Here is a 144,179-nt window from a genome sequence, read left to right on the forward strand (position 1 = left end):
TTTTTTTAACTTACACATAGATAATACTTGATAATAATCTGATAATCTTGATAATAAGCCAATAGTGACTATTTCTAAAAGCATTTTCCTATATTGTCAAATTTTCTGTTTCTAGACTACTTTTCTCTTAAATTATATTCAAATTTTCTATAATCTTTGCTTTTAAGCATCTTTTTATGGGCTTTCTCCAGTTTTTGTTAAAATGAAGAAAGACTGGATGCAGTGTTCTATTTTCAGTTTATCAGTGTCAAATACGAAATGTATTCATGTATGCCTTAAATCACACTCTTGTTTGTACATCTCAGAGTGAAATCTCTCTTCCTTGCAACATCGTATATCCATGACTCCTGCTAGTATCCTACAATCTTGTCTTCAGGACTGCTGTTATTCTCTGATGTTTATTTGCACATTTGATTATGATTTTACTTTTCCAAGAATCACAGTCACTTGCCACTTATCCTTATTGGGGTTTATCTTGCTGGTAAGTCTTTCTGTTCTGAAAAGATAATTTTGTGTTCATCACTTAAACAAATGCTTATTGCCATTCTGCTCGCAGAAGTCACAGTTTTTCATCCACTGTGTTGAATGTTCCAACAGAAATATGATCTTGACCCTAAAAGTTATACTCCGGTAAGTCCTTATTTTATAAAGCCATTCATTCATATTTCTAGGTATTCTCCATATATATATTTGTGTCACATTTTTACAGTAATTTAATTAACACAATGCTTCCTTTTTATCCCATGAGAATGCAATGCATGTAGGCAAGAAACATTTAAAAAGCAATGTATTCTACTTCTCTGACTTACGTGGCATGCTGATTGTAGAAGAAAATAGGATTTGTCCAAAATTTTGTTCCTCAAAGATCTATGTTTCTTAATTTTGGGGGCTTCTTTTGAACTAAGAAGCAGAAGTAAGACTTATTATTCTCTCTTTTTCCCAAATCGCTGCTGAAATAATAACAAGAACAATAACAACAAAAATAGCACCTTTATGCCTGTTCTGCAGGGCATATATTTATTACTTTATGATGAAATACACAGAAGAACTTTCAGGAGAGTAAATATCCATGACATAATCAGGATAATTTGCTGTGATTTTGTAACATATTTTGTTCCACAAAGTTGTACAACAGTGGAGTATGTTACTATTGGTTTGAACAACCTTTTAGATATTTACAGCTACATGATCATTTATGACTTGGATTTGCTGATGACTCATCTCCAGCAGAACCAAAGTGGTACATAGTACTGCTGATGCAAAAACTGAGTTGTACCAGCAGAAGAAACAAAATCTCCAGCATTTAAAGACAAGAAAACTAGGCCAGCACGAGTGAAAGACCATTGTGTCACCCACAAGTGAGTAATTCTGACACAAAAAAGGATAAAAAGTAGTTATTTAGATACTTTTAAGCTTTATAGTTCAAAGAACTTGACGATGTAAGTAACATAAGGAAAGTCCTTTTTGAAAGTGAGATTTGGGTTTCATATCTAGTAATTGCAAGAAATATTTGGAAAATTTAAATTCTACATCTTTTGAACATGAGGCTGCTACGTAATTTAAAAATTTGTTACATATAAATGTAAAGGAAAAGTATGAAGAACAGTGTAAAGTTACATGGCAAGCGTGGAGTATACATAAAAAAGTGGTAACTACCTTTTACATACTGCTATGAAAAAAGCATTTTTGATATCTTTTCTCAAGAGTGTGCTGAGTTGTTCACTTGTCGTGTTTGAGCAGTCATAGCAGGTAGCAGGTCTGTGTTATAAAAATGCTAACTTTGTTTGGAGAAGGAGGGAGGTAAACTACTTTCATATACTTTCTGAAATCCTGCCCTTACATGTTAGTGCAGAATACAATGTGTACCTTCACTGAATCATTATTGGCAGTCGGAGTCATATTATCTTAATTGAATAAAACAGAAAATTGAAGTTGATACTGAAAATTATGTGAAATATATTTAAGTATTTACAAGGTCAAAAAAATTCCATCTATTATCTCTGTGGTCTGATTATCTAAAAATTACCTAATTACGTATTATACAAACACTTTGAAATTTACAAGGACTTTTTCAATAAATTAATGGTAGCAACAGCTACTATATTGCTTCACTGTGCTGTGAGCAGGAAATACGCTGGCATACTAGAAAAGCTATCTTTCAGTAATATGTGCTTTCCACGTCAACAAATGAAAACAGACACAGGCTCTTGAAAAAAGTAAAATCCATCTTTTAAGTCAATATTTGTGTAACTTTAATACCATGAGAGGATATGCTCATTACAATTCCTTTATAATCATACTTTTTTTCTTGGAGAAATTTATTGTTACGGTGGAAATCTAATCTAACTGAATTGACAGTATTTGGAATGATTCACTGGAGAAGTTAAAAAGGACTTGTTATTTTGGGATAAAAAGCAGCATTAAAAATATTGATTGCATTCTTGCTTTTCATTGTCTCTTTTACACAAGGTTATTTCTCCTCACATTCACACAGTGTTTTGCTGGCAAGGGTATCAATCACTTCAGGCTCTGTTTACGTATTCCCCACAAATTAGAAGGCACAAGGGCAAATTGTTGCAGTTGACTTTTCTGGCTTGTGAATTTTATCATAATGACCTGCCTTCTTGTGAACTCTGAAATGCACCTCAGAGACTAAGTGTTTTTCTGATTCAGGGACAGCCACTTGGCAGTAATTTGCGTGTGCCAAAACTGCACAGTGGTCCTAAGTTGCTGAACATGTTTGACCTTATCCACAAGTGCCTTATGCTCTCTCACATCACACTCTGGTTTTGCTCTCTGCCACATCATTAAAAAGCCCCCAGATGTCAGGGACAAGCAAAAAGGAGTATCTAACAAAGTGCATGTGCCAAAGATGTTTCCATTCTCCCCTGATTCTGCCTTTTCTCTTGGCTCTGAGAAAGCTTACTGTCTTAATATATGAAGTAAATGACTGATCTTCTGGGTTCTTGTTACTTCTTTCTTGCTAGCTCCTGCTAGTAGATAAGTTTAAGTGACAGGCTAAGGCCAAGTATATGTCGTTAGATTATCACAGGATAGAAGTAGTCTCACCTCTCTGCCCTCCATTTAACAACCCTGAGTGGTAAATCTTCAGGTTTCTTTTCAGGTTCAGGTTTGTCTTTCGTTAGGAAATAGTTTAATATTGTCATAATTTATTATTAATAGATGATGGAAAGGTAGCCTTAGTCGCCAAAATAACGTAACTTAATGGCTTACAAGCCTCTACAGTTACTCTGGCTCTTCCAGAACCAATCACAAGGAAATAAGTGCACATAGCACACCCTTCTTTGGAAAATAATGCTCTGTGACCTTAGGTTATATGTTCCAATTATATTCCTTTTAACTGCATTTTCTACAAAACTTTCCTCAAAAAGCACAGATCAAAGTTAAGCTGAACTCAGTCTAAAGCATTTCTGCTGGAAGAAGGTGGAGCTGTAATATTTTAATCTGATGCCATTAATCAAACTAAAAACACAGTTTGAAACAGAATTTTCTTTTTCTCCTATAGAATATATTAGTGTGTGTTCCATGGCTCATATTTTTTCAAGTGAATGATTCCAGAGTCATTACAGATTCTTTTCACAGCAGCAATTAATTTTTGTTTAGCTGTGCTCACAAACACATGCTTGTATTGTCTGCTACAGAATTGAGCTTGTGTGCTTTCACATGAGCTTGACTGTTGTGTATTAAAAATGATAGTGCAGTTCCTTCTCCCGCAGAGGAAATGGGGAATTGAAAATAAGCTACTGCAGTTTCAAAGTGAAAGCGTTTTGTCCTTTGTAAAGAACTTGACAGCCAAATGGATGGTTTGTTCTGGGACTCAAAGATACGTCACAACAGTGAAACAGATAAGGAACCCTCGCCCAGTCCAGGTACTGCTGGGGCAGTGATGTGGGATGGGGATTTTTTAAGGTGTTTTTAATACAGCAAGCATCAAGTAAGAGAAACCTATTTCTCTTTGCCCAAAAGATCCTAATGACAGTTTACTTCACTGGATTATCAGCAGTATGCTGGCTGCTGTGCCACCTGAATTTCAATTTCTTCATTTACAGCACAGATAAAATAGAATACAGCTCGATGTGTGCTGCTCTGTACACTGGGCTGGTCTTACCAAGCATGAAGTTTGGCACATTGCAAAGCTATTCAAGTCGTTATCTGTTGAGGACCTCTTGAGCCATCTCTGTCTCTGCATTGTGGTGATAAGAAAGCTGTTTCTGTAGCTATAGTGTCTCCCTGGGCCTCAGTCTTCTTTCCGTGCAAACTACAGCTTTGTCACTGTGCCCTGATGCTGTCACTTTCTCTGTTGTGCAGTAATTTGATCCAAACACAAAGGAGGTGAATGGCAGCAACTGACTGGCAGGTGACACAGTTTATTTTACAATTAGATGTGCATTTCACACCACTGGAAATACAAACCCTCAGTGAAAGAAACTACTTCAGCTGAGGTGCAGCAGCAATCTGCCTTTTCCTGGTCGCAGTAGGAGACAAGTAAATACATAATAGTTTAGATAAATAGACAACCTCTTTCAGGTATTACTTGTTTTCCAGACGAAGGTCCAGTTGTCTGTAGAAAATCTGAGGAGTTGCGGTTACATTTTGTGGAGATACCTTTTTAGTCTCAACTGAAAAAAAAAAAGTGAAACACCCCCCTTTCCTTTCCCTACCTAAATGCTAACCTCTTTTTGACAACAGTTTTTATTTACATTCAGACGTTGCTGTGTAATAGAATAGAAAATTATATAGTAGTCTCAGTTGCAGTGTTCATAGTACTGTAGTTTTGTACAATGTCTGTATCTTTTGACTGGAGAGAGGCTCAGAGAAGACGTAGGTGAAACAATCCCGCATCCATGCTGAAGGCCATGCAGGTATGTTTTGTCCCAGGAAATGTGTGTCTCAGGACTTGGTCTGAAACCCTCATGCCTGTCACCGTTTGTTTGTGGAAGTAATGGGAAAAAACCCTAAGTTACCCCTGAGAAAAGAACCCGTAGAGTCCCGGGGGTGCAGTAACACACAGAACACACCCACCCTCCCTATGACGGCATCCGAGCAGCAGGAGTCAAGAACCATTTGTCCGAAATGCTCGAGAAGGAGTGCCAACGCACGCATTATCACGTACGGTACCGAGGTGTTTTCTTGAGGGCAGGGTGGGGACGTTCCCCTTCCCCGGCAGCCGGGCCGGCCGCTGTCCGTGGTGCTGAGGCGATGTCGCCGCGCCCTTCGCTCCCGTGCCGCCCCTCCCGTGGGCACCTTCTTCACTTTATTATTCTTTTTTTCTCCTTCACTTTCATTCTCTCTCTCTCTCTCTCTCTCTCTCGATATATATATATATATATATATATATATATATATATATATATATATATATATATATCCCTTCTGTGCTAGCTGGAAAATATTTTTCTTCCAGAAAAATTTGCTGCTCTTACTGCTATTCCTTGACCACTCAGTCCCGGCCAGAGGATTCAACAGGGTTCGGCATGCTTGAACAACCAGCACACTTCCCTCCTGCTACAGCCTTCCGCGTCAAATGCCTATTTAATAACACATACACGTTTTGGCTAAAGGCTATGTCCAGACAGCCCGCTACTGCTAAACATAAAGACTTCAGACGTATTACCTAAGCAAAGGGGAACTTCACAGGAAAGTGTGTTTTTTCCCGGGAGAACAGAAAATTCAGCTTTCTCTCTTCTGCCATTGAGGCAATCAAGGGCCTCTGAATACACATCAGAGACGAGAAAGGCCGATGACAAGGCAATTTGCTATAACAGCTATTTTCTGCCTAATTTCACTTTAGCACTGTATATTGACAAACATGACAGATGTGAGTATCTTATTGGTAGAGATATTAAGCCTCGAAAGAAAATGCATAAAGTTTATATTTTGTCTCTAAAAGCTGGTCACTAATTATAGCTGGAAGATTGTTCCTTTTGGGCAGGGACTGTTAGGGGAGAAGATGGAATCAGGAGTCCTGAATATGAGACCTGACAGGGAAGCTGCTGAGAGCAGAGTTTTTTTAATTTCCTGAAGGTTCAGGAAGACACTCTTCTGGTTTCTAGCAGTGTACGTTTTGAATTTTGGCATCCACTTTAAACAGAGTTTCTTTAGTTCTAAAACCAGGTGTATATTAACACAGTTTTAAAATTGCAGGTGGGGGGGATGGGGGAGGGAAGGGCCTTACATGTTTGGGGGTATTGAATGAATGCATCAGACTGCTTAAGAAATAATCTAATGTTTTAAAAAAAAATCTCTCTTTTTATACCTTGATGATGGTCTCCTAAGGAACACATTATTTTGCTTAAACACATGAAGCAAGAAAGTAATAAAATCTTATTCTGAGTACAGAAATCTTACACAGTTTTTATAGATGTTTTCTACTCCGTAGAACAATACTTCTAGTACTTTTATTTCAGATATATATATATATGTGAGACTTGTTGACAAATGCTCCTATGGAATAAAGAACTTGAGCAGATTAATTTCGGTATCATTAGGAGACTTTCAGAAGCAATTTTTCTGTACCAAAGGATAAAATTTGCCATAATTAAACAAGTCTGAGCCTCAGCCATAAGCTGAAAAAAATGTATACCTTTTGGAATACTTACACTGATAAGAGCGCAATTTATAGATGAATCTACAAATAGACACAGTGTGGATAGACACACTTCATGTAGGACTTCTGTATAAACGGCTTTGAGAAAATAGCCACCCCCACCCGATTCTGCATTCAGTTCTTGGAGCCGGTAGTTTGGTACTTGTTCCACCAGGGAGTTACCCACCTTTTTGGAATGCTGCTGATTTAAAACGTGATACATTGTTAATGATCAGATCGTGTGTTGTAGAAAACCGTCGGATGCATTAAGCATAGAACTAATGATGTAAAATGTAAAATCAGTCCCTGTGTAACTCTCAGTTGATGTCACAGTGATTAGGATAGGGAGATCATAACAAAGAAATGATACACAATTCATTGTATTAATCATTTATGAACACATAGGGACACTCTTATTGAAATGCTCTATCTCTATTTGAAATCACATGCCTCTATTTCTGTGCCTTGCTACACGCAAATGCCAGACCAGAATATTCTAAGTAAGAATTTGCTTTCTGCGGAGTATAAGTGCTTTGCTATTGGGAATACATGACACACACTTGGGTTACAGAAGACAGAAGAAAAGTCACATGTAGGAAGCACTTCTGATTCTGGAAAGAAATTATCAAGTGCAGTGAAGGTCAAACAGTATACAGAGTAAAAGTCATGCTTCAGAATACTATGCAGGATTGTTTCTTCCATACAATACCTCTTTGGAAACATTTGTTTGCTGTCCAAGACAGGAATTGACTACATCGTGAATAAAAGCTCCTTCCTTCCTTTCCTTCCTTCTTTTCCTTCCTCCCTCCATCTTTGTTAGAAGTATTATTAATATATCATTATTTAACACTCATTAATATATCCCCAGAAGGGCAAATGGTAAGAGCAGTCCCTGGCTGGTAGTAACAAACTTGGCACATATGCGGACAAAACTGGCAGAGTGGAGGCATAAAAAAAAACAAAAACCAAAAACAAAAAAACAAAACAAACAAAACCCCCAAAAAACCAAAAAAAAAAAGCAAACAAAAAAACCAAAATCAAAAAGTCAAACGAACAGAAAAGAGGCTGTTTTCTCGGCAGCACTTCTTGCGAAGAAATGGTAGCACCGGTAGCCGGCGGCCCCGGGCGAGCCGTGATGCACCGCCCCGCTCCCCCGTGGCCGTCCGAGCCGGCAGCGGCGGCCGCGCCCCGGGGCCGCGGTGGGAGCGGAGCGGAGCGGCCGCAGCTCCGCACCGGGGCCGTCGCCCCGGGCCCGCCCGCGCGCGGAGGCGGCCCCGCACGGCGCAACGCACGGCAAAGCGCAGCGCCATGGGCCTTGCCGGAGTGGCGGCACGCGCGGCCAATGGGCGGCCGCCGCCTCGCCGGGGGCGGGGCGAGTGGGCGGCGGCCGGGCCAATGTAGGCGCGCGGCGCCGGCAGCAGCCTGCGTTGCGCCGGGGTGCGGGGACGCGGCCGCGCGTGGCGCCGAGGTAGGCGTGGGGTGGCTGCCGCGCGGGGGGGGCGGGCGCGGAGGGACGGACGCGGGACGGTACGGGACGCGGCCGCCTCTGGACGGACACACGTCTCCCGCCGCGCCCCCGCGGCCGCGCCGCTGGGCGCGGCACGCAGACGCACGCAGCCCGGCGCGGCGGCGGGCAGGAGCCGGGCGGTGGAGCCGCTATAAATCTGCGGAGTGGTCCGCCTCCCTGCGAGGCACGGCGCGGCACAGCACGGCGTCCCGTCCCACCCCCACCCCCCCCACCCCCCCCCGGCGACACCCCGCGCACTCCGCGATGCTGCAGTTGGCTCGGGTGGCGAGCCGCTAGGAAGTGACCAGCAGGGAGGAAGGGAGGGGGAGAGAGAGAGAGAGAGAGCGTCTTTAAAATCGCCCTTCCATCCTTCATTTCTTTGTTCCTTCATGTCTCCCTCCCCTCTTTTTGTTCCATTGGGTTGCGAAAGAAGGGTCGTCCTGTCATCCTCTGCCTTCTGAGTTCTCCCGTTTTCATTTTTTATATATTTTTTCCCCGTAGTGTAGGACTGTTGGGGGTGGGGAAAGGATTTTTTGGTTTTGTTTTGGTTTGGTTTTTATTTGCTTCCTTTTATAACTGTCAGCAATTTAGCTCTTGTTTGTTGTCTTGAGAGAACTATCCATCTGCCTCTTACTCCTTATCGGGAGAACTGCACCGTTACTTTTTTTATTTTATTTTTTTTTCCTTTTCTTTTTTTTGGTAAGCCGAGGAGAGGAAGGTAAGTTATGGCTTGATTCTTTCCGTTATTGTACGTGTGCGATGGGGTCCACGCGACCCATTCCAGTGGTGCATGCTTTGTAGAATTGTGCTGATCACCTGTGTGCTCCGAATTGCCACGGTTCGTGCCGACGGCGCTAAGTGAGTCGGTTCGTGTCTCTGGCAGCGTTCCCGCGGAGCTGAGTTGCTGGAAGTGTTTGAAGCGTGGGGAGGGCAGCCGCTGAAACTGGGAGATCGCACCGCGCCCACGCAGGACGGCGTGCGCATCTTTACCTGGGCTGGTCCTCACGCAAAGTTCCCCGCGTGACCGCGCCCGTCCAGTTCCGGATACGTCTCCTTGCGGAGAGTATCCGAGTGGACGCACCCGCCCCGCGCGGGTGAAGGGAGCCGGTATCACTTTGAGGAGATAAACTCTCATTTCCAGATTAGCCAGGATAAGGCTCTCCGCGCCTAATTGCATTAGTCGCACGGCGTTCTGTGGCTTCCTGCCGGGCTGGGAGGCGACTGCGTGCCTCGGCGCACAAAGACGCGGTCGGCCGGTATTGTCAGCGGGTGCGGAGGGCGGGCGGCGGGGTGAGGAGAGCCGCTGAGCTTTCCCGGGGAGAAGTCTGTTCCGCTCGGGCGGGGTAGACTCGTGTCCTTTCGTGGGGATGAATAACGCGCCTCGGGAGGGGGCGCGTCCCTTTGTTCGGGGCGTTGGGGCACTGCGCGGCGGTGCGCGGGCAGCGTGGGCGGGGCGGCCTCGATCTCTGTCCGTGGTCCTGCCGGGGCGGCGGGGGACGCGGACAGCGGTCACCGCTGTGCGTAGGGAAAGTTTGCGTCCGGCAGCCGCCGCAGGAATCGCGGCGGGGCTCCGGGCAAAGGCACAGACAGGGGGTCCCGTCCCCGGGCGCGTCTCCCGTCCTCTCGCCCTCCGTCCCCGGAGCGGTGGGAGGGTCTGGGCAGGAGGAGGAGGCGGCGATGGTAACGCTGGCGCTGCAGCTTCTGCTGCCGGCGAAGACCGGCCCCGAGCACTGCCATTGTTGTTTTATTTATGCTGTTGCAGCACGTTACACCCTCCCCATCTATTTCACATACGTAAATAACTCATGTGATATCTATATGAGCGAGGCAAATGGATAGTTAAACCTCAAGTCGTTTCCAAGGACCGGCGGTGAGGCGGGTGTATTTTTACTAGTCGTTGGAGCGCTGGGAGGGCGGGTGACACAACAAACCATGCACTCCCGCAGGGACGGGACCCTCCCTCCCACAGTGACATCCTTTTGGGCACTTGCTGGAGCGTTACCTTCGCGGGAACACGCCGCCCGCAGGAGCGCAGCCGTGGCGCTCGTCAGCCGCACATTGCGGGGGGCGAAGAGGGGTCCCCCCGCTCTCGGACGGCTCCAGGAAACTGGACGGCGCTGTCGGAGCGGCTAATGCGTGTCGCAAGTCACGGAGCGCTCGCTGCCGCTGCTCCCCTTCGGGTGGGCGGCTTGGGGGCTCGTCCGCCCTGCCGAGCCGTTTCCGGAGAGGAGGCAGCATGGAGCCTCCGGGGATCGACACTTTACAGCGAAAGACGGCCAGTCGGGGAGCGTTAGGGAAATGAGCATGCACTGTGGGTGTCCTGCCTCTGACCGCACCAGGGACCAGGGGGACAGGGAAGGCAAGCTCCCACCCCATACTGATCAGCAGATTCCGCTGCCATGCTCTCTCTCTCTGCCGCCCGAAGGTGCTCGGCAGCAGCCGCCGAATAGGGCCCGCCGGGCCTTGCCTCCGCCAAGTGCCTACACTGCCCGGGGGCGCGGCCCCGCGGGCGCGGGGCTTCTTGAGTGGCCGTCGGCAGCGTCACTCAGGCGGTGGCCACGGGGGCGGGCTGTGGGGGCTTTTATCTGCCCGTTACCGACCTCATCATCCATCTGGGCGGCAGAGCCAGTGCGGGACGGTGGGCTGGCGGGAGAGCCAAGGTTATCAGGTAAGGCGGCTGTGGGGCGCTGTGTCACACCCTAGGGTAGCAGACGCCTTTCCCGCATTCCGCTCCCAGCCTCGGACGGCAGCAGCGGTAATCACGCTCCGCGAAACAATAACTCCTCTAGGACAGTGAGCAGACGGACTGCCGGTCCCGGGCTGCTAAAAGAAGGGCGGGTCGAGGGGTTGGGAATGGAGACGGGGCTTACGGGGAGCCATGGCAGAGGCACGCCGGATTCGTCCCGGAGCAGGAGTGGAGGAGAGCTGGAGCCGGAGTGGGACTGTAGCCTACTCGGGGAGCTCGGCGGGAAGGCGAGGCGGCCTGGGAGAGGGGCAGGCTGGGCTAGGGGCCGCCGGCGCATGGCCAGGATACCCCCCAGCAAAAGGTAAAGGTAAATCAAGGCGTGTGCAGACATCTTCACCGTCCTCTACTACTGTAAGTGACCAGTGGCTTTCCGCCGGTACCGGCTTGTTGCGGTCTGGGTTCCAAACTTCAAGATACTTACTTGGTGGTGTTAATTCAAGAGGGGCTTTTCGACAGTTGCTGACTGTGTTGGTTTTGGTTTTTTTCTGCGAACGGTTACTTCATCCCCTTCCCCTCGTCTCGTACTAGATGAGCTTAATCGCTTTTTGCTTTAACCTTTGGGCTTTTCTCACTCTCCTTTGCCCAGCTCCTCCCTTTTAATGTGGTAGTAATTGGGCGGTTAAACACTTGTCCTCCGGACAAAACACTGTTCAATAAAACCTTTGTTTAATCTGCAGCATCTCTTTCACCCCACCTATTTCCTTAGCGTGGCTCTACCACTCGAGCGTCGCTCCCATTCTCCTCGCAAGCTGCACCTTCCTTTCCGTCTTGTTCCCGTGTGACTTTGCTCTGACCGGAGCGCTGATGTCTACCGTAGTGCGTCCGGCGCCTTCTGAGCGCGCCCTCGGGCCTGGGGGAGCCGCAGAGCCTGCGGAGGGGCCGCAGGGCTGCCGCGCCCGTGGGTGGGGCGGGGGCGCTGCGTGGCCGGCGGCAGCGTTCCCTCCGCTGGCCAACACCCGGTGCTGCCCGGGCCCGGCCTTCGGGCCCCCACGCCCCAGCGGAGGCGATGCGGAGCGTCCCGCCCTGCGAGTGGGTGCTGCTGGGCTGGGGAGTTCCCGCCGAGGGCAGCCGGCGGGGGATGGGGCTGGCAGGGTGCGCCGGTCAAATGCTCTCTTACGTCGCGCTCAGGAGCCGAGTGTCGCACCGGCCTGGCGCGTCCGAGCTTGGTCCGGCCGAGGGATCGCCACCCCTCGTCCCTGCTTTATGCACGGAGCATTACTGAGGTTCGGTGCACTGCCCACTTTTTCAGATTGCCCTGCCCTGGAAAAAAAAAAAAAAATTCCCGTTCTTCCCTTGAGTGCCTAGAGAGTAAGTTGATTTTGATTCAACTGCATAACGCTGATGATAAGAGCTCTTGGAGCGGCCAGGCAGCTCCGTTCCCCTTTCACCTCGTTACCCCCTCGTTAGCGTCTCTTTAAATTCAGGTGTTACTTGTTAGAACTGGAAAACTGATAGTTAGCTGGAAAAAAACTCAACCTAGAAACCTCGCAAAACACTCAAGAAAACTTGTGTTTATAAAATAGTTTTTGATTGTAGTTTATTTAATTAAAGTCTCTGAGACTAAAACTTGCCATATTTTTTTAAGTTTTTAAGACAGCCTTGGTTGATAAAGTGTAGTAACTACGTAGAATTTCAGTGTCTTGTGTACTTAAAAGTGATACTGGATAAAGTTGTAACAGGTAATGAGTATTTCAGGATGTGTGTATTTTCTTGAGAAGTAATAGGTGCCCGATTTTTTGTGCTGAAAAACTCCATGCCGTGTGACTTTTCTTTAGTGGCAAATTTTAAATTAAGTTGAGGGAGCCTGGAAGGTGTTCCGCTGTGTGGGGGCATTAGATTGAGGAAGTACAGTGGTGTTAGTTATGGCTTCAGTTTTCCTTTTTCAGTTCCATGAATTTTGAATCCTGAAGCTACACTCAAGTTTTTTCATCTCTTTTCTCTGAGCTTTCAGAAATGTTACATTAGGGCTGATAGGTCTAGCAGTGGACTTTGAACCTCATTATATAGCGATTATGCATAAATAATTTTGCTTGCAAATATAAAATTGGCAATTCTGTATGCACTGTGTAAAACAGAATATTACTTAATTGGAGAAAAACAGAGATACCTGAAGTTTTTGCCATGATATATTATTGAACATTTCTAACTCAGGAACATACTAATGACCTTGAAACTTCTAAGGAATTTTATCAGGTATATTCAAACCTTATTAAGGTCATCTTTCATGCTCCTTTCAAATATCTTCTGGATGTGCCCACACTGATATTTCTGCTTCAGCAATAATTGTCTTTATTTTACATGTTCTTAGTCCAGTGGTTGATTGTTTCCAGATGCAGTGGAGATTTTTACTTGGCTTAGTCTTTGAGGTGGATATCTTAAATATCTTTGTATCTACATAAATATCTTCCTGTTATTAGGGTAATCATGCCTGTGTAATATTTCTGCAAGCAAATTTATTGTGACTTTACCATATTAATATGACATTGATTTTTATTCTTTTTCCTGCATTCCTATTAAATGCGGGTTTTTTTAAGTGGAAGGGAAAGGTTTACTTACTGCATTTTCCAAAATTGTGAGCTAGCATACTTAAGACTGATCTTAAGGAAAATAAAAAGACGAGACAAAAAAGCTTGCAGAGTGTTTTCTGGGTTTCTAGATGACAATATTCAAACTACAGTGAAGGCCCAAGCTGAATTCTATTAAAGTCTTGTAATACGAAGATAGAATTTTTGAGAGACAAAGCTAAGCTTACTTTAGTTGGGGACTAGGTAGGAAATAGATGTCATATGATCTAGTGTTCTAAAAGCCCAAGTAATAGTTCAGCTTTCTTGTGCTGCTTAAAATAAGTCAGTGCCCCTGCAGATGTAGACTTTGCAGTTAAAAATAGTACAAGGATGCAGGCACAGGCTCCTGTCTAGTAACAGGAATGCAGAAATGCTGCTTTTATAGGCAAAACTATTTTGTCTTACAGCATAATGGCTTTTGATTGTATTTGTGGCCAGTGATGTTCTTCATTGCAATAAAGCTGACTGTGACCTAATGGATAGACTCAGTTGTGATGAACATACATTTCAATGTTGCTTTAATGCCATCTTCACTTTTGCTGAAATGCTTTTCTAATAGATGTCTGCTAGTGTCTGCAGAGGACAGTGAGGGTTACCAGCTGTTGATAACATTTGGAAGTGTGAGAGAGCATTGCTTTAGTACGCAGAGATTTCTTTTTCTGACAGCCCCCAAATCAATTGAAAAATCATGCCATTGTCCAGCAGGATTAGCTGATGGTGTTTTGGGTTTTGACATCTGTAGTTTCATTTCTGAAAGAAGCTGCTGCATGTTTTTTTGATCTTGCCTGTGTGAAATCTACCTAATTTGATGCACTCAGAAGGATTAGTTCTGGAGAAGCTGGCATAAGACAATTTGTAAGTTTTAGCTGCTACAGCTGGTGGGCCAGATCAAGATGTTTTGTTGCCTAATCTGTATTGAAATTCTAGAAATCATACTATATCTCTGGTGGCTAAATAACATGGGTAGGCTTCTTGACAGATTACCACTGAAGCTCAGACAAGCTGCCAATACTGAGGAAGCTGCTTTTGCTCAGTAAGAATTGTTTTTTATTTGTAGGGTCTCCTTGCATCTAATGCTTACAAAACAACTAAATCCATGCTAAATCTGACAGAATCTGTGATAAGAGACCTAATTTCTAGTTGTTAGTCTTCACTGTATTTAGAAGAGCATGTATTTCATAGACTTTGACATACAGCTCTATAGTAAGTATATACTGGAAAGACAACCCCTGTGAAACACTTGACTTTAGTAGTCAGTGTTTTTACATTAACTGCAGGTTTTTAGCTTTAAAACTGAGTGAAAGAGAAACAGCTCACAGCAGAAATCTTCAGTATGCTTTCTCAGAAACTTATTTAAAAATTCTAATGTCATGTTAAATTTTTGAAGTAGTTCACAGTCTAAATTCGACTTGGCGGGCAAAATATATGGAGCTTTAAAGAGCGGTAATTACATAACGTGGAAGATAAGTAATGGAAAGGTCTTACCTTCATATGTTTGAAATCTGAATTGGGAACAAACTGAAGTTTTCCAGATGGAGATTAGTAAACTAGCGTTGCACTTTTCTGTTCTCTCTCAGCCTAGTGGTACTCCTGTACTTAAGCAAGAGGGGTTTTAATTTGTTTTGGTAGTCATAGTAAGCCCCAGTGTAAAAAGGGTTTGAAAAAAGCTATGGTTTCTTGATTAAAGTTGGGATGAGAGTTTGGTGTTTAAATGTGCTGGCAGTGAGTGTGCCAGCCGTGGATCAGAATGAGAATAATTTTAGGCAGTCTTGAACTTCACGTAAAACATTGGTGATACCAATTCTTCATTCCCTCATGCAGTCATGGTAACTGCTCATGGCTCAAACAGTCCAGCTGCTCATCAGAAGCCGCAGAGATTCTTAAACTAGATGAAACTGTAAGGTGTTGTGAGAGTGAATAGCTTGATTTTTCAGCTGCAGTTAGTGAAAAAACAGATATATGCCTGTAAACCTGCTGTAGCTGCCCAAATGATGCAGAAGCTAGAAAATACTAGGTGATGGAAATTCCCAGTTCAATTAAGATCGTGTTAAGGACGTAAGACACTTTACTAACTTCTTCAAGTGAGTGTGGAGTAGAGGTAGAAATAAAGCATATACTGTGGAAAGTATCTGAATTTAAGTAATGTACTGTAAAGTGTGCTTATGCAGTCTTGTCAATACTTACTACCTAAGCACTGGCAAAAGTGCTAACACTTCAACATTCAAATACATTATAAGACAGTCTACACAGAGGTAGGAAGGAGTACTCGAGGTGTCCTGCAGTATGCACTGTGATGTGTTGAGCAGCCTTTCTGTAGGTCTGTGCTAGCTGCATTTGCTTTCAGACTGCTCCAGAAGAGTTTGTTTAACTAAGCCCTTACTCAGATTTAGCTGAATAAGCTTTATGTATTTTAATGGCATGGAAATACTATTGAGTGATTGCTGGAGTACTGATGTTCTTCTGTGCCTTAAATCTTGATGCCAGAAATAAAGTTAGTAGGATTTGCTTTATAGAATGGATGAACGGAATTTTTCTTGGAAATTCAAGTAAGTATTTCTAGGCAAATGCCTTAGTCGCTTCCTCTTACAAGAGTTGAGAGAAAGAGGTTCAGCCATGGAAAGGGAAAGGTAATGTAAATTAAACTTTTCTATCAGTAGTGTCCCAGCTGATTGTATTTTGCCGTACTGTTACTACATATTTTTTCAGAAGTGGAATTATATACTAGAAGGGGTGCTTGGAGTAATCTTTTATATTATTGGGTGTTTTTGTTTTGTCATTTATTATTTGTGTTGGTGAAAATTTATGCAGTATTACCTGAAGTGAGGTAGAGGACAAGTCAGGTCAGAAGGTAGTTTGGATACTCTCTGCCATTTCCGCCTAGCTGGACTGGCATGATTAGGTAGAGATTTCAGTGGGTTTTGAGGTATTCAGACTGCATCTGTGTGTCATGGGGCATAAACATTTGATATAGGCTTCTTGGCCTGGCTTTGTCTGTCATTTCTAAATGAATAGTAAATAAATTCCAAACATTCACATTCATGGTACCTGAGTATTTTTTAGGGGAAAAATGTGCTTTTGAGAGTCCTGAGTTTAGGCCTGTCTCTCCATTTACTGGGATTTGGGCCAAGTCAGCCTTGGCATCCAAGAGGCTATTTCTGTGTAATGTTATGGAAACCTTGCTGTTAACATACCTTAATATAAATAAAATTGACTAAGGATGTTGTGGTAGTGTCTGGTTTTAACAATGTAATTAAATATGTTTGAGAAATGGCTCCCTAGTTTAGACTTGGTGTGGTGGCTATCAAAATTTATGAATTAAACATCTAAACACCAGAAAAAGGGCAAGAGTTTGTCTACCTACTGTTTAAACTTGGCCTTATGAACTTGGCAAGGCATTATGAGCTTGGCACTTCCAGGTTTGTGTTTGTGGCATGTGATTTTTAGTTTTAGTACCAAAGTGGAGAACTGCTCCAAATCTTACTTGTGAATAACTTATTTTCTGAATGCATTCTTGAAGTTATGGTATTATCCCTTAACATGCTGTGGAAACAGCTATGTCTGGACTTTAGCAGCATCTTTGGAGAAAGGTGCGCTGAATGGCGAGATAGTTTTTGAAAGCTCATGGAACCAGTGGGTCAATAATGTTCTTGTTTACCTATAGAAGTAGTTAAAGTTCCTTGCATCACTGCTTCAGCTGACCTTGTGAGAAGTGTGTTCCAGGTGATAAGGAGGAGGGGAAGGTGGTGGTCCCTTAGATCTCTGGTCTAGGAAAGAGTGTTTCTCTTTAATAGAGAAAGGAAAATGGATGCAGGAGAGAGTAGGTGTTATGGCCATCTGTCATGGCAGAGGAAAAGATTGTTAATGGGACATTTAGATTTCTGAAGTTGCTTTGAGCATGTGCATATCTAACCATTGCATTGAAATGGGCAATATATTGCAGGAATGGTACCATACATACTTAGTTAGTTTCCATTTTATTTTTGTAATGAAGTCTTTGTTTCAGTGCAGTCCATTTTGTTTGTTCTCTTGAAATGCTGAAAAATTAATGCTGTGATCTCTGCTTTTATTTATCCATTAGTATTAAATTTTATATGCATCAGCACAGTTTAAAGGCAGAGGAAGATCTTGGGATTTATTTAAATTTTCTGTATCTGCTGTTCATCTCCAGTCTTGATCCAGCAAGCATAGCTAGAGGTGAACATTTACTGGTCGCATATCACATTTGATTTAAGAAGGGCTTTTAAATCCTCTAAATTTAAATCTTAAAATCCAAGTACCTGCTGTAACTGTAATTAAGGGTATTATTTTTACCTCTAGTAATGTGTAGAAATCTCATCAGACAACCTGGTGTGGTTCATTTCTACCCAAATAAGCATTAGAAGCTGCTTTCCCTTTCCAAAAGAGGGACAACTAAAGTCAAAACTCTAAACTGCCATATGCTGCTTGTAACAGACTATGCATGTACTGCATGCATGCAGTAGAGAAGAAATAAGTGTATTAATGAGTTTGACTTTTTAATTTTTATGTGCTTATACCTTGAGCTGCAAGCCCAAATTGAGGTCCTGACCTAAAACTGCTATTGCTAATCTGGCCAGAGCACCCATTCTGGAGGGAACTGGAAAACTGCTGACAAAGTGAACTGCATAAAGTGAAGAAGATTGTAGAAGCTGCTTTTGCATTCAGATAGCTAAACTGTGAAACTTGGCATAGCAATTGCACTTGCCTTGGACTGCGTCCATGATTGAGATGTTGGTAGGCAAGATGAGAATTACAGCCTCATTAAGCAACTGAGTAGCTGAATTTTTTCTGTAACAGTTGAGCAAACTGAAAGAAAATTAAATGGAGTCATGCTTGTCTTTTGCTGAAGGCTATCTGTATAAGAAAAGTGGTTCTTGTAGTGAAATTCCTCTGAACCAGTGCAGCTGAATGACATAAAACATAAAACTAGCCATTGTGGTGGTGATCAGTGCTTCTTTTTTTTGGATGTACCTCTGGTGATCCAGAATCTCTTCTCTGCTGAAATAAATAATAACTGGGCTGTAGGTTTTCTTTTTTGGTGTGGAAGGTTTCATGGGCAACTCAGATGTTTGAGATGATGACTGTTTCTACATTGAGTGATACAGCACAGATGATGCATTCAGAGCTTTGAGCAACCTAATCGAGTGGAAGATACCACTGCTAGTAGCACAGGTGTCGGAACTAGATTTGAAGGTTGCTTCCAACGTAGACCATTCTGTGAATCTACAGGGATTTTCTGTGCAAGTTTGGTGGTGTTAGAAGTGTAGAACTAGCTGTTATAAGGGGAGTAGATACTGCAGACTTTGCTGTGACAAAAATACAGCCTGTTTTTCTCTTGTGGATGCAGGGTTTTTTATCTTGACAAATACAATATGTTGTGTAACCAGGTGGAGTAAGGATTACTTGTTTTGAAACATTTTTAGGTGTTCTGAAATGAGGAGTGCCAGTGTTCTTGAAAATATGCAAAGTCAAATTGCCTGTCTTTGGAGTTAATTGCATAGAATGATTCAATGCATGAGGTTTCCTGCTTGAAGCAGTGCATGAGAACAGAAAATGAGTTGATAGTTTTTGTAAGAGAAATTTCTTTTACTTACTACAAGTTAATTTATCAGATTTGGCTTTACACTTCTGCATGTCAATTTTGAGTAATCTTTGTGTGTACTGAAAGTGTCCAAGATCAGTGCCTTAATTTTTGTGGCTGCTGTTACTACTTGCTCAATTATTAAAATACTGAAAATTAATGACCATCTAATTGTAGCCGTCCTCCTCTTTTATATATTGGTTTGACTTGCCCTTTTAAATTTTGATTTTGATATCTTTTCATGACTTGCTTGACCTAAGATGGCTGTGTTTTTATATGCATAAATCTCAAAAAACCTGATTGTCAGGCTATTAGAAAGGCATAACCACATGTCTACAGCTCTATGTTCAGTCCAGATTAGGATAACTGTGTGTAAACTGCTGTCAAATGCAGGCAGGATTTCACATTGACCTACACAGAAGGATGTGAAATGGTACTCTCAGGACTAGTGTGATGCTGTCTGGGTAGCTTTGAACGTTTGAATGTGAGTGGTACATGTTTGCCATGTGTGCCGTGTATGGACTGAAGAGTTGTTAATTCTCCTTAGAAAAATATGGTAATTGTACAGCAGGATTAATAGATGGGAATAAGAGCCTCAGTTTCATGAAACATGGAAAATGTTGTGCATGTAGCAAAGAGATGAAGGTACCTTTTTCTATCTGAATGCAATATGAATAGTTTGAATAGTTCCCAAATTTTGTTTGTTATCCAGATTTATGAATTTGTAAAGCTAATCTGCATTCTGCGCTGTCTGTTTAAGGTATGCTTGATTCCATGTGACTTTTAATGCTGTTTGAAATCTCAGCAGACCTGGCAGTGATGCCAGCAGCAGCCGGGGCAGGAAGCCCTGGTGGGCATTGAGCTGAGTTGGGCCAGAGACAGGGGGTGAGGGAGAGCTTTTCTTTCCATGGTGTCCACAGAGATGGGTGGTACTCTTGCCTCCTTGGAGAGTTTCCATACAATATAAAGACCTGAGCAATCTCACCACATGGCTGATCCTGCTGCTGGTGGGGGGTGAGACTGGAGATGACCTGAAGTTCCTGCTGTCCCAAGTGACTCATCTGTCTACCACTTCTGCTGACAAAACAAAATGTGTTTACAGGACAGAGAACTGAGGCATGGCAGAGAGAAATAAACAAGTTCAGCTGTGATTGAACCAGAAACACCAGCACAGTATGAAACTACTGGCTGTTCTTGCTAGTGTATTTCAAGGTAAAATTCAGTAATTTGCACAGTTTTAACAGCTGTAACACTGTTTTGACAATTATCCAGACCTTCAGTCTTTAGGCATTTGGGATAGTAATTACACAAATAATATTGTCAGCTACTATCTGCTGTCCTTATGAGCCTACTTTACACTTAGAACATATCATTAATTAGCACTTTTTCAGCAAATGTTTTTGTGAGTGGTAGTAGGCCCAAATGTTTACTAATTCTTAGGGTTTGAATGACACCTAAGGGTTCTTTTGAGAGAAAATAATTTGCTTGTCATTTCCTCTGGGCAAGTTGTTTTATTAGAAGGATTAACAGTGATCTGTCCAAACTTGTTTTCCTGTTGGACATCAGCCTAGAGGTGCCCATATTTAGATTTCAAAGTAGTCTTAAGACCTCTCTGAGTGCTGAAAGTATGTATCTTTGCATGAACCACTTGAGAGCAGTGGCTATCAGAAGGCTTTTCTGAAAATCCTTGAGGGCAGTTCTGGGCCAAATGACAGTCCTTTGACAACAGGACTGATTAGTATGATGATGTTAGTGATGGCCTCTCTGTATAAGAGATGAGCGATAACAAGCAAGCTACTGGCCAACAGTGTCCCAGTCTGTGTAAAGCAAAAGTTACTCAAAGCTGTGGCTTGTAGAACAGTTTAGTGTGAGGTTTGCTACCTTTGTGTGGTTTGGTTTTATTGTTTGGTTGTCTGTTTTTTGAGAACATTGGTTCAGATAGCAAAGGGCATTTTAGGTACACCTCTAGGAGAATACATCTGAGTTTTGGCCTTGTTTAGACTTTTCAGAGATAGGCTGTATGATGTCCTGTGGATCAGAGTGCCTTGGTGTGGGTAATATCTGTCTTTGCTTGTTAGAACAGTGTTTGGTAGGGTAGGAGACGAAATGTGGCTTAAAAGGAGATGAAAAATGGGAAGATGTGGCTAATGAGTCAGGAGAGGGAAAATGGCTGTAAAGATTGAAGTAAGTGTGTTTGTGGAGCAGTATCAGTCTCAGTATCAGCAGTATCAGTCTGATATATTTTATGGGGTGTTAGACTTTAATATATCTTTTTATCTGCATGTAACTTATGCATTTTTAGCTTCCTGATTTCTGGAAGTGGCATTATATAGTTAAATGGTAACTTAAAGAGGGGAAGTAAAGGGCTAGGTACATGTATGTGCTTTTATGCAAGAGGGACTTTTGTATAGCAATTAAAAACCTTTGTCTAAATAATACTTTTTACAAAAGTTATACCTTTGTCTAAAACTACTTTTGACAGTAATGCTTCTGTCACATACTTCTGCACTCAGTTATGAGCTGGTAATGTGTGAAAGGCATGCATCTTTGCCAATTAACAATATGCGACCAATTGATCACAATTTATTTGTATCAACCGTCTTACTTGCTGTCCATTTTTCTGTGTTACATTATACTGGAGGATATCAGGAGGATTAGGATGCGGAGATGTGGTAAGGAACTCCTGACCGTGAAAGGAAGTGATAGCAGAGAGGGCTTGGATTGTAAATAGTTAAGGTATTACTTCTGGCTCATGTGTTTTAGTAATAGCTATCTGCCCTTTTTCTGTGTTTACTTCACTTTGCTTCAAAATTTATTTAACTTGAAATATTATATGGAAATTTCTCTTAGATTTTGGAAGTAGGAAGGAATGGAATGTGTGTTTAAGGAGCTTATGCAAGTGTCTTCTGTGGGATAAATAGTAGTGGTCATGAAAACCAGGGAAGTACCTTGCTGGAGGCTTACGGAGGGTTGGAAAACATGACTGAACATGAAGTTGTTCTTCAACTTCACTTTCATATTTACGTTTTCTTCCCTATCTGCTGTCCTTTGAGTGAAGTAATGTGAGTGGCCTCTAAAAGCACAAAAATAAGGATCATAAAATGGTTTGGGTTGGAAGGGACCTTTAAAGGTCACCTAGTCTAACTTCTCTGCAAAGAGGTGGGGCATCTTCAGTTTGCTCTGAGTTTCATCTAATCTGATCCTAAATATTTCCAGGAATGGAGCATCTGCCACCTCTGCAGGCTGCCTGTTAGAGTGTTCTGTCCATCTCTAGGTGTCTGCCACACCATACAGCTTGGTATTGACAATCTTGATTTGCCTTGCTAGTGTGTTCTACCTTGTGACCATTTTTTCCATGTAGCAGTTTGGGCTGTGTGTGCAAATCAAGTCCATAATGCTTGCTGTCTTTCATAGTCACGCTGCATCTTAAAATGTGTGTTAAGATGGACACAGAATTCTTCTCCTTAAACTGGGGGAGTTAAGTGGATCTAAAATTGCTCATATGGAACTGCTAGTAACTAGTCATTGTAGTGTTATCCCAGAGGATTGTAATCACTGGTACAAGGCTCAGCTGGAGGCCTGTTACTACTGCTGTCCCCCAAGGTTCAATAGTGGGCCCAGTCTTGTTTAACTCACCCATCAAAGACTTGGGTGAAGGGGCGGAGGCTCCTCAGCAATGTCACTGACAACACAAATTGTCACTGGGAGGAGTGGCTGATACCCCAGAGGGCTGTGCAGCCCTTCAGAAGGACCTTTACAGGCTGGAGAGATGGGCAGAGAGGAACCTTCTGAAATCCAGCAAAGGCAAATGCAGAGTCCTGCACCTGGGGAGGAACAACCCCAGGCACCAGCACAGGCTGGGGATGACCTGCAGCAGCTCTGTCCAGATGGACCTGGGGATTGTGATGGTCAGCAAGCTCTCCATGAGCCAGCAGTGTGCCCTGGTGGCCAAGACCAGTGGCATCCTGGGGAGCCTTAGGAAGAGCATTGCCAGCAGGTCAAGGGAGGTGACCCTGCCCCTCTGCTCAGCCCTGGTAATGCTGCATTTGGAATGCTTTGCCCAGTTCTGGGAATCTTGGGACAAGAGAGACATGGAGCTCCTGGAGCGGGTCCAGCAGAGAGTAACAAAAATGATTAAGCGGCTGGAGTATCTCTCTTTTGGGGAAAGGCTGAGGGAGCTGGGCCTGCTCTGCCTCAAGGCGAGAACTGCGGGGCACCCCATCAATGTCTATGAGTACCTAAAGGGAGGGTTTCAAGAGATCAGAGCCAGGTTGTGGTGCAGAGCAATAGGATGAGAGGCAGTGGGGAGAAATCAATGCACAGCAAGTTCCAACTGAGTAAGAACTTTACTGTGCAGGTGACTGCACCCTGGATTGGGCTGTGCAGAGAAGTTACGGAGTCTCCCTTACAGCTATTCTTGAGAACCATCTGGATGCAGTCCTGCACAACAGTGCTCTAGGATGAAGCTTCTAGAGCAGGGAGGTTGGACAAGGTGACCCACTGTAATCCAACTTTACCCGTTCTGTGATTAACTTCAGTTCATGTTTTGGCCTAGCAGAATGAGTGGTGAAGTTCTTGTTTTCTCTCCCTTTCTGATTCTCACTTTTCTCATGATAAGCTTATTGCTCAGGATTTAATCCTGAGAGTAATTTTGATGCATTGGAGTGACCAAACAGATAGTGGTGGGGCTAGAAAACATCCAGCTATGCAAATAAAATGTGGAAGTGGTGATAAAAAGAAGCTTGCTCTTGTCTATGCAAGCTGCTGAATCCAGTTGTGAACAAGTACCAAAGCTACTTGAGAAGCCTGGATAGGGACTGATATTGTAGGGAAGGATAAAACCTCCAGTTGTATAGTAGTCAGATGAAATTCTTGCATGTCCTTAATTAGTTAATGGTTCTTCTGTGACTAAGTGTTGAGATTGTTCTGCCACAGAGGCTCCTCAGTAATATCTAGGAGAGATCTTCAATCTCATCCTTTCCAAGTAACATCAGGAAAGAACTGTATAAAAGAAGTACTTGAACATCATCTTCCAGAGAAGCTGACATGAATTTTAAACATCTTTTCAGTCCAGTGAGTTGTAATAACTTTACACCTTAATTAAAAATTCCCTCTGCTCAAGGTCCATTTCTGTAGCAAACCATCAGTGTGTTAAGGAGAGTGTTACTGGGCATGCTCTTGATGCAAGCAGCTGGCAATCTCTGTGGCTCTTTCTCTAAAACTGTGTTTCATGGCAGGAACCTGCAGTATAATTTCCTGGAAATGCATTGCTGTTTATTGATTAGGAAGTGCTTATGACCTGCTGTACTGTATAGGTATAGCCAGAGCATAGCCTTTTTTTGTCTAGTCAATATTTTCCTGCCTTTTTGAAAAAAAAAAAAATTATTATAGACTTGCTTAAGCTAAGTGTATTCTTCCTTGAAACCTGCAGTAGTCCTGCTGTGTAACAGTAAAACATCATTGGAAATGATGTAAAAACACAGACTTCTGTTTTCTTTAGTTTTTTCTCTGCATCACACATGCTTGGGCACAAAGTGGTTTGTGTTAACATGAGTTGTAGGTGACTCTGGGATTTTTCATATTTCCCACCCTCATTTGTGAGAAGCGGGTAGCAGGTGTTCTTTAAGTTGTTGAACTTGTATGTCATACTGTCTAATCTGGAGACAGAAGCGGGACCTGTGAGGACTTCAGGTAGCTGTGTTTGCTGTGGAGCCTCCTACCAAAGAGAAAATTACTGATCTTGCAGTTGTATACTCTGCAATTCAGTAGCAATAAGCTATTGTTGTTCATGTTAAGGTATCATTTGTATTCATTTTTTCATACATATCTTCTGCTGAATTAATGCAAGATGAGTCGAGAAGTGGACTATGCAGCTGTGGTGGTGTTCTCTCATATGTGTGACCGCCTGTGTGGAGCTCTCAGAAGCAGAAGTGGCCTCTTGTGAATAGTTGTGTGTGGTTCTGGAGTGTTGTTTCTCCTCATCCAGCATTGACTAAGCTAACAAAAGACTAGTAAGGCTGCAAAAGCCAGAGCCATTGGTTATGTTGCAGCACTATTTCTACTTTGTTCTTCATGCTTCTTTTGTACCCAATGTGTATGACATTGCAAAACCATATTCTATGTAAAAAAATGAGTGCATTGAATTACCATCAGAATTAAGCACAGTGTTTGATTTGTTAAATTTGAATTATTTGCTTGTTGGTATGGGTCTGTTAAATAGACATCTGTGTTTTGGGATAGGTATTTGGTGAAAGTCAGGTTGTAGATACTAAGCTAGAATTAGTTAGAAGATGTCTGACTCAAGTGGTGTTACTGGACTGTTATCCAGTCTTTCTTCTTTATCATTTTGCAGCAGTGTTTTAAAATTTTTCATTGTGGCATCCATCAGGACAGAGGGTGGTGGACGGAAGCAAAACTACAGTCAACAGGCAAATTAAGTTACAGGTGTGTGGTAGCTCCAGCACTGGAGAGGTGGCTGTAACAGAAAAATGCAAGTGTACTCAGTCTAACAGGTGCTCCAAGCAAGAAAGGATTAAGCAGAAGGCCATGGTGACCATGGAATTACTTAAGTATAATACATCTGCAAAACAGTGCTTTCAGGAGAAGTCTGTGCAGACTAATGAAGGATTACGTAGGCAAGATCTGATGTGCACAGGGGAAGAATCCTAGAAAGCCGAACAGTGATGATGAACTTGCACAGTGGATCGTGCAGCAGTTGCTGTTTGAGGCAGTTTCCTTCTGCATCAGTTCACTCCTATGTGTGTTTTTTGCCTTTTTATAGCTTGCATACAGCTGTTCCTTAGTATTGAAGAATTCCTTTCTGAAGCCTCTGTAAAGGCATGTCACGTCTTGTCTGTCTGGTTGATAAAGAAGCTGTCACAAACAGCCTTGAGGAGGTAGACTGCAGTGGAATGTCAGAAAAGAACAGGGGAGGTATACCAACTCTATACTCAAGGAGTTGTATCTTCATCAAAAATTTTCAAGTATACAGCTTTATTTTTCAGACTTCTTGCAAAGCCTGGTAATTCATTAATTGCACTGATTTTCTTTGAAAACAAAGGTGGTGTTGGCAGGACTGTTTTGAAAGAAATGTCTTGACACAGGTCTTGCATTTACTTATCTATTTATGCTGGTAACAGTGCAAATCTATAAGTTTGGAGGGAAAGTGGGACTTTTTAGGAAAAAACAGACTGTTCTCCTGAGTGTAAGTGGAATGCTTCACATACTCTTGAGAACACAATTGTTCTGGTCCATGTTCTAGAATGTATTTCATCTGATAAACTGGAGAATGGAATTGCATGTTGAATGAAAAACTGTGTAAGTAGCTGTAATATAACGAGTTCATAAAGAGCAGTATTGAGCTGATTTTAGAAGTTGATTTGCCAGGTTTTTCTGGAGTCTTTTTTTCGTTAATTCTTTCTCCATTTATGCTGGTTAATGGTGTAACACAAGTATATCCTTTGTTTTACTGTTGGTGCTTTCTGTAACGGTGGTTTTTAAAGGTGTCAGTCCATCCACAGAATGGTATATTATCTTTTTATCCCTACATTCATGTGGATTATATCACAATGCTGTCTGGAAAGTTGAATAAAAATAAAAAACACTAAATCAAAAAATTACTAAAAGCACCTTGGTCTGACCAGTAAAGCCTTAGGAATTCCTTAAGGATCTCTTCTGCTTTTTCTCATTGCCTTATCTTGCCTATTAAGCATTGCTGCTGTTGACAAAACTGGAAGGTAAAAGTTGATGTGTAGGTGTACCATAATGTATTCCAGTACATGCAAATGCTCTTGAATATTAAAGAAATAAAGTATAAGTGAACACTGTTTGTCATCACAGGTGAAATAATAGGATGACATGGAAACCTCTGAAAAGATCTTTCTCTAGTTGCACAAAACTAGGACGCAGATCTGATGTATTCTTGTGTTCAGTGCTGTTCTTGGAGACTGGAGTTGATGCTAGTGGTCAATAACACTCTACTGCATACTTTAGCTTTTTTTAGTATATTAAAAATCACCAAAAGTACTTACATTTTATTAGTGACTGAAATGATATAGGTGTGCAGGCCCTTAGTTTAAAGCAGGGTCAGCCTAGAGCAGGCTTGCCCCAGTCAATGTCCAGTTAGGCTTTGGATGTCTCCTGCTCTGCCCAGAGTCTGTGTTCTCTGTAGGCATTGTTCTCTGCTTGTTGGTGTTAGTACCTGTGAGAATATGTTCTCAAATGTTTAAACATGTGTTGTCCTGACACTGGATACCTCTAAAAATAGTGTCTCAACGTTCTTTACTCCCCTCCATCTGGTATTTTTATTTGTCTTACCAGTAAAGATCAAGGCTGAGGAATAGACAGACTCAGCTTCTTCCATGCCTGTTGTCACCAGATTCTCTGCCCTGTTCAGCAGAAGGCCCACATGTTTTGTAGTCTTTATTCTGCCTTGCTTCTCCCAGACAGCTTTGTAAAGCTGTTGTGTCTCTGGCAATGCTGGTAAGTTGTATTAACTTAAGCAGTTTTAAAGTATACATTGTTTAATCAATCAGCTTGCTAGCAGTTTTAAAAAAATGCACAGGATTGTTTTTCCTCCCTCTACCAAGATACAGGTGGCTTGATTTTTAAGAGTCAGTGTGACTGGCTGGTTTTAGTTCTGCTTTTCACACTCTTAACAAAAAAAAAATAAATATCTATAAAGAGCTACAAAATAAATTTCTGTGATGTGATGTAATGAAAAGTTAACATGCTTTTCATCTTATCTAAGAGCAGTTAATATCCTTTTGTTTAAAGATACAACTTGGGTAGTAGTTTAAAATGTTACACCATGAGTATTTTCTCCGTTTCTTCTGCAGGCTGTTAGGCTATAGTTGGAGACTTAACGTGGTATAGAGTACATGGTTGGGTACCCTTTTTTAAATTAGTGTTTTATTTGTAATCTACTTTCCATATTTTGAGTTGTGTGAGAAGGATGCAATACTTTCTAGAGATGTGATTTTGGAAAAGCTTTGGATGTGCAGTACGAGCTAAGTTCTTGTTTTGAGGACTTGCCTAAAAATGTGTCTGGTTGATTTAGATGAAGTTAGTTTTGACCTTGTTAGAAAGCAAGTAATCATCAAATATGTCTAGAGTTTGATCTCAAATCTTTAGTGGAAAAACATTGCACTGCCTAAACAGTTGTTTAGATAGAGGGGGAAAAAAAAAACCAACAGCCTGTGTGTTTCAGAGGAGGAGTAAAGTGCATTATATGTCATCAGCAGCGTCCTCTAAAAAAATGGTGAAGACTGGAGACAATTGATAGCTGAATAAACTTGTATGAGGCTTGTTGCCTGCCTGATACAACAGAAGCTATTTCTGAATCTCAGGGAATATTTTTGCCACAGTGTCTGCTCATCATTACTGCAGCCTTTGAATGAAAATGTTTTGGAGGTAAGAGGTCTTTATATGCATAAGCTTGTTAGAGAAGTTAATTTTCATGGTGTTCAGGCCATGTTTGGTCTCGCAGTTCTAATCTGCAGGTAAGACTGCTTGAATTGGTAGTAGAACCTGAAATTGCACTAGGTGATTCTTATTTAGAGAGATGCCTGTTTCTTTTCATATATTTGTGTTTCAGTTAAAAGCTTGGTGGAAGAAATCCTGGTTTGTAATATTCCTTGAAAATCTTGTCTGCATGCTGGCATTTACCTTTTCTATTTGTGTTTGACATTGAGGATGCTAGATTATGGCTTACTGTCTGTGAATGGATGTACCAGTAAAAATTACAGATAATACTAAAGGCACAAGTAATTTTCTTGTTACAGAAATAGCTAGATATCTTTTCTGAGCCAGTGCTCTAGTATCACTCCTCTATTTTTGACAAACTCAAGCATTTTATCATCCTAAATTAAATGAATTCTAAATAAGGGACAAAAATACTATTAATGAGACTAGAAATAAACTTCCACAAGTCTTTGAGCTCAGCAAGAAGGTTTTGTGGTACTTGTCAAAATCACCTCTGTAAAAATCATAAAATGGTTTGAGTTGGAAGGTACCTTAAAGATCATATTGATACAACACCCCCCCCCTCCCCATGTGCAGGGACAGTTTCCACTGTACCAAGTTGCTCAGAGCTTCATGTAGCCTGGCCTTGAAAACTTCTAGAGATGGGGATTTCACAGCTCCAGGTAACCTGTTTCAGTGCCTCGCCATTCTCACTGTAATGGTTTTCTGTCTAATATATAACCTAAACCTACTTCTTTCAGTTTGGAGCCATTTCTGCTTGTCTTGTCACTGCTTGGCCTTGCAAAAAGTCCCTCACCATCTTTCTAGTCGGATTCCTCTAGGTACTGGAAAGCTGCAGTTAGGTCACCACCGCTTCTCCCAGGCCGAGCAGTCCCAGTTTTCCTAGTCTTTCTTTGTAGGAGAGGCCCTCCTTCCATCCCTCTGACAAACTGTGTGGCCTTCATGTGAGCTCGCTCCAACATGTCCATGTCCTTCCTGTGCTGAGACCCCAGAGCTGGATGCAGGGTTCCAGGTGGGGTCTCACTAGAGCAGAGTGGCAGAATCCCCTCTGTCCTCTGCTGCCCACGCTGCTTTGGATGCAGCTCAGGATACGTTTGGCTTTCTGGGCTGGGAGTGCTCATGGCTGGGTCATGTCCAGCCTCTCATCCACCAGCATCCCCAGTCCTGCTCACAGGGCTGCTCTTGATTTTTTTCATTCCCTGGCCTGTGTTGATACATGGCTTGCTGTGACCCAGATGCAGCACCTTGTACTTGTTCTTGTACCTTTGTCTTGTTATATTCCCACTTCATGACCTTCCCCAGTTCCCTCTGGATGGCATCCCTCTCTATTTTGACAAGTTTAGCCATTGAGAGGTGAGTAGAAGAAAATGGTACAGTGTGCCAAAGGCACGATGATGTAAAGTACCTGTGTATCTCTGGGTAGGCTTTATAGAAAATACCATAGATGCTAGGCTGCTTTTGTCTGGGGTAGAGAGTTAATTTTCTTCACAGTGGCTGGCATGGAGCCATGACTTTTTTACTAAGTACTTTTGTACTTGTCCTGAACACAAGTACTGCCACACCAGTGAGAAAGTTGGGGGTGCATGGGAGCTTTGTGGGGAGATACCACCAGGACAATTGACCCAAACTAACTGAAGGGATATTCCAGACCATGTAACAGCATGCTTAGTGTATAAAATTGGGTGAAGGGGATAATGTTTGCAGTTACAGCTTTTGTGTTCCCCAGTAACCATTACATGTGTGATGTTGGTCTGCTCTCCAGGAGATGGCCAGCTTAGCTTTTGTGGTGCAGATAGAAACTCCCGTGCTTGAACAGGTTTTTATTTAAATAGGGTTTTTTTGGGTATGAGAAACAGCAAATGTATATTATCTATTTCCATAGATACTGTTAATGAAAAATAGAAGACAGATTGAACCTGTGTTAGGGTAGTATTTCAGAGTAACTCTTCTAGACTTATAGTTTCAGGAAAACATCCAGTGAGCACATCCAAGCTTTCATGATGCTTTCTCTAAAGTCTTAAGCTCAAAGAGGAACTGGCCATCTGTTAACTGTCAGTGTTTAAATAACTTCATTGTGTGCCTAAATTTTGATTCCTATGTACTGGTTGAGCTGAGCAGATGCAAAGAATAGAAAACAGAATCAAAAGCACTTTGGCAGTCTGTACAAACCGAACCATTATGAGCTAAAGGGAAGTCACTGTTTTGTGCCTTATGCCCATTAACACTTCCAGTAAGTTTGAATCATTGATTATGTGAGATTTCGTGGTTGTGAGACAGTGTTACCCTGGCATGACAGATTGTTCTGAGGAGGAAGGTGAACATTTAACTCAGTGAGGCCATGGATTGAAATATAAACAAACTCGAATGCCAATGGAATACTCAATGCATGAAACAGACTCTATAAACTGACTTGATAAAGCGATTGGATAGGGTGACTGGGGAGAATTTAAAATTGGTGATTTGGGAAAAGTGAAGTTGGTGTGTAGCATGTTTGACGTACCCTGGCATGGTTTTTTGTTTGTTTGTTTGGGTGGGTTTTGTTTTTTTTTTTCTGTTTTTAAGGTTAAATGCCTTTTCAGACGCCAGGTCGTAGGTTGCACAGCAGGCTGGGTATCTGATGGGTCTGGACCTGCTTTTATTTTTTAACTCCAGTTGTTTCTGTATGAAAACAATTGCTCTTACAGTAAGGATGTTTGTTTGGTTTTGGGGGTGTGGTGGGGGTTTTTTTGGGGGGGTGTGGTGGGGGTTTTTTTGGGGGGGTGTGGTGGGGTTTTTTGGGGGGGTGTGGTGGGGTTTTTTTTGGGGGGTGTGGTGGGGTTTTTTTGGGGGGGGTGTGGTGGGGTTTTTTTTGGGGGGGTGTGGTGGGGTTTTTTTGGGGGGGTGTGGTGGGGTTTTTTGGGGGGTGTGGTGGGGTTTTTTTGGGGGGGTGTGGTGGGGTTTTTTTGGGGGGGTGTGGTGGGGTTTTTTTGGGGGGGTGTGGTGGGGTTTTTTTTAGGGGGGGTGTGGTGGGGTTTTTTAGGGGGGGTGGTGTGGTGGGGTTTTTTTTGGGGGGGTGTGGTGGGGTTTTTTTGGGGGGGTGTGGTGGGGTTTTTTTGGGGGGGTGTGGTGGGGTTTTTTTTGGGGGGGGTGTGGTGGGGTTTTTTTGGGGGGGGTGTGGTGGGGTTTTTTTGGGGGGGTGTGGTGGGGTTTTTTTGGGGGGGTGTGGTGGGGTTTTTTTTGGGGGGGTGTGGTGGGGTTTTTTTTGGGGGGGTGTGGTGGGGTTTTTTTGGGGGGGTGTGGTGGGGTTTTTTTGGGGGGGTGTGGTGGGGTTTTTTTGGGGGGGTGTGGTGGGGTTTTTTTGGGGGGGTGTGGTGGGGTTTTTTTGGGGGGGTGTGGTGGGGTTTTTTTGGGGGGGTGTGGTGGTTTTGTTTGGTTTGGTTTTGTTTTTTTTGTCCCCACAGAGAATAAAGAAGAGCTTTTAGAAGTCTCTTATGTGAAAATTTAACTGCTTAGAATAGGATGAGATTGTTGGTACTTGTATATGAAAGATTAAAGGAAACCTGCTTGAAGGAACAACTTGTCTGTTTCACCATTTCTTGTGCCAGGGGTTTAGTGGAGCAATGTCAGGAAGCAAATGGTTTGCTGTAGATTTGAGACATAAAATTGATGATGCTGGTAATTATGAATAGCTTTTGATGCTTGTAGATGGCTACTGGTTACCTCTGTTTCATACTTGTGCAAACACGATACAGTTGGACTTTGAAACTTCATCTGTAGAAAGAGTTGTCTTTTTTTTTTTTTGTTTACAGTTGCAGGTGAGATGTCAGGGATTATTGGTATGAAAAGACTAAAGAGAACATCAAGGCAGCTGGCTGTTTCACCTGAGAGTGCCCTGGATAGTTAACCCATAGTTGGTGGGAGTTTTATCTTCCTGATTTGTATCTTTTGGTGTATGCATGTTGTTCATAACAATTCAGGAGGGTCATTATCAACTCTGACACCTAACACAGTGCCCTTAGCACAGTGGAGATCATGTGTGGCAGCAGTGAAAAAAGGGCTTTTACAGCACTCACACTGAGAAGAAATTATGTTGTTAGACGAATGTGCTAGTAAAGTCAAACATAACATCTTGGATATCTTGGATTTTGCGTTGCTAACACCTGAAATCAGATATGTCTATATTCTGCCCATATTTCAGGGAAAGGTCCCTTGCAAGAAGGTAATGGAGACTGCCGTTCAGTTATTCCGGACTTCATTAAATCACTGAAATATGTAATTTTCTAGCTGCCGTGACAGGGAAGTGGTTCAAATGATTTTCACCCGTAATGGAAAGTTAGAAAATTACTTCTCACTTAAGCCTGGCAACAGTCCCTATGAGTAACTAGCTCTTGAAAAGCTGAACAAAATATTCTGATGGTTAAGTAGTTGGAGTGTGATAGTGGAGGGTCAAGTATGTTGCGTTGCATTATTAAAATTATGTAAATTTTAGTAAAGTGCTAAGGTAGCAGCTAATGGTATCTTACAGGATCTCAGAAAAGTTAGTTGGAAGAGATCTCTGGAGATCGTTCAGTCCCAACTCCCTGTGAAGGCAGAGTAACCTAAAGCAGGTAAAACAGGAATGTGTCCAGGTGGGTTTGGAATGTCTTCATGCTTCTCTGAGCAGACTGTTCCAGTGCTCTGCCACCCTCAGTATAAAGAAGTTCTTCCTCATCTTGAGGTAGAACTTCTTGTTTGTTCCTTCCTTATTCTGTCTTTGGGCACCACTGAAAAGTACCATCCCCTTGGCACCTGCCTTTGAGATATTTATATGCATTAATGAGATCCCCTCTCACTCTTCTCCAGATTGAGCAGGCCCAATTCCTGCAGTCTCTCCTCATGAGGGAGATGCTCCAGGTCCCAGATCACCTCTGAGGCCTCTGCTGGACCTTTTCTGGTAGCTCCTTGTCTGTCTTCTAATAAGGAAACCAGAACTGGACCCAGCCCTCCAGGTGTGGCTTTGACTAGTAGATGGGAAGGATCAACACCCCCCCCTTACATGGATAGGATTTCATATCCACTGATGTACTTCCAGATCTTCTTGCTCTTTTTCAAGGTCGTGAGGGGATTTATGTTGACTTTTTAGGAGTGAAACAAAGGTGGTGGAGTATCCCGTGTCAGAGATGCTCAGAAGCTGTCAGGGCATGGTCCAGGGCAGCTGGCTCTAGTTAGCTCCATTTGAGAAGGGCAGTAGGACCCAGTGGTCCCCAGAGGTGACTTCCAACCCTGAACAATCACTGTGTGAATCTGTGGTTTAGGTGGTCGGGTATTCTAAGAATAGTGTATATGATGCTTTATTGAGCTGAATTTCAACTTTGAAAAACTTGTGGGAAACAGTATACATAATTGCTAGAGCAACTACAGAATTTGAAACATGGCAGGGTCTGCAAAATCAGACTTGCAGGCGAAAAGTTTCTTGTCTCTGTTCTGTAAGTAGATTCTTTAATCTTCTCTAATATTTCAAATACAGATAGCAGTAATAACAGCGACAACAACAATAAAAAAAAAAAAAAAAAAAAAAAGGGGGGGGGGGAAACGCCACACCACAAACTTGTTGAATTCCACTTTTTTGCAAATGAACTTGATTAAAAAAGAGATTAAGCATTCATGTTGTTCCTTACTAGGACATTAGTCTTTTTCTCATTTAGTAAGAATGCCAAGTTGATGTGATAAGTTTAGGAAGTTCTCTGCAACCAACTATGTAGGGGTGGAGGAAAAAGTATGGTGTATAGTTGGGGTTTCCAAACAAGGTAAGTAGTCAAATCTAGGTGATTTGACTGGCCACTCAGTAACACTGACAGTGTTGGGGTATGTACTGTATGTATAGAAGCCATTTCCTCGAAGCTGTTGAGACAATGCCCAGTTGGAGCAGGCTGTGAGGGTTGATAGCTGATAGCTTTTTTGGAAAACATAAATGCAGCTTTCAAATATGCAAGATTTGGAAGTCAAGATTATGTGTAACAGAGGGCTCCCAGCACCCTTGAGTTCACCTGATGAATATTTTGTTAATTCTTCTTGTTATTACTTGGGTTTTATTGATGTGCTTTAACATTTTATGTCGGCTTTTACTTGGGATATCCTCCTCTTCTTCTTGATGCGTCCTGTAAATATATGTAATAAACTGCTAGATTATTGAGTCTTCGGTTTCTATATATTTAAGCTTTCAGGAGGACCTGTGTTTTGCTAGAAAAACTTGACTCCTTTGTGGTTTGTAGTCTTGTGTGGCATTGGTGTTTGGAGAACACAGCTTCCTGGGATGAAGGATTTTGTTTCATGGAGATGTTAATAAGAGTGTTTGCTCCATAATGGACTCCCAAGATCCCATGATTATTTGCTGTTCAATTGAATCACAAATACTTGGCTAAAAACTAGAAGGAACAAGCAGTCCCAGAAGCAGATTGCTCCCTGAGGTGAACAGAATCTGCTAGGTCAGCTTACACTGGTGCAGTTTATTCTGGTTCAGGTAATCCAGTTGTGATAGGCTTGCAAAACAATTGATGCTACTTTTCTCCACTTGCTTTTCAAGTACACTCTCTCTGCCAGCTGAATTACCTGTACCACTTACTGCTTTCTTAGTTCTCTTGAAAGATCCCTGCTGCTTTTCTGTGCCCTGTCTCAATGCAGAAATTCACCTTAAGAATCATACCTATTCTTAGTGCTTCAGAAGAGCCTTGTTAATAATGTTATTCTGTATAGCTAATCCACTTACTGTAGTGGATTCTGTAGAGAAATAGATCAGTCTGCATTTTGCATAACCAAAATAGAATGTAACAGACTGGTGTGAGACTTGTGAGACTGCACCTCTTACTCTTTTTAAAATACTGGAAATAAGAATAGGTTTTGTGGTTTTTTTTTTTTTCTCCTCTGCCGTTTAATATTAGTTTTTTAATTGCTATTCAGAGACTGTTTCTCACCTGGTGCTTTTGTTGGTTTTGGGACCCTGTGGGAGGTGGTAGCGGGGAGAAATAGTTGGTACCTGTTCTGTAAATCAGCTGTGGGGAAGGACATTACTAAGCATTTGTGTCCTTTTTGAAATTAAGTGGTGATGAATTAAGTGGTTTTGGTAGGTATGGAAAATTAAAGGAAGAGAGAAATAAAAGAGAAATTCTGGGGGAAACATTCTTTCTAATTTTAGCCTGTTGTGCATACTAAGATATTTCCAAAATTCCTGTTAGTGTCTCTTCCTCTGGAGGACTGTTTGAAGGCACTGCTGCTGAATGTTAGAACTTGATGTGTGGTTAATTTACCTCTTTTACTTGAGGTTTACCTGCCTTCGGAAGGGTTTACGTAGGAATGTTGACTTAATTGTACATTTTCTTTGATAAATGAAGTAGAAAGCTCAACACTCTGTATGCTTGCACAAACAAAGTAATTTATTAACTTCCTGGAACAAAATGCTTTTTCTCTCAGTCATTGTTTCCCCTGTGTATTTGTGAATCTTTACATGTGTTCTACATACTTGTGTGAAACAAACTGCAGCTGTTGAGTAAATTGGTGAAGTTTCTTGTTTTCAGTGTAAGTGCCACTTTTCTGTTACCAGAATTGGAAGGGAATCTTACTGATTCTTTTTCTTGGATGGTGCTTTTTGAAGCACCTGGTATGAATCCATCTTAGTCAAAACTGAAAACACTAAGTAGCTTCTGAGGCTTCTCCTCCACTACACCCCTCACTTCTCTCTCTCCTTTCTGACATAAGAGGAAAAAGGTGTGAAGCAAATGCATTTAACTTAATCTTTAATACTTCAGTTTGCTCACTATGCTTTTTGGTTTATTTATTTTACTTACTGTTCTGTTGAGACTGGAAAACTTGCATATGGAAAAGTACACATAAAATTTTGGTGAGGGTTATGGATGAGGTTCCTGATGGAAAACTGGTCTTAAAAATGAGCTTAAACATACTAGTATATCAAAAGCCAAATTCCAGTGGGGAGAACTGACAATATTTTAGAGAATTAAACTTGGTTTTTAGTAATCTGTCAGTGAGACTTCCTGTGCACTGTGCACATTTGCTCATTCTAAATAAAACTTTGATAAAAATTTTTGTGGGAATCTCTAAATTATTTTTGTGTGAGTATGTAGCAGTAATGCATGGGTTTGTTTTTAACTGATATTTAACCAAGTTGCATTAAGACCTGAGGTTTTTAGATCATCCCATAGTTGTATCCAAGATGAGCTTGAAGATCTTGCAGGCAGATCAGGGTGTTTTCCTGTCTTCCATGTGATGATTGCAAAGTTTATGAATGAGAGAGTTATAATTACAAGAACTCTGTAACTCTTGTTTAGTGTTTAAAGCAGGTGAGTACTTCAAGGATCAGTGAATGCAGACCTCTGCTAGCAGCTGAGTGTTTGAACATATCTGGTAGCGTACCCTGCCCGATACCCTCTTGATAATACATCCTAGAAATTACAAAGGCAGGGGGAGGTGCTGTTGTCTGTTGGGTTTGTATGCTTAGCTAAACTACAGGGATCATTCAGTAGCCCACGCTAAGCATAGCTACCTGAAGGATGCTGGAAATCTGGAGGGTGTTCAGCCACTGGGCTCTCTGACTTACTGCTGTAATAAGCTTGTCTTTGTGGTTCATTAGTTGCAACTGCAGTGAATTAGAACCAGTTTAAATAAACTCAGCTAGTCTGCTTTGAATGTTCTAGATAGTTTTGTCAAAAGTTACAGGCTTGCCTTATTTTCAGGCCCTTACTGGAAAGAATGGGTAGTTAGGGCAGCTAAACAAACTCTGAATGGGTCACAGTTTTTGAATTTGAGCTATGTTAGTCTTAAAAATTATCCCAAACTGCATTTTCTTCATGAAGAGAGAAAAATCAGCTGAGGAACTGGTAGTTTGGAGACACCCATGCAATTTCTTTAACCTCTGATACTTAACAGTCTAAAAATAGTTGCCATATGGGATGTCTTTATTGTGAGGACAGCCTCTGCTAGTTGAGAACCTTTCTGTGTTTAAGCACTTTCTGTGCCTAAACATTTTTAGCTGTTTCTTATCTAAGTGAAGTTGTCATATGGTTTTAAATGAGAGCTGCTGTCATTGTCCAAAGATGTTGAGTAAAAAGGAGTTACTGCCTCTGAATTTAATAGGGATGGTTACAGCAGCATTCTGTGTTCTTCTCTACTTAGATATATTTTAGATCTCTGTTAAAAACAAACAAAATAAATAAATTGATGTTACACTAATACCTGTCTGTATTTGTTTCAGCATTTGTATTTGTTTCTGTTACAGTTGTTCTTGCAACCTACTGAGATTTTGTGGGTTCGGTAGAGGTTATTTGGAGACGTGCATGCTAAACCCTACTTCATCAGTTCTTCTTTGTCCTGTAGGGAGTTTAGACATAGCTGAGACAAATAACAGAGTATTTGATACTTGCTTGTGTTGAGTCCATTTTTCAGTTAGCTGTTGTATACAAATAGAATAATTCTTACAGAGCAGTTGCATGTCCTTTTAAGGTGTGCAGTAAAGAAAGCAAAGTCTAAACTTGTACAGGCTTCTGCGGCAAAGATTATAATTAGTATATGTAGTCTCTGGTATTTTTCTTCTTTGAGTCTGCAGTAAATTTGGGAGATAAGTTACCAATATTCTATTTGTTTTTTTTTTTTTTTTTGTTTTGTTTTTGTGTTTTTTTTTTTTTTTTTTTCAAATGGGAAAGAATTACTGTATTAAAAACTCTTTTCGTTGTCGGTCTAGTGATGGTTGATGGCAGGTCCTCAGTGTCAGAATGCTGCTCTTATTTACTTGTATGGAGTCCTCTTTGTCCTTGTCTCTTCCAATATCATTGACAGTAGATAAAGTGAAATTAACTTTAACTTTGACTTTAACTTTTTCAGCTTTTCTATGCAGTGATTTCTTAGAAGTGTTTTCAACATCAGGCTACAGAGCCTTGGTATGGTTTAATGAACTTCGGCAGTCACAAGATAAAAACCAGTGTTCTTTTAATACTTTTTCTACAAATTCTTAGAATCATTAAGGTTGGAAAAGACCTCCAAGGTTACTGAGTTCAGCCTTTGACCAGACATGACCATGTCCACTAAACTGTAGCACTAAGTCCAGTCATTTTTTTGAGTATTTGGAGCAATTGTGAACTCCGCTCTCTCACTGGGCCCCATTCCAATGTATAACAATCCGTTCAGTGAAGCAATTCCTCCTGATGTTCAACCTGAACTGTCTGGCCAGACTTAAGGCAGTTTTCTCTTGTCCTCTTGCTGGTTGCGTGGAAGAAGACGACTGACCCCCACCTGGCTACAGTCTCTTCTACAGGTATTTATGGAGAGTGGTAAAGTCTCCCCTGAGCCTCCTTTTTCTCCAGACAACCAGAACTCCTCCATCTGTTCATTATAGAACTTACTCTCCAGACTCTTCATCAGCTCTTTTGCCATGCTCTGGACTTGCTCCAGCATCTCTGTGTTTTTCTTGAACTGAGGGGCCCAGAACTGGGTACAGGACTTGAGGTTCTGATACAGACCAGAAAGCCTTTTTGGCTACCTGGACATGCCCAGTGTCATGTTCAGCCAGCTGCCAGTCAGCACCCCTGAGTTCTTTTCTTCTGGGCCACTTTGCAGTCAGTCTTCCCTAACATGTAGCACTGCATGGGATTGCTCTTGGGACCCAAGGCAGGATGTGGCATTTGACCTTGGCTCATGCCAGCCTTTCCATGTCCTTCTGCAAAGCCTTACTGCCCTGTAGCAGATCAACACTCCCACCTACTTGATGTCATCTGAGAACTTAACTGAGGGTACTCTTTGTCTGTTCATCCAGATCACAGATAAAGGTATTAAACAGGGCTGGACCCAATACTGAGCTGGATGTAGCACCATTCGCCATCATTCTCTGGGCCTGGCCATCCAGACTGTTCTTAACTAGTGAAAGTGCACCTGTCCAAGTTGTGGGCTGTGACTTCTTCACAAAAAATTGAAAGAATTTACTGCAGGTGCAGCTGCAGTTAGCCATAGGCAACTAGTCCTGATGTGTTCTGTCTTCATAGAGTAAAAGAGCTGTGATTCAGCAAAATCTGGGCACTTGGGCATCTTTTATCTATGAAATGGTTTAGCAGGATTTGCAGGTTACATGTGACTGCATTTTGTACAATATTTATGCAGTAAGGAAAGCTTAAATTCCTTTTTTCTTATTGGTGCTTCTAGGCACTTACTCTTCTAGTATTTTGCCCAAAATCAAAGGAAAGAATAAACTTCTGAAGGCTAAAAGTTGAACATTGAAAGATACATTTAATATAGAGTAGTATAAAATGTCTGCAGAGTGAATGAGATAGATGAAAATCCTGTTTGATTTGTTGGTTTATGATCATGTCTTCTTAAATGTTGTATCTGTATAATGGGACAGTGAAACGCAGTGTTGATCTTTGAGTTGTTAATACCAGGTACGCTGGACTTACAGGTGCTGGTCTTTGTTTAGGAAAACAGTGGAAAGTACTCATCTGTAGCGCGAAGAAGGAGAAATCCTGGCTTTATGGCTCTGAGACAGTATAGCACTTCATATGAACTAACTCCTTTCAGATTTTGCTTATCCTGATTACAGCTTCATTTCCAGAACTAGGTGGTTCTTCTGCGTGTGTTTTTATGTTCTTAGTTACGCTGTTGTTTTAAACACCTACACCTAAATTGTGAGCAGAAAAGGTTAAATTAAGTCTGTCCAACTGAACAGTATAAACAAAATATTTTTCTTCCTGATATGCTTTATTTTAAAGCTAGAATATGCTGACATCCAATGGCAAAGACTTCTTCAAACTCATCTGCTTTTATCACAGTGTGAAGAATCTGTTCCAGGGCAATCCAGATGGCACTTTTTTGATAATGGTGTCTAAGGAGCTTTGACTCCTACGAACAAAACCAAACTATGCAAACAGTGTGTCTTTACCTTTTTAACTGCTTTGGACTCCCGTGTATATTTAATGGGAATATATGACGTAGCAAAGTGATTCTCCATGGCTGATACCAGCAAGGTTTTTAATAGTGACAATAGGACTTTGATCAAATTCCTCCAAAGCACTGATGTCTTATGACTTTGTCAGCATGTCATCAGGGCTTACATTTGATGTTTGGTTTTGTTTGTTTGTTTTTTTGGTTTGTTTTTTTTTTTTTTTTCCCCTGCTGTAGTAAAACACATTCTTGGCTTTCCTGGTAAAGTATAGATTTAAGTATGCTGTAGTTTAGGTGATGCAGTATAAACCAGTGTAATCCTTCTTTGCAAGATAAAGTGCTAGGAGGGAAGATGTGTACTGTTTCTGAATCAGTCTTTGTCAGCTTACTGATTCTTGTGCACAAGACAGCCAGTTCTCTGCCCAAGCATAATGTTCAACCCATGGAAGTGAAACTTCCCTGTTTTGGAAGTCAGCTTCATTATGAAACAAAGGCTAAAATGTCAAACTTGGGTTCTTCTCTCCATATTGGAGTGTGTGTTGCGATATAAAATCCATCTGGTTTATTTTGAGATACTCTTCAAGACTTGGGAAGTCAACCTTTGAGTGCCATGACAAGTAACGTGATTTGACAGGTCTGTTATAAAGGACGCTAGATCCTTTCTGATCCCAAACTTTTGTCCTGGTTGTAAGCAAAAGCCCTTCTGTGGTGCCTCAGAGTTAGTGCATTTCTGTAGTGAAATGATAGTAAAAATATGCAGGTTAGCACATAGAGAAAGCAAGTGTATTCTGAGTCAAATATCAGTATATTTTTCACCTCTTGATGTTCTCAAAGTTTATTCAGAGCTGTGTGCTGTTGGTCTAACTTTGTTTATGCTGTCATGCTATCTTACAAGACTTCTTACCATCTCTTTCACAAAGAATTCTCTTGATTTTCTTTTGATATTGAAACTTGAGAATGTACACAGTAATGAAATAAATTGTCAAATATATGATTTCAAGTATTTGGGAGCTCTGTTGCTTCTTCTGTGGCTACATTTATCTTGCTATTGAGTTGGGCGGGGCATATAATTAGTTTTATGGTGAAGTGGGGTATTAGATCAGTTTGGTGTTTGTGGTTTTTTTTTTTTTGATGCAGTGATAAATATCTAGTGAAATCATCTTTTTGAAACTAATTTGAAAGAAAATTGCCTAATCTAGATTTTGTTACAAAATTTAGATTTCAGTAGTATGTGTATGTATGTATATATATATATATAATGTTAAGATAGAGATGATAAAAATGTCAACTACATAAATATATTGAGTTGTTGTTTTAATAGGTTTGGGTATAAGACATAGCATAGAATAATACATGAAAGAATAAATCATAAGAATCAAATTAAAATATGTGGGTTAGCCCTTGTAAGGAGCAGTGGTATATTAAAGGAAATTTAGTGATACATAGTTTAATGGTGCATGAACTACTGGAGAAAACTGGGAGTGGGAGACACGCTAGATACAGCTTGCCATGCAGAAAGGGTTAGAAAAAAGAACTAGAGTTTGTGGAAGACAAGTAGCCCCAGAAACTTCCTGTTTATGGACTGAATAATAGGAAAATCTGATTACCAGTGTTAATGATTATAGAATAAATTACTGATAGTTTTAGCAAAGGGTTCCAACGTTTTGGCTTCTCTGTTCTTGAATTCCTGTTTATGCAAGAATTTCCATCCCCAGGGGTCAGAAATCGTAAGACCTGGGCGAGGTTTCTGTGGTGACTGAAAGCAAGAGCTGAATTATTTTGAATTAGCAAATCTTCTAATTATTCATTGCTCTGCATTTTTAGTTGGATTATAGAGATAAAGATTTCTGCACACAAGACAGCACAGCATATGTGTCTGTCATGTTATATCTGTCTTGCATTATTCATTACTCAGGGTGTGTCAAGATTAAGAAATAAAAGTTCTGTTCATCTGCTGTAGGAGGCCTTTGTACTGCTTTCATGGAACCTTCTCCAGGTGAGGCAGAATAGGAAAATTCATAGCTCCAGCTAGGCTTGTTTTTTTTCATAAAAAGATCTGATTATTAACTTGAGACGATTAAGAACACTTCTTGGAGGTTGAATAGTCAGTCTTTATCCATAGCAGATTTTGAGAGTAAACTGGCCTTGACCATGTGTTTTTGTATTGGTTTGTCAGTTGTTAAGAAGACTTGTTGTTTTCACTCTTGTGATGTCAAATAATTTTTAAAGAAGTCATGAAATAGAAGTCTTGTAACTATAGGTGAAATTTCATCTTCTCTTGACTGAAGAGGGCAGAGTATGCTGACTGGAAGTGTTTCAGGTTGAACAGTGTTTCCCTCTGTTCTTCCAACCCCTCACACCCAGCTGTGAAAAAAGAATTTAAAAAAAAAAAAAAAAAAAGGTGGGTCAAGTCAGTTGTTAGTAGTCCCTTTCTTGCTACTTTGAGGCACTTCACCAAAGAATGAAAGCAAGTATTTATTATTTGAATAATCTGTAACCTCTAAGATGTCATCCTGGAACATTTAAGCAATTTTGGGCATCATGCGCAAGCTTGTTTGCTGTCATATCTGCTGGAGTGCAGAGTACCTGGCAAATCCCAGTACCTCGTAGCCTGTGTTGCCAGTTGAGCTGTTGTCCTAATGAAGATCTCTTCTTGCCCAGGTTTCCTCAGTGGAAGAATTTCTGTTGGTTTCCAAAGGTTTCCTGTGCAAAAGTGACTTGATTCTATGTGTATATAATGGTGCATGTTTCAGTTTGGTTTGAATACTTTTTGTGTTGTACATAAGCTTTTCTTGTCACGACTTTTGGAGCTGAAAGAAGGATACTGTGATGTGTCAGTCTGTCAGGCCACTGCTGATCTGGGGTAATGGAGACATCCTGAGTGTGTAAGCATTGTGTTGCTGTCCAGCCTGATACCACTTTGATAGTACTTGTAAAGATGGATATAGATAAAGGGAGAGGCATGGAGATAACTTATTTCTGACTTTCAGCTGCTTGCATTTTTCTCCCCTCTTTGAATGGTGTTGAGGATGTTATTCTTTTGAGCTAACTAGTAGTATGCATGAGGATTTAAGGGGCAGGGATATTTAACTTTTCTCTTGTCTAATTGGCATTTGAGCTAAAAGTTGCCTATGAAAGAACAAAAACTCTCCTGAAGGGAGGAAATGGAGGGGATCCATCCTGCAGTGTGATGAGTATGGTTGTGTTGGAGATACCAGGTTCATGTCCTGTGGATCTGCTGAGGTGTAGATGGAATGTCTGTGATGGGTGTGCATTTTGCGCCTGACTGTCTCTCCAGTTTACCAGAGAGCTCTGAGCAAGAAGTACTGCCATAAAAAGCCAGTACAAGTGGACTCTTCCTCTAACCTTGTCTTCCTTATCCTGGAGGATGAATCCTGTCATCCATCATTGAGCACTGCTTGTTTTGCAGTGAAGAAAGTTGAGTACATGAGGGACAAAACCACATTGTCCTTCAGGAAGATTCACTGGAGAGTAAATGGAGTAGTCTGTGACCTTGAAGTTGGCACATACTTTCTTGATTAGGAAGAGCTTGTTTTTCTTACTTGTGTTTTTTTGGATTTGTATACCTCTTCAGTCAGACTGACTTGGTTTGCTTCCTGTTTCTCTCTGTTGGTAAGCATTAGCTTTTGAAATTGTCGCTGGGTAAGAAGGATATAACTGCAGTATGAAAGGAGGGTAAGTTTTACACGGCCCAACTGGAATGCTGAGGTATATGCTGAAAAATTGAAGTAGGTGTCCTAGCCAGTTCAAGTGGATGTTGACTTTGAAACCCTTTAACCTATCAAGTTCCTGTATTTGAAGAGTCATCAAGTTGTTTCCTTTTGCCCCACTGAATCTTCTGTTTTCTTGTGTTAGTAGGCTTGAGAGGAGTGCAGATGTCTAAGGCTGAAGGGAGGTGTCTGCAATAAGATGCAGTTACCTCTTGAAAAATGCATACACATTTTGACAGAGCCATATTGCCTTGGAGAGCATTTAGCTAGAAGGCTGAGAGAGCTAACACAGGAGACTGGGAGAGGAAATAAGAACAATAAACATAGTTGGCAAGATTTTCTGGCTGGTAAAGTGCAGTTGAAAAATAGTTTCTGTTAAAAATTAGTCTTATTTAAAGTATTGGTTAAGTGTTGGAATTGTTCACAGCTTATTTGAGATCTTAGCTGTGAATAGCTGTGTAATCCAGTCATCATTTTGGTGAAACTCTGTCTGAAACATCAATATTGGCTCTGTTCAAACAGTCCCGACTTGACATTTAGTTAAAATTTCAAATAGAACCAAAGTAATTGTTTTCCCTTATCTGGCTTTGAACTTTATTTATATGAAAGAGGCCAGTGAAAAAATGAGTATAATTTTGTGCTGAGTTTTGGGTTTTTTTTCCTTGTATATAAGCTAATTAGTAATGTATGTTGATGCTATCTTGCTCAGGGACTTAATTATGTCGGTGGAAGTAGTTGTATGTCTAAACTGACCTGAATAATTAGAAATATAATGGAATGGAAGTACTTGTTTTTACAGAAGACTGTTAGAGTTGATCTTTCTGATATGGTTTTGAGGATAATTTAAGTTATCCCATATGTTTCCCTTCCTTTATCACAACTGATAGGATAATCAATAATTTCAGTCAGAAGAGGTATTTTATTTTCTCTGGATTAGCCCATTGCCAAGCAATATCCTTGCCTTGTTGTACATGGATTATTTTTTTCAGTCCTTGCAAGTGATTGTTGGCTTCATTCCTAATGCATAGAAGCTTTAGTAGGGGGTTGTTTGGAGTTATCCTAATACTCTTTTAAGTATTTTGCAGAAATGTTAAAAGAGTTTCCAAAGTGCTTAATACTGAATGAGACTTGTTATTTTAATCTATGTATATGTGTTCCTACAAATATTTACATTCATTAGGTAACTTGCAGTTTCTTTCTTCTGTCCTTTTAGTGTGGTCACCAGCACTATTAAGCTCTTGAGTGCCTCTAATAGGTGTTTCTTGTTCAACTGTCCACAGTTTTTCAGTTGTCTCTCACTACTTACCTGGAATAGGCAAGTCTGCTTCAGCTTTCTCTCCATTTCTGCTGAAAGCTTCTGCAGATTAACTTCTGCAGCAGCAATCACAAGGGTGATTTACAATCTTTTCCCCTAAAATTCATATGACTTTCTGTTCCATAACCATCTTAATGTTCTTCCCTTAATTCAAATCATCCTGACTTTGAGGCCAAGTATAGAAATGTTAAGTGGTATTATTTCTTTAGTGATTCATTGAAGAGTCAGTGTGAAGAGGTTCCCCTTATAAACTGCCACTTTTGGGAGGCTAGAAATTTCTTTTTATTGTTGCAAAGGGCTCATGCGTTCTGATCTTAATTGCCTGTGTTTGCATTAGAAACTTTTTAAGTTATTTTAAGATTTGAGACCACCTCATTATCAGAAAAATTCTATGAAGAAAATTTCTGTGAAGTTTTATTTAATAAGTTCTTTCTTATAACTTAGCATAAATCATGAGGTACTCTTCTGGTTTGTTCTCCTGAGCTGCACGAGTTTTCATCAAGCAATACCCTGATGTAGATTGTGCTTCAGATTCTTAAATAGTGTAATGGAGGGAACAACAAATGAATGTGCATGCAGATGGGGAGGGCTGCTAATGGAGAAATGGTGGTTTATACTAATAAAGAAAAAGTGAAAGCAGAGACAAAAAAATAAGCGTTGTTTAGCCTGTTTGTGCAGGCTCACCAAACACAAGATGGGCCGTTAGTATGGCTTTCCTCGACAGCTATCCTTCTTAGAGGGAAACTGAGAGAGTGAGTTAGTGTTTTGTTCTGACGGGCAAGGTTGTTAACTGAAGAGATTCCCCTGGCCTGTGTGTACCTGTACCCGTAAAAGGACTTTGGGATGTTCAAGCAAACTATTTAATAGTTTTTGCATATCCTAGATTGAACAGTCTCTGTTATCTTTTACTGTATAGCTATTTTGACTATGCACAAAGTAGTACTGTCCTTTTCTGTATCCTTCTAAGATACCTGACCATTTGAAAAAAAGGAACCCTTCAAATTAACACTCCAGTAAAGATAAAAATTACTGAAGAGGAAGCATGAAGAATTGCATCTTCAAAATATCAGTACTATCTTCAAAATATCTGCACTTAAAATTGTAATTCCTAAAAAAATGTGTTTTGCTGAGTTCTGCTTTTTAAAGCAAAATTCAGCATCTGTCTTGTGCCAAGACTTACCTTTCACAGAGCCATCAAATAATTACAGTTTTTTTAAAATGTGTTTAGCAATAGTCCCCACAGATAAGAAACAGCTTTTCCTCATTAAAGTGCATTCATTACTGTTGTAAGTCAAAGTAGAAGAAATGAATCCTCTGAAAAGAGAACAGCTTCCTTACAAAAAGAGACTGAAGTTCTGGTTTATACATTTCTGTCTGGAAGATATAAAGAATGATGTATGCAGCCAGAGGTTGTTCTTGTTCTGCGGTTTGGTATTATGAAAAAAAAAAATCTTAGTATTTGCTTGTCCAAGTAGTGATGTGTTGTAATTATTGTGTGCTTCCATTGCATTGGGAAACAGGATGGAAGGGCAAGCACTAAAAACTAAAGCATGCTCTGAAGGTTTCCTAGTATGTAAGCCTTGAGGAGAATCTTCAGGAGCACATTTATATCTCTTAGAATTTTATCAAGGGTGTTGTATCAGCTGTGACTTTTGTGGCTGGAGACGTCTCATGGTCCAGCTTGGGTCGCCTCTGAACAGTGATAACATGTTGAAGGAAGCAGATGTGTTTAGTATCTGCTGTCTTAAATTTAGAGTAATCACCTTTATGTGATAATACTGTTTAGAAGTATAACATGTAACTGCGGCAGCATCTGTGCAGTGATTTTTTTTTTTTTTTTTAAGTGCGGTGTGTATAAATTGAATTAAATGATGTATATAAAACCTAGGTGAAGTGATTTCCCGCCCAGCAATGACCAGGCTGCACAAGTATGAATTGAAACAGGTGGTAGAAAGACTTCAGTCAGATGTCTGATGCACTGAATGTTTCTCCCTAGCATTTACATGCTTGTGAGGTGGTAATGGTTGTTGAAGGCTTATCTGTTTTGTCACCCCCTTGGTTCTGTCTCAACACTGCCAAGATCCAGCCTCAGCTTGCATTTTCAGCTGAGCATAATTAGTTGATTATGTTGCACACCAAAATACCTGTGTTGAAGGGGTAGTAGGCCACTGTGACTTGTTTAGCCAGTCTTCATCTTGCTAGCTCCACTATATTTTCTAAAGGTTTCATACAAAAATCTGCTGTTAAAATTGGAACTGTTCTATGGCAACCAGAACTAATTGCATAGACCATATGGCTTTTGAACTTCTGATGTCTTTCCTCTTGAAAAACAAAAAAGCCTACTTGCTTCTATGCTAGGCAAACCTTACTCATGACTTGATTGAACTGCAGCTTATTAGAAACTGCCATTCAGTTAATGCTGTAAATAGTGTTTAGGTTTAAAATCTTAAATCTAAGTCCATCTGTGCCTGATGGACTAAAAGTAAGTTTATTGAAAGATAGATGGGCATGCACTGCATGTTACAGAGAGCCACACCCAGTTTGCTGAACTGAACGACTTTGTCTTCAATTCTCTTTCCTTTTAGCATTATAAAGAGGGCAGATTTACTTAGTCAACTTGACTTTATTGTTCCCCTCTTAGCCTGAATGTATTTTAAGACAAACTTTTCCTTAGTAGGTATAGAACCCTGTTTCCTGAATATAATGGTTTTATAGGTTTTGAATGTAGTAACTGCTAAGCTATTTTAATCACCTCAAGTGTGATACTGTCTCTGAGGCTAACAGTCAAAAACTGAATTAGCTTTTTTAAGTAGGGATGCTTCAGTAGTTCAGTGTTTTAAAAATTTCATAGGGGAGGGGGCAAGAAAACTTGGAGCTCAAGTGCTGCGTTAATGTCCTGGTTTAGTACAGTGTTAAAGCTGAAAATTCATTTCAGAAAGCTTTATCCTTTTTTTGTAGAATGTAATTAGCCATATTTAATACTGTTTTTACATCAGATAGAAGTGTAAATAAAATGGTAAGAATGCATATTTTCCAGACTAGGTGTAAGAGAGCAGTCTGTACAGCCTTTAAAGTAATAAAAATGGTAAAAGAACTGGTAGAGAAAAATACGTTTTTGATACATAATGGGGTTTTTTTAGACAGAGCTGACTTGGACACTGATTACAAGTACTGTATAGAATGCTTCAGTGAAGAAAAGTGTGTTTTGCAAGCTGGAAGTACGTCAACTGACAGGTGCTCTTGGCTTTTTCTGAGAAGTGCTGCAGTGCTTGAGAGAATAGTGAAGTCTCTAGTGAGTGCACTGAAGTCCTGCACAAACAAGTAAGCTGTTCTACTGAAGTTTTTTATCTATAGCCTGTGGTTCACAGGAAACAAATATTATCTGTGCTCACACTGCTTTGCTGAGAGTCGAAGCGATCCAAATACATCATCTTGCACACGTCTCTACAGTCTACTGTCTTTGTAGGACAAGAACATTGGAGACTGCTGTTTCAAAGCAGTCCAGACAAACCTTATTAAGAAGTCGCTTGAGACCTGTAGATTTTATTTGTGTAGTAAACAGTTCATCAAATGCCTTTGCCTATGAACAATGGAGAGATTGAGAAGTTGTTACTGTTAGTTTTGGGTTGAGACCGAAGAGAATGGTGTGCAAACTTGCAATTGATACTAAAGCCTCAGTATTTTGCATAAAAAGATCATTGAAGGTCTTTATTAATCTAAGTTAGAAATAAAGACCAGACATGAAGTTAGCTAAGCATATGGACTTTGGTAGCAAACTGACATGAAAAGTAACTTGCACCATTTTAACATAGAAAAAGGTTTGAAGTCCATCTTTGTAAGTCCTGGATGCAGCAGCCTTCTGAAACCCAAGTCTTTTTTTATCAGGTTTAGACTTAGCTCGTCTGCTAACCATGAGCAAGAATGATGTCTTTACTGGCAGCAGGCTCAAGCTGTGGCAGTGGTTAGGACCCTTTCTGTTTGTTCCTGTTGTGGTTATATTTTACATCTGGACTACCTGTAAACATCTGCAAATGGCCAATTAGCTTTTGTGGTATCCTCCTGGCATTGTTCAGTGTAAGTCTACTGGATTTTCCGTGATGTCTTTGTTAAAACAGAGAACAATCTTCTTGGTTACCAAAATACTCTTACAAGAAGTTCTTGCATGTTTTGTTCCAGTTATTTCACTTGATAAATCCTTGACTCTACTGCTGCTTGTATGTGCAGTGGTACTTTTAAACAGCTGTTGCAAGTAAACTTTGTGAGTACCATCTGCACAAGATTTTAATTTAACTAATTTTTAAACCTAGGATTTTAATAGTTGGCTGGATTCTAACATAGTACTTGGTCATCTTTGTGTAATTTTTTCTTTCTGTGGGCTGGGAATGACATGTAAAGAGAGCTGTCTTTCAGTAGTGCATGATCATAGTATATGCTGATGGAAAATCAACTCACCTTATTTCCTTTCTTTCCTTCTCTGTCTTGAAGATTTAAAGGTTTGTTTTAGGCATGGTGTGGTACTGGGAGTAGTTTCCAGGGTAGATGCAGGGGTAACTAGACTGCATTATCTTTTAAATCTTCTTAAAAATTAGCATCTTATTTCACATAAAAAAATTAATTTACCAATTAATTCGTAAAGATTAGATTGGAATTGCCTCAAATCCAATTAAGCAACACTGCATGGACGTGCTGGGAATATAAATGCAATTACTGTAAATTTGTACGAACTGATTTGTTGCATTATCTTGCTAATCTAACATACAGTACTTTTTGTGTCCATATTGCAGACGGCAACTCCAAACTAACATGGCAGTCAGACTGTGTGATGTGGCTTCTCTGCTTAGAAGTGGTTCGTGGGCAGCAGAGCCTTGGACTGGGGTCTGTGGGACTTTTCTTAAATTCTGTAGGCTAATTTTTTACATGTTAATAGTGCTGAGGCCATACCAAAGTCTTTTAACCTTCTGTTTGGAATACTAACTTGGATATATGTTTCATTATAGCCTGTAGGTTGTGTTCCTCCTATTCTGTGAAAGCCTAGAGCACACTGGCATACTAAGACAATTTCCTCTGTAAAATCGTGATCTTCTGTAGAAATTGCACTGCAGTGGCTTGCCTTTCTTCTGTTGTCAATTAGATTTTAGTACTAATTGAAAATACACAGTGGATAATTGAAGAGGAATATCGTACTAAAATGGTTTTGGTATGGTCTGAATACTAAATTGCAGTAACTTTGAAAACCTGTATAGTTGTGTTTTTATGATTACTATTTTAAAGTTATAATTGCCAGTCTATTCTAAGATTTTTTTTAAAAAAACTATGAATTTATCTCAAATTATTTTTCTGAGTGAAGAGTATTTAGTGCTATCTCTTTTATGAATGGTTGTCTTTAGCCTATTGGTGGGGTATGCATTATTTGTAAAACGTATTGGTATCACTTTATTCAGAACAGATGGTCCTATAGCTGAGAGATGCTGTTTTCAGCACACACGGGCTACTGCAGCTGTTCACTTGAATGTTGGCTTAGGATCCCATTCTTGCCACCTGAACATGAAAATAAATGTGCAATTAAGAGAGAATTGTTTGTTGTCCTTGCTAAATCCTGCTAATTTGGGTCAATGAACACTTCAAATTTGAGAATGAAACATAAAAAGGGGAAAAAAGGCAATCCTACAGAGCCTCAGAGCACAGTATTTGTGACTGCTACCTTTAACAAGTATTCTAATGTTTTGAAAAGTAATTTATCTTAATTGGGATAATCTACTTTATCATCATTTCAGTGGACTTGTTTCTTCAGTGCCAGGAGCAGGTTACCCCTTGGAGTTTGTCACAAGGGAAGAAAATGTTGTTCCGGTTGCAGCCCTTCAGGAAAACTAGATCATGCTTTTTCTAATGAGTACTCTTAATAGATGTATCTCTTTTTTTGCATTGTGCTGCAGTAACCACTTGGAAAATACTTCTGTATGCAGAACACAGAACATAAAAGTATGTTCCCAGGGATGTCTAAGTTGGACTTCTAGTAAGAAACTCAACTTACCCCCTCTCAAATTATTAGGAAATGCAGTTACGCAGTCTCTGAACACAGTTTACCTCATCAGTTATTTGAATATATTCTGATTGCAAGTGGTGCTTTAAACAGGACTGTTAGGACAGACCTTTCAGAGGTCCTGATGCTGCTCTGTGATTTTACAAGAGGCTTTTTTGTGAGAACTCCTCTTAGCAGTTAAATTATGAGGCTAAATTTGAGCCTCATGATTGATGGATTTCTTTCATGAACTTTCTGTGTTGAAATATGTATTACTGGAGAATTAACTTACATAATTTTTTCTTGCATATTGTCCTAAACAGTTGGTCTCAAACTTAGTTGGTCCCAAATCTTAGATATTAAGATGCCATTAAAAATCCATTGTATTTACCAGCTGCTGCCATTCAGTCACTGACTGAGATAGCAGAGAGCCTTTTGTAGTTGTGGCAGCTTGTGGACAAGTGCTTGTGTACAAGTATATGATTTCTAATTATTTCTATTGCATCTTGCAGTCACCGAGTCACTTACTTTGGGGTGAGACACAGTAGAATCAGACTAGCTTGAGTTGAAAGTACCTTGGAGATTGTGTATTTGCCATGAACAGGGACACCTTCCACTAGATCAGGTTGCTCAAAGCTCTATCCCACCTGACCTTGAACATTTCAAGGGATGAGGCGTCCACCGCCTCTCTGGGCAAGTCCCTTACCACCCTGACAGTAAAGAATTTCTTTATACAATCTGTACCTACTCTTTCAGTTTGAAGACATTTCCACTTGTCCTGTTACTACATGCTCTTCAAAAACGTTTCTTTCCATCTTTCTTGTAAGCTCTTTTTAGGTACTGTTAGGCCACCCTGAAGTCATCTGTTTTCTAGGCTGAATAAACCTGATTCTCTCAGCATCTTGTCACAGGAGCCATGTTCTGTTCCTCTAATCCAGGCTCTCCTCTGGACTCAGTCTAACAGATCCATGTTCTTACTGTGCTGGGATCCAGAGCTGCATGCAGGTTCCAGATGGAGTAGAATCCCCTTCCCTCCCTGGATGCAGCTCAGGACACGTTTGGCTTTCTGGGCTGTGAGTGCTCGTGGCTGGGTCATGTCCAGCCTCTCACCCACCAGCCACCCCAGGTCCTCACAGGGCTGCTCTTGATCTGTTCATCCTCCTGGCCTGTGCCGATCATGGGAGGGTCCTGACCCACATGTAGCACCTTGAACATGGTCTTAAACCTCATGAGCTTCCCATGGTCCTACTTTTTGAGCTGTCAGGTCCTTCTGGATGTCATCCTGAGCCTCAGGGGTGTTAGCAGCCCTGCTCAGCATGGGGTCACCTGCAAACCGGGGGAGGGTGCACTCAGTGCAGTTGTCTGTGTTACTGGTGAAGAACTAGTGAATAGCACTGGTCCCAGTATGAACCCCTGAGGGCCACTACTTGTCGCTGATGTCTGTTTAGACTCTGAGCTATTGACCAACACCTCTGGGTGCAACTCTCCAATCACTTTCTTATCTATCTATTAATCTACCCATAAATATTCTCCGGGATAAAAATGTTGTAGGGGATTGTGTCAAAGGCTTTATATAAGTCTAGACAGATAACATCTGTAGCCCTTCCCTTGTCCACTGATAGTCACTTTATCACAGAAGAGCCACTTGGTTGGTCAGACAGGACTTGCCCTTGGTGAAGCCATGTTGCCTGTCTCAGATCACTTCCTGTCTGCCTTAGTACAGGTTCTAGGAGAATCTGGTTTATGGTCTTCTAGGTACAGTAGTTCTGGAATGGTCTAAAAGTAAACTTGGCTCAAGATTCCCAGAGTTCAGGTGAGGGAAGACATAAGAACAAGGAATTGTCAATTTTGTCAAATTAAAGCATTTAGAAACATGATTACAACCTGTAGTGACAGACGTTGGATGTTGTCAAGGATGAGTCTATTTTCCATCCCAGGACATTCATATAGCCTCTAAATATCTCTTTAAAGTACTAATCTTAATCTCTGCTATTTTTTATGAGAAGTATTCTTAGGATACAGTTAATGCCCATCTCTCTCTGCAAAGATTTAAATGCTACTTCCTTAAAAGCTGCATTTCATGTTTTTTCAATAACCGGTTGTAAGCTGATAGAAATTATTACTCTTGCAGTGATTACTCTGAGGCCAGTTTTGTTTGGTACCTTCTATAACAGAAAGGCTATGATTCACCTGAATGCAGGGAGTGGCAGGTAGAAACTAAGCTTCGAGTGCTGATTTAATTTATTGAGCTTGTAGAAGATAAAATTTATTTGCTTGCAAGATTTTAAAGTATTGTCTTGACTAACTGTTTAGTGCTCCTCTGTACTGGTGTTTGTTTGGGGTTTTTCTGCATGTAGAGGCAGTATATGACCTTGGCAGTACCATTTCTGCATAGTGACAGGTCTTTTAGGTTCTTGTTTGGACTCTACTGCTAGATACTGAAATTTGAATTTTAATCGTTCATGTTTTCTTTTTTTTTTTTTTCAGCAAGTAATTGCTGCCATGGAAACACAACTGTCTAATGGACCAACTTGTAATAACACAGCCCATGGTTCAGTCACTATAAACAATTGCTCATCACCAATTGATTCTGGGAACACAGAAGACAGCAAGACCAATTTAATAGTCAACTACCTTCCACAAAACATGACACAAGAGGAACTGAAGAGTCTGTTTGGCAGCATTGGGGAGATAGAATCCTGCAAACTTGTCAGGGACAAAATAACAGGTATGTTGGTTTGGGGGTTTTCTTTGTCTTCTCATTTTTTAAGCAGCAAACTCAGATGGTATTCTGCAGTTCTCCTAAGTAATAGAATAAAGGCAGACAGAACCAATGCTGATGCTACTAGTCAGAAGGAACGTTATCAGATGGATAATTTTTAAAATTATATACCCCCAAATTAAGTTTATTTATTTGTGTTTTGGTAAGTTTGAGTGCTATAAATGCTAACAGGACAATTAAACTTGGCTTCAGAGTACGGGGAAAGAAGATTTACATATGGAAAATCAGGTATTTACACAAAATTTCCTTGAATTTTAATTCAGCTTCATTGAAGTTATACTTTAGCACTTGTTGATGCAAAGCTGCTTCTTCTCAGGGATGCAGGTAATGAAGCTTGTACTTCGGAAAAAGGGCATATTATCTTACTTCGCAAGTAAAACTGCTCTTGAATTGCAGCACTTGAAGTTTCTGTAGTATGCACACTTGAATCAATTTATACTCTCTGGCTTGCTTGTTACTGAACAGTCTTTGGCTGACTGTTGTCTGTTTCCCCATGGCTCTGAATAACCAGCAGATCTTCCCACAGCTAATGACTTGTTCTTGAGATTTTACGTAGTGGAATGGGTAAATCTGTGAAGCACCTCCCTCAGCATGAGAGTCTGGGATACTGAAATCACAGATTGTAGTTGATCTGGCCTGACCAAACCTTAAAGCAATCTTTGCTCTTCAGGAAGAGCAAAGTGTGAAGATTGCTGAATGTTCTTGGGGATGCCAAAGAAACCAGATGGGGCTGATGTCACAGCTTGCTGTCTTCAGGTGAAGTCTGATTGGTGGAGAAAACAAGCTTGTTTTCTCTGTAGGTAATGACTTCAGTGCTTTAAAACAAAGGATCCCTTCATTAGGTGTTTCGTTCTCTGGTCCTTTTCACTCCTGTCCTGGGAGTTGGAAGAGGATGTGACTTGTCCTTCCTCAGTTAGTGGGATGGCTATTAAAAAACAGTACTTCTCTGTCTTGCATATTCTGCATATTTAGCCTTTCTTATTGTAGTTGCTTAAGAATGACTTCAGCAGCTACTGCTGGGCCACAGAACTAGCCCTAAAGGTCTTCATGATCAGTGTTCAAATTGTCCACATCTTTTCATGATGGGTCTGATGTTCTATTTGCCAAAAGCACACTGTTGCTGCTACATAGTTTCAAAAGACTTCTGACCTTTTGGAATGGAGCTGGACTTAATTGTAGACCTCTTGTTTCAAGGTGTTTTCTATAGAGCATGAAGTGATGCCTGAGAAGGATCATGAATTTAAATTACATTCTCAGTAGGAAAGAATTCCAGAGTTGAAGTTATTGGAGACAGTTTTCCTACTTCATCAGAGAGCATCTCCTCAGCTTTGAGAGATAATTTCAGCTGCCAGCAAAAATACTGCATCGGTCTTGTTCCAAAAGGTTTTAATATTGTGAGATTTAGAAATAGTGTCTGACCTCGTAACTGCATTGGGAGCAATATTTGTGATTTACGTAGCCTGGAGCAAGCTTGTGTTTGGAGAGGCTGAGAAGAAAGCTTTTGACTTTCAGTCCTGTTCTTACTCATTTTGAGGTTTTCTTCAGAGAGTTTTGAAAAGCAAATCTTTGTTTTCCTTCTAATTTCAGAATAGGGGTTCTTACTAGGTTCTGAAGAAGAGGTGTCACATGAATTTTAGACTTTCATTGGTCTAATTGCTCTGTTAAAGTGCAATATTTTTTTTGTCTCTCTTGAATGAACTGTCATGAGTGCTGGTTACTTGGTGAGTATCTTTAAAGGATAAGTTTAGGGTAGCACAGAAGTTGAAATATACTTATGGTAGCGCTGAGGTCTGTAATGGCTTGTGTGTCCACCACTCTGTGCCTGCTGGTTTGCCAACAGTGTGGAGTTTGGCCGTACATGTGGGCCAGTCCAGTCCTATCCTTAGCTTAGAGTTGTCCTGCAAGCTTTATGCCAGAGATCACATTTCAGTTCATGGCCATTGTCACTGCTGGTGGGCAAAATCAGCAGCAGGAAGGAAGTAACCATAGCCCACAGATCTTCAACAGCTTCAACAAGAAGTTGATCTCTGCCCACTGGGACAGAGATCAACTTGTTTACCCCCAAAGGGAATCCAGGGGGCCTGTGTGTGAAGTGTGATCTCTGCAGCTGTGCCCAGTTAGAAAAAACACAGTCCTGTCCTGAGAGTCAGTGTTACTTCTGCTGAGATCACTGGGTTGCCAGTGCCATGTGTTAAAATTCAGAGATCATGACCAGCCACTGTCATCTTGACCCAAATACTCTTTAGCATATAGTGGATTTAAACCAAGTTATGTCCCACCCTATTACTTAGTACGCACTTTGTGATCTGCAACACTGAAGTGCACTTGTATTATGGTAGAATCACAGAATGGTTTCAGTTGGATGGTACCTTAATAAACATCGGATTCCAACCTCCCTGCCCTGGACAGAGATGTTCCCACTAGAGGTGAAAGTGCCCTGTTTCTTTGAAGCTGCACACTTCAGGATTGAGAGGAGTTGAACTTGAAGGCTTTCCTTGTTTTTCCCTCTGGAAAACTTGTTTGAGGGGAAGGAGGCACCCTGGAGTTCACTTACTAATTTCATGTGAGTAGTTTGAAGTCAAAGTCCTGATTATTTTATTGATTTTTCACTAGGGATTTGCTTGTGAATAAGGGAGAAAACTGATCCATGAAGGTTCTTGATGGTCATCTCCAAACATGCACTTCATGGGCAGAATTTTCTGCTGGGGCAGAATTAGTAGCTGAAGTGAAGCCTGCTTTCTGTATTAGTGTAAAACCATTTCAAGTGTTACAGTGAGAACTAAAATAGCTGATTGCTGGGTTTTTTTTTGTTTTACTGAAGGTAAATAAATGTTGGTAATACTGAAGGTTCTAGCAGCTGCTGAACGAGAGTCTCTGTTCGTGTGAGAATCCCACTGACAACACCATCTGATAAGTGGGTCATGAACGGCGCTTTTATCTTCACTTGCTAACCAGAGAATCTGTCAGGAATGAGTCATTGTGCCTAGATATTTTAGAGTCTGTGTTAACTCTTGCATGCTTTTGACTAGTGCACATGTATGTCAATATAAATTACAAAACTACTGCATAAGTTAATCGTGGCTGTGCAAGAGGCAGGAGACCCTGACCTCAGCAAAGCAACATAACTGAATTCCAGTCAGCCATTTCAGATTGCTATTTAGTTTAGTTTAGATCCTTCTACATATTTAAAGGCAGCAGAGGTAACATTTATCATATAATAACATTTTATGTGATCTAATGTTAAGCATGTATAGTTAAAAAAAATGCTAAAAATACTCTAAATGTTAGGGAAGAGGATAAAATGGAATGAAATTTAACTACTGGAGCTGCCCCTAGTCAAGCACTTTAAAGAGTACATGCTTTCTGCTTGCACAACATAGATTTTGCAGCTTTTGAAAACAATACAAGAAAAAGTCATATTTAGCAGTTAAAAAGTAAGAGATACCATTGTATGGTAAACATTTTCTAGACCTACTTTTCTGAAACTTGAATATAGGTAAAAATGTGACTGTAATCTCCTTAAAAAAAAAGACAACTGCATTCTTTTAACTGCCACTGTCTATGGAATAATCTTGCAGTTTTCAGTTGTGCTTGTGGCATTGTTAGCTAAACTGAAACTCGGGGAATATAGACTCCTTAATTTCAGAAAGCAGCTCAGATGTCATAAATTTGGGAAAATATTTGTTTTCTTGGCTTCAAAACTAATGTACTGTTCTCCTATTAAAATAATCATATGCTCATGAAATTCAAAAATTATTTTCTTAAAAAAACAAGTTGCTCCTGAATAGGTCTGGTTTTCTTGTCTTGTTAACTGTGTTTGAGCAATTAATATTACTTATATGTGGATTTCATTTGCAGTTTAGCAAGCCTGCTTGTTTTGTCTAGAAATTGAGGCAGGATATGCTTAGGGACCTAGCCTGGGACTGTATTTTACATTAGTAGACTTGTGTATGATATGAGCTGTGAAGCTGTGGTAATACTGTTGCCTTCAGTACAGGCAACAGGTGCTCTGCAATTGAAGACTTCATCAGTTCCTAATGCCTTCTGTCTTCTCTGCTTGAAGATAAGGAGTAAGTCCACTTTAGGACATGCCTGCTGATAACTGTTACATGGCATTTCTTCCAAACTTGATCCAGATGCCCTACTGCGGTGCTTACGGGCTCGTTGAAAGTCTGATTCTCTCAGATGCTTTTTTCAAAAGAGTCTGGGTTCCTGTTTGTCTTGTGGTTGGCATCTGTCATGTTGTGGTGGTGTTTCTTTGTGGTCAGCATTACAGCTCATGGAGTAAAATGCTTCAAGTCTTATGTGACTCCTTTAAAAATTTCATAGACTTTTGCAGTCAGAGTACAATCCAGAGTGCTGTAGTCTAGTCTACGGTACACTGTGAGATGGATACTCATGTAGAGGAAGGATCACATTTTTTTATCTCTTACACTCGTCTCTGTAAGACTAAAGCTAACAGAGTATCTTGCTTAATTTTGTAGATTTCGTCTTGTTGTCTTGAAGATAATAGTTTCTGTTTTGCACAAACTGCAGATGTAAAATGCAGCGCACAATTCAGGTGTCTAGAGCCCTAGTTCTAGAAAAACTGCCTACAAGTTGAACACTTCCGTAAAATTGTTGAAGCAGCTGTATCAATATGTTTGCAACTAAAGTTTGTACGGGGAGTTTTGGTTCTCATGCATTTCCTGGTCTTCACTGAAGTACCATGGTAATAACTGCAAAGGATTCTGAGTTGGTCATAAAAACAGAAATATATAGTGTTGGACATGACAGTCTGAAGGAGCTTGTGCTATTCACAGTGACAACAGCAGTGATCACAGTTCAGTGTGGGCCATATATGTGCATGTAGTCAGTGCAGTGTTAGGAGGGGCTCTGCTCTGCCTGATCCTTGGTTATGGAGCACTCAGTCTCCTCTAGGGCTGAGTCAGAAGGAGCACTTATCACAATGCTGAATTATAGTCAGCCAAAACAACTGAGGCCATGACTTGGAGAAGGATTTTCTTTTCTGAGGGGTAAGTGGTGTGTTTCAGCAGAGTATGGCTGAAACATTGATCTCTTAGACATGGCTCTTAGGTTTGCTATGACTTGTACAGCAATCATTTGGTAATCAAGAGAAAGCCTGTTTGTGTCCTCAATGGAAGCAATACAAAGTGTTATCTGACTGGCTTGAATCTGGAACATGTGAAACTTGTTAAGCTCTGTAGCGTTGGCTCCTTCTATCGCAACATTTTAAATGTTAGTGACTGGCAAGGGCAGAGCTGTTGGAAACCTTATGCCTTGTCAGTGCCACTGCATATCTAAAACCGTTGACTTTGAAAATTATCTCAGTTGAGCCTGGACTGCCAGTTTCTTTCAAGTCTCTTGTCACTGTTGCTCTGAGCAGTCCTAGCTTTCTCTTCAACTCAACAACTTCAATTTTCACTTCCTTTAATGGAAGTACATTTTTATGGTATCTAAACTAACTGTACAGGAAGATGGGGGGGAAAATATGCTAGTATCTTAATCTGAGGAGCTTAATTTGAGTCTTCTTGCTACCTTGAAGATAAGGCAGGAGGCAAAGTAGGTGGGATCCTACCTACAAAATAGGTTTTCCTTTTTATGTCCCAGAGGGAGCATGAGGAAGTTGAAAGAGACAGTGTGGCATATCTGTGGAGGGGCTTAGTGTTTAGAGTTACTTTATTTACAGTATAATAAGTTTTAAGCATTTCTGTGACAAAAAATATAAAATTTTGAGCATGGTTGGGCAAGGAGTAGCTGGAATTTCAGGTACTTGCTCATGTAGTATGAGTACCTGATACAGAGAGAACCACATGAATGAGTAGAGCACAACAACTTTGTCATGTTTCAAGAGAGGCTTGCTATTTTTGTTAAACTCCCCAGCTCTTTTTCCTTGCTAGCCTTTACTTCCAATGTGTTTGATGTTTGCAGTCTCCTGTATCACTCTAATGCATCAGATGGTTTTGCAAGGTTTTGTGCACTTGGCTGGGAGAGTTGAGTAATTTGGCAGCTAAAGGGAAGAACTAGTTGAGGCAGCCTGCTCTTTTATGGTGTGCCGAGTCTGTGATACGCAGGGGTACTTACAAGGTGCTGCTAGGTGGTATGCTGAGATGAGTGAGTTTTTGTCAGCCTGGCCACTTCTGATTAAGGAAAGGTTGTGGACAAAGGGTGCTGCGTGGAAAGCTGTGTCATGCCAGTAGAACGTGTTGTGCAAAACTTGACTAAAAAGTGAAGTTACGAATAGCATCTGAATAGACTTGGAAGATATTTTCTATTTATATGAATTTTTATGTATTTCTGTGTGGTGGCTGACTTTTCTCTGCTGGAGTATCTTGCTCAAGACCTTGAAGCATAGATCTTCTGGGGACAGGGAGACTTGATCTTAAAATCACCTTTTTAATTTTTAAGTTTGTTTTGAACTCTGCAGATGCTAAAATGCAATTTCTGATGTGGTCTAGGGACTTGGTGAGTTATAGCACAAAGTTAAGAAAGTGATTTTGAACTTCATGTGCTGGTTTGAGAAAAGTGCAGCAGCAGACTATTGGCCTACTTAGCTAGCTTGGATGCTTGAAGTACCATCCTGCAGGGATAATCCTGAAAGAGTTAATTTTGAAACAAGCCTTATGTGTGGATCCAGAGCACAGCTAATGTCTTAAATCTGCTGAGGGGTTGTAACTAAATGGTCTTTGAGATTCCTTCTGACCCATGCAATTCTGTGGGTTTTTTTATACTTCTGATTGCTATTTAATATTACTAAGACATATTTAGCAGCATTTACTGTACCTTTTCATAGTAAGCAGTATAATTTATTTTACTTCACATATCTCCTGGAAAATGATTCATGTAAACAGGTGAGGATGAAGGAAATTATTTCACCTTATGTTACTCAAGATAGTACTTTATTGTCTTTGCACTTCCATATGATTTTTGCAGGCACAACAATGTTTTGACCTTTCAGAAGTTCATAGGCTTTGTTTGTACAAGTAAAAGAGGCAGAAAAGTCCTGTTTGACTAAATCTGCCAGGGATTTAGTATCATAGTGCCAACTTCGTGGAAGGAAGCTGGTTTTAAAACGATTATTCATCCTTATATTAACCTGAATTAATGAGTTGATCTCACTATATAGCATAAACAAGAACTTGATGTTTTAAAAATTTAACTCTTTTTAATTATCCTTTTAAATGTAGTTAGGGACCTTTCTGATCGCTAAATCTCTCTGCTTTTCAGCAAACACTGTACTTTTCGATGGAGATGATTGCAATATACATTATCTTGCACTTTTCTGCAAACATTGAAATTCACTTTTGTCAGTTTAGCATAGTTTACAAGAAGCTTGTTGAAAACACTGGGATTTGTAAACTGGCATTGGTCCTGTAGCGATGTGTACTATCTTACGTGCTTTTAGCTATGGTAGTACTCTTCGCTTCCACACTGGGAGTCACAGGCTGCCACTTTGGTGTATCTTATACTGTTTACTCTTTCATATCTGTATGTAAGTATGTTTTATGTCTTAGTGATCTTGCTGTTATGTGTTAGTGATCTTAGGCCAGCTGTTTGAATAAATGTTGATCTAGTGGAAGCTACTGTGTGAGAGACCTCTTGTAAGCTGAAGTGTTTACAGCTTAATTGCTTCTCAGGGCAGATGGGCTGTAAGATTAGAGCGAAGTATTTATAATAACGAAGATATGTTTTAGTGTTATCTTCCTCGGTTTGGGTACTGATGTAACTGACCTGCACACCCTGAGGCTCTTTTGCTCCAAGGACATGTGGATTATAAGGACCTGGATATCCCTAGAGAAAGCAGATACTTCCTCTCAGCCTCCACAAGCTGAGTGGTAACTAGTAAGACTTCAAGCTGCAGATGGTTCAAACAGGTCTACTGTGTATTGAAGCAGCTAGTATATTGTGTTAGAGAAGCAAGACCTTGAAATACATGCAAGGAACTTCCTAGCTGCATGTGTTTTATTTTCTAGAAAATATATGTGTATATATAAGTTTTATTTTCTTTTATCATGGTACTTCAACTGGCAATTCTTACTATGAAAATTTGCCAGACTGCCATTGTGATTTTCTGTGTACAGAAAAGGGCTTATTATACTATTCTCTATGGGATTTTTCTTTCTGGAGTATGTCAAGTCAGAGTGGAAATTGAAAGTTGTAGAATGCCACAGAAGAAAACTATGCAAGCCTGTGGTTATAGTGACCTAATACTTTAATCCACAGTAAAGAGGAAATAACTGAGAGGGCTGAGATCTTGTAGTTCATTTTAAGGTTCCTTTAATTTTTTTTTTTTTGTAAATCTACTAATTCCCACAGTTGTCAGGGACACAGCCATATTATCTTCAAAATTTCAGCTATATTGACCAGTTGTTGCAATTAATTTGTTTTTACCTTTGCTTATTTGAGGCATTTAGCAGAATTTACTAAAACAGAAGGAGATTTGTAGTCTGAATTCTTTCCTGTTTTCTGAGTTTCTGTATCTATTGTAGATAAGGGGTTTTTTGTAGTCTTTCTGGTAGCTGTGTCTTTGTGCATGTTAAACCAAAGCTCTTTTTGAAATGCAATTGGAACCTAGTACTGCTGCACAATTCTTGCATCTCTGGTAAGATGCATTGATTATTTCAGTTCTGCACCCTTCCGCACCACCTTCTAATCTGGAAAAGCCAGGCTTACTCGTGGAAGAATTTTGCTCTGTTCATGTAAGAATTAATTGTGGAGACATACTTCAATTTCAAATAATGAAAATTATCAGCACATTTTTTTTCCGATGTTTATTTAGCAACTACAAAGAGAAATTACTTTTTCCAGCTACTTAGTATTGCAGATTAGTAGTTAATATTTTTTAATTACCGCTGTTAAAAATGAGAAGAGGATGTTCCCCTTTTACATACTTTGAAGCATGTATTTTTCTGAGTTGACAGTTAAGACCTTTGCTTGGGAAATAAATTATGTTTTGAGGGAATTTTTTTTTACATTTTTTCATTAATCAACAAGGACCAGGGGAAAAGAACTCAAAAAAACAAACAAAAAAAACCCTCACAAACCAACAAAAAACAAGCATGTGATTGAAAGTAACATTGGAAGTTAACCTATGAAAAAGGTTCTCTGGAGCAGGGAAATTTTTTTCAAACAGGATCTTGGCACGTTTCAGGATGTCTTTCAAAACAGAAAAGCAAAACAATCGTTCCAAAGTAGTATGTGTTTCTGCAAAGTTTAGGAGAAGAATTTATATTCTGCTGTGTTATGGTTTTGGCTGGGAGAGAGTTCCTTTATTCTCAGCAGTAGGTACAGTGCTGTGCTTTGGAATCAGTATGAAGATAATGTTTATTATTTTCATACTGATTCCGAAGTATGAAAATAATTTCACTGAGGCTTTGGCTGTTGCTGAGCAGTGTTTACCCTGAGTTAAGGAGTGTTCAGTGTTTTGTGCTCTGCCAGCAAGCAGCTGTGGGAGCATAGCCAGGTCAGGTGACTTGAACTGGCCAACAATCTATTCCAGAATGTAGAACCTCATGCCCAAATGATAATCTAGGGGAGTTAGCTGAAAAGGGGCTGGTCTCAGTTCAGGGATAGGATTTGGTATTAAGCCAGTGGGTGATGAGCAGGGTTTTTTTTCTATCACTCATTTTCCTTGGGTTCCCCTCCTTTTTTATTTCCTTTTACTGGTAGTAGTATATGTTACTTTGTTTCAATTACTAAACTGGTCTTCACTGGCAAGCTTTTTTTAAAGTTCTTATCCTGTTTTCCAGGGGATGTGAGGGGGAGTGTTTTTAGTTGTGTCTTCTTAGTTGCCAGCTGTGTTTAAACCACAACAAAGTGTTGTGCCAGTTTTTTACTTGAGTGAGCACATTACCACAGGTTTTGAAACACCCCAGGAGGGGAACAAAGTACCTTATATCCACTTGCTTCTTTAGGGTGATTAAGTGGATACAATAAGGCAGAATATTTAGCGCTGCTGGCTGTATTCCTGAGGAGGAGTAAATTGACTGCAAAAGACAAAACTGAGATGCCGGGACATGTTACCACTAACAGTGGTAAAAATTAACGGGTATAGGTGACTTTCAGAAAAGTACTTGGTTTGGAAAATTCCATGGTACTCTTTCACCTTGGAGTGGTAAGGACCTTCTCCTTGTAATATGATAAGCTAGTTTGTATGAAACTGGGTGTCAAAAACTGGGTGTCTTTGTAAGAAGAATGGGTGTCTAGTTCAGTCTATTATTTCAAGTAGTTTGTAGCTGTTCCATGTTATGTCTGAACTTAAGGCAGTAATGGGTATGATTCTCAGTATTCCTCCTCCTGTAGTATCCATAAGCATTTCCTGTTTCTTTTGCTTGTGCAACAGCATGTACTTTTCCATGCAGTCCCTGCTTTCAACTACACTTTCTGGCATTGAGATCTTCTATTTGGACATGGGGGATGTCTGTTAATAACCTTCAACTGATGAGTCTTTTGGCTTGCTGAGCGTATTTTATCAGGTTCATATAATGCTTAGCATCCATGATACCCCCCCACTACAAACTTCTCATGCTGCAGGGAGGAGCCAGAGCCGCACCATCACTTTCATATCCAGCAACAAGCTTGTATTGATGAAGCACCACCATATGATAATGTTCCTCACATGTGAAGAACTCAAGCTATAATGCAGGAAGATGGCACCAAATTAATAAAGCATTGGACCTGTCTGGGATTAGACATAAATCTACTTACATATATGGGAGGATATACTGTCAAATACTTTGATCGGTATTTGATCCTTTTCATTCGTTCTTCAACTTTCATTATTCCAGATTAAGAGCGATAGCTGAGAAGTGGTTTAGGAGAAAGGCATTAAAGTATCAAATACAGAACTCCAGTAGCGATCATAGTTTATGGATGTTTTCTTACAAACTGCCCAGCTTTGCCTACTCAGTGATGGATGAGTTGTGTGTTCAGTAAGTAGAATCCATCTGCTGGAACTGTAATCAAACTTCAGTGAAATCAGGGGTTGCTCAATGACTTATGCAGGTTCTGTCATTTTGCTAAGCTGCTTTTAAAATTCATTTGAGGCCTTAATGCAAACTAAAATATCGTTTGAATCTTGAACAGTAACTTGCATTAAGAGTAAATAGAGTAAGAGTTGATGGTATTCTCTACTTACTCATTTAGCCCTCTGTGTTAGACCAAGTTGTGTAAGGAGTTTCAGATACAGTGCTGTACTTAACTGGATTGCATTTCTGAGTTTGTGCTCCTAGACTTATTCAGTATCAAGATAATGCTGTAGTAGTCTCCGTGGCATTACTCACAGATGACAGTAGTGACTCAGAAAGATGAGGCAACTTTTTTGTAACATAGTTGGTACCAGCTGAATGATATCTTATCTTTGCTCACTCTAGCATATTGTAGGGCATTCTGATATCTTAAATTGCAAATCAACACAGACAAAAGGGTTGGTTGTTTCTTACTCCTATATCTGAAACTCTATTAAATTTTTCATGCTTTTGAAGTTCTGCTGGAGTCTAATAGTATTATTTTTTCCATGGCCATGCTGGCTTGCTTTCAGGACAACATAGACTACTACCTGCAGCTTTTAGATTGATCTTTTCATAATCCTGTGGGGTTTCTGTAGTGCCACTTTGGCTTTCCTGTACTGGTTCATGGAACACATCTTCACTGAGAAATTTTAGGAGACTTGAAAAACTGTATGACTCCATGAGATGAATTTCAATGAGAGCCTTATATATGGTCTTCAAATGTTGTCATAGATGTTTCTTTTAACAGTGTTCTTCCATCTTTGCATGGAAAAATCTTGGAGTACAACCTTTGGTGTGATGAAAGGCAGAATAAAACCAAATATCAAGTTTCTGTGACCTTGATTCAGTTCTGATTACAGAAACATGAAGCTGTCTTCTTCTTGCAGTAGTTTAGTGGATCTTTGCCAATTAATTTCATAAACAGAGATAAGTTTATGGCTTTAAATACAGTTCAGTTGGTTGAGAACAGTGCTTGTAAAATGACCACTTACATGGCTGGAAGCAGAAAATGCATTACTGTTCACTAGAAAATGGACTGCCCTCTTTCAGTCTAGGTCTGGATGACAGTTTTTGGAGGAGTTAAATGCTGAAGGTGGGTGTAGCTGAAGTTAAAATATAGAAGAAATAAGATACTCAGTCTTCTGGAATTCCTCTGAGTTCTGTTTCTGTAGACTTGTAGACAATAACTTCCAATTCCTAGACTTTATTAACCTCAGAATTTTGTTCTTCACTGTAATATTGATGCAAATAGTATGTCCCATTTGGGCTTTTTTTCAGGATAAGAGTTTTTTTACCATTTCCTCTGTGATATTGAAGTTTTTACTGGCTATATTCCTGTAACTTGGTCTTTTGCAATAAGTTCTTTTTTGAAGAAGTTGAAATAGCATGATATGTCTGAAATGATGGGATGGTGACTATTGTAGAAAAATCCCATTTTTCTACAAGCAAATGTGTTTATCAATAATTTTTGGTTGTCCTGTGGAAGTGTATGAATGTGTTGTTTGCTATTCATACTTCTAATTTTCCAGAGTATGATTAGTCTGTGCTTTGTTTTTGTGAAAATTGTTTTATACCTTAGTGTGGTGTGTATTAATTCTAAAGTGTATTATTAAGGAGATTGTAAAGGGTTTGGCAGGTTTTTTTCTTGTTGTTTTTTCTTTTTGTTTGATATGCCTATCTGGGTGGCCATTTATGACATTTCTGGGTTTTCTCTTCTTAAATTTAGCAGTAATAGGATTCAGTTAGTGGGGCTTCTTTTCTTAGATTACTTTTACCTGATAATGAGAACTTAAAAGTTACAGCTCTTCTTGCTCCTGAAATAAACCAGTACATTTCTTAGAACTCATTCAGCCTTATTTGATCAGTAATGACATTCTGAAAAGGTTTTGAGAGCTCGGCTGACCGCAGAATTTGTCTTGACTCTGTTTTTTGTGGAAGAAATTATTACCTGATACTGTTAATTATTTATTTTGTTTGACCTTCAGACATTACAGGAATGTTTAAGAATTCCAGACAAGGTGCACGATTATCTGTGTACTCTGATAATGTAATCAACAATTGCTTCAAAAATTTAGCTTGCTCAGTCCTTTCACTGGGTCTGAATCATAGCTCTGGTGGGAAACAGCAGCCAAGGACTCCCTCATGTGGTGGGTGTCCCAGACTTTCAAAACAATCATGCTGCATTGTGAAGAGTCTGTTCTGGTTCATGTGAGTAGAAAGTGTGTGTTGGTGCAATTGGTTGGCTGTGAGAAGAAATGTAGCAATGAAAGCTCTTCTAGTGCTTTCCTTTCAGCACCTGCTAGTTATCTGCTAACAAGACCATTGTATACTACAGTGAGCAGTGTTGGGAGAAAAAAGTACCAGCTCTGTGCTCAAGCAAAGCAGTTCTACAGCAGTGGCTCTAGATTCTGTCAGGGAAGACAAGCTTCTCAGATACGCATGTAGGAAAATTATTTTCAGCAGAAGCTTTTTAGAGAGGGAAATCATGAGAACACAAGTTTAGTAGATAGCTGGACAGCAGGAGACCTGAGGGCCAGACTTTATATAGGCCGGAAATGCCTAAGGTCACACCTAGGCATTGAAATTTCTGTCGAAAAAACATTCAGGGAAGACCTACTAGAATAACAAGATTCTTTTAATCAGTCATGAAATAAAACTGTCATGGTAATTAGCTACTGTCTAATCATGGTGTTAGGCAGAAAGCAATATTCATCATTTTCAAGAGCTAGAAAATGTTGCAGGATTACTGAAATGGCAGCATTTAAGTTCACTGTGCATTTGTGAGGGATTCTTGAAAGGGTTTATTTAACTACTGTTAGGTTAAAAGTTGTATTCACCTACCTTTCAAGTCTTACTTTTAATGCGTAGTGCATAGTTATTAAACGGTTTCATGTAAAATGAATATTTCAGATAACTGAGCTCTTAGAAAAAAAGTATAGTTTGTTCTGGAAGGGAACTTGAAAGATCATCTAGTTCTAACCCTCCTTCCTTGGACAGGGACACTTTCCCTTAAAGCAGGTTATTCAAAGCCCTGTCCAGACTGGCCTTGAACTCTGTGGTGGGGCATCCCTAGTTTCTCTGGGCAACCTATTACAGTGTCTCACCATACTCATAGTAAAGCATTTCTTTCTTATACCCAATCTAATCTTGTCTTCCAGTTTAAAGCCATTCTGCCTTGTCTTATCACTACATGGCCTTGTAAAATATCACTTTTCAGCTTTCTTTAGGGTCCTTTTAGGTACTCGAAAGTGCTCCAAGATCTCTGTGGAGCCTTCTCCAGGCAGAACAAATCCAGGTTTTTAGCCCGTCCTCACAGGAGAGTTCCTGTAGAATCCCCTCCCTTGTCCTGCTGCCCACACTGTTTTGGATGAAGCCCGGGACATGTTTGGCTTTCTGGGCTGGGAGTGCTCATGACTGAGTCATGTCCAGCCTCTCATCTACCAGCAACCCCTCATCATCTCTGACAGGGCTGTACTTCTTTACCTACTCTGTGTTTGTCCTTGAGATTGCCCCAGCCCAAGTTCAGAACCTTGCACTTGGCCTTGTTGAACTTCATGAGGTCCTCACAGATGCACACACCTTTCAAGCTGTCCAGATCCCTCTGGATGGCATCCCTTCCCTCAGGTGTATCGATGGTACCACGTAGCTCAGTGTTGTCAGCAGACTTGCTGAGGGTGCCCTTGTTCCCATAGTTCATGTTGGTGACAGAGTGAAACACAGCTAGTCCCAGTACTTACCCCATACTAACTAACACTACTTGCTGCTTGTCGTTGGTGTCCACTTTGACATTGAGACATCGACTGCACCTCTTTGAATGTGACCATCCAGCCAGTTCCTTAGCCACCACTGAATCCATGTTTCTCCAGCTCACTGACAAGAACGTTGTGTGGGACAGTATCAGATGTTTTGTGTAACTGTGGGTAGATGACATCAGCCACTCTTCCCTTGTCCACCAACACTTCAACCGTGTTGTAGAAGGCCACCAAATCTGTCTGGCACAATTTGCCCTTACTGAAACTGTGCTATCTGTTGTCATCTCTCTGTTTTCCATGTGTCTTACCTTAATTGGAGGATCTGCTTTATTATCTCATGCTCAGAGATGAGACTGACAAGCCTGTAGTTCTCCTCCTTTATTTATTTCCCTTTTTGAAAATGGAGGTTATGTTTCCACTTTTCCACTCAGTGGGAACTTTATCAGACTGCCACAGCTTCTCAAATATGGTGGATAGTGGTTTAGCCATTTCCTCTGCCAGTTAGTTCCCTTAGGAACTCATGGATGTATCTGACCAGATTTTACTGCCTTGTGCACCATCAGGTTCCTTAGATGGCTTTGCACCTGATGCTTTTTTAGAGTAGGCGGTTCTTCATTTTTCTAGTTCCTTCTTTGCCCTTCAGGACTTGGGCAGTGTGGCTGGAGCACTTGCTGGTGAAGACTGAGGAAAGAAGAGTTGTTTAGTATCCCTCAGACCTTTTTATGTCCCTGATAATCAGGTCATCTTACTGTTCCAGAGAAGGCCCACATTTTTCCTAACCTTTCCTTTCACCAGCTTTCTATGGAGATGTTTTTCTTGTTTGCCTTGACATCCCCGGCCAGATTTAATTATTTAGCTTCTCAGAGCTTTTTATTTGCCTTTAAACATTAAAAATGGATAAGTGCCACCTCTATTGCATCTACTTAACTTGACCTCTTTTCTCTCTCTGGATAGTATCTATTTGTTCTGAATATTGGACAGCAGAGGATTTTCTTTGGGCTTTTACATCTGTGTGCATTATTTATAGTTTATAGGAAGCAGTTATGAAACAACTTGGGTAGGATACAGCTAATTTATTTGTGGCTCTTCTCTGATAAGAGACTGTGAGTTAGCCTGTGTATTTTTGAAGCTAAAAAAATTGAACTTTGAAGGCACAAGAGTAAATGTAGGAGCACAGTAACCATAGTCATTATTTTCTACTTACGTATTTCAACTTGAAACTTCTTTGATCTTTTGATATGTGTTTATGGAAGTCTGTCTGTTTTTCTTTTTACCTAAATATTGGATCAGTGTGTTCATTACTTGTTTTTTAATGGTAAATCACTTCGTTTATGCTTTTGTAATGTACACTTGGATGTCCAGTCAGTCTCTTGAGCAGTCTGATTAGGGTAATTAGAATAAAATTGTTTGAAATAACTTTTTGCCCTTCCCCTCTCAAAATCCATTCCATATATTGACTGAAGTGCCAAAAAGCAACTTGGCGTTATCTAATTAATCGATGTTGAGTTTGCATAATCACACATGTTGATCAAAACCATGAAATAAAAATGGAACAGTTTCCCCTGTTAAATTGAGTAGCATAGTGCTTCCTGCACTTTTTCTTGTAGGCTGCAGAGGCTGAACATTTGTTAGTCCCTGATAGATACAGCATGTCTACGTTCAAAGAGACCCCTAACTGAAAAGATTTTTTGCCATTTGTGCCTGAATTTGACTTTGTTACAAGTGTTGGTTACATAAAACATATAATGTAATTGCTAATTGTGAACATCCAGAGTGAGCTTTCAGATCATAGCTTTTATTCTGACTTCTTCAGTGTCTGACACGCTTGTGAGATGCAACACGTCTACTATGCAGCTTTTGGTCTTCTAGGGAGTTTTTAAGAAAAATTGAAGTCAGACTTATTTGCCTCATTTATTTCCTCATTCCTTCCAGAATTAAACTAACTGCTGGGATTTTTCTGCATCATGTTGTCTAATATTTGTAGTGTTGAAAGCAAAATCTAGTAGGAGGTTTACAGAAACATGTTTAAACAAGTTTGTGAAGTATCCAAGAACCATCTAGGAGATTAGGCTCAAACGATATTTAAATAAGAAACACTTGAAACACCTTTATTTAGGATAATCTAAATTTAATATTTTTAGATCTGAGTTATGAAATAAAGGGCTGATGAGGTGCAATAGTTTTTTCAGACAGTGTCATTAATCACAAAATGGAAACACAAAGCCAAGGCAAGAGCCTACTGGAGCTGACGCTGTCTCAGTAGGAGACAGCAGATTTTTGACGCACATTTAAGTCTGGGGATTGTTTAACTTGTGGATAGCTATAGATTTACCTTCTTTGTTCTGTCACCTTTTAGCAGACTCAAACACATAATCTATTTTTAAGCGTGTTACTAGACCTAGAGCCAAATGTGTGTTCTGCAGGATGCTGCTGTCTTGGCAAATGGAGTTTGTTGTGGAAGAGGCACAAATGGAAGAGTCCAGTTCTGTTATTGTTCAGTTCAGTCCTTATCTTCAGGCAATACAACAAGTCATTACATTCATTAAATAATGAAGTTCCTCTTAAATATCCTAAGTGGTGGCTGATTTGGTTTAAGTCTATCTTTTCCTTGTTTTATCTAGAAAGCAAATGTTCAGACATTGAGAAATGAGGGAAAACTGCACAGAAGGAGAACTGGTTTGAGTTATCCTGGCCAGTTGCCTCTAATTTTATTTGAGTAAAATTTGTACACAGTGGATATGGTGGTTTCTCTATCTGAAATCTACAATAAGATGAGATTTCTCTTTAGCTTGTACAGCCGTAGTGGTACTTGAGTAAGTTTGGACTGAAGTTCTTTTCATTTAGAACTTAGAAACTCAGTTCTTCCTTGCAACATATTTTGTGTTTTCCCACCACCTGTCAGGCATAGCTTGGAATGAGATGTGATGGGGTGCTTGGAATAGCTGCTTCTACTGCATTCTATCAAATGGTTGTATCAATTTTCTGGAACTCAGCTGTCTGTCTGTGAACTGACAAACCAGTTAACAAGCAGTCAATACAGGCAGGAAGATGTAAGAGTAGTTCCTCAAACACTGATTCCAGAAATCAGGTTTGATTTACAATTATTTACACTGTTTGTTCACAGTCGACATTTATCTTTCTTATGTGCGGTGAAGAAGGTGATTTTTCACTCTCAGTTTTTATTAATGTCTAATTAAACCACTAATCTTCAGGCATAGTTGTAAGATCTAAGAAATTTTGCATTTTCTTAACCTTTCTAACTAAATAAGGACTTTAGAGAACACTTCTGAATTTTAGATTATAACCTAAGTAAAACAAAACTGAAATAAATAGAATCTCATTCACAGGTTCACTGAGGAGGAAAAGAACTTCTGGAGATAATCTAGTCATTTCCTCAAGCGTTCTTCAGTTTCTCAAGCAGGTTTTCCTTCAGCAGGTTGCTCAGTACCATCTTCATTCAGATTCTTGTGTATCTCCTGGAATGGAGTCTTTACAAGCCTTCAATTGCCTGTTGCAGTGTTCTACCACTGTCATGATGAAAGCTTTTCTTTCACTGTAAAATCATAGAATACTGGATTTTTTGTTGCACATTCCTAGGCTAGTGTCCTAATATTTATCAAGTTCAGCTAATAGGGTGTCTTCAGAAGAGTGGTCATGAATTTAATCCTTTTTAACAGCTGGGGCAGCTTTTTGTCGGCAGCAGTCTGGATCCTTTTTTTATGAAAAGCAGATCATATCAACATAGAGAGAATAGGAGAAATAATTTCTTCCCATCATATTCAGTTAGATCTGGTATGAGTGAGTGTTATATTGGAAACATCCTGTATGAAATAACTTTCTCTTTAAGATTTTAACATCTTTTAAGGTTGTCATTTAAAAGAGCTTTTCAGGAGATAAATAACAAACACCTGAAATCAGCATGTCTGTATTAGGAGATAATGTTGAAATCAGTCATGCACAAAAAGAGAGCTTCCTCTTTTCTAGACGCTGTTGGGAGGAGTTTCTGCAGACAGTGGTTGTTTGTGGGTGTGATGGAGGTGACAGTTACAGAAATTGCTCCACTGTAATCAAACTAATAAGTAAAAAGGTTTCTAGGATTAGAAATTTAACATCATCTATGTAGAGCTGTAAATTAATAGAAAAATGCTTTTGGGTATTTCCATATGGTTTGTTACAGAAACATGACAAAATGCTGAGGCTGAAGGCATGAAAATCATGGAGTCTAATCTACTCAGAGCAGGGTTCTCCAGAGCTGGTGCTGGTTCGATCTTGTTGGGGTTTGGATTTTCTGTTAAAGCATGTATTAACATGTTCATGGATCCAGCTAGACAATTTATGTTTGCCAGAGGTGTTTTGAGAAGGAGATGTGAGAGAGTGGAAGTAGCTTTGGGGAGTGGGGGTGGTGGTACTCTTTGATTTTTGGTGCCATGGTAGGCATAATAGGTGCAAAATTGTAAATGCCAGTGATGATGGGCTAGTTAGTCAACTCGCTTATGATATTTAATTAAGTGCAAAGTTTCCTGTTGGTTTTTTGCATTATATGCTATTAAAATGTGTATACTATAGATACAATACAAAAAGTTGATACAGCATGAGTTCTGTTATATCTTTTTTGGACAATAAATGAATGTGCCATTTCTGTGGTATGTAATGTTGTTTATCCTTTTATATTGTTGTGTACCCTAGCTAATAATTCTAACTAGAATTTTGTGAATTAAATATGTTGGATGCTTCCCTATGGCTTGTTGACAGGTCTTGTGGGCTTTTTATCTAGTTTTGGTGTCTTAAACCCAAAAAAAACTGCAAACCAACAAACAAAACCACCTCAGAGTATGGGAGTGTTTCTGGAAGATTTGTGCTAATCAAGTATATCTTTTCATTATGTTATAATTTTCCATGTATTTGCATTCTTATGCAGTGACAGTTCTTCTAAAGTAGGATTCTAGTTAGGGATACTATACTATAGGTTTTGAAGCTGTCAAAAGATGACTGCTGCTAAACTCAAGTGTTTAATAAGTGCTTAAGCAAAATTATTGGTTTGAAAGGGGCTGTTTTTCAGAGATAAAAACTAAATAAAAACGCTTTGTCAATTTGTCTTCTGAATTTCCAGCTCTGAAAACCCTCGAAAATAATGCTGCAGCTTTGGCTCTTATTTAGTTCTTGGTCAGATACTTGCTGTTTTGAATATTAGAACAGAAGAGACCTTTCATCTCCTTGTTATTGAGACTCTAAGGTAGTCTATGAATAACATCTGTAAAATTGTTTGGTTTCTAATATGGCTCAAATTCTGACGTTGAGTGACTTTCAAATGTACTTCATTTTCAAGCAGGGTTCCGCAGTTTTGCCACAATACTACTTATGTTCAATGTAAAAGTTTAAGAGTGAGTAGTGGATTCTTGATGCCACTTTAAACTTGATGCTTCTGCAGATCCTCTTGTCTAGCAGATCATAATTCACTTCTGAACCTACTCTGCTTACCAGATTTTTAAGTCTTGCATTAAACTGAATGCTCAATTTCTGTGTTGAACCCAAGAACAGAGCAAGCTGCTTGGAATCTACAAGTTGGTGAAAAAATTATATGTTGTGAGCTTTTGCAGTTTTGTTCTTTGGGGTGGGTACCATTCTTCAATATAAGCAATGTTTGCTGAGTGTGTGTCTGTAGGTTTTATACAGTTAGCTATTCATTGTGTTGCACTGCAGTACTAATGATGTCTTCTGTCTTTTTAATCAGGACAGAGCCTGGGTTATGGTTTTGTGAACTATGTTGACGCCAAAGATGCCGAAAAAGCTATCAATACTCTGAATGGATTGAGACTTCAAACTAAGACTATAAAGGTATGTATTGTTAAAATAATTTAAAGAAACTGAACTGTTTTGACTTCCTTATTTGTTTTGCCTTTACATATGTTACAAGTATTTAGCTAATGTCAGTAGAATAAACTAAGATTTCATGTAGGAAATGGTCCTTTGTATAGTCTGTGTTTAGGGTTAGATTAAGTATAGAAGGTATGGAAGATTGCATTTTCTTAACCCACTTAACACTTTAGATATACAGTTGATTTATTTTAAATGAGATTTTGTTATGTATCTTAGTTGAAGAAATGCAATATTGCATGTTGTTTTAACACCATGTGCTTCTCATTTTCTCGAAGATGGTATAACTTCCATATTAATACTTCAGGTTTTACATTGCTAGTTGTCTATTTTCTCTTACAAATCTTTAGCATGAGGTGCTGAAGTAGATAAATGTTGGTTATCTATGAACTACTCTATTTCTAGGGCTCTGGTCTTTAGGTCTCTAATGTTTGGTATTCCTGTTTTTTTCTGTTATGTTACAGCTCCCCGTGCAGTTGTTTACTAAATTCAGTTTCTCAAAATTCTAGAAACAAATCTTGAGAGTTACTTTCCTCATCTCCTCTTTTAATCCAGTAACAGAAGACTGAGGATACTCATTTGAGCAGTTGAACACTGAAATTCTGAGAGGAGATTAAATAAAATTATCAGGAAAGGCAGACTTTTGAACATGCTTCACAGGTGACAGATGGTTGTCAAAAGACAGTATGTGTTCAACTAGCCCATTCTTCCTCATTAAACTGCAGGGTTTGCTAGCTGATCACTTGGACAGTGGCTTCTTACTAGGAGCATGTTTGAGACATGAAATAAACTTCACCTCTAAAAACGTTTGTAATTAGAAAGCAGTGCAGAGCCACTGAAAGACAACTGAGACAAAAATAATAAGATACTAGTAGTTTTGGCTAAAGTGTCTTACCTGTTCTGTATTCTTAAGATTTAATAAAGTGGATTACACTATCTGAAACTTAAATACTGCTTTGTAACAAACAAATGGTGATCATGGCACACAACTGGGATGAGTGAAAGATGTGGACAGATGCTTTGCTGCTGAAAGCGCTCTGTGTGTTTCTGGCAGACTTCTTGCCCACAGTCCTCACTCATTTTCTACTTTGGGGGTAAAGTTGAGCAAAGTAATCTTGTGCTGCAGGACTTTTGAAGCTGTATTTTGCATGGTGGTGAGAAAGGAAGGGAATCTATTTGTGTTCCAGTAGTAATGTTTCGCATGTAATGCCTTGGATTGAGCCAGCATGACTTGTATGTCCAGGGTGGTAAACTGCAAGTCCTGTTGACTATATAGGCAAAAAAAAAGGAGTTAGTTATAGAAAAATCAAGCTAGGTTTCCCAAATCAAAATATTCCTTTCAGTGGGGTTGCGGTAACTTACTTCATACTGGTCATATTTGAATTTTTAATCCTCCTCCACCTTGCGAAGTAATTAATTTAATCAATTTTTGCCTTTATAATAAAAAGGTGAAAAATTGCGTAGACAGGTAAAGAGTGATGATAGTGATGCTTTTTCTTTCATGCCTTCCAAGGACCAAAAGTGGGATTGTAGGTTAGATACCAGACAAAGACCTTTGCAGTGAGACTGAAGCTTATGTCTTTGTTTTCAGGCCAAGTTTTTTTGTGACTGGATTTTCAAGACAACAGAATCATAGGATGTGTTGGGGTTGGAATGGACCTTAAAGATCCTCTAGTCCCAGCTTCACTTCATTTATCTGTGAAGCAGTAGAAGTCCCCAACCTACTGTGAAGCATTTTGTAGCTTATGTATTTGTGAGATCGGCCAGGAGACAATGGTGTGCAGAGGTCAGGCTGATGCCTTGAGGTCTTTCCTGCCTCTGGAGGCAACATCTTGGGTAGAGAAAATATCTTGTGAGGTCCCAGTCCCAGGGCCTTTGCAAAGGTTACTTCCTCTTTATAGACCCCAGTGTTCTTATTTGTCCAGAGTTGGTAAGTCAATTAAAGAGAAATAAAAACAAAAAACACCCCAAAACACCCCCCCCCCAAAAAAAAAAACCAAAACAAAAACCTAATCTGTTTGAAAAACTCAGAATCTAACCCGTAACTTTCTCCCACACTTGAAAAAATGTGTGTAACTGAGATTTTTGTATACCTTAGTATGAAAAATTATTGAATAGTAGTGTTAGCGTATATTTAGGCTTCAGGAAAAAAAATAGATATTTGTTCTCTCTGTGCATTTTTGGGACTTCTATAGGAATGCTTAGTACTTCACTAGATTCATGGTTCAAGTTTGTTTCCCATTAGTATATAAAACAGGAAGGAACTTTCCTAGTTCAGTCACAGTGTCATGTATCCTCATACTGTGGCTCAGCTGAGTGTAATCCTACCCAGAGGAAACTCACTGTCTTAACCCTGAGGTGTGATGCTCTGGATTGGAGCTGTGACAGATACCTCTGATCCACAGGTTCTATACTAGCCTGCTTGTCACTGGATGTATTTTTCTCATCCCTAAGGGCAGGCCACTTAGTGTTTCCTTGAAATAAAATGCATTGAAAAATATGGATTTGCAAAATGCTGGCTTAAGGATTGAGGTTTTTTAATATGGATAGCAATACAAAATCCTATTACCTCTTCCGTTTTTTAAAAGAAGATCCTGTGGAATGCTTTATGGAATACTTCAGTGAATTCTTTGCAAAGTATCTTAACCAATTTTCAGGTGTGTATCTCCAAAGCAAGTAATAGCAGTCTTAGTCTTGTCTAACCTGTTGGTGGTTGTATTGCCTTGTGATTGAACTGAATAGTAAAACATTGGGGTGGATGTATGTATACTCGGATGGTAAAGCCGCATTATGGGTGTTAGATAGGTGAACCCTGCTCAGCTGGACGGCATGCCTCCATTACTATGTAATGCCCTTTGTGGCGTAATTTATGGTGTTTTTGGAATGTAAACAGACTTATGTGTACTGCACATAGCCTGTGAAGTTTGACCTTCATTGAATTATGGAACTTCAGTGTGAAAACAAGTTGCATTTCAAAAGGTAAAATATTTTCCATGGCTTCTCTTTTGGAAGATGATGCTGCTGGCAATCTTTTTATCTGTTCTATTTAAGAGACGATAAAGATGTGAATTTTTGTGCCTGGAGTGATTTTTCTGCTTACCTGCTTGCTTGTCCACTCTTTTTTTTTTTTTTTTTTTAAATTTAGGTTGTCTGAGAAAGATCAGTTCTTCCTAAATGTTGAAAACTCAGAGAAACAGATAGGTTATGGAGGATCACTGGGCTCCATATAAGGATAAGAAAATTGAACATGTTTTTGTTGTCTTGGCTTTTGCCTTCTTTCTTGGGAGAGAAGAAATGCTCCATGGCTTGGTTTGGATGGTTTTTATGAGAAAGCTCCTAAAAAGAAAGATGACACAAGTGAGATTATCTGATTAGGAATATCTTTCAATGTGAAGTAACAGAGTTCTGCATTAAGAGGAGAGTGTATTAAGATTTGCTGTCTGAAAAGGAGTGGGCAGGAAAATGGCCTCTCTTTGGACTGGCTGAGAGCCATTGCAGGATGGTGAGTAGGAGGCAGCTTTTTACCTAGACTATTAGGGGTAGCAGGAAGGCACAGGACGGCACAGTATTTTTGACTTTTCTTTGTGAATGCTAGTCTGCCTTGATGATGGACACAGTCCTTTGTGGATTGTAGCTGCCATGGGGACACTGAAGATGACAGTAACGCTGTGCCTTTTGAGGGCTTGAAGTGGCAGAGCCTCTGGATGCAGGACCTGGCAGTTCTCTTAACAGAGAATGCTGGTGAGACGTGTGTATACATGTGTGCAAATAGAATGGGGGGAAAAATACTTTGTCGAGTCCTTGGAGTTGTCTTCTTTTATAAGATATCATTTATAAGATGTTTGTATTCTACTTAGCCTAATGCTGCTTGAAAGTCAAATTTAATCATGTTTTCCTTCTCTGAAGTTCTTTGGATTATTGGGGTGTTTACATGGGTAATTATTACCTGTCAAGGGAATAGAAATTTAAGGAACATTTTATCTGAATTATTAAATCTGTTTTTTTTTCCTGCTCCTTTATGACTTTGGATGTAATAAAAATAAAAACAGGCTTAATTTGTAGCTTTCTCCCACCTTCCTGTTGGAATGAACTTGACAAATTCTTTGGCTACACATGATGTCCTATTTGGCCATCATCACCTGGTTTACTGCCCTGCTGTAGAAAGCTGTTTAATGAGAAGAGCTAGTTAAAAATTCCGTAGAAGAGTGAATATGGAGCATTCAGCTTTACAAATGCCCCAAAAAAGTGCTGCATGTCAAGGGAAGACTTGAAATTAAATGCTGCAAGTTCACTAGTATTCTTTGAGTTGTTGTTCTTAAAATTTGGTGTTATGCAGTGTGATTTCACTTGGTGTCTTGAACCACTACTTACAGCAAGATTAATTGCAAAGGAATTACCCTTTCATTTTACTGTTTGGTAGCTGCACCCATAAGAAATTTTACCAAGGATTTTACTCTTGAAAACCCTTTTAAACACTTAATGGAAAACAGCAAAATACTTAAAAAAAAAAAAAAAAAAAAAAAAAGACACTGGTTTGATTTCTGAGTTGAGTGCAACAGATAAAAAAATGTTGAGATTGTTCCTGACTTCACCACTTGATACTTGTGGAGAAAAATTTTGGCAATGTCCCTTTTTTATAGTAATTTTTTGATTAATGAGTATCCTTGGATAGCAATGAAGTATGCATGATATGTGTAAAATCTCTAACAGAGGCAAGTGAGCTGTGGAGATGAGAGAAACCCTTCTCACCTTCTTGTTTTTTTATTTTTTGATTCCCACCTGCCCCTCTGCTAGTATTTAAGAATGTTGATCTAGTAAGGAACAAAAGGGAATTGTCTGTGGAAGTTTAATTTAAAGCTAGGTAAGTTTTACTGATGTTGTCAATCAGCAAAGACAGAGAGAGGGGCAGTGATGCCAGAGCATTTAGTACTCTTGACAAGGTAATTAAGTACGTTAGGACTGTATTCTTAATGTCAAATTGCACTCTTCTAGCAGACCTGAAAGAGAAGAAGAGTTTTTCTTGGAAGAAAGGTAAAGGTGGGGTTTTTTCCTTAAATTTCTGCAGGAGTTACACAAATTATAATTATGCAATCTTTTAGCTGTCTTAACAGTTAAAGCTTTGACAGCATTTTGGTTTTAATACTACACACACACACATATCTTTTCACCCCTAGGTAAAATTTGTTCTTCAGTGAAATTCAAATCTCCTCAGACTTTGAATGTTACTTATTCAGCTTAAGCTGGCTGCTTGTTTTTCATGTAGCTGAATAATGCTGAGATGAGGATTCAGTTCTTAATGCATATTGCTGTCACTTCCTGTAAACCACGTTATGGCCAGATGGTTGCTTGTCCCTGACAGTGTCAGGCCAAACCATAGAATGTGCTGTCCTCACAGCCCCAGGTGCTATTTAGCTGTTGATGAGAGTGTCTTGCAAGAGTCCGTCCCTGTTTTTCTGAGGGGGAGAACTCTTGGACCAGTGCAGCTCACCCTAAGGCTACAGCGGTTCAGTAAGGTCCTTCCTGAGTTCTGTAGGGGATTCCTGACACAGAAACAGAGATGTTAGAAGGAGCCAACAGTGCTCTGTGGAGCTGATGCAAGTCTGCAAGCATTGCGCAAAAGCCAAGTCTTAAGCAAGTAAAAACAAAAAAAAAGTCTACAAAACCAATAGACCTCTTCTTGTTACTACTAAGACTGATGCTGCATCTTTGTACTGTGCTCTCTCCATGCTATGCCAAGTCCTGTAAGAAGGTTGTGGCTTTCTGCATGGGTTCAAAATGCTGTAAATGCCAGGCATAGACATCTGTTATGGTCTGTTGTTTTGATATGGGGGGGTGGAGTGTTGGTTGGTTGGTATTTTTAAATTGTTATTATTTAATTTTGTTTTAAATCCAGTACTTGTTTTCTTTGTAAGAGAGTTTTTGTCAACGTAAAACATAATTGTTTACTTTTGAAATTATGGCAGTCTTGAGACAAATAGACCTCTGTTAATCTAGTAGCTTTGAAGTTTTTTTGTTCGATTAAATGTTGACTCTGCTGCTTTAATCGATGCAGAAATGGTTTTTCCAGAAAGGTTGTGAGATATTCCAGTGAACTGCAAGTTGCAATGGATGTGTTTTTTGCATTTCTAGATGTGTCTGTGGAATAGTGCAAGAGATTCCCAAGTATTGTGTTTGGCAGTCTCTGTCAGTAGTAGAAGCTCCTTAGGTGTAACCTGAGGTTTACTCATTTTCTTCAGGAGAATAATTGACGTCTTGTGTTTTTAGATTATATTCCTGTTTGTATTATTCATGTGGAGGGCTTAATATTGTATTATATACTCCTGTCCTCCTTGAAAGGTTACTGCCATGCATCTGAAATTCCTGTGCTGTCATTGTTTGGACATGAGTGGGGATCAGAATCATGAATGTGAAGTATAAGGAAAGGTCTTTTAAGACTCTTAAGAATGTGAAAAGTATAAAGTGGAGAATGTTTGTAGACTTGATCTCCTTTAATTTCATATATTTTATTTGGTTTTAAATTCTAAGTTAAGTATTTCTTACTTTTAGCAAGTCAGCGATAGTTACAGACTGCAAGTTTTAAAGTGCTCTTTTCTATTGGTTCTTTTAAGGGCAAAATAGAATTGCTATTCTGTGATTGTAGTACATAATTCCCATCTCATGTTTTTGTCAGTGCACTTGATTATTGTTTTTCTTTTATCAGACATTTATAACCCTGATTTAAAACTGGTACAGAATCTTCAGCACTTTTGGGGAAAACCCTTGCTTCTGTTCCCATCAGCGACAGGATTTCCAGCTGGTTTCTGTTCCAAGCACATATGTACCTTTGCTTCTGTTCACCAAGTGGTGTTCTGGGTGTCAGTTGATTCAGACCAGTCCTCCTGAAAGCCTGTTTCTGGTTTTCCTCCATGCTAAATACAGCAGCCTTTTATGAAGTCTTCCTCTTCGAGCAGTATGCTGTCCTTAATTGGTTATATCCTGAGGAAGACTTCTGGTCCTCATCCTCTATGATACGTAAAGACCGATCTTAAGTCTAAATTTGTCAGGTTGGTCCATTCATGCCGTCTGCTGAGTGGCAACAGATGTGGATGCCATGACCCACCTCAGGCCTGTGACTCTGTCATGGTTTGTAGCTGTCAGAGCTGGAACACTTTGAGGGGTGAACTAAAATAAAATAGTGAAACCTTTTCTGATATGATAATGCTGAAAGACTGTTGCCTCAGTGTCTGTTTTTTTCAATGCACTCCCTATTGTTCAACAGACTGTAAAAGCAGGACCTTTATGGGATACGGTTGTGTTTATCAGCTTAATCTAAACTTATATGTGAAGCTGTGTTGAGCTTTCTAAGTTCCACAGAGCTGGGTGTAAGTTGACCTTACAGGGAAAGTCTGGATTTCCAGTTTGCTCTGTCCACAGAGATGTGCTACTGCAGGCTACCAGCATGAACTCAGCACAGCATGCACATTCTCAACAAGGTTGTGTACTGGGAGGAGTGGCCTTGAAGCTTTGTTTCAAGTGCAGCAATCTTATTTGAAGGGGGTCAGTAAGTAAACCTGAGGAATATACAGGAATGTACTCTCCTGTTTCAGGGCAACGACCTGTCACTTGTAACAGCTGAGATCTCATCTCTGCAGTGTGCTGTAGCATCTTCTTACTAGAAATCAAATTAAGAACAATTCTTGAATCATGGTATTTCATATTAATTTAAGTACGGGTTAAGAGCAGTTGCCTGGCACAGTGACCTCTGAGAACGCTGCTGTAAGAAAAGGCGGTATGTACTTGTTTGTTATTGTGCTTGTAGAAGAGACATACTTGATCCTAATGTGTTCTTTTTCTCAATATAAATCTCTCTGCTTTCTAGATAGGTTTAACCCATTTTCGACTGGACATACTACAGAAATATGCATTTTAAAAGAGCTGGACACTACTCTTAAGGGGAAGTAGTGTTTTAATCAGAAAGATTGCACTTGAGCTAGTGAATGTAAATATACTGAAATACTGATTTTAGCATTTAAAGATTTCAGCTTTAAAGACTTGGAAGAATACATTTAGTAGAATGTTTTAGAAAGAAATGTGGTTAGGAAGAAATTATATTAAATTCTCAAGTTTTTTGAAAGAATATAAATACTTTGTCCTCTGCTAATAATAAGATAAAAGGGGCTTGAAGCACAGTGCTGAGGTGTCTAGAGCTAGTAGGAGATAGTAAGAAACTGAAATACTCACTTGTGGGGGCTGTTCTTCTTCATTTATTTTTGATAACTTCCTTTGTTTTACCTGCTAACTTTCAAAATTTTCACTTGAAAACTGTGAATCAGTTCTTGATGTTAGGAAATTAAGTATTAAAACTTAATCTAAGTTTTAATAACTTAGTAAGTATTAAAACTACATCTAAGTGAAAATACTTAGATGTAATGTTGGTATTTTTGGAAACAAGTGTCTTTCCTACTAACTGTAGTGGAAAGTAAAGCTGTTTTTAAATTGGGATCTCCAGAGTAGTGCTGTTCAGTGTTGTACAGTGTGTGTCATCATTCACTATTTAAAACTGCAGGCTTTCAGGCTGTTTCTTGACTTGCCTTGTGTTCAGTCACAAGGTGTTGATATCACATACTGTAATGTTCACCTGTTGAATTAGCTGTTGAATAAACATCTTGGCACTGTTGTTAATTCAGTCCATATAAAAAATGCTTAAAGAGACTAAATATAGAGCTATCAGCAAGTAACTACTGAATGAGCAAAATTACATTATATAGATAGGGAGATTAGTCGGGGGGTGAGGGTTTGTCTCTGCTTTAAATGTGTATCACAAGTGAAATGATTGGATTTTGACATCAAAAATTAAGATGGTTATGTCCCATGTATACTCTAGGCAAGGTTCTTTTCATAAGAATTAGTTATACCAGTAGTATTAGTAATATTTTGTGGTGTCCTTGTTTTTCTCTAGTGGTGCTCACTTAAGTTACATCACATTTCTGAAGTTACATGTTTCTTTTAGATTTTTTGCCTGGCCAGTAGTTCTGGTACTTAGCAATATGATTAAATATAATGTTCAGATACTGGTGATGAACACTGATTTTGGTTTAGTATGTGTTACTACTGTGGCAAATGTGCCCAAATTCGATGTGTTGGAGTAGTCAGTTGAATGTAATGACCGTGAAACTGGATTTGTAAGAGTAGTGTGTACTGGTTAGAGTATTGCTTCCGTTTACTTGCGCTTCTGAAATTACATTCAATGTAGGCCTTGACTGCTATGCTAAACTATTTGAAATGTGTTTCACCAGTGAAGGCATGGGCAATACTGGACCAGCTGTCACCATGCACGAACCCGTACTCACTTACCAGAGGAAAATGAGTTTTACTGAAGCTGCTTTGTATCTTGACAGATACCAATTTTGTAGCATAAAGTAAACTTACACAAAGTTATAAAATATTTTTTGCAGGTTTCTTCTCTTCTGATAATTCTGTGTGAGTTTATATTTTTATATGTGGCAGCATGCGTCCATCAGTGTGAATTCCCCCTTGAAAGACAGTGCCTGCTAGGGTTTGGTAATTCATGATTTTACTGGGACTAATCCTGTTTCCCAGTCAGTCTGTCTCCATTCCTTGGCCTTGAGTCTGCTTGAAGTCCTGCCAAGTGAGGTATGGAAGTTCATTTCCTAAAGAAGCTCAGGGCCAAATGGGCAAGTTGGGCAAGCTTGTTCATTCCTTAACTGTTGTTTTTTTCTCCCTGGTAGAAAAGGGTAGCTGTCACTGTCTTTGTTGCTTCTTTGGCTGAATGTGGTTGAACTTTACCCTCTGTTTTCCTGTAACTTTGAACATAGGGCTTTAGCTCTTGTGTGGCTCTCCTGGAAGATCAATGTGACTTCAAGGTTCTGTGTTGGATAGCTACAAGTTTTTGAGGTCAGTTGTCTTCAACCAGTGCAAAGGTGCCTTACACAAAGCTTCTGGGTGAAACTTGAAGGATCATAGCAGTGTTCAGAGTACTGCTTTTTAATCTTCAGCATGCTGTCCTGTTTTGCTTCCACAACAGTCTTAAGAGTCTGCTGATCTGTATGGAAATAGGACAGGAAGGAAATACCAAAGAATTAGGGAAAAGACAGAATGACAGAATCAAGTTGCCCAATATTGGCTAACAGTGCGTGGAAGAGGAGGGAAGGAAAGGAGATAAATCTGACTACGTCTTGAGGATCCTTCTTGCTTTTACGTTTTACATAGGTGAAAAGCCTACATGAAGTATTTTGTCCTGTTTGAGAGGCACAGATGTTCTGTCCTAGTAATTCTTGTAGTAAAACCAGTTGTACAAACTTCAGGCGGAGGTAATGTTTTGTAGCATGTGTCTAAAGGTCAAAGAATCTACTTCATCACCTCAAAATATTTTGACTGACATGTCAAGGCAGCAGGTAAAAAAACTTCTGCCCAAAAGGATCCAAGAAATTGAATGTTAAATGACGTTTGTTTTTAAGGCCCCTGTTGCAGAAATTGACAAGCTGCTGAACAGGCATAATAGCGGTTGGAGTCCTACTTCTGCCATTCATTCTTACACCTGGGAAAGTGATGTAGCAGAGTTTATCTTGGTCTCATGATTGTGATGATATGTCATTTGGTAGCAAGCTCAACACGTACAAAATGCACAGCATTTGAAAAATACTTGGAAACCTCTAAGTGCTTCAGACTGTCTTTCTGTGCCTTTGGCCTATATATCACACTGAAATCTTAATTCCTTGGATGTTTTAGGGCTTTATAATGAGAATTCATGGGACATTCATGAAACTTAGTAAATTTGTTTCTTTACTCCTTAAGTCAGCTAACTGAGAGCACTTTCTCCACCAAGGCTTGCTGGAATGTGTACCTAGCGTTTTCTCATTTATTTGGATGTACTTATTATATATGAGTTCATGTAGTCAGCTTTTCCTGGGTGGTCTAAGTTGCATTCCTTCTGGTTTTGGAAGGCAGCTCCCAAAAAGAAAAAACAACAACAACCAAAAAAAAAAAAAAAAAAAAAAGTAAAAAGAAAGAAAAAGACAAACACCACCACAAAAACCCTGAACTGGCTTTGCAGAGTAACTGTTCAGTCTGCTGTTGGAGATGCTTCAGTGTCTCAGAACAAATAACACTGTCCTGTTTCAGCTGTTTTTGTAGTGTTTGTTATCTGGGATTTTTTTTTTGTTTGTTTTTTCCTAAGGTTTCCTATGCACGACCAAGTTCAGCTTCTATCAGAGATGCAAATTTGTACGTTAGTGGACTTCCAAAAACAATGACCCAGAAAGAACTGGAACAGCTTTTTTCCCAATATGGACGTATTATTACTTCTCGTATTCTGGTTGACCAGGTCACTGGTAAGTAGGTAGTTTTGCATGGCCTTTCATGGACTGACAGTTTAGGAAATATTTCATATTTCAGTACAATAGTCTTGTCTCCGTAATGTATAAAAGGTGTATGCAGGCCAGAAAATGCATTTTTCTCCTGGAATCATTGATAAATTTGCATGGACAATAATAGGCTGTGTAGTGTTCTGAGCCAACTTTAGTCATTTTCACCCTGAAGGTGCAGATTTGAAGCTTGTTTGATGACTTGTAATGCATTTACAACTGCCATAATCTTTCTTTCCAAGCTGCTGCATGAAATTAGTCTCCCAATGCCTTACAAAATGCTATTAAACTTTTTTTTTCTATAAAGAGAATTTTATGCAGAAATGCACAGCTGGTTTTCTGAGGCTAGGATTATTGAAGCCCCAGACTGGCAGGTGCTGTTAAGACTGTTTTCAAGGCTAACTCATTAAATTTGGGCACACACATGAGCTTTGAGATCCTCAGGAGCAGGTAAGTTCTGTGATTACCTATGCCTTAAAGTACTAAGATGAAGCAGGGTACTTGCATTATTACAGTATGTGTGTCAATCAGGTAGTGGTTGTCAGTGACACTTTGTGGGTACTCTGCAGACTCCTACAGGAATTCCTGTGGATTTTTGCTGTGTCAAATGGCTGATCTTGAGGAGCTTTATAGTTTTCAGAATCACCTGCTGTGATGTCACTGCCAGATACAAGCAATCGAGTGAGAAGCCAAGTGCATGACAGAAGTATTGAGTGTACAAAGCAACATACAAAGAGGCAGAGCTCTCCAAGTTCTCCCGCTTTCAGAACGCTAAGGGGTGGGATGGAGGAAGGAATTTACTCACATAATTATTCCCCAAATAAGTTGGGTTTGATTTATTTAATTTTTTTTATAGTTACACTTGGCAAACAGCTTTCAACTGCAGAAGGTCATAAAGTCCTTTAATTGTCTTACTTCAAAAAGCTTCACATACCAGCATTTGAGACTTGGCTGATCTTTAGAGGAACTTGTGTACTCCTCTGACTTCCAATAAGTTAAAGAAATCTTGATTTTTGCACCTAATACTTGGTGTTTTAGTAGTTTGAGTTGTTGAGCATGTAGAGAGGCCTGGAAAGGAAAGCTGAAGGCCAAATACTGACTTGTAGATGTAGCAGATTTGTGGGTCAGATTGCTAGTCTTTGTGCAGTAAATAGCTGTTCACAGTAGGTTCCTGTATATTTGTACATCGAAAGAGATGGAATTTAACATATGGATTAGTAAGTGAATATAATTTAACTTCTAATATGCATGATCATTCTATTCATTTCCATAAATCCTGCTATTTGCAGTGTACTTTCTGGCATATAGATTGTTGTTAAGGCGCAAGCTTTCTTGCCTCCTTCTTTTAGTAATTTTGAAGAAATAGGCTCAGAATGCTATGAATAATAAGGTTGTGACACAAACTGACAGGTAAAAATGCAAAGTTGAAGCTGTGACATTTGCCTCTTTAAAGCTTTCTTATGCCTGTTCATTGTCACTTTTGATGGCTTAAATCATTGTTTATGAACAGAATTCATTTCTTGTCATTAATGTCTTTCTCAAATGGGGACAAGTGTCTAAATCATCTAGTTATTCATGAACAAAAATGTAAAGGGACTCTAAATGGCACTAGAAATATTACAACAAAACATTGATCTAACTAATGTTGGCTGCTAGTAGCTTTCATATTAATTGGTTCAAATATCCACAGCTCAATGTGTTTATGTCTAAGACACATTAAAAACATGTTTATGTCTAAGACACAAAATTATATCTGATTTTTGATGTGTGATGTTCCTTCCATACACACTTCAGGATTCGTTTGCGTGTTGCCTTTGACTTTTCTATATCAAGAAAAGTTCTTCACAGGTGACACCTAGTGATGTATGGTGATATACCAAAACCAAATCTTTTACTTAGAGGTAACCACTGACTGTTAAAAGTGGCTGTAGTTCTCATTATTGCAATATAGTATGTGCACATCGTCATCCTCTCACCATATTTGCTCCAAAGAGAGCTTCAGGGGATACAGCAGAAGGAACAAAAGCCATTTTTTTGCTGATAAAGAGAGCAGAGAGCTAAGCTATTTACAGAATTTCTGTGAATTTAGGTACTGCCGAGTAGTATGAGCTGACCAGAGGTTGCAGTGCAGCTGGCTTGGGCTCATCTCCATGCAAAAATATTGCTTTGTTTCCAAATTTCACTGTGGCTTACTATATTTATTTCCACTGTTCTCCCTCAAACTTCCAAAATTTTTACACAATTGTCTTACATCAGTTAAATTAAAAATTGAAATCAGAATTGCAGTAGAAAATTTTTATTTTTCAAAAAGCTCTGTTGTGTTAAGATCAAAGTTATCATGTCTTCACTGCATTTGACCATCAACATAGCAATTGGCCACACAAATAAAAATTAGCATCTAATATCCTGAAGTCTGTGAATTCATTACTGTGTTATTTTTTTGCCTTGTGCAGGGGTGTCTCGGGGCGTGGGGTTTATCCGGTTTGACAAGCGAATTGAAGCAGAAGAAGCTATCAAGGGCTTGAATGGCCAGAAACCTCCAGGTGCCACAGAGCCCATCACTGTAAAGTTTGCTAACAATCCAAGCCAAAAAACCAATCAGGCCATTCTTTCCCAGCTGTACCATTCTCCAAACAGAAGGTACCCTGCCCCTCTAGCTCAGCAGGCTCAACGTTTTCGGTAAGTCAAGTAATGTGCACAACTGTGCTGAAACTTGCATGTTCCCACCAGCCTGTTTGCCTCTATGCTTGTGCTTTCCTGCTTGTCTGACTTCTGTGTGGGGGGAAAAAACCAGGTGAAGTTTGAACTTCAGCTATGCTACCACAGTACAGCTAAAACCAAAAATGCAAGCCATCCTATTGATAGTGTTTCAGTGTCTAATAAGCTTACTTAAGTAAACCAAGGTGACATTGTTTTTGTACTCAGTCACCAAAACTTTTTTCCAAAGATTACTTTTCGTTTCCTAGGTTATTCTTGATTAATGTGCAAGTTAATTTAGTCAGTGTTGACCTAGGAGATTCAGTGTTCTTTTCTTAGCCATATGGCATACCACAATCAGCTTCCTCTTTATCTACTCCTACATTTTTTCCTCTGCATTCTGGCTTTCAGGTTTTTTCCTGGTTAGTTGTCTATGTTCTCCATGCCATACTTCATCTTTTCTTGTTACAACCTTTCATAATGAAGATTGTTTATGTATTTTCCACTTGTGGTTTTAGGGCATTTATGTGTTTGTCATGTTGAAACTATTGTCCACTTATATTTCACTTGGAAGCTGTTGGTTTTTTCTGTGATAAGTAAGCGTAAAGTAATGCTTAAAAGCGCCTTAAGAGATACTGTGATTTGCCACACATACAAGTTTAATGGTAACAGAAAGCATTGAGTAATACCAAGTCTGTAGTAAATAGGAGAGTCAAATCTCTCTCACTTCTATTGAAGTAGAAGAAAGAAAGAAAAGGTTTAACTTACTGGTCAAAAGGTAAACTGAGGTTGTAGACTTTTTTTTTTTTTTTTGTCATGGCCTTCAGGCTAATCTTTCATCACTAAAAGACAGTCTTACTGAATTTTAAATGGCACCAATGCTTCAGATTTTTCATATGTTACACATGAAATCTTAGCTGTTGATGTTTCACACAGGATTACCTGATGCAGTTGCTCCATCTCTGTTAATAGTTGACAGAGACCTGAAAAGAGCTTAAATTCTTATAATAAAGGCAACACGATCAATACAATACTTCCTTTCTTTTCTTAGAAGAGAAAACTTGAGCTGGACTTTGAAAAGCAGCTCTGTATACTTGTTCCTCAGTTTCTATAAGATATGTAATTTAAAGCTTCTTTAAAAATTTTCCAGTGAAATTCTGTGAGAATTTTACCACAATATTTTCAGATCTTCAGAGTGTAACTGATGAAAAATACAAGTGATGCCATTACTGTACTAAGTCCTCATCTGACTGCCCTTGTAACAAGGACCTACAAGTGGTGGTGTTTCTGGAACTCTTCACCTTTTTCTCCACCCTTGATGTCAATGTCAGTAGACCTCAGTCATCCACACTATCTACTGATAGTAGTCAAGTATTTTTTAATTTCCCTTTTTTCTGTTTTTTTAGGGGTTCAGTACTTTCTTGTCAGTGTATTCTGCAAACCCAGCTCACTGCACAATCATTGCACTCTGGAAAACTAAGTCAGTGTATTTTTTTAACCTGGATTCATATTTTATTGAGTCTTAAAGAGGATCTATACTAAGACCTCTTCTTGATGTATCTGGGATTTGCCAGAAAGAAAAAAGAGCTTCTTCAGGGTAAACGTTTTTTAAAGAAGCAGTTTGAGGGACTCCAGGAGTACAAGCAATAGGAGTGGTATGCACTGCCTATTTTGGATATTGGCTAGGTAATTTTAAAGGGGTTTAGAGTTGTGATGCCATTCTGTAACTGGGGGAAGGTGAGGCAAGAAACACATTGAGAAATCTTGAAAATAATATACACATATATATATATCTGTGTCTGTGTGTTTTTTCTAGAAACACTTCATCTTGGAAAAACATACTGTCATAGAATATCCTAGGTTGGAAGGCATCCGCAAGGATATTAGAATCCAGCTCTTGGCCCTGCATGGGCCCATCCCTCAGAGTTCCTGAGAACATTGTCCAAACAATTCGTGAACCCTGGCAGGCTTGGTGACATGATCACTAGGCTAGGAATGTTCCAGTAGTGTCCAGCCACTGCCTGAGTGAAGAACCTTTTCCTAATATCTAGCCTAAACCTGCCCTGACGCAACTTCAGGTCATCACCTCAGGTCCTGTCATAGGTCACCACAGAGAAGAGATGAGTGCCTGCCTCTCCTCTTTCCCTCAAGGCAAAACTGTGGAGTGTAAGGAGGCCAGCCACTCCCTCAGGCTCCCCAGGTGAACCAGCCAGGTGATCTCAACTGCTCCTTGTGCAGCTTCTCCTCCAGACCCTTCACCATTTTCTTGGCCCTCCTCTGGGCACTCTCTAACACTTCAATGTCGTTTTTGTATTGTGGCACCCAAAACTGCCCCCAGCACTCGAGGTGAGGCCACCCCAGTGCAGAGCAGAGGACAATCCCCTCCCTTGCCCAGTTGTGATGCTGTGCCTGATACACCCCAGGACACAGGTGGCCCTCGGGGCTGCCAGGGCACTGCTGGCTTATGTTCAACTTTCTGTTGGCTAGGAACCCCAGGTCCCTTACCGTGCTTTTCAGTGTCTCATTCCCCAGTCTGTCTGTACATCCACAGTTACCGCATCCCACGTGCAGAGTCTGACACTTGCTGTTTTTACATGTCCTGTGCTTGGTGATTGCCCAACCCTCTGATTTGTCAAGGTGTCTCTGTAGAGCCTCTCTGCCTTAAGGGAAGTCAACACGTCCTCCCAATTTAGTGTCATTGGCAAACTTACTTAGTATATATTCTTCAATTCCTGCATCCAAGTCATTTATGAAGATGCTAAGGAGCACTGAGCCTAAAATGAAGCCCTGTGGAATCCCAATAGTGACCAGTTACCAGTCAGGTGTCACCCTTTGTGCCTGACCTGTGAGCCAGTTGTTCAGCCGTCACATAATTTGTGTATCCAACTATGTGCTGCACATTTTGTCCAGAAGGATCCTGAGAGAGGCAGTATGAAAAGCTTTACTGAAGTCCAAGAAGATGATGTCAGCTGACTTACCTTGATTGACTGGGTGGATTTATCTTACCATAAAAGAAAATCAAATTTGACAAGCAGGACTTTGGCCTCATGAAGCCATGCTGTGTGATTGTTTTTCAATACTTCCCAGAATAATCTCCATAATTTTACCAGGCAGTGAAGTAAGATGGACAGGCCTGCAGTTTGCAGGGTCATCCTTCTTGCGCTTATTGAAAATTGAGGTAGTGTTAGCCAGCTTCCAGTTAACTCCAAGTTCCCAAGATCATTAAAAATGTTGTTGAAAGGGTCATCACAAAGACATCAGCCAGTTCTTTGATGTTCTTGGATTGAATCCCATCAAGTCCCATAAATTTGTAGTAATCCAGTTGGAGCAGGAGATCTTGTACGAGTTCAGGGTTGTTCACCATTCTCACAGCTCAGCACACTGGGACTCTATTAGCCCATCATCATTGTTAAAGATGGAGACAAAGAAAGCATTAAACTTCTCTGTCTTATCTGTGTCCCTGTTTGTGGGCTGATCATCCTCATTCTGTAACAGGCTGATGTTATTTTTGGACTGCTCTTTGAGACTGACATATTTAATAACCTCTTTTTGTTATCCTCCACATTTTTGGCAAGCTTCAACTCCTGTTGTGATTTGGCCACAACAAATTTTCTTTCAGTGGCAAGCAACATGTCTGTATTCTTCCCTTGTCCACCTGAATTTGCCTCCTTGCTGTAAGGCTTATTTTTTTTGCCTTAGCCCTGCTCAGCCAAACCTGCCTTCTGCTTTCCAGCATTCTGAAATTGTCAGAAGGAGTAGGAATATGAAAAATCTTTCTTCGGAGTTTATGTTACAGCAGTTGGTAGTGGTCCAAAATATTTCATGTGTCTTGATAGTCATCTCAGCAAACATGTCAGAAGCCTCAAAAGAAGTTTTCTTCTCAACCAAGTTAGTAACGTGGAAAACTTTACCAATGTGGTCATTGACTGCATTTTTATGGTAACAGTATGTGATTTAGCCTGAATTTGTGGTCATGGTGCACTTTTATTAAATGAACTTCTTATGATTGTGGTTACTACACAAGAATATGTTTTGCATTCACTGTCAGGTGCAGTAATGTGCCATGGCTCTTTCAGTGGTGGGTCTTTAACATCGCGTGTGGTTCTGTACACTGTAATGGATATGATAGTAATATGCTAAGTTACCTTAATCTTAAAGGATGGAAAAGTCTGAAGACTGAACATGTTGCTAAATGTTTTGCAGGTTGGACAATCTGCTCAACATAGCTTATGGAGTAAAGAGGTAATAAAGGATTAGTTGGTTCATAACAACTAAATTATTTTGAAGTATTTTGCAAACTCTTACTTTTCAGTAAGACTTATGTTGGATTTTTGCATGTCGGGACTTCAGCTGAGATTGTTCATTTTGATGCATTTTGCATGAAATAGACAAGCCTTTTGTAGCAGTTCCATGGAATTCCTGTTTAAAATGAGTTCCTAATCCTCACTGGTTTTATAGCATGCGTTCTTTTTGATTTTCCGTTATACCATTTCAGACATACCTAGCACTGTTCTCTCTAGTCGTGTAATTTTTTGCTTAGTATTTGCACAGTTAGGGGACAAAAAATATTTTTGATCTTATCTTTGTAGCCTGAGCAACATGTTCATTCTGTGAAAAGCTCTGTATCATTCCTTCTTTAATTTTGACTCTTTCTTTGCTGGGATTTTTTGTGAACAGCTGTATTATGATTCTGTTTTGCTTTTCCTCATTCTTCAGTAGGTTTCCTCCAATGACCATTGATGGAATGACCAGTTTGGCTGGAATTAATATCCCTGGACATGCAGGAACTGGGTGGTGCATTTTTGTATACAACTTGGCCCCTGATGCTGATGAGAGTATCCTCTGGCAAATGTTTGGACCCTTTGGAGCAGTAACCAATGTGAAGGTCATCCGTGACTTTAACACCAACAAGTGCAAAGGTTTTGGATTTGTGACTATGACAAACTACGATGAGGCAGCAATGGCAATAGCCAGCCTGAATGGATACCGCCTTGGTGACAGAGTACTGCAGGTCTCCTTCAAAACAAACAAGACGCACAAAGCCTAACAAGTTATTCTCAGTGCATTAATACATGAATACTATACAACAAAAGCAATTTACGAGAAGCTTTATGCATTAGTAAATGCCTTTGTTGTATGCCAGTGTGGAAATGGGGATAAAATGACTACTTAGCATCCTAAGAATATGTGAGATTTTTTTATTGCTAATATTTGAATTAGAACTTCTTATCTATCTTTTGTTTGAGTATTGACAAGAGGTACAGGGTTTTTACCTGTTTCAATGTGTATTCTATTGCCTTCTTTGAAGAAGGTGGACCTTTTAAAATGTTTCAGCTAAGAAAAGAAGTGTTTTTTTTTCTTTATACATGACTGCCTTTAGCCTATGAGTAAATATCAAGGCTTGGTGTAGTACTACATTTTTTCTTTTGTCATTTCTTGATTTGCTTTGTTTCTAATTTACATTGTAATGCATTATTTTGTTTTGTTGTTCAAGAAAAGTATCAGAAGTTTACATTTTATTTATAAAGTTATAAGCTGTATTTATTTCATCATCTTCATTTGGGTTGGGGAATGGGAACACATTATAAAAGCTTATTGTAAGAATACTGGAGAACTTTTCGTAAAGCAGTACCTTGCCAAAGAGATAAGAGCCTCTTTGATGTGGGTTTAAAAAAGCATCTATTTTTGTAAAAAAATAAAAAAAATTTGGAGAAACTTTTTACTGGTCCTGGAACAAATATTTTGACTTGAATACTTTGAGAAATCTCTTCGTATGACACCTAGTGAGCTTTTAAAACTTATCAGGAAATTTGCAACTGTTGGGAAAAAATTTAGAAAGATTTATGATGTAGAACTACTTTTGAGACCTTTGTATTAAGAAGTAAAGTCAGTGGGATACACTGTTGGTTTCATTTTTTGTAATCATCAGTGGAGTCGTAGATCATCCTGGTTATTAAGTGATAGGTGGCTCACTTTAATTTGTGATTTTGAAGCAAATGAAAATTAAAAAAAAAAAAAAAAAAGAATATAAGAGCAAGCAGAAAACTTTAAACACTGAAATATGGGGGAAAAAATCTGTTCTTCCTAAAGAATTCCCTTCAGATAGAGCTCATGGTGTTTAGTGATGTACTTGCTATTGTTTGAAGAATTGTTTTGTCTTAAGAAAAGACATTGAGCATGGTTTGTGCAGTAACAAATCAGCAAAAGTGGCCTGAGTTGGATACATTAGGAGGTATTTTGGAAGTTATGTTTAAGGCTAACACCTGAGCTTTGTGTAATGTAAATAAAACCTTAAGTTATGAACCTTTCAGCTAATTTTGATTATGTTTTTTTTAAGTTACATGCCAAGTGATGTTCAATTTTGAATGTTTTTGTGTAAGATTTTATTTGTAAATGGCATTAACATTGTTACTTGAGGTCTGCTTCTTTTTTTGTTTGTTTTTGTTTGTTTGGGTTTTTTGTTTTTGTCCTGAGGACTTGAATTTACAGTGCATCAGATCTGTTGCTATTTTTGTCTGTAGATAGTCTAGCTTCAGCTGTTTATGGTGATGCAACATTTTTGTTTATAAATATGTTTGTGGTAAAAAAAAAGAAAAAAAAAAAAACAACAACAAGTATAGACATATGTTTTGAGCAAATTTCCGTACATTTTTCATATGAAAACCATAAATACCTGTATGCTATTGAAGTTTAACTTTGTATGATGCTTAAATCACTATTTGGGGAAATAGAAAAAGTCTTTACCATGTATTGAAGAAATTTAAGGAAAACAAATACAGAATATTTTCTGATTAGCATCTAGCTTATAATTAATTTTTTTTAAAAAAGCTGAGGGTTTGATGCCTTCACCAGGATGCACTGACAACTATGTAGTTACATCCTGCTTTTTGTATAAACTGAGATGCTCATACGCTTCCCCTTAGAAAAAAGCAATGTTCTATGCATAACATAGTTGTACACTATCTTTGCAGTTGTTTTTGGTTCTTATTCTTTTAAATTGTAGTTACAAAACTTTCAGTATAGTACAGTACATATACTGTGAAGCGCGTGCTAAAGTGAAAAAGCAAGTTTTCATGCTGACCCACTCAATGCTATTCAAAAATCAATTGGCTTCCTGAGTACTTCATTCTTAGATGCATTTAGATTGTTAAAGCTAATCCTCTGCATTAAAAGTTGTATATAGTATAGAAAACACAAACTTTCCAATGTGGGAGAAATAGCAGCTACATGCTTCTTTCCTATACTACTGTAGCGACTAACGGCATTGATGAGAAGGCATGTAAATTGGGCTTCACTTTACAGTGTTTAGCAGAGCACTTAGTAAAATATAAGGCTGGTATTTATTTGAAGTTGTATAGTATGAATTAATTCACATTTGTTGGAATAGAGAATATATTCTGTTGGATATTTAAGAGGTTGTACATGTTTTCTTTTGTGTTTGGATTCTTTGTACTTTTTCATGTTCAGTACATCAATAAACAAAGTTGAAGGGAAAACAGTCTCATAAGCTGGTCTTTTACCATATTTTCCACTGCTTTAATGAATAAGCAATCTCATTAAAAACTTTCTGCAAAGCTCTTGAGCTACTTGTAATTTAGGTTAGCATCCCAGCTGTCAACAAGGAGGTAAGACAGTGGAGCTGTGTACCACCAGTTCTGTTACCTTAGAATTAGTGTAGAATCTTTTCACTTCAATTTTATGTTAACCACTCAATAGTTAGGCTGATGTAATAAATGAGAGCCATTAAATGCATTCAGTAAAAATTAATTTGCTGTCTGTCTAGCAGGTAGCTGTGCAGTGTAACTAAGTGAATGCCCTAGTGTGTTTTCCGAGAGGTAGAAAGATTAAGTATCAGGGACTCAGTCTGAAGTGGAGATAGCCCAGTTCAACTGTGCTCTGCCCTTCCTGAAACACGAGCAATGACCAGAAAGAAATCCATATCCAGGCCATTGTGTGACCTCTCCCTGCCAGGCTGAAGGCAGTTGATCAGAAGGAATGAGTGAATGAAGGCAAGTCTTTGCTTGGCACAACAGGCAAAAGGTCGTTCTTGTCCACCTCACCCTCCCAAGTGCCTCTGTTCAATGGGTGTGAGGTGCTGGATGTGGTAGGAAAATCAGTGGATGATTAGAACAAAGGTCATTCTCCAGCAGAGAAGTCTATCTCCCTGGGGTTTGAATTACAGGCATCACCAGGAAACTTCCTAGCCCAGTTCAGCCATCAGACTCCTACTACTTGTTGCTGGTCCTCCATGTGCGTAGTGATGAAGCCACAATGCATGGTTCAAAGGCTGACAAGAGACATCGAGCCCTTGGGATAGTTGGAGAGGTAGTTGGGGCACGGGTTATTTTTTCCTCTGCTTTTGTAGGTGTAGGTCGTGACATTGAAAAAAAGCAGATGGACCCAGTCTTAATACCTGATTCTGGGGCTGGTGGCACACTGCCACAATTCTGATTTCTTTCATATAATGGGTTGGGCTCCATGGTCCTAGTCACCATGAAATTGGATGGGATTGGCCTCTCTAAAAGGGGGAGGAGCTAATGGAGCTTATTTGGTAGGGCATTAAGCTTGATATGATGGGGGAAGGGGGGATATAATCAGATTTAATGGTGATAAGGTGTAGGGTGACATTCTCTTCCAGTCAGCAAGAGATGCCTAAAGCCTGGAGAGAGTAAGCAGATCAGCGGGAGAGCACTTGAATTACATCAAGCAATTTCAGATACTCCTGCCAGAAGGCTTCATAGTGGCCCAACTCAAATGCCTCTATGCTAATGTACACACAGCAGGGGAAATAAACAGGAGGAATTAGAGATACATGCAGGCCTGCAGTTATTGGCATCATGGAAATGTGGATTGACTCCTGTGACTCAAATGGAAAATTATGAGCTCCTTAGGAAGGTCAGGCAAGGGGGATGAGAAAGCAATGTTGACCTCTGTCAGTGACCGGCTGGAGATTATAAAGCTTCACTTGGGGATAGATGAGGAATGGATTGAGAGTTAATGGGTCAGGATTGAAGGCAGGTAAGGGACAGGAGCCTTTATTGGGTGGGGGTCTGCTACAGATTGTCTGACCAGGAAGATGAAGCAGCTGAAGCCCTTTACAGAAAGACAGGACTGGCCTTGCAAAGAGTCACAAACCCTGACTCTCCTGGGAACCTTCAACAACACAAGTGTCTGTTGAAAGGACAATGCAGAGAGGCATAAACCTCTTGCATTAGGAGCTTCCTGGAACTCTTTGGTGATGACTTCCCTCTATACGTTGGATAGACGAGCCAAGCAAGGGAGGTGCTATGATGGATTTTGTTCTGACAGGGAGGGGCTGCTGCAGAATGTGAAGGTCAGGGACATTCTGGCTACAGTGTCTGTGAAATGGTCGAGTTTGAGATCCTTAGGGCTGTAAGGAGCTTGCACAGCAAGCTCATTACCCTGAAGGATAGGGGACCCCCAGAGAGCTGGATGGTGTTCAGAGCTTGTCTCCTTTGCAAGGGAAATTAGGCAAGGATGCAGGGGACCTGCACATACGAACAAGACATTCCTCGACAAAGTTAAAACACGAGTAGCTTACAGAGGGTGATAGCAAGGAAAGGTAGTTTGGGAGCTGTCAGATTATACCCTTTTCTGACTTAGAGATGGGGCAACTGACAGACGTTTTGAAAACCTATACAGAGTTGTGTTTAAATCACATTGCTATTCCATCACTATTGGGTCAGCCAAATGCAGCTTCCTCAGCTCTAGAAATTGTCTGTGCTCCCCTTGATCCCTGGCTGTGCTTTAGGTTGTCCCAGGTTCCAACCCTAGTCTTTCTATGATTTTATGAAGTACAGGGAGAGAGGAGGATTAACTCTTTTTATCATTACACCCATTTGTTGTTTAATTACTGCATTAGTAATTCTAGAATCTGTTAATTGTATGTAGTTTGTAATTGTAATGTAGTTTGCTGGGGATTTTTTCCTTTCCCAGTACTTCAAGTAAATCTTTAAAAGATAATCAATTCAACTTTCTTCTGTCCTATTGAGGTACATGCACATCTTAATGCATTTGCTTCACTAGTTGAATGAGAGACGCCACTGAGAACACAATTCCAACTGTGGGTTGTGCAGTATAGCAATTATTTTAAGTGTTTTCTTTCACCTTTTCTTTTTTATCTCTACTGTGAGATTTTCGATACACAACTGTGTAGTATGTGTTGTTGAACATCACACTGCAGTTTTGTGGAATTGACATTACATGGATGGTCAGGTCTGTGAACAATGCACATAGATAATAGCACCTCAAGATGTCAGTTATAGTTGATAAACTGACTAATTAGGAAAATAGCTGTGTGCTGATGGCTTTTTATATAGTTGTGTGCTTGGGTGCTGGAGTAATGAGAGGAAACAAGACACTGTACTGTGTCTTGTACAAATGAGGGGCTATACCTGGAGTTTGTATTCTAGCAGGGACATACGTATGTTCAGCTTTCACAGAAGGATAGTTTTTCGTTCTCAACTTGGACTAGTTTGAGTACAGTGTCATTAGTCATAGCTGAAGTATTTTACTGTATGAAAATGAGGACAAAATATGTTTATGTAAATTACTTCAGTTTAAAATCAAAACATCTTTAGCTGCAGAGAAGGCAGCAGTCAAGAAGCAACGCTAAAAATTAGCAGTTATAAATACAGTTGCACAGAGGAAGTGTCAGTACTGAAGAATACAGATTTGTTTATATGTAGCTGACCATCTTACACATAGATAGTACTTTTACTATAGTAAAGTTTTATAAAGTTAAAGGAAATATTGTGAAGCTGCCTCATGCCATTTGTGGAGGACTAGTTCCTTTTGTATGTAAATAGTAAGAGTTCCAGGAACATCTGTAAATACCTATGAGGGAACTAAAGTGTTAGCTGGGACAGTTGTGGAAGTGGCTTCTTTACTACAGAACATACTCAGGGTTTGTGAGTCTTCTGCAAAACATACATGCAACAAGATTGGCTGTGACGGGTGACCTTCCCACCTGCATCTAGGAAAGCCTTGCTTTGGCAAGAGAATGTTTTCCCAGCATGAAAGAAAAATATGTATTTTTAAAGTGGCTGGCTGTCCACTAGGGTTGTATGTGGTGTTCATTCTTTGTTTTTCATAACACCCCAGAGGTCACCAAGTGCTAAAAAGTCTGGGATACTCTTACCAGTACTGCTGAGAAGGCCTGAAGCATGTTAAAAAGTCTGTATTGTTACTACAACAAGGTGATTAAATGTATAGAAGTGGTGACTTCAGTTAAGCATTGGAAAGCAGCAGCTAATTAGGACTTACTCTCAAAAGAGTTACAAATGTATTTTATGACTAGAGATAGTAACTCTGGTTTTTTATCTGTAACAGTTCGAGAAAAAAAATACAATTTGAGAGATGCTTCATCATGGATAAAATAATAGCTTGGGACTGCACAGTTTCAGCCACATCAACACTGTTGATCCAGCTGTGCTTGCATACATTTTGACGCTGGGCATTGTTTGCCCAGTTGTGGCATTTGGACCTCAGCATTTCAGTGTGTACATCTCATAATGAAGTGCAGCTTTCTTCATACTGACACTTTCCTAATTAAACTTCACTGTAGAGGCTCCTTCTTCTAATCTACTGCGGTGACGGCTGATGGTTTGGGCCAGCAGATGTGCTAGCACATCAGTGATCGTGTGGGCCAAACAGCTTAAAGCTGGGGGAGAGATTGGGTCTTTTGATGGGATGAGGTAGCACAATGTGACAGTCTTGGAAAGGCTGCTTTTGGGGTGAAGAGCAGCTCTAATCTGAAAAGCTGTAATTGTTGCCCATGGTTTCAATAACTAAGGCAGAAATTGAGGAAGTAGTGCAAACTTTCAGGTATTTTCAAAACAATATGGGCAATTTCAGTGGATTAAGAGGTTTTCTAACTTCATGGGTTTTCTGACCCTGAGGTTAGGGAGTTTACTGCCTCATCTTGTAATTACTCTTTTCAGCCTACTTTCTGCTCTGAGGCATAAATGGGAACAAGGAAAACTATCTTTTTTAGTGTTTATAAGGTCAATCTAAAGACCAAATATTACTGCAGAAGGTTAGTAAAACTTGATATCTTATTTTATGTATTGTATCATGGGATTCCTGCACACAAGTAAATTTAGATGAATGTGACATTTTTAGGGACCTTGTAAGATTGTAAGTGAAGTCATTACAAATGCTGGCAGAGTGTTGATTATAAACACTGCACACTTTACAAAAAACATAAGAGCTGAACTTTCTTTTGAAGCAGTTCTTACTACAGTATTTTCTTATCTGCAATAAGGCACTTCATTGGTACAGCACTGGTATTTCTGTTGCTTTGAGGGCAAGGATGTTCTTAGTTTCAAGTGTTTATTTGAATGTTAACAGTTTCTACAGCTGTTAAAAGCTTCTTCTATCAAAAGCCCTGATAAAAGAGTGCTATTTTCTACTATCTATGAAAGACAATATTCTCTAATAAAAATTAAATATCCCTGAAAGATGATCCACCACTTCTTGATATCTACCTGTTTCAAAAGTGTAGTATTAGCTTTTAGAAATACAGGGTGCTCTGTAAGAACCTTTAATATGAAGAGGAAAGTAAAGATAGGTCAAAGTGAAAACACTTCTTTCTTATGGCTTGTCAGTGCTTTGTGCCATCATTCAAAATACAAGCTAAAGAGTGGCATTTTTATTTTCCATCCTTGATGAGTATTGGCACTATATCTGATGGATCCAAAACAGTTCAGTTGTAACCTTAATTTCAAGCTATTTGCCTTCCCTGTTCAACAGTTTGTATTTTCTGAGGAGCTAAGACTCCAGAGACTTTCTGGTTGAATTACTCTTTTCTTGAAGTGTTGTGTTGCATATTCATTGTGCATAGATACATTATCCAGTTTTATTACCACTAGCTCTCAAATTATATGTGTTATAATTGTGAATTTTGAATGTAAATGCAGTGCTTGCAGTAAATGATGTCTGTTAATGATGGATGCTTTTTTTTTTTTTTTTTTTTTTTTTTTTTTAATAGGAAAGATACTTAGTAAAGTGAATTTAGGCTTCCTCAGATTGCTGTTTGTTGTGCTTACGCCAAACAATTACACTTGACTGTCCCCCATCTCACTTCTCTGGTTTGTTACTAATCAATTCTGGTGCATTACACATCTAAGCCATTAAATAGTTTTCTGCACGCAACATAGGAAAAGGACCATAGATATCTTTGTGTTTTAAAAACTTCAGGGGAGACCAGAAAGATAAAATTAGTCTTCAGTTAGGGGCATTAGACTGCCCGTCCAAGAGTTAACGAAGCTGATCTACAGCTGATTAACAACTTACTTTTAAGTGTGCTCATTCCAGAAAGTGGTTACTTTACGTATTGAAAATACTCTTCTACATTCTAAATAGCTTAATAAGATTTGCCATAAACATGGAGTTAATACCTTAGCATCTTATGTGGCTATCCCTCAGAGCAACCAGGGGAAATAAAGGAGGAAATTCCAGAAGTGTCAAGTCTGGACCAAAAGAGCTGTCGAAGTTGTTGAAATTTCAGGTTTTGTCTGAAGTTTATGAAGACTTATTTCAAAGACTACCCTCTTTGGTCCTTGGTCTTGTTATGACTTACTCAAGGAAAACAGGTATTTAATTTCCTGCTACCAAGATAGCTTATCCAGAAAAGCAGAAACAAAGATAAAAAAGATATGAAACAACTATAAACAAAGGCAGCAGAAGACTGAAAAAGATCTTTCAAATTTTTATAGCAAATCTCAGCAAATCTGTTAGCTAGTAATGTGCTTTTTTGAAACTTGCACAAACATGGAAAGCAAAAAAAAAAAGAAAAAAGTTAAAAAATTTAGACGTGAACTTCAAATTACGTTTTAATAAATAAATTAAAAGTGAAGTCTGGTTGGCTGAATTGCCACAGTGAGTACAGCGAAGTTTTTACATTCCTGGAGAACTTCACCGTAAATCTTTGAGAATACTTGGAGAGCCCCTGCTCTAAGCTTCTATTCAAAATAAGATTTGTAGCTATTATCTAGAAAAGGAAAAGAAAACTTACAAGAAATTCATGATCAAATGTCTTCCCTCATGATTCATGAATTTGAAATAAATGTATCAAAATACCTTACCTTATACTCAGTTCCACACAGATATTTTACCTTAGCAGTGGCTCTAGATGAGGATTTCTGTAGTATCATGAAGGAAGTTGTCTATGCCAGGAACTTAAAGGAACACTCAATTTTCTTGGAAAGTTTAAAAAAAAAAAAAAAACACCTTTGAAAATTCCTGAAGACACTGCTGCAAAGTCTTTCTTTCACTTCTCTCAAAACTAGCAGATACATTCTTCCATTGATGAAGATCACTTTCATTAAATATGCCAGCTGGGAATGTTTGTGCTTTAACTTCAGTGTGCTAAAGCTGCATGTTCTCATTCTTAATATTTTGCTTTTATAAACTTTGAACTTTAAACAAATTGTACAATGTCTAATTCAGGGCATATGTCGTATATGATTTCAAGGAGTCTTGTCAAGGCATAATGAGACCATGTTTACTGCTACCTGACATATTTTCTCTGTAGATGGTTCCTAAACATGAAAGTTCTTTCAATAGTATGGCAGCATTGTGTCAGATGTCACAAATATTCCTTGTCAGATTTTGATTTTTTGCTTTTTTTCCAATACCCTGCTTAGAAAGCAGCCCTGTAGTCTGATGAGTCTACCCTCTGTCAAGTATACCTTCAATAGAAGGGACTATGATTTTGCAAGTTTTCCCTTCAACTCTTCAAGGTTATTTGTCAGAATCCATAAGTAGTCACAGTAACAAAAACCACCAGGTTTTTGGACTGGAAGCTGATTTGTGTGGGTTTGGGCAAAGCAGTCTTCTCCCAAGTATTAACACAATGGGAGAAAGAAAGGTCAGGCTCTGTGAAAGACATGTTCCTAATGCATTCTGGCTTCACTTCGTCGCTAAGACACATGAGAAAGAGCTGATACTTTGGGTTCATGGGACATGGCTTTGAACTTCTCTAGTGTTTCTCCAAGATTTCATACACAATGCAATGGAAGTCACCAAAGAGACAGTTAAAAAATGAGATTGAGTAAGCAGCTGCATACTTGAATATGGGAGCCTATTTAACCAGAAGAGATGCACTTCAGCTTCTTAAACAGCTCAGCCTGGCTATGGAGGGGAGACAGAGTCTGTTGGAAGCATTTAGTGTGAATCTTCCGTCACACATGCTGATATGCTCTTCTTGACCTAAATGGACTTACTTGCACACCAGAGCTTTGGGAACATAGCTACATTTTTATTCATGTCTTGCATCTATTACTGATGCAGTCAGAAGACCGTAAGTTCAGGTTATTAAAGAAAGCATGTGCTCTGGTACTACTGCAGCTTCTGCAGATAAGCAGAATAAAAACAGAACTCCCCAAACAATAGGGAAAAATTATTAGGAGTAAGATTTAGGATGTCCCTTTATCCTGTTTGGGTGGCATGTAACAAACTTCCCCTGAGATATCTGCCTTGCTCTTTCCCCTGATCCTTACCCACAGCCACCCAACTTTATCATCACTGTTCTTGAGCTCTGTGCAGTTGAAATCCTACCCAATAAAGATGGGTTTCAGAGCCACCCACCACCCCTGCTTTTCGTAATAGCTCTTACCCAGGCCCTAGGAAGGCAGCCCCTCCCGTCTGGGCTAGGTCCAGTCAGCATACAGTGCCCTCAGCTCCCTTTGGAAAGGAGTCACCTACTACAACTGATTTCTTAATGCCTGTAGTTGACTTGCTCTGGGCAACCCCCAGATAGACCTTTACCTCCACTATAATTTGCCTCACCCTGGAGTTGTGGAGCCTCGTATCTATTCCATAAGGACACCTAGGAAGGCCAGGGAGGCAGGAAGGGGATTCTTCTGCCACCCCAAGTATGGATCTGTTTCAATTCCCCCCATTTTTAAGGTCCCCTCTTTTTGCCTGGTGGCAAGAGGGTTAGGGCTGCTTTGACTCTTGCCTAGCCTCCATCTGCTGCATTTCCCTCAGGGATTAAAAGGTGTGACTCCACCAGTCTTATTTCACACAATCCCTAATGGTCCTCAGCCTCTCAACTTCCTCTTTAACCTCTGATATTTATACTTCTGCTTGTTAATCTTACAGAGGCAGAGATCCCTTATGAGGTAATAAAATCCATCGTGTTATGTGTGAACAGCACTTATATTCCCATGTAAGCGTGGCATTTTTAATACCACTCTTCCCCCATAGTGTATTTCTGGCATGTGTGCTCTTCTAAATAACATAGTGAATTTTTAACAGGAATAGGTTCCAAAGATTCTGATTCTTCACAGCTATAGCAGATCCCTAAAAGCACATATTAGGAAATCATGAATTGTTGTACAGTGCTAAAGATACAGGAGTAGCTACATGGGAAAGGTGAAACAGGCTCTTGGTCTTAGCATGTGAGAATTAGAATTTGTGCCATGACTGACTTCACCCCTTCTTCCCACCTTTCATTAAAGATAAAGTGAAGGCAAGACAAAATGAAGGCAAGTCCAGAGGCTGACTTTTTAGGAGTCTTTGCCCTGAGAAGTTTCAGAAATCTACTGTAAAAATTAGAAAACTGTGTGATGTTGTTGATTTCAAAAGAGAAAAATGGCACGGAGGTAGAATTTCATTATTTTTCTGGAACTGGAAAATATTTTAATAATGGTCATTTTTCACTGTTTCTTAACTTTTCTTTCTGTAGCTAGTTATATATTCTCCTCTTCAGACTCAGTAAATACTGACATTTTTGAATGCTGCTGGGTTATTATTTTTCCTGAAAGTAGGACACTTAAACGTTTAAAGGGTGCTAGAAATCGTATCTGAAAGGTTAAGGTTAAATTTATGGTTGATGAAGATACTAGCTTCTGTGGTTATCTCGTCTTTTTATATTTAACATTCTTCACAAAGGTTAGTGAAACGCAGAAACGTTGTGAAACCAAGAAGCTGATTTTTGTGAAAAAAAAAATTGTGTGTAGGAAGATAATTAAGATTAAACTAGGCTTTAAAGGCCTGTGTCTATGAAAATGCTTTCTCTCCTTAGAGTCTGAATCAAGGGGAGATGCATTTGTTTAGCGTTAGGTATTTGGTGTTACTAATAATTCATTTCTCTTCAGTAAGAATTGTTATCAATTGTTCTGTTTGATAATGGTAAGAAGTTTTCGTGTTTCCTGTCATAGTCAAAGGAAAAAATATTTTGACCCTGTCTACTGCAGGAAAGTAAACTGTTCAGAAACAAAGCACTTTTTTTTTTTTTAATCTCTCTTTTGTAATTCCGCTACTAATAATTTCTTTATTGCACATTGTCACTGTGGGGAGGAAAACCAGATTTCATGCTGATTTACCCTGTAGTATTAGAAGATGAATCTATATGAAGTTTTGTTGGAATTACACAGGCAGAATGAGTCTTTCTTCTCTATAATGTGGAACAGTATTTTTGTGCATACCAAGAGATGTTATATGATGAGCTGGGTAACCACCTGACACAATCACTTAGATTTGATGCTTAATTCTGTAGTCTGGGAACACTGAAACAAATATTCTGTGTACAGCCAATAAGAAGGAGAAGAGGACAAAGAGGTTAAGAAAATGGAATCTTTATACAGCTACATGCAATTCCAAAAAAGATTTGTTTGAGATTCACTAAAATATGGGCCTATTGCACAAAACAGGAAAATGCGTAAAAGCAACATAGTCCTACACGTTACTAGAAATGACTCACAAAACCAAAAATTTTTTTTAGGAAATTTTGTTCTCAGAAATCCATGTGATCCTTTTCCTGATCAAGACCAAGGAGACCACCTGGTTTCAAAGTTTGTCACTCATCAGCCATGATAGGTCAGCTAATGCCACATCACTGAGTCCAGTGGCACCCCATGGATGTGGTCAGAAACACAGACAAAGGCTCTAGTTTATGAAGCCCTCCTGTAAGTGCAGAACAGGAATGAGCTCTGAAATGCTGACTCTTCTAATCACTTCTCTCCAGCAGAAGAGCTGATTTCCCCTGTTGTTCATGTGTATTAGTCATGTGAGCATATTATTATAATCATTGTTTATAGTATAAAAGTTCTAGATTTCCTATACCATGACAGTGGCTGGGTCCATCACGTTATCATTGATTCATCTCAAAACACTACAGTGAGGCTCTGGAACATGTTGCTCAGAGAGGTTGTGGGCTCCCATCACCAGAGGTGCTCAAGGCTAGGCTGGATGGGGTTTTGAGTAACCTAGTGGAAGGCTCCCTGCCCGTGGCAGGAGGATTGGAATTCTATGATCTTCCAACCCAAACAATTCAATGTTTCTATGATTAAATGAGTATTTGGTTCAATTTTAGCTCAAGCAGTACTCTAGTAAATACACAATATCTTTCCCTCTAAACTGGAGAGAGATGGATTTCATGGGTGGACTGCTGGATGGATAAGAAAGTGGTTGGGCAGTTGCATCCAGAGTGTAGTTGCCAATGTCTTAGAGTCCTGATGCATATCATAGTTATGTGCTATTGTTAATGGCTTGTGCTGCTGAAACAGGGAGTATCTTTGATGGTCACATTCAGATTGCTGTATTAGTTTGTGTGCTGTGAGGTGCCACTGATTGGAAATGGCCTAATCAATGACTGCTAAAGAGCAGATGACTGCTGAAGAGTCACTAATGCAGCTGCATTCCTCTGGGATAAGTCACACCATGATATAGAAAATGTGCTCAAAACTCACTGAATAACAATTCCTAAGAAGTTATATTTATGATTGCACTTCAATAGGGAACAAGATAATATATCCTTTAACCATACTTATGGTAAGCCATAAAATGTTTTCACGAAGAGTATACAAGAGTATATACTTTTAGATAAGCCAAAGTTTCTGAAAGAGGAAAAATATAAAGCTCTTCTCTATAATCAACTTTTACGGAAAAAAGTAAGTGCAGAAGATGTCCTGAAATTTTTCTAGACTATGCTACCATTTTTACTGATCTGTAAAAACAAGTAGAAGAACAGCAACTTGGAGAAGAAACTTTATCTTTGAGAAAACTTGAACCACAGTTCAGAGTATAGACCAGCTGCCCAAAAATGTGTTGATATTTCTCTGGCAGAGAGCCTTCTTCCTGTAGTGATTGTTTATCCTGGGTTTTTTGGAGGTAGTAATTGGCTAGAGCACAGTCACTTGCAGCTGTTTGACACACCAGGTTCCAGCAGGGATCATCAAGGCTTTGTGTGCATTAAGGTTCTGTTTGAAAACCACTGAGTCTCCAGAGTGGTTTACTTCAGACAGTACTTTTGGCAATTGGTGGTTCTACTAAAAGAAATGAGATAAATTGATGCTTTTAATTTTTAGTTGAGCAGATGGGGTCTTACTGTGCAATCCAATTTGTATGTTAGAAAAAAAAAAAAAAAAAACCCAACAAGATTGACCTGTATGAATCTCCTAGATTTTATAATCTGAAAATTTGGAGAATGTATAGTTTTGACAAAAAAACCCCACCCAGACGAACAACTAAATGCCCACCCTGACAGGTGAACAGCTCTTTCACAACATCTCCTTTTTCACTTTTGTGCACTGGAAGATATTTGCATATGAAACCCCTTTCTGGAGTGATAGATGTCACTTATTTCTCACATGAAATGATACAAAAACATAAGCATCAGTTGGTAGGTTTTTCCCTGTCTGCAAAGTTGGAAAAGAGTACCTCTGGTTTAGTCTGTATTCAGGAAACAGCCAAACTTTCTTACTGTTCATGGAACTATGCTTTGCAGCAGCTAACTGCAACAAGATATTTGCCTTGCAGGTAATTAATTCAAATGACACAAAAAATTCTAGCTTGAAGCTCAATAGGTTGCTTCATACTGAGTTATCTCTTAGGAAGTATCATATATGTGCATCTGTGATGACTTCTTTAGTTATTCTGGTTTAGTTTAGCTGCAGCTTCTTTCAAAAGTGACAGAACACCAAAGGTAGCAAGTCTTCATGCTCTTCAAGTATTTGGAAAGAACTGGTAACATTGCATCTGTGATTCTTTTATTACTATTGTTTTTACACAATTATTTTTGGGGAAGGCATCTCAGGCCTTCACACTGGCACTAATGAGATTCTGGAGGGCTCCATTTTAAGCCCAGTTCTCTTCAACTTCTTCATAAATGACTTGAACAAAGGACTTGAAGGGACACTAAGTAGTTTTACCACTTACAGTAAATTGGGAGGAGCTGTCAACTCCCTGGAAGACAGGGAGGCCTTGAAGCCCTGCAGAGAAACCTCCACAAATCAGAGGTCTGGGCGATCAACAAGCCTTTGAGGTTTAAAAAGGCAAGTGTAAGATTCTGTGATGGGGCAACCCTGGATGTTCAGACAGAACAGGGATAAGAGGCTGGAGAGCAACACCTCAGAAAGGGACGGGGGGTCCTGGTCATTGGAAAGCTGAGCATGTGCCAGCAGTGCCCTGGCAGCCAGAAGGACCCCCGTGTCCTGGGGTGTATCAGGCACAGCATCACAGCTGGGCAAGGGAGGGGATTGTCCTGCTCTGCTCTGCACTGGGGTGGCCTCACCTCGAGTGCTGGGGGCAGTTCTGGGTGCCACAATACAAAAAAGACATCGAGCTGTTAGAGGGTGTCCAAAGAGAGGCAACAAAGATGGTGAATGGTCTGGAAGTGAAGCTGTAGGAGGAGTGGCTGGGGTCACTTGGCATGTTCAGCCTGGAGAAGAGGAAACTGAGGGTAGACCTCATTGCCATCAACAATTTTCTTATGAGGAGAAGGGGATGGGCAGACACATCTCTGGGTTGCAAATTTTTTTCTTTTTATAAGTACTGTAAAATAGTGTAGCTTTCCTATCTTGAAATCTGGTAAAAGTGCTTGAAATTTTAAAATACTTGTCTTGATGGAGAATTTGTGTTAAATCTTCTCAATATGTAAGTTCTTTAAAGCATAATATTTTAAATAATATAAGAGGGTTTTTTTCCCAATTAAGCTCTCATTTGCATTTCTTTTGACATAATACTTAAAAATTATTTCAAAATAAAAGACAGCCAATGTATGTGGAATAAGCTTATAGAACATATCTCCTGTTTAAAACAGAAAAATACAGAGCTCATAAAATTAATAATTTCTGATCACCTAGATTCAAATTCATAATAATTTATGTTAAAATGGGAGATTAGTATGTGATTTTTTTTTTTTTTTTTTTTTTTTTTTTTTTTTTTTTTTTTTTTTTTTTTTTTTTTTTTTTTTTGCTTTTTAAAGGTGTCTTGCTTACAAAACTACGTCTTTGGCCAATCATTACATGCACAGTAACGTGTTTTAATGCATTCCTCCTTTTTGCCTTGAAATGTGACCATTGTAATAGCTAAATGTTTACAAATTTAGAGGGAGTACTTTTAATAAGCTCTGGAAATATTTATTTATACTTTAAAAGCTGCTGCAGTCTCAGCAAGAAGTGGTTTGTCTTCATTAAATAAACATTTGGAATATGATGCATAAAAAGCAGATGCTATCTGCTCACTCAGTCTGTAATTGCTTATGCATATCTGCTTGCCATACCTAACAAATAGATATACAGAGAGTACAATGTAAATGAAAGCATGGATTATCCTTGAAACTGGTATTCCAATTTGTGAGTACACTGTGTTATGTGTAAAACACAAGAGCATTTTATATAGGTTCCAATTCCTGGAAGGAGTTACTTTTTCTCACCAAGATAAGGAAAGCAAAGCCACTTGTTTGAAGTCTGTACAAGCATTTCACAATTCTTCACCAGAAAAAGGTACTACAGCTTGATACTTCAAAATTACTTGCATTTCAATTTTTTCTGCTTTTTTCTTCAGATACACACTAATCCGACAAACTGTTAACGGTAACACTGAGAAGGACTCTGATTCTAGAGCTTGTTTTCTTCTTCTTATCACAATAGTTTACGTTCCAAATCACTTAACCAGAGAGGGTATAGTAATTAGCACAGGAGACTAAATGCCCAAAAATTGTTTCCTGATGAGTCATGGGTATGGCTGCATTTCCTATTTCATGCACATTTCCTCAGGACATTTCCTATACGGATGCACTCAGTAAGGTTAACAACAGACTTGTTTAATATTGCAGAAAAATCTACTTTTGAACACGAAAATCCAAGAACTTTTTTCATTTTTTTATTTAATGAGCGTACTTGGACAAGACACTGGTCCAAACTAAAGATTTGTTTTCGTAGTTATATTTTCTGCTGGCACGTGAACAATCACTTAAAGGTATTGATCTCATATTCCATTAAGGTTATCGAGGGTTATCCATCCTAGAAGTCCCTGGAATTCTAAGATGGCAGTTCCTCTATTTTGCTCAAGCAAAATACTGTATAGAGAGGAATTGTGAGTGCTTTGTGAACCCTTCAATGGGTAATCAAATGTCACCTTGACTTAATAATTAATGTCCAAGTGCTTTGGGGTTTTCTGTGTGGCTTTTTTTTTTTTTTTTTTTTTAAATTTTCTCCTCTCGAGTAGATTATTTTATCAGAACTTACATCTCATGTAATCTTCTGTCCCCAGATTAGAACAAAACCTACAACCAGGTGTCAAGATGCTCAACCGCCATGTGTACTATTGCAGTCTCTTCTCCCTACCCACACACTGGCCCTGAAGTGAAGGCAGAGAACGTTTTCAAAAGAATTGCACCATATTCAGATCCACAGGAAAATTAGAGTTCTTAATTATTTTCTGCTATATGGAAGCCTGTCTCTTAGAGTATAGCTTGACACTTAATGTCTTATGACTAAGCCCTACCTCAACTGTGAACTGCGGCTACCTGCTACGAGTAGGAAGCAAATCTGTGTTGGTTTTGGAGACAAGAAGTGATACTGCAGTGAGACAGAAAGGTGTGACTGCAATTTGCATCTCTACTTCATTTGCCCAGAGAATCTGTATTTTCCCTATGGGTGTTTTAGAAAAATGACAAGAGTACACCAGCCAAATGCGCTGTCAAGAGATGAAGCAGTGGCACTTCAAGTCAGACAAGGAGTCTAACATTCATGCATAAAGCTTTCTTCTTAAACACATGCACTGCAGGGGGCCCATAACCAGATGAAAGCATATGCTGATTGTCAGCCAGAGGATAAGTTGTTTCGCTTGTTGTATTGCTTTTAAATCAGAGCTGCTGTGTTGTGGAGGGAAGGGCTACATTTGACCTTGATAGTTTTCTGCTAGACATCCTGGTTGCCAAGCACTGCACATCTAATACAAATAGGGAGATGCCACCAACCCTTACTGAACAGCAGATCTAATTTTGCTATTCAGTCACTCTCATTATTATATTAGTCAGCTTTCTTTAGACTGACATTATAGCCTGTACGAGGGCCTATGTTTAATAGAGAGATTCAGGCAGGAGTAGCATTATACATCACCATGACTTTTAATCCCATGAAGGCAATCACGATGTGAACAAGGGAAACAAGCTGTGGCCATGTTGAGGAACACATCTGTGCCCTGGGTTTGCTTTATCCAGCTATGATGGAGCAGATGCAGAGAGGGCTATACAGGGCAGCCTTTAGTAAGAGGCATTATTAGGATGCCTAACAACATAGGTATTTTGCCACTAAGATACTTTAAAAATCCATGCCTGTATGGATATTGTTACAGACTTGCCAGCTGGAAAATTGGGGTAATTCCTCTGTTTTTTATGGCTGTCACACAGGTGATTGATTGTGCAAGGGAGCTGGGGGGAAGCAGCTCCCATATGACATCACCGATATGGGTGTCCCTGCTCAGGCTGTGAGCTGGAGCAGAGCAGCCCCAGTTCATCATTGGCTTAGTTTGAGGAAGGAGGTTTCTAGTTTGTTTCTTAAGGAGCATCTCCAGACTTTTACATAATTCAGAGCTATTCGTGTAAGAATTGTTACAATTTTTCCAGCTGGCACTTTTTCATGGGAGAAGTCCTGATGGAAGGACATAACCTGATAAAGTAGTGATCTCTGTTTAACAAGTGCCCTAGAGGCTGTAGCTGTTTATTTCTCTAGCAGCCGGTGGGCTAATTGGCACACGTGTAAACTGCACATAGTGCTGTTTTCCACACACTTGTCCACCTGTGCAAAGTATGTAAATTATTCAGACTCACTCCTGGAGCAGGGAGAAAAAAAATGTGTTTCATAATAAAACCAATGTGTCACACACATGCTTTTGGAAAAATGATGCCTACCAAAATACCTTTGCTGATGTCTGCACAGGTGTGTGTGTGGAATTTAATGTCAGGAATATCTGGGCCTTGCTGTACTGCACTTTTCAGATCACAAGCATTCACGACTCTTAAGGGGAACTGTATGTCTTCTCTTTCAATGTGCCTAGGCTGCTGGTGAATCCAGTGGAAGTTTATCTTTACATGACCATTTGAAGATAATTTTTGTAATTGTACCAAATACAGCTTTAAGTCTGTAACATCAAAGGATTTTCTTGACAATTTGAAACAGCTGAATAATATTGTGCCATAGTGCAAAACTTTAGCAGTAAATAGTGAGAAATATTCTTGCTATGGGATCATACCTGATCACTACAATGCAGGAATAGGGTATTGTCCACTAATATAGCTTTCTCCTTCTGTCTTGAAATGGCAGTGCTTCATGGCATGCTTTCCATGCTGATGTGTAAGAAAATACTTATATTCAGCGCACCTTCTTCTCATGTAATTAGTTAACCTTTGTGGTTGAGGGTGGAGAAGTGAGAAAAGGAATATTTACACCTTAAAAAAATTACATTTAAACAGACCAATAAATCATGTCTGAAGAACTCCCTTAAACTGAAGCCTATAAATTCACTGAGAGGTTTTTTTGTGTGAAAATGAGGCTGAAGGGAATCCTATGTATCTATGTATTTGTACATTCTCCAAATAATTTTATTACTATCTATAGGAACAACTTGGAATGTGTGTACAAACTTCCATCATTTTCCATTGTTCTCTATGCAGATTAGATTACAGATTAGGCCAACGTTCAAAACATTAGATGTACGGAAATATGTTTTCAAACTTTAAATGTTGTTTTATTTCAGTATTTGAAGCAGATATACTTTAATAATGCAAAAGCAAAGGGTTATTTTGATTTAAGAAATTATTTTAGCATTTTAGAAAAAGAGTAAGTATGGCACCTTTGACTTAAAATTAAGTAATTATTCTGTAACAGAGCAGTTAAAGCAATTCCACTTAAAATACAATATTTGTCTAGAAACAAAACAGTTTTTCACTTACTATTTAAAGAAAAAAGACTTTTTGGTGACATAGTGGGTTGACTTTACCTGAACACCATGTGCTTGCCAAAGCTGCTCTATCCCTCCCCTCCTCAGCTGATCAGGGGAGAGAAAATATAACAAAAGGCTCATGGGGTAAGATAACAACAAGAAGAGATCACTTACTCATTGCCATCACACGCAAAATGGACTCAGCTTGGGGAAATGAATTTATTGCTGTCACACCAGAGTGAGATAAAGACAAATAAATCTTAAAAACACCTTGCCCCTACCCCTTCCTTCATTCTTTCCAGGCTTAACTTTATTTCTTACTCTATCTTCTGCCCCCAACAGCACAGGAGGATGGAGAACGGGGGCTGCAATCAGTTCATCACACATTTTCTCTGTAGTTCCTTCCTCCACAAGGGGAGGACTATTCTTTCCCTGCTCCATGGTGGAGTCCCTTCCACAGGAGACAGAACTCTATAATTGCAGGAGGATGTTAGTCCTTCCCAAATGCTACAGTTCTTCATGAACTGTCCCAGTAGGAGTCCCTGTTATGGGGTGCAGTCCTTCAGGAATGCACTGCTCCAGCATGTGACCCCCATGGGGTCAGAAGTCCTGCCAGCAAGCCTGCTCCATGGAGCCACAGGTCCTTCCAGGAACATGGTCTAGAACAGAGTTTTTGCAGAGCTACAGTCTCCTTGGACATTCACCTGCTCCAATGGTCCTCCACAGGCTGCAGATGGATTTCTCCTCCTCTATGGACCACCATGGGCTGCAGGGGCAGAGCTGCCTCACCATGGTTTGCACCAGGGGTTGGAGCAAAATCTCTGCTCCACCACCTGGAGCATCTTCTCCATTCTCACTGGCCTTGGTGTCTGCAGAGTTGCTCCTCTCACATATTCTCATACCTCTCTTCTCCATCTGCAATTGTTTCTATTCAATGACCTATTTTTATGTCAACTATGTTACCCCAGAGATGCTAGCACCATCACTGATAGGTTCAGGCTTGGTTGGTGGCTGGTCCATATTGGACTTATCTGGCATTGTCTTCATCAGGCTTGGGGGAACCTTCTAGAAGCTTGTCATAGAAGCCGCCTCTTTTGACCAAAACCTTGCCACAGAAACCAGATCTATTCAATCTCTTGCCTCTGTGAATCACATATTTAAAAATTATCATTAAAAATTCACATTCATTATACAATCTTCACTCCCACCAACAAAAAAGTCTCCACACCAAAATCAAAATATCAAGACAATGCCTGTTCCTTCACGCCACTTGAAACAACAGAAATTCCTCATGATCATACCACTCTATTATATTTTCTGGTCCTTGTTTTGCCAGTTACATCTCCCAGTTATTATCCTTATCTCAGGTTCCTCCTTCCCCAAATTGGGCAACAAAAGGAGCTGTGATGGGTTGACCTTTAGTTGGGTACCATCTCCCCACAAAAGCCTCTCTATCACTGCCCTCCTCAGCAAGAAAAGGGGTGACAAAATTAGGGCTGAGACCCTTTTACATCAAGATAAAGGCAATTTATTGAAACAATGGGGACAGTTCCTTGCATGCAAACAACAACAACAAAAACACAACCCAAGGCAACAAAAGTCACAAATATTTTATTCCCTACTAACCATCAGTAAGCAACATCTGGCTACTTCCACCCGGCACATTCCCCTTGGAAACAAGGCTTCAGCGTGAGTAATGGTTGCTGTGGAAGACATGCCTTATAAACAGCAAATACCTTCTGTATCCTCAGCTTTTACATCTGAGCTGATACCATATGATATGTAATATCCATTTGTTCTGTTTGGGTCTTTGGGGTAAATTAACTCCAGCTCAGCCAGACACAATGCAGGTGAATATCATATTGTAGTACATACTACCTTTTTTGAAGTTGTGGTTTGTTTCCATCATTAAGTGGTCTGAAATTAAATATATATTAAGATTTTTATGTAGGAAATACACAAATCTATTTGAATGAACTATGTTTTGAAAACCAGTGCCCTCCAGACAGAAGGCTCTTATAAAGTTGTGAGATATCTGCTGCGTTCCAATTTTCTTACCACAGTGTTCAGAGTGTTCCCAGTTCTGTTGCCAGGGGCTTTGTGTCACCTTGTGCATCTAAACAAGAAATCTTTTTAGCATTTGTTAAAGGCTCACCTGCAGAAAGTGAGTGGCAAAGGAAAAAAAAAGTCTTACCCAAGACTGTACTCCTACTGTCTTTTTCTGCTGAAAGTTTGTGTTAATGTCGTAATATCTGAAAAACAGTGACTTGAACAGATAATGAGAGAAAAAGAAAGCAACACCAGAAACTCCTGAGTCTGACTGGTTTAGGTATTATATTTTCCACCTTAAGTGCTGGAACCCCAGAGGCACAATTTATGGCTCATTTAGAAACTTCAACTGTGCTTATGGTCTTTGCATCCTAAATATGTACAGTGGCTTTCTGCTCTTTCTCTGGTGGTCCTTTGCAAATAAAACAAGATGGGAATAGCTGGCTTCTCTTTCAGGAATTACGCTGCTTCAGAAATGATGCGGCAGCAGGTTTTCTGCTCCTTCCCTGAACAGGTTTCAAAGGAAACAAGAAAACATGTTAGTGTTTCTAGCACAACATTTTTCTCCACTGTCAGATAGGAAAAAAAAATAATCATCTACTATAATTGGTATCAGAAGACATTCTTTGAGGGGATGGGATGGGTGGGTTAGCACCATGAGGGCTCTGTGGGGACCACTTCCATCCATGGAGAACTGCTGGCAGTTCAAGGGCTTCGTACACCTCTTTTTAGGATCAAGTTTAGTCACCAAAATATTCTCACAGATAAGAAAAAAAAAAAAAGGAAAGTGGTTTTGGCCAGGAACACTTGCTGACTTTTCTAGATTATACCATTACTGTAACTTATTTCATGCATTAGTGAAATAATGCCTTTTGAAATGTTCTAAATAGTGTGTAACCTAATCAAGAAACTTGATCCATTTTGTCTTTCTACATCCCATGCTAGTCTCAGTATAGTTCAAGATGGAATCTACTGATGTGTCTGAACTCTTGGGTTTCTGGTAACTCTCAAATATTAATTCCAAGGGAGGCTAATTTCTTGTGTTTAGCAACAAGGACGTGTGACCAAAAGATAAATTATATTTATGTTTAGATAGGAAAAGGGAAGAAAACAGGAGATAGATAGCATTGGCTCTTTATTCAAGTTTTTGTGAAATTACTTTTGCTCCTCTGGATCACTTTTTGTAAAAGTAGAATTTAGGACACAGATCTACAGAAAGGCATTCTTTTTATCTGAAGTGGAACTCACTGATATTTTGCATATGTGCTCCTGTGTTGCAAGCATGCAGTCTTTTCAGTAAATTAAACAGTGATAGTTATTGTGGGGTTTTTTTCCTGTTGTCAACAGGGTCTAAGTGTATGAAGGAAAGTCAAGAGGTTCCCTAAGGAACATATTTGCAAACTATAGTGTTAGAAACTTCTTGTCCCTTTATATATTGGAAGAAAGTAATTTAAGATGAGGTAAAATTGTTTATAGAATTTTAAACCCTTGAAACTGAAATTTATAAAAAAATTAACTGAAATTATATATATGTGATGTATACATAAAAAGAAATTTAAACAATGTTTGGACCCTTAATGATATTTAGAAATAAAAAGTATCTGATCTGCCTAAGCCCAACATCAAAACAACATATATGATCAATTTTCACTGATTTCATGCTGACATAAAGATTATTGTGTAAGGTCATGTGAGGAAACAATACATGTGGAAATACTCTTCTTCCATTACTTTAGCCATTGGAGAGCACTCTGCAAGAGGAGGCATCATGCCAAATGTGGCAATTTAAAACCATTTCCATCTTTTGATGCTCTATTTTACAGGCCTGTTCCTTATTTCTCCACTGCAAGGATGTAAATTGGGAAGAAGTTTGTAGATGAAAATTTCTTGAGAGAGAAATTTCAATTACAGTGTTCGTTTATGATTGTTGCTTTTTACAATGTAATCTCTAAATGTTCCCTGTAAGTACATGAGGTAAACTGATAAAATAACAGTGCTTGGTATTTTTGCTTTTAATCTCCAGGAAAGTGGTAATGTTTGTGCTTTTTCTGCAATTTCTTTTCTTAAATGCTCACTAAGTTTCAGCTGCTGCTTTAAATATGTATGGTTGTTTGGTTGGCTGTCAGTTTTGGGTTTTTCTATAAGATGCTATTGCAGAAAACATTTCCATACAGATGATGGACAAGTTTATATGTGTATTCACAGACTGATTAGAAGCTATACTGGAAATAGAGATTCAGGAAATGAGTAGTGCTTTTCACTAACAATGGTGTAGGATTAGATGCGAGGATTCTGAAAGCTCCATTCCTGTTTTGTTTCCAAATGTATTTGAAATGCATAGTGTTTTTTAGTCATAAATAATGAAGCCAACAGGTTCCATTACTGTACTTTGTAATAGAAGAGGCAGTTCTATTGTTAGCCATAACTATAATTATTTCCACATCAAGATATTTAATGATCTTTTTCTCTTACCTAGGGGAGAAATAAAAATATTGCCTTTAAAAGAGGGTGCATGTGGATTCACTTTGCCCCAGAATGAATTAAAAAACATTCTAGTTTGTTTAATTCCTTAAAATTCTTTGAAGTTATCTTTACACAGTCTTCTCATGTAATACATATTTATTCTTTATTTGAATTGAATATTGAGAAGAGATTTTTGTTCAGTATTGGTTAAAGGACCATGACGATTCAAGGGTAGTTGAAGTGGATTTTCTCTTGAGTAAGAGGAGGGAGGATATTCTAGATCTAATTGTAGTTTAACTTAGTCATTTTATCATTTCCTGTTACTGACATTCAAGTAATCACTCTTGTCCTCTAGATGCTCTTGAGATTATTTGTTCCATGCTCTTGAGGAAAATGTGGGATAGCATTTTGCATTGCATGAGTTATTTGATCATTTTTTGCAACTATGGTGGGGTCTGTAGGATGTGGAGGAGGCAGCACTTGTATAAAGCTGTAATCAAAGCTCTCTGGCTGCTGTTGAGGGGAAAAAGGGCATTTCTTACATCTTGTCCTCTGTAATCAAAATCATCTCTAAAACAGAAGGATTTACAGAAATTGTGCTTGTAGAGACAAATGCTTCTTAACACATCCTGTTTGTGAAATATTAAAACCCCTATAATTAGAAGAGAACAGGAGACATCAGGAGTATTTCCAGTGTCCTAAAATCACTATCATTATAAAGTATTCCAGAATTATATTTAGATGAACTGGAGAAAACTTTGTGAAGCCCTAAAGAGCAGAGTGCAAGAAACAGATACTGGAAGACCAGTCTCAAATTCCTATGTTTCCTTGAACTGCAAGTAATATTTATGTGTATATGTGGTTTTTTAATTAGTTTTTTACAATCCCTTTGAAAAGAGAATGGCAGTCAGATATGCTGGACAAATCACTGCTTGCAGTAGGACAGTTTTATGAAGTTTCATATCTGACACCTTGTAGTGGTTTAGGGCAAATTTGGGAGGAAACCTCCTAAGGGGCCCTCTGTCCCCTCTCCCAGCCGGTTCAGGGGAAAAAAAACCTCCTCAGAGAGAAGTGGAAAGAGCCCTGTTCATTAAACAGGCAAAGCACTCCCCAGCACAATAAATTGGACAATACCCAATGACAAGAACTTCATGCTGCTGTGGAGAGATGACAGATTTAGAAAAGTCCCTCCTGGAGGTGGTTGCTCTGTCTCAGTCCCTCTAGCGCTGGGAGAAGTTGCTGCACAGGATGGATCTTGGTGGGTCCCAGGTCCAAGCCCCCCACAGCATTTGCCTCGGTCCTCAGTCCAGAGAGATTGTAACAGTTCCAAGGGAAGGTGGAAAAAAAGAAAAACAACAACAAAACAAAACAAAACAAAACGGGAAAAAAAAAAAAAAGAAAAAAAAAGGAAAAAATAACAGGAGGAAAAGAAAAACTAAGTTTCTCCCCCTCAGCTAGCTACACACTAACTAACTAAAAATTAAAGGGGAAAAAAGAGAGAAAACACCTCTCCGTCCCACTCTGTGTGTTGCTGACTCTGACTCTCAAGGCCAGCTGGTGGAGGAGAGTTTCTGAAAACAAGCTGGCTCTCCCTCCCCCCTGCTCCCAGACCAAATATCAAAGGTTCAAAGCACAATATCCAGAACAAACCAAACAGACTACTGGGGTTACAAACATCATAACGTCACCTTAGGAGACATCTCAAAGAAATGTCAAGCTTATCTCTTTTCAAAAATTTGTTTAATAGCTGGGATCTGGGGTAACTGTACACACACTCTGGGTGACAAGAAGACACTTTGTCTGTGTGCAGTAGAAGAGGGGGGGACCAAGTAGATAATGGACTGCCAGGTAATAACTGTGAACGCTCTCTTCTCTTTATTGCCTTAGATATGTGGCATTCAACTTGAATTTTATTTCTTTAAAATTCAACTTCATTAAAGTTTTTTTAATGTTTCAGCAACTTGACTGATATCTCTGTTTATGCCTGTGTGAAAGGGAAGTACAAAATTCAGGCTCTTCTTGAACATGCAAGTTACTGCAAACATCTTAAAATTCATAACAGATGTTCGCACTTGCTTTGTCTGTTTTGTCTGTGTTTTCCTGAGAAGCCAAGTGTCTCTAGTTTATTTTGAAAACTCTAAGCATCTAATCTGTGTGTTTGGTAAGTGTAATCCTGTTTTTGTTTTGTAAAGATTGCCTTGCTTATTTCCTCCAGCTCTGTTTGTGAGGCTTCCTTAGTGCCAAAGAACTCCAGTTTCAGATGGTAGAATATTTCAAGCTGCCAGAAAGAGTTGGAGGGGATGCCTATTATAAGTCAGTATAATACATGATATTTAATTTCTTCATTACACATGGAACTGTAATAATTTTTTAAAAAAGTAAATACAAATAGAAATGTAATAAATGCCACTGAAATGCAAAATTACTTCATACTTCAGTTATGGTTTTGTACAGTCAAGGCCTCTTCTTATACAGAGTAAGTCCAACATAACTGTAACTAAGATAAATTCCATAGGACTGTTTGTGGCATAGAATCAAGGATACTTGCACTGTTGTCAGATTGGTAGAGTATTCTTAGGAGAAGGTGATAGCTACTTCTCATCTTAAAATACTTGTATAAAATAAGTAATTTCTGATTACAGAAACGATCCACTCCAATTTCTCTTTGCTATCCTCCAGGAAAACACAAGACTTAGGTGGAAAAGAAGTTTGGCCAGTCTTAACTATTTCATAAAGGCCTCATTGACTGACATGAAGTAGAAAGGACCAGTACAAGTGGAGAAGTATGCCAGCTGACATAGAAGACACTCTAGTCCTGAAAGACTAGAGTTTCTTTGCTACTAAGTTCTGCTTAAGCTGAAGACTGTAGCCTAAATGCTGACTCCTTCTGTGTGCCAGAAATCAGGACATAGTGCCTATTTTGTGGCAAAGCAGCTCTGTCAAAAGTAATTTCCCCAACTGATCTCCTGGCCTAATAGAAACCACCTGCAACAGCCTCCATTCTTGGCTGGCCCTGATTCAAAGAGTTTGCAGAACTTAGAAACATAAGGCTTCTATCTCTAAGACTAATAAAGGCTCTGTGGCCTGCTGCAGATTTGTATCTTAAAAAAAGGAAGTCAGTGAGCTTCCCACAGCTACCTGAAAAGAGAATTATGTAGCAGTACTGTTTATGATATGTGTAAAATATAGCCAGAAGGCAGTAGTCTTGTAAAAGAGCCTTCTGAACTAGCAGAGGGTTATGAAGCTTCAAAAGCTATGCCTCTTGATATTCAGTCTCTACTTGAGTTACATGATGACCAAATTTCATATTTGGTATAGGGGGCATCTATTAAGGATACACTTTTTTGGCCACAATATTTTTAAAATTTGAGGAAAAATAACTGTCTGAAATGTGAAGTATTGTGCACTGCAGTCTTACCCACATTGTTTCTCCAAGGATCACCATATCTTCCTTTTAAAGTTCCCACATGAAGCATATTCTGGCCTAAACCTGTGTTATATGCATATCAGATTAAATTACAGGATGCAGCCTTTAAAATATGAAAATCAGAAAGAAAGAAGCACTAAAACCTAGAGATCGGAATCTTGGAAATATGTTCCTTTGAAAACTGAGCAATTAGCATTTTTTCCTATTTGCATATAAACTCTTCAACCTTCAGAATTATTCATAAGTGTTTCTGGTTTACAGTATTTATACTGGGAGGTTTTTTTTAACTGATGTACTGTAACTGCATATTAATGGTGAAAGATTTTGTGCCTCTGCAGATTACTGAGCAGTTGTAAAGTGAATGATTGATGGTGTATGATATGTACAGCACATCTAACAATGAGAATTAATGCTGAAGCTTTTACATTTCACCTCCAAGTCGTTCTCACAGGGCTGCTCTTGTCTGTTCATCTCTGGTCCTGAGTTGATGCTAGGGGTTGCCTCAACCCAGGTGGAGCTCCTTGAACTTGGTCTTGTTAAACCACAGTAAATTCCCATGGGACCAGTCCCTCAGGTTGCCCAGGACCCTCAGGATGGCACCCCATTCTTCAGGAATGTCAACAGCACCACTCAACTTGGTGTCATGCTCAAATGTGCAGAGGGTGCACCCAGTGACATTATATCATTGATGAGAATGCTAAACAGAGCTGGCCCCAGTATGGATCCCTGAGGGGTATCACTCATCACTGGACATGGAGCTGTTGAACATTACTCTGGATGAAACCATTCAGGCAATTCCGATGAAACCATTCAGGCAATTCCTTATCCACCATGGTCACCCATCAAATCCTTTCCCCTTCAATTTGGAGATAAGGATGTGGTGGGAGACCATGTCAAAATCTCCACACAAGTCCAGATGAATGACATCTATAGCCCTTCTCTGTCCAAAGGGAGATAAAAAAAAGGCATCTGTTAATTCCCAAATATCCCAATATTTAGTGTTTTAGAATCAAAGTGTTTTGATAAGTCATGGAGACCTCAAGGGAGAGGAATAATAGCAGAGTCGAATACATTTTTTATTTCACAAATAATATGTTTCTATATTGATTTTGGTACAGCCACATATGCGTTGAAATTATGGATAAAGCAGAAAATTTTTGAATAAAGGGAACCTATGCAACTATTTCAACTGAGTTTGTAGAGACAAATTTTTCAAATCCTTTTTCAGACAGACCTGCCAAAAATGTCAATGCTAACAATGACCATGCAAATCCACACATTTAGTAACTTTGTATGTGTGACTGCACATCAGAACAAGCTCACTTTTATAATGAATATTTATGGTCCTCAATAATCTGGTTAACCACAGTGAAATGTAACAACCTGTTTGCTCTGTGACCTGGTAATTCTTCATCCTTGCTGTCAATGATGCATTTTAATTGTTATGGATCAATCAGAATTTGTTGGAGGTTTTCAATGTTTGCTCTGTGACAGAAATCCAACTACATAAATATATTTTAATATGAATTACTGAAAGCAGTGTGTTTATCTAGCCAGTGTTTTTCACTTTTTTTATAATTTCAAAGGAACTCACAGACACTCTTTAGAAAGTACTTCCTTGTGGGTTGCAATATGGTGTATTCCAACTCATTTTTGTAAATTATCACCTATTTGACACCCTTTAAATTGTATTATGAAAACTTTAAGATTCTGAAAACCACAAACTAAAACCACACAATTGCTAGTCAGTTTTTTGCATTAATAATTTTTTCCTTTTCCAAAGTTTTAGTTATTACTAACTGATTCTGACCTGTTTCTCAACAGGTATTAAGCACAGCCACCTGACAAAATTGTGAAAAGTGCTGAGTTTTGTCAAATGATGTTGCAGTTGTCCATATTGACCTTTGGAGGTGTTTGTTTTCTTCTGATACACCTTGTGGCACTGGTGGCCTTGCACAAAGTGAGCATATGAGCAGTTCTCAAGCAAAATAGGATAGAGGAAACATGCAGGAGCAAAAAGCCCCCTGTATTTTGATCAATCTATATTTTCTTTATCAGAAGAAATTTAACAATTTTTTGTGCTGCATAGACATGCCCTTAATAATGTCATGATGTTCAAGATTGTTATCTTTGGCCTATTATGTGTTTTTTCAATGAAGGTAAAAAATTCATATTCATCATGATCAAAGTCATAATTTTTGGCCTGCTAGAAGCAGTAAAAAATATTTTCTTTCAAATCACTGTGCCCACATGCAGAGAGAAGCAGTCACTTACTTGTAATTACATCTGTTTTGATGCTGGCTTAAGATATTTTTATAAGTACAAATTTTCACAGTTAGCATGAAAGAAAATTGAAGTCACCGTGTTGCTAATGACAGCACTGCGTGCTGGTGGAAGGTTGAATTTGTGTCTCTGGTAACTGGATGTCAAGCTGCCTGCATCTGGCCAGGATGCATTACTCATTCTTTCATTATAGGCAAGAAGGAGAACCTACAAAAAGATGAAGAAAATATTTTTCACATGTAGAAATGGCAGCTGGTCTACAGAGACTGACTTCCAGCACTCTGTTAAGAGCCCGTCTTGAGTATGTAGTGACACAAAGTCAAAGCAGAGAGCTTCTTCTCCAGAAGTAATTTATCTACTTAGTAGTAACCTCCGCTCTTTTTGTTCTCCAGAAGAAGCTATAAAAGGTAGATGATGGTAAATGTTTTGTTCTCTCTCTGCTAGTATGATAAAACTCTACCAGAGGAGTTGATTTTAAGACGTGATTGAAAACACCAGCTTCTCTGTATAGAGATAGAACACTCAAGGCACACATGAAGAAGCCTGAATACTTGTTAAACTAACTTACTCCGGTGTTGTTTTTTTGTGCTTAAAACATCTGCCACGTTGTAGACAAAGGCAGTATATTCCTTGGGGGGAATTTCTTAGCTTGAGATAGTGGGTTTTGGCTGAGGAAATAGAGCTTTAATGCTGCCAGCTGGACTGGCTTTGACACACTGTGTTGGGTAGCTTTTGGTGCCATTATGCATCAGACTGCTTTCCAGGGGAATTAGGAAGTTTGTAGAGTGCTTTTAGATGTTCTGCTGGGTATATAATGGTACAGTTATGAGAGAAGCTACTTATCTGATGTCAATAGGAACATACAGACTGCTGTATTGGTTTTGTACAGAAATGATTTTTCAAAGCCTGAAACCACTACAACAGCAAAGTGTATTCACAAATACAAGGTTATGCTGTTATTTAATCACACTGTTCATCATAGCAACTTCTATACATACTTTGACTCTCCGTAGAAAAACCCTTGATCTGGTCTATAAATTCTTTATGTTCAGATATCTCTTTCAGTATATGTAGCATTCAGTATAAGCCGGCCATTATCTCTAACTACTGCTTCCAAGTAAGCAATTAAGATTGAAACACCGGTTATAGAGTTAAGGAAATTAGGAATAAAAGTAGAATTCAATAGATAATTATATAATAATGGAGCACAGTAGATGGATTTAAAGGTAGAAACACTGTGAGTTGGTAGGATTCTTTAGTGATAAATGAGAGTTGCAGTTACTTTCACAGGGGTGGCTGGATTTGTGGATTTTATCAGGAATGCTACATGTTTGACTTCCTCTGAAACAGATATTAAAAGTAGTCATTAAAATCAAGCATCTGTTAAGATCCGATCCTTGGAGAACAGATAAAATTGCATACAGTAAATAAAGTTTAAACACATTAATTTTAGCATTTTAACAAGCAGAGACATATTTAGGTCCCTTCCCAAGATGCAATTTACTTGAAGCTCAAGAGTGGGTTTCATGGGTATTTAGGTTAGGCATAGCTCTTCTTTATTAAATTAGAATGAAATTGCCTCCTATGACTAAAATGCTGCCCAAGGGTGTAAAATAATATAATTTGTTTTGTAAATAGATTAAATGGCCTCTATTAGACATTGATGACTGTGAAAAAACCAGTATTTTATTAACATTTGAGTGTGTACATCTTCCAATCGTAATATTTAATCAAAGAATGAATTCAATAGCAGCAGAAATTTCCCTGCTTTCAGCTGCATTAGCCACTGCAACTTTTAAGTGCAAAAATTACCCTTCTGTCTACCTGTTGTGATGTGTAACATGAAAGATCTAAAAGAATAAAGAAGTGGAAGACTGTGAAGATCAGGGAAGCTCAGCAGCTGTGTAGTTTCAGGTAGTACATTCAGAAACTAAATGCTGGTAAGAATTTCCTTGGTGGAAGACTTGTGAGCAATGAAGAAGAGGCGCACTGCATGGGAAAGCACTAGTGTCACTAGATGGACATGTAAGAATAGCACTCATGCAGTCAGGTTGTAAGAGCAAAAAGAGAGGTGGTTTATTTTTCCCTTGGGTTTGTATAGACTCTGGACAATGACTAGAGATTGAAGGAAAAGGTTGACACCTGTCCAACTACTCTGGTCAAACTAGTTGTTTATCAATTGTTCTTCTTCCAGAAAGGAGGTTTTCAAAACATTACTTTTTGTTTATTTAAAAGTCTGTGGAGAAACTCCACTACAAAAACGCAAACATCAGAAGGCTGAAAAGATCAGGACGACACACTGCCAGGAGTGTCTAGTGAATTTCTGCAGAGTTTCTTTAAGGTTTTCATGTTACATTCATGATTGTAAAGATGTGTGTTTAAGAGCAAGATTTTGATTCCCACTTCCATGCCAAATCCACAAGTACCATTCTGTCCCCAGTAAATTGTAACAGATTATTTTATTCATTTTCTTCTTGAAATTCTTTGGAAAAATTATGCTGTACCCTTTCATGTGAAGCACAAGTCATGACTGCAAAAATGCCTAGCACTTTAATTTTGAGTAAGTCTGATAACAACCCTATGAAATACTCTCCAGCTGACATGTCGATTACATGTATAGAATCCTTGGGCTGAGGATAGAAGTAAACTGTGATTAGATTTTAGCCTCTGTGACAGCTATCTCTCTCCTTCTGTCTCTTGCTTATCTCCATCAAGCACTCTGAGTCAGTGCTGAACTATGATGATACTCCACCAGCTTAAACACAACAGTTTTTACTGCATCAACCCTGAGGACATTTTGGTGTTCAGGGACACATGCAAGTCCAAATAGGCAGCATATAAGATTAATAAGGACTTCATACAATTGTCCTCTAATTTCAGTTCAGCGGAAGAGGTAGAAGGGAGAACTATAGGAAACTGACTTTCCCTGGCTGATTTCCTGGGGTATGATCCGAGATTTTAGAAGCATTTTGTCTTTCTGTAACTGAATCATAACACATCTGTGTGTCAGTCACTTGGAATTTTTTTTATCCTGTCCATTTCTGTAACTTGATGGAGGTAATTTTTGCTAGGAGCTTTAATCTGTTTATTTTTTCCCTAGGAGCTGGGAAGTGCTTCTCAGTTCTCCAGTCCTTTCTGTCTGAAACTATGAGGGAATAATCCTATTCTTTCTCTGGAGAAACAGAGACAGGACACCTTTTGCCCAGCTTCCAGTTATTTATTTCTGTTGTGGTTTAACTCCAGCTGGCAACTAGGTACTGTGCAGCTGCTCACTGCCCTCCCCACCAATCTCGCAGGGGAAAGAGAATTGGAAAGAAAAGGTAAACCTTATGGGTTGAGATAAAATGCATTTAATGATTGAAACAAAAACTAAGTAATTAATTAAAATATTATTATTATTATTGTTATTACTATTACTATTATTATTATTTCTATAGTGCTGCTGCTACTGCTGCTGCTGCTAATAATAATAATAAAAATAACAAAAATAGCAACAACAACAAGAAAAATGAGAAGGACAGTGTCAGAGGAGTAAACCCCAAGAAAGACGAGTGCTGTACAAAGCAATTGGTCACCACATGCTGTCTGATGTCCAACCCATCCCCAAACAGCAGCTGGTAGTGCCTGGCCAAATCCCCTCAGTTTACATACTGGACATGATGTTCTGTGGTGTGGAATATCCCTTTGGCCAGTTCAGGTCAGCTGTCCTGCCTGTGTTCTCTCACAACTTCTTGTGCATGTGTTCACAGGCAGAGAATGAGAGAGTGAACAGTCTTTTAGCTACAGCCGAGATATCAGCGAGTAATCAGCATTATTCTCATACCAAATCCAAAGCACAGCACTGTATCTGGCACTAAGAAAAAATGTTCTGTCCCAGCCAAAACCAGGAGACACTTTCTATGGCTAGGCTGGCTCTCAAATTTAAGTGTGATCATGGATTAAGACATCTGCTTGTTACACCTTTGAGAGTCATATGAAACAGAGGGCAAAATAAAGATAATAATAAGACATGAGGATATGCAATTTCATGAGTCAAGTTAGTATTTTTAACTTGAATATAGGTTTACAAGATTTTCAAACTTTCAAAGACTACACAAACTGAAAAAAGGTCTTATCAGTTTAGCCAATTTGCATTCGGAAACTAGAATAAAATTTCCAAGGTTACTATCAGGCCAGCACCCCTAAATGTCTGGTGAAGAAAAGGCAAAATAAGCCATATTGTTAACAACAACAACAGCAACAGCATCAAAATATGAGGTTTGCAGGCAACTATGCATAATTACAGAATAAATAGGAGGTTGTCCCTTGGGTACTTCAGTTTCCAATCTTCACACTTCCTCAGAGTGAAATTTACTTTTCTTGAGTAATGTTGAATGGATTTCTGCCTTCTAGTAGTGAATAAACTGGGGGGATCGGTAAGGTGGGGGGAGAAATTGGTAGTGGTTTCTGTGGTTCCTGGCTCATTGCATTATAAAAACAAAAGCAATCTTAATAGAAATATATGTAGTCACTGGTTCATGAACACTTTTATGAAATCCCATGGTTTTCAGGAAGAAAAGCTGTGAAACAGAGAAGTGTTTCTTACGGTGTTTCTATCCCAGAGTTCAGTTTTACTAGATTTTGTACAATTCAGCAGTAAGAAATGCCAACTTGTGCTATCATTCTTCCTCCAATGTTTGGCAACTTCTCAAAGCATCGGAGCATTTGAATGCTGAGACTGAGCTTGCGCCGCCACTGATGCAAGCTCAGAGACCTTGTGCTGGAAACAGCTGGAGTTCTGTGGCTACCACCATGAGGCCCCAAGAACTCAGTGTTTCCAGGCATCACCAGGTCCTTGTAGCTGCCAGACCCAAATAATTCAGTCCCTGTCTGGAGCTGTGACAGCCTTATTGCTAGGTTCATTATGTAGTGCTTACTACAATCAATTGTTTTGCCTTTTGATGAAAACTGTACAGCACATCTTTGAAAAATAAATTTAAAGTAGCAAAATCCAGATCATAATGGCAGGGAAACACAACCTTGGAACTTTACTAGAAGCTTTACTTGCTCATTAACTCCAATGTCACATCAGACTTTACCCTAGTAAGTACTCTGTCCCACAGTACTCAGAGATACATAGGATCATAAAGAGTGTTAAATAAATGTGGTTACCTGATTTTAAGCAAACTTTTCAAAAGGTTTTGAAATTTTAATATGAGGATTTATTGTCCAAATAAATAATCTTTATAAGCTAATATCCAAAACACAAACATACTAAAAAGTACCTCTCATTTAAGCACATAATTCTCCTCAGGCAATTAAAAATAGAAAAAGTTGGATTTATCTGATTACATGGGGTTTATCTTCCTATATCAAGCCAGGTACTGAGCTGTATTCTGACCTTCAGTGTATTAATGAAAAATAATAACAACAAAACCCCAAACAAACAAAATCAAAACCAAACAACAAACCAAACCCAAATAAAACGACCAGCACAGTAAAATTAATCTGTTATGCTTATTCAGGTAGATTTTTCTTATCTGGGGCTGTTGTGTACCTGCCTGGTGCTGCTTTACATATCACCTTAAAAAAAGTCTGTTTTGAACAATATAACTGCTTTAGTAGCAAAGTAGAAGTCAGCCAACTGAATTTATCAAAGGGATGTTCAAGGTGCTACTTTTCCTTCTAACTGGTGCATGAGTAGCATGGGATTTTCTATTCCTTACACCAGTAATACACTAAAAGCAACCCAGAAAAAAAAAAAAAAAAAAAAAAAAAAAAAAAAAAAAAAAAAAAAAAAAAAAAAAAACCAAACGAACAAACAAAAACAAACAAAAAACCACCAGACAAAAACCCCCACCTGTGAATAAAAAGAACAGGATTCTGTCTTGTGTGAGAAGGGCTTGTGCAGTTTGTAGTGTTAAATCCTTCATACACACAACCAAACCAGGCAGCATAGTTGAATGTTTTGTTTCTGTGTAGGGAGGAAGCCAGACAAAGTGGCTTAGGGGTACACTCTAGAAGTGCAGAACTTACAGCATCTACTGTTTCATTTCCTCTTCTCCCCAGTGCTTCTAGGCATCTATAACCACCTTCTCTTTGGTAATTGTTGTTTTACAGCAGGCCAAGGCTTGCTGTAAATTCACAGCTGTAAGGGCAGAAACTTTTAGATGCCATTGAGCTGATCAGATTAGGGAAACAGATACTGCTGTGAGCCAGCTACTGAACATGAGAAATGAACTCTCTCCTAACAGTGATGGTAACAAGATGTTGCAGTAAATGTGTGAATTGTCAAGACTCTGTCAATCAGCTCATCTTGATTACATGTCTTCATCCACACACCATAATTTAGAGTTAGACAAGGCATATCTGTCATGTGACAGGAGACACAGTTTTGGGGATTACCACTACAGGTTTTTAAATAGGCAGCTTTTCAACTGACCTGCTATGCTTTGTATAACTGCTGATGGCCTTTTGGTGGGAAACTTTTATTAAGGAGACTTTCAAGTAAACCACATTTTTCAAATGGCATTAGCAGTCTAAAATAAGTTGAAATCCTATGTATACCATTCCTTGAAAATTCCATTAATTTAGTGGAAGTTCCTTTTCAGCTGCCACTTACATAGAGTGGCTTCTTTCGTAAAGTGAGCTTGTATGAGGGTAAGGAACTTTATTGCCTTTGATTGGCTGGACTGTAGTTTCTTTGCCTCCAGTGGTCTGATTTGTACAAGATGACTTTGAAGACCTTGTCAGAAGTTCAGGTTTTGTGCTCCAGTGCTTTCAAAGCTGTTTCTGTTTTTAAATATAAAAAGAACTACAAAAAAAAAAATCTTCTTTTCAGGACTTTAGAGATAGTTTGGAGCAGAATATGGAATGGTTGTGTCTTGATATCGATACAATTTGTAGTGTTTAGATTATTGAAAAAGCATTGCTGTCAGGATGCAATGCAAGGAAAATGGGTCTTTCTGTGCAAAATATCCTCTGTGATTATCTTGGTAAATTGTATGCTTGATACACTTACAGTACTGGTGCTAGAGGTCTAGGAGTTCAGACAACACATACCATCAGTAAACTTGTAGATTCTCTATAGATGTCTTCATTGTCCTAGTTTTTCAACAAATTACTGTCATGGTCTAAGTTAATTTTTCAGTTCTTCCTAACTAGGGAAAAAAAACCCTAACCTGTAGTAGAGGGTAAAGAATCAATGTGTATGTCCTCAGAGAGTATAACACAGTAGTGATTTTTTCAAAAAACTGAAACCTTCAGACAACAGGAAAAAAACCCCAAAATTTCATGTTCACCAATATTGTGATACAATTCTAAGTGGTTACATACTTCTGTCAAGACTATTCAAGGACAATTTTGGGATTTCAAGGTTAGATTTCTAGCTGATAAGACTGTTCCATACATTATCCCAAAATGAGATAAGAAATGCTGAATAACATCTTCTATCTCTACTTTTACCACCAGTCATATCAGAGAATACAGAGGAGCTTGACACTGTGTCAGCTTATCCATAGTCTTTGAACTTGGGACTGGAAGAAGCATTTAAGCAGAGCCAAGAATCAGAGAATCATAGAATTATAGGATGGCCTGCGTTGAAAGAAATCTTAAAGATCATGTAGCCCCAAACCCTTTGCTGTGTGCAGGGACATCTTTCACTAGAAAAGGTTGCTCAGAGCTCCATCCAACCTGGATTTAAACACTTCCAGGGATGCAGTATCCACAAATACCTGGACAATTTGTTGCAGTGCCTCACCATCCTCACAATATTTTTTTTTCCCAACGTCTTATCTAAACCTATTCTCTTTCAGTTTGGATCAATTCCCCTTTGTCCTGTCACTACATGCTCTTGTGAAAAGTTTCTCCATCTTTTTTGTAGGCTCCCTTCAGGCAGATAAATAATGAGAGCTCAATTTCAGTATTCTATTGCCCTCCAAAATATATGTTGCCTGGGATATGGTTTTGTGACACCTTTTCGGCAGATACTGATGTTTCCTGGAAGAGAGGAAACTCCTGTGGTTGGAGTTTGAAACTCGAGTTGTTTGAAACTTGAAGGTCTAAAGCTTACTTGTTTTTCATGCCTAAAGGTGAAGCGTTGCCCTTTCTATGTCTCCTAATTCCTAAGACAACTTAGGCTGACAGAATAATAGGATTATTTAGGCAGAAAAAGACTGTTGAGATCATCAAGTCTAACCTCAGCCTAGAGATGCCAAGACCACCACTAAGCCAGTTTCCTGAAGCACCATATCTACAGGTCCTTTACAGATGTCCCAGGGTGATGTCTCAACCAGTTTCATGGGCAGGCTGCTTCAAGGCTTGGCAACTTGTTTAGCGAAGATGGCAAAGAACATTTCACAAAATATGAAGAAAATTTAAGAGAATTATATAACTTTTGCAAGATTTTGCTGGAATGAAAAATATCAATATAAGCTAATGTAAAATGGGAGCAATAGACAGTGTTAGAATAGATGAGGACTATGCTTCAGTCTAAGGAAGCTAAATTTATGTTTAAGTTGAACTAGTAAATAAATCTGCTGTTGAAGATGCGGGTACTAAAAGTGATTTTAGATTTAGTTGTAAGTACAGTAATTAATTGGTTCACTGAGGTGAGCTTATTCTTGCAAAGAATTTAGATGATCAGAATGTCTGAAAATATGGCACATGGCACCCACAGGGAAGACCTCTTTCCAAGAATATGGAGTCTGAATATAGTGCAGAGCTGGAAATGCCAAACTTTCACAGCAATTCTACCTGTAGAAAAAGTCTGGAAGAAGTGTGTGTTACTCTAATTGCTTTCAGCATCATACGTGAAGTACAAAGAGATGTCAACAAGGCTTTGACTGCACAGAGGAGAAAGATGAAACCTTTTTTTTACAGGTTTTCAAATTCATTAATAGGACATACATCTCTGCTCAATGGAGAGGTATCCTTGAATTGTCACTTGAGATTCTGGTGGGTGCCCTAGAAAATGTGCATTTGTGAGCAATTGCACTTGTGGGAGACAGCTGTCTTAGGAACATGGACCAGAAAACAGTGAATACTGTCTTGATAAGTTGTTCTGTCCATTTCCAGCCTCTACTTGATCTATTGTGTATCATTGACATATGAGAGTCCTTCTCTTGGTGCCAACAGAAGTTTTCTTTGGAAAGCACCAGCCTGATTCATGCACATTACTGCAAAAAGTGTTGAACAAAACATGTCAGATGTGAGAAGACTGCAAGGCAGTAAGGTTTTATGTTACTCTGAAATGAGCAGTGACGCTGAGGATGCTACAAGTGCTTGCTGTGCGTGCCAAAGAGTAAAACCAAATAAAGGCAAAGTGTCTATGCAGAAATTGGCAGACCTTTTTTTCCTAGTAGGAGAAAGCTCTATGCATGTTAGCCAATTAGAAACTATTATGGACTATTACTGTCATTTCCCTCTGATGACCTTACTAAACAAAATATTACAGTAAAAAGGAGAGTGAGTGACCAAAGGCCAGATTTTAATGAGCAAAATTCAAGGACCCTGTTGTGGAAAGCACTTTCAGCTGCACGGTTGCCATTCCTTGTAAGCCCTGGTCCCACAGGATGGAGAAATGCTGTAATTTATACCTGTTAAGGCTGCAGAACGGTGCTGATGAAGCATGAGTTTTTCGATCAAACACAGATGTCATTAAAGGCAACTTCAAGAACATTTGCAGCAACCAAATAAAATGAGACAGAAATGCTGTACAAACAAATTTTCCAGAAAGACACTAAAGTGCCAATTATTGGACTGGTTGGTGTCATGGTTCCTTTTGTTGTGTACTTTCTTTTGTTCCTCCTATTCACACATCACCTTAATGCTGCTGCATAGAAAACTTGAGATTTCTATGCTATTAACATATCTTGGCTACGGTTTCTGGAATTTCAAGACTATATTTGAGCATAATGCACATCACAGTTGTGTTTGTTGCCCCATTTTTGCAAGTGAAGTGAGATTCAAGAAGTACATTCATCCATCCATTGGCACAAAACAAATACCTTTGTAGCTTATTTATTTGCTTGCATTTGGGCAATACCAAACATATTTTATGTAAAAATAAACCACGTAGCACAGGAAATTATCTGGAGATTATATTTATTTACAGAATTATTTGGTTTGAAACATTTTTGAAGTGTGTTTGATACACATAATAAGTCAATCAGAGTCTGTAATTTTAACTTGCATCTTTGTTTCACCCAAAGAGTACTCATGGCGCCCTCTCACTGCAAAAAGAAAAGACAATGAAAAGTGTGACTTCAAATATAACCTTTGGGCCTTGAACTCCTTATTGAAGAAAAGCGACTGTTTTCTATAGTAATGCCATATAAAGTAGCTAAGATACACTTAAATTAATTTCCTGGACTAAAATAAATATTATGTATTAAAGTCTCTAAATCTTGTTATCCAGCCAATTATTTTGATTTTGTTTTTCTGTGATGAAAAGGTTTCATTTGCTGCCACTGTCTCTGTGATCCTTGTTTCTTTTCTTTCTTTTCCAAACTTTTTTGCCACTGTTGTGCAAATAATAGATAATAAATCGAAAAACTGAGTCTATGTCTTGCAAGCTAAAATACTCTTAAAAACCTTTCTTCTTCCAGATTGTAGGGATGTAAAGAATATTCTTGATATTTAAAACTAATTCAAACTCCCCTGGCTTCTGATTCTGTGGCAAATTGATATTGGCTTGTTTAACAGTAGTGAACAGAAATCTTTTTGTATGCATGTAGGTAGGTGGATATCCTAAAGATATGCAAATTTGAACATTTCTTTGCTACACAGGCTTGCCTAAAGCATACCTGTGTGTGCAGTTGCAGATTCCACATCCTTGCAGTGGCATCTGTTTGTGATTCTTCCCTCTCACTGCTATGCACAACTGAACTGAGTGTTTTCAATAGGAATGTCTTACACACTGTGTGGGGAAGAAGAAAACCCGTTTCTTGCGAGCAGAGAAGCTTCTACATACCAGTATTGTTTTCCTCTGGATGCATAATACAATGGCCATGGTGTGAGAGGAGGTGGTGCTGAACATTGGTGTCTTCACTTCAGTAAGACCATGCAGAGCCCATCTGTCATCTTGTTCAACTCCATTGCCAAGCATTTTGAGTTTGAAGATGAACACAAGTAAGTGTGTGTTGCACTCCAGTAAGCAACTGGTGGGTTGTGATTATTATTACAGTCAGTTTTGCAAATATATATTCTGTGATATCTCTCTGAATTGAGATTTAGACAATGGAAAAGTTTGATTCTTGTGGACATTATACCTTGGATGCTGTAGCACACCAAGATTTATCCCTCTGCATACCCCTTCTGATCTCTTAAGAGGTCCTAACAAATCCAAGAGAAGTAGTAGCCTGGCTGTGCTAATCATGCTTTTCTGTTAGACGGTATTTTTGTGAGACATTGATACAACTTGGGATAGCTGTTGTCCTCTTAGGTCTTTGCATGGACTTAATACCATACATTGCTTGCCTTATCTAACTGCAACTCTTTAGTGTCCTTTAACTGGTGATACCTTATACACAAAAGTACTAGCTGTGTCCCAGTAAGTAGTATTTGATTTTTGAATGAGTGTGATGTTTATGATTAGGCACCAAACTTTGGCAGATACAAGGAAAGGACTGCACTGGTGGCTGAAGTACAGCTTTAAAGTCCTGTGCCTTATTCCTGGACTGCTTGCAGTCTGTTGATTTTAGTCAGATGTTATGTTGTGCATAAAAACTGTGTAACAAAGATCAACTGATTAGCTGGAAAACCCCACTGTGATTTTTCTTTGATTAACTTGGTGACTCCTACTGCCTTCAACCAATAACATAGGTGCAAACAATCCGATTTTTAACACCAAAAGAAACACTAAATAATAGCTTGTCTTACAATTCTCTTTTCCCACTCAGCACTAAAAAGTCCTCCTCTTGTAGCAGAAAGATGTCAGCTACTAGCTGTAAAATACTGAAGTTAACACACAACAGAAAGGCATTAAAAGTTTATGAAAAGCAGCAGTGTGTTTCAGTGGACTGAAGAGCAACTCTGACATTGCAGAACATGTCTTATAAGCTAGCATTTTTCCCTTTCTAGAACAAAACTGATTCATGAAGGAAATCATCAGAAACCCATAACTAAGATAATTTCCAGCTGCTTTCTGTAAATACCAATGTTTTTCATTTCTGCTTGCCAAATCCATGTGCTGTAGAGATTTCTTTCCATACACAGAAAGACATTCTTTCTTGTCTTTGATAGTAGGACAGAGTCTTCAAGTTCACTTGTCAATAGAAACTTTTAAAACTTTTTGCTTTTTTATTTCTGATCAAGGAGCTGAATTCCATTTCAGTACTTTGTATATGTCAGATTAACTTCATAGAGCCCACTGAAGCTGCATTACATCTGCGGCATCATAACTGAAAGATAGTTTGGTCTCTGGCCACCAAGAATGTGATGTGTCATGAAAACAGTCACAAAGCCAGTAAGATGATTTTCTAGATTTTTCAACCTCTAGCTGAAGCAGAAATTCAGCAGAAATCCAGAAGGAGTCAAATGCCAAGTGAAGCTTAAGGTTTTCTATTTTGAATTTGCATCATATTTGTATACTTAATTTTCAAACAGTACGTTGCTGAGAGAATAACATGAACAGAAATTTATGAATAAATTATTCTGGCCTTTGCATGTGGTTATACTTCATGCTAAGTGGGTTGGAGATATGTATTCCCTATCCATGTTCTGGGGAGTGGATACCTGTTTTAGGAGAGATAGATGACATCTTCAGGAACATTGCTGAGATGGAAAAAGATAGGCAAAATATCAGCTGTTAATAGTGATATCTTCTTTTGCAAAGTTTATCACGACATCTCTGAAAGTAATTTAGGACTTCCCCTACTTTGCTTTTGCAACGGAAAAAAGGTGGAACTGTTGCAAATTTTCTTGTCATGTATCCTGACTACTGTGTTTTCTTACTGAATCTGCAACCTGTTTTCCTTGGTTTTATGAATCTAGACCTAGAAAAAATTAATTACATCAATGTCTTGTGTCCTGTCAAATATTCATTCAATGCCCATGAAAGGTTCCTTCAGAAGCAGTGTAGATACAGATAAGCATCCATCCACAAAACCAAAAACCATGCATGCCTTCTCTGCACCTCTCTGGGTGATATTTCTTTTATAACATTTTTCTTCAGCGACCTTCTGCTGCCACCTGCCTCTGAAGGATTTTCATAAAATCTGCAATTGAAGAATTAAGCTCAGAAGAATTCCCTGCAGTGTGTGCAGAGCTGGCACTGGAGATTAACTAGAAAATCTTTTAATCAACAAAAAAATAAATGTTGCGTCTTCAAAGTACAGAATTCCTACCTTTATCAGAGATGAAATACAATATGACAGAAAGACTACCCAACACAGGAGTGAGTTTTCCATGGTTATTTTTCTGTGAATTTGTGTAAGCTTTGAGGGGTTCAAAAGCTGAAGTTAATATTTCCATTGTAATGAAGGTTGCAATATATATGAAAGGTTGATTGATCTAGACTTTCATGTGTGAAAAATGTATGAAATACTTCTAGCCTAATTTTCCCTTTTATACAGACAGAAGTGGTGAAGGAGTAAAACTAGTGAGTTAGTACATGGCAGCGTGCCATCTCTCTGCCTCAGGTGTTCAAGTCTTCTTCACTGTGGTATCCTTTTCCAGGATTCCAGGAAAGGTATTCTTTTCCACTCATTAATTCACTCTTGCCACACTCATTCTGGGCTGGAGTGTGCAAAGAAATGATACATACATGATTCATTGTAGGTACAATTGTAGTTACAGGCACATTAGTTCAGCAGTAGGACTGTTCTACAAAGAGTTAATGCATTTGAATTCCTCTGTGATACACTGTTGTGGAGCCACAACAGAGATAATGCAAAAAGGTTTCTGTAGACACATCAAAAAATGCCACAGTGCAGAAACACTGAGTCAACACTTCTCAAGTGATAAGAATGAGAAAGAGATATGTACATACACACAAACAGACATCCAGACCTTGACGAGTTGATTTGTTGACCTGTCTATTGGTTGATATCCCTGAGACGTGCTGCCAAACCTTATTCAAGTTCAAGTGGCTATACTGGATAGAAATCCAATCTTGGTTAGAATGGTAGAATCAATAGATTTGACAAAATACTGAAGTAGTAGATCTAATTTTCACCAAGCCCTGGACATCTTTTACCTGCAGGTGTCCTAAATAATGTACCTAAAAGTTTTCTGGAAGTAGTTTAGTGAGGAATTATTTCCCTTCTCTGTACATCATCTGGATGAACCTGATTGCACTTTTTTTGTTGGTTGTTTGGTATCTTTTGTTGGTTTATGTTGGTAAGCTATTTGCCACGAGTAATAAGGCTTTGTAGTTTGATAATTTGAATGACTTCACAATTATAACCCAAATATATAATGCCTGTCTATAACCTATCCTGGATGAGTGTATGATCATATAACATATAATGTGCAAGGAATATTAATATGTGTGATGTATATATGAATGTCCCAGGAAAAATGCCTGTGAACCTTGTTTGTATGAGATTTCAGAACAGGCTAATAAAACCAAAACCAAACCCCAAACCAAACAAAAACAAAATTGAAAATGAAAATGAAAACAAAAACAAACACAAACAAACAACCCCCAAAATGAACAAACAAAGGAAATAAGCAAAAAAGGTATTTTATATGATGGTGGAGCATCACAGTAATGACAAATGAAAATGGCTATATTATGGCAATTCCTGCCTTGGTGTAGATTTTATTTATAGTGCAATTGTCCAATTCCACCAAAAGTGCCTTTTCAAAACATACCTCCTTATACTGCTTTTGCATTCTCAATTGGCTGAAAAGTGCATCTGCTCAAACCTGCTAACACACATGTGAAAGTGCACCTTTTAACTCAAAATCATTTCTTCTTCTGAGTTACATCAAAATGTAGATAAATACCTTAGAAGTGTGTCACCTAGCATAGCAAGAAGCTGTGGTGAAATATTTAAGGGAGCCCCATAGTCAGCTTAGCAATTTTGGTAACTTTTGGACGACACCATAGTAGAGCCCATTTCTGCAGATCTGCTATTGCACACCCCAATGCATATTATAGTTTACTTTTTGCTCTATCACGATGATGAAGACCCATCATTGGTAAGCCTATGTACTAAATTTTTGTTTCACCGATTTTTCTTTTGCTTTTTCTAATCACAGTGTAAAAATTTTCGTTCTATGTGTTTCTCATCTCAGTTACTGACATACTTTCCTGTCCTACCTCCTTCACTCCAACCACCCTTGAGACCTCTCTAAACCCCTTTAAACTGAAGCATCTGCTGTTATCTTTACCTCCTGCCTACTTGTACTGGCTCCTTCTATGTGGGATTAATTACTTCTCCTTTTCTCTCACTTCATCCTGTTCAGATGGTTGTTCCTAGCACTTGCTTCTCTCATTCATATACTTCCTCTTTTTATGTTTTATCATGTTTCTCTGCATCTGACAATTCAGGATGACCTTTACCTTGTTGGCCTGAAAAGCCATGTCTTGCTCAGGCATCTTTGTTCTGCACCATATATTGATTTTTTCAATGGATAAAAAATCTTTTGCAGCTATTTTGGTGCGAAAGAAAAATCATATAGTCACATGTGGTGCAAGGTCAACTGGTTAAAGGAAACACTGGTAGATAGATATTCTACCTGGACCACTTTTTAACTGCTGCTACTTCAGATAGAATGGGAAGGTGCTTTTATATGAGTGCAATAGATGATCAAACACATCAAACCTTATAAAGATTATTGAATTTTTGGTTATTAAATAAGTCTACCCAGGCCATCAGCTTTGTATATTTGCCAGTACTTGTGTTAGCAATTCTTTGCTGGATTTGGGGAAAGCCATGCAATGATCTTTGCAGAACAATACATAACTATTTTTCCTCCCACTTTGGATGAGAGTAAATTCCTGCAATAAGTTTACTCAGTGTCCTGTTCTTCCACTGATACTTTGGCAGATGTCCATTTGGTAGCTGGTCAAGAGGATGCTGATTCATTATTGAAAAAGGGGAAGATCAGGAACACATTTCCTTTTCTTATTTCCTTTTCTCCTCTTCCATATAGACACATATGGACATACAGACATATGTTTCTTCGCTTTTTAAGCTGCGTGTAATTGGGGTGTCAGGGAGAGAGGAAGAACATGAGTTTTAGCCTGTTTTCGGACATCTATCAATCAAGGTGCACCTAGATTTTCACGAGACCCTCAGCCTTTGAGTCTGTCAGCTCTGAATTTCTTAGCTCCTCTTGTTTTCTTCCATGACAAAACCACTGTACAAGTATCAGTACATCCTCACATTTTTACTGAGGAAGGCCTTACAAAATATTTTGTTACAAGTTTGGTTGAGATGCTTTCCCTAGGATGTTACTTGTGTTGTATTAGTGGGGTTTCAAGCTACTCTGCTTAGAGGTTCTGGGATTTTTTTGTTGTGTGTGTGGCTTTTTTGCATGCCAGGAAAAGACACATATATTTAAAGTTTGCTCAGAGGAGTATTATTTTGTCTATTTTATGCCCAAGAAAGCAGTGACTCTTTGGAGTGGTTGAGAATAGGATGAAAATAGTGTATTTATACTTTTGTAGAAAATCCCCGTAAATATAAATACAAAATGATACTTTCAGGGGATTTATATATAAGCTTTGATAGCTTAATAGAAGAAAAAGTATCTCTTTCCTTCTTAAAAGCTGTAGAGGAAGGAGGCTTAAAAATAAAACCTAGGTTTTCTCTATTTAAAATCTTTATTGCCTAAAATATGATATCCAGACACCTCTTTAAGTTTCATTCCCACTGACATTCCATTGATAGAGTGTTTTTTTTTTTTTTTTGTCCTCTCTGCCAATGAAATTCTGAATACTAGTCTAAACCATGAAACAGTGAGGAAAGAAAGAGATTTCTTATAAAAGCAGTGTGGGAGAGCTCTGTGTCTCCTGTGACATACATTTGCATCAGTCATGCAGAGTGCTATTGAAATTTATGGGATGAAAGCAGACATCCTGCCGAGGGAGTATCTGAAAGGATTGTTTTCATGGATGGCCTAGTCCCACCAGATACCTTTCATTTAGCTGTAATGATATGAACATTGATAACTTTTTGCCAGAAACCCACAAACTTCTGTCATTTGACCTTCATTACGAGCATTAAATGTTTCCAAGGTTGATACAGCCCCTTCTGGGTTATGTCACCAATTTTCTACATAGTTAGCTGTATGAACCAGCAGCAGCCGCCACTAAGTCGGATTATTTTCATCCCATTTTCTCCTCTTCCATCTGAGATAGACTGCCTAGGATCTTGTAACCACAGCAGTATCTTTCCTTAGGTCTCTGGGACATGTTTCAGGTTTGATATTGAGCTGATATTTTTCTACACCTAGAAAAGAAAAACTAATGTAGGGAGCTTGTTTTCCTGTACTTCTCACTGAGCACTCAGTAAGTGGGATTAATGCAAACTTTACTTTACACTTTCAGTCCTATTTTATCTTTGCAACATACTACAACCTAGATAACAACAGTGTCAAAGCAAAAAAATTTCCCAGATATTTTCCAATTTTGAACATGTACAAAGTGTATTTGGTGAGAGAACATAAGTGTATCAAGGAATAATACCTATGCCTGTAAAGCAAGATGGGTGGTTGCCATAGTAGCAATCAATCCACTAAATAGGGAGTAACATAAAATGATTCAAACTGATTTAGGTCAGAGAATAACACTTCATAAAAGGAGAAACTTGTCTCAGACTTGTTTTGCTTTTGTAAATTCAGTTACAGTGCATATTGAGAAAATGCCTATTTGCCACAACAATTGTGTTAGGACTCAAGAGCCCTTGAGTGCAGTGAAGAACCAACTTACAACACTCTTGGAAGCTCCAGCGTCAGCTGAAGAAAAGTGTAGATAAAGATGAAAACATCTTGCTTGTTTTATGCTGTTCATGGATTCCTTCTTCTCTAACTGATTAAAAAAATCCCCAAAACATTCCCAAGATGTTACATGAATGCTGCCCTCTGCTAGAAGTTGGATGAGCTCACACTGAAATGTTTGTCTGCCCTGAACTGTGGGAGTTGCTGCTTGCCACTGGAAAGATCAGTGATATTTTTGGTTAAGTATCCACATATGCATGTGTGTGCATGTAGACAAATTTTTAAGGAGATTCTAGAGAAATTAGGTTGAATCACATTGAAACCAAAATGTCTCCAAATAAATTGCAGCCTCAACAACTTTATGTAATTCTGAGGATGTGAATTCTGAGGAGTCATTGATCATCTTCAATCTCACCATGGTTTGGATGCAGGGATTAGTTCTGGCATTGTGCACTTGTGAATGAGCAGGAGGTTGTCCAGGAAAAAAAGGCTTCAGCTCCTGAGCCCTGTGATGTGACAACCACTGCATTGTAACCCTGAGGTCTGGTGCCCAAAGTTCAAAGCAGACGTAAATAAATGGGATTTGCTGAAGCCTCAGCAGTGAGGTGTTACTGGTTATAGGATTAGGTATCACCTCCTTTATGGGAAAAAACATATTGTCAATATGTTTTGATTATGGAAAGGAAGATTAATTAATTTCTTGGTCAGTCTTAATTTAGTATTTAGATGGGGAATAGAAACTTAACAAGAATGGCTTCTCACTGTAGTAATCACAACTGTAGCAGTAATTGAGGCAAGTTGAAGCTAAATAAACTCTGATTAAAACAGTACACACAGTTTGGGCAATAATAAAATCAATCACAGGAATAATTTTTAAATTCCTGCATCAGACACATCATGCTATGTTTTACATAAAAACTGTACACTCCTCTAGAGCACATACTTTAAGTTATGGCCTTGCTACAGCAATTAAGGCTATAGGCCTCATAATCTCAGTACGCAATCTACAGAGGTAGGGTTAGACTCTTCTCAGCCCAAGATCTGCTTGCTCACACTACTCTACAAACCAAAAGCAGCCGGTACTGCACAGATGATCTCATCCTTCATCATTCCTGTTGTGGAGAGTTTTTTTATCTGCTTCAGCTTCCTTGCCAACTTATCCTCAGCTCACGGTGAAACACACTCATTGTGGTGATGTTTTTCTTTTTATTCAAGCTAAAAACATCTGCCTGTTGTTGATTTAGGAGTTACTGACTTGTGTCACAATGACTCAAAATCTGATGACTATCAGAAGTGATTTTAGGCCTAATTGACCTGGTTTGGTATGAAACCACTGATGCAGTGTGCTAGCTGTGTCCCTTATACCTTATTACCTGCTCCCACAACCATCAGTGCCACATGCTGCTTGCTCTTAGTAATTATCACTCATTTTTGTATCATGGCATGACTGTAGTGTACAAAAAATTTTCCATGTGCACACATAACAACAATACAGTAAAGTGAAGACTTATCCCCTAGGTAATATATTGTAACAAGAGCAGTATTTTTTAGTACTTCTTCTCTTTGGTAGCCTGACACAGAAATTCAACTTAGAGCACCCCTAGTACTTGAGAGCACCCCTAGTTAATTTATTCCCCTGTTCCTATAAACTGCCCTCCATAATATTTATTTCTGAATGCTTTGGTAATGTGGTGAATTTTGTGGTGTGATAAATTTATCTGGGCTTCCAGTTACTGGTAGCAGTCTTCCTGGCCACACACTGAGTTCTACCACAATACAGGGTTTGTGAAAAATGGTGCCTTCTTCCAGAATCTGTGATGATGGCTGAAATGTGAGATTACCATATGAAATTTCAGCCTATACTTTTTACCCAGTGATCAGTTCTGGTGCTGGGCTTATTATTTTTTACTTCCTCATTTCTGTTTACCAGCTCATGTCTCTATTTATTA

The 144,179-nt window shown here is 39.2% G+C and overlaps 1 protein-coding gene across 2 annotated transcripts; it reads left to right on the forward strand.

Moving 5' to 3' along the window:
* Positions 1 to 50,232: 50,232 nt before the first annotated feature.
* On the forward strand, positions 50,233 to 95,522 carry ELAVL2 (ELAV like RNA binding protein 2). Of its 2 annotated transcripts, none has more exons than XM_066338536.1 (7): positions 50,233 to 50,319; positions 53,951 to 54,191; positions 74,738 to 74,841; positions 86,057 to 86,210; positions 88,697 to 88,922; positions 93,144 to 93,182; positions 93,657 to 95,522. In XM_066338536.1, exons 1-7 carry the CDS (start codon positions 50,248 to 50,250, stop codon positions 93,985 to 93,987), a joined length of 1,167 nt encoding a protein of 388 aa, XP_066194633.1. In that variant the 5' UTR covers positions 50,233 to 50,247; the 3' UTR covers positions 93,988 to 95,522. The 2 variants fall into 2 exon arrangements, with proteins under 2 accessions (XP_066194633.1, XP_066194634.1); XM_066338537.1 differs by having other exon boundaries at positions 93,660 to 95,522.
* The last annotated feature ends 48,657 nt before the right edge of the window (positions 95,523 to 144,179 follow it).

Source organism: Sylvia atricapilla, chromosome Z (genome assembly GCF_009819655.1).
Source record: "Sylvia atricapilla isolate bSylAtr1 chromosome Z, bSylAtr1.pri, whole genome shotgun sequence".
In the NCBI taxonomy this organism is placed as follows: domain Eukaryota; kingdom Metazoa; phylum Chordata; class Aves; order Passeriformes; family Sylviidae; genus Sylvia; species Sylvia atricapilla.

Bases quoted from the DNA above. Each gene is read 5' to 3' on its own strand.
- ELAVL2 (XM_066338536.1), top strand. From the start codon at position 50,248: ATGGCAGTCAGACTGTGTGATGTGGCTTCTCTGCTTAGAAGTGGTTCG. The intron at 54,192-74,737 runs GTATGTTGGTTT...CTTTTTAATCAG, and splicing joins TGTCAGGGACAAAATAACAG to GACAGAGCCTGGGTTATGGT. The intron at 74,842-86,056 runs GTATGTATTGTT...TTTTTTCCTAAG, and splicing joins TTCAAACTAAGACTATAAAG to GTTTCCTATGCACGACCAAG.